The 140,734-nt window shown below is 37.1% G+C and overlaps 16 protein-coding genes, 3 long non-coding RNA genes and 4 pseudogenes across 51 annotated transcripts in view; 13 read left to right on the top strand and 10 right to left on the bottom strand.

The window, feature by feature from the left end:
• Window positions 1-15,118: 15,118 nt before the first annotated feature.
• LOC147920788 (uncharacterized) lies at window positions 15,119-15,655 on the bottom strand. The gene is made up of 2 exons (XM_087501227.1): window positions 15,566-15,655; window positions 15,119-15,490 (listed from the first exon to the last, which is right to left on the bottom strand). The coding sequence occupies exons 1-2, from the start codon at window positions 15,653-15,655 to the stop codon at window positions 15,119-15,121; spliced, it is 462 nt and encodes a 153-aa protein (XP_087357353.1).
• Window positions 15,656-17,879: 2,224 nt separating this feature from the next.
• On the bottom strand, window positions 17,880-19,723 carry LOC147920789 (uncharacterized). The gene is made up of 3 exons (XM_087501228.1): window positions 19,275-19,723; window positions 18,662-19,212; window positions 17,880-18,562 (listed from the first exon to the last, which is right to left on the bottom strand). Exons 1-3 carry the CDS (start codon window positions 19,721-19,723, stop codon window positions 17,880-17,882), a joined length of 1,683 nt encoding a protein of 560 aa, XP_087357354.1.
• Window positions 19,724-32,677: 12,954 nt separating this feature from the next.
• LOC104767959 (F-box protein At2g14290 pseudogene) lies at window positions 32,678-33,677 on the top strand (annotated as a pseudogene).
• Window positions 33,678-35,778: 2,101 nt separating this feature from the next.
• On the top strand, window positions 35,779-39,329 carry LOC104766666 (uncharacterized). 2 transcript variants are annotated; one of them, XR_015590466.1, is made up of 5 exons: window positions 35,779-37,941; window positions 38,026-38,314; window positions 38,396-38,495; window positions 38,569-38,745; window positions 38,858-39,329. XR_015590466.1 is itself a non-coding variant. In XM_087500477.1 (4 exons), the coding sequence occupies exons 1-4, from the start codon at window positions 37,857-37,859 to the stop codon at window positions 38,674-38,676; spliced, it is 582 nt and encodes a 193-aa protein (XP_087356603.1). In that variant the 5' UTR covers window positions 35,781-37,856; the 3' UTR covers window positions 38,677-39,329. The 2 variants fall into 2 exon arrangements, 1 of the variants encoding a protein (XP_087356603.1); XM_087500477.1 differs by having other exon boundaries at window positions 35,781-37,941; window positions 38,569-39,329.
• Window positions 39,330-41,708: 2,379 nt separating this feature from the next.
• LOC147920790 (uncharacterized) lies at window positions 41,709-42,098 on the top strand. Its single transcript, XM_087501229.1, has one exon. It carries the CDS (start codon window positions 41,709-41,711, stop codon window positions 42,096-42,098), a length of 390 nt encoding a protein of 129 aa, XP_087357355.1.
• Window positions 42,099-47,069: 4,971 nt separating this feature from the next.
• On the bottom strand, window positions 47,070-49,496 carry LOC104767957 (uncharacterized; annotated as a pseudogene).
• Window positions 49,497-49,778: 282 nt separating this feature from the next.
• On the bottom strand, window positions 49,779-51,682 carry LOC104766647 (uncharacterized). 4 transcript variants are annotated; one of them, XM_087503346.1, is made up of 5 exons: window positions 51,533-51,682; window positions 51,067-51,268; window positions 50,800-50,853; window positions 50,299-50,566; window positions 49,779-50,184 (listed from the first exon to the last, which is right to left on the bottom strand). In XM_087503346.1, exons 4-5 carry the CDS (start codon window positions 50,538-50,540, stop codon window positions 49,920-49,922), a joined length of 507 nt encoding a protein of 168 aa, XP_087359472.1. In that variant the 5' UTR covers window positions 50,541-50,566; window positions 50,800-50,853; window positions 51,067-51,268; window positions 51,533-51,682; the 3' UTR covers window positions 49,779-49,919. The 4 variants fall into 4 exon arrangements, with proteins under 4 accessions (XP_087359472.1, XP_087359473.1, XP_087359474.1 ...); XM_087503347.1 differs by having other exon boundaries at window positions 50,800-50,856; window positions 51,533-51,676; XM_087503348.1 differs by having other exon boundaries at window positions 50,800-50,950; window positions 51,533-51,632.
• Window positions 51,683-52,555: 873 nt separating this feature from the next.
• LOC104766648 (F-box protein At2g14290 pseudogene) lies at window positions 52,556-53,966 on the top strand (annotated as a pseudogene). The gene has a single exon (XR_015590747.1). The product of XR_015590747.1 is annotated as an F-box protein At2g14290 pseudogene (transcript).
• A 744-nt stretch (window positions 53,967-54,710) lies between these two features.
• Window positions 54,711-56,962, top strand: LOC104766649 (LL-diaminopimelate aminotransferase, chloroplastic-like; annotated as a pseudogene). The gene is made up of 7 exons (XR_015590757.1): window positions 54,711-54,794; window positions 54,889-54,956; window positions 55,044-55,160; window positions 55,259-55,321; window positions 55,652-55,834; window positions 55,966-56,286; window positions 56,368-56,962. The product of XR_015590757.1 is annotated as an LL-diaminopimelate aminotransferase, chloroplastic-like (transcript).
• Window positions 56,963-57,292: 330 nt separating this feature from the next.
• LOC147920791 (uncharacterized) lies at window positions 57,293-57,837 on the bottom strand. Its single transcript, XR_015590758.1, has 2 exons — window positions 57,724-57,837; window positions 57,293-57,581 (listed from the first exon to the last, which is right to left on the bottom strand). It is a non-coding gene; the product is annotated as an uncharacterized LOC147920791 (long non-coding RNA).
• A 2,971-nt stretch (window positions 57,838-60,808) lies between these two features.
• LOC104766650 (uncharacterized) lies at window positions 60,809-64,923 on the bottom strand. Of its 13 annotated transcripts, XR_015590761.1 has the most exons (10): window positions 64,616-64,923; window positions 64,138-64,325; window positions 63,691-63,799; window positions 63,420-63,550; window positions 62,962-63,308; window positions 62,704-62,791; window positions 62,130-62,235; window positions 61,864-62,026; window positions 61,629-61,721; window positions 60,809-61,111 (listed from the first exon to the last, which is right to left on the bottom strand). It is a non-coding gene; the product is annotated as an uncharacterized LOC104766650 (long non-coding RNA). The 13 variants fall into 13 exon arrangements; XR_015590760.1 differs by lacking the exon at window positions 60,809-61,111 and having other exon boundaries at window positions 61,478-61,699; XR_015590759.1 differs by lacking the exon at window positions 60,809-61,111 and having other exon boundaries at window positions 61,478-61,721.
• Window positions 64,924-71,796: 6,873 nt separating this feature from the next.
• Window positions 71,797-72,498, top strand: LOC104767956 (uncharacterized). The gene has a single exon (XM_010491914.1). It carries the CDS (start codon window positions 71,797-71,799, stop codon window positions 72,496-72,498), a length of 702 nt encoding a protein of 233 aa, XP_010490216.1.
• A 4,965-nt stretch (window positions 72,499-77,463) lies between these two features.
• On the top strand, window positions 77,464-80,578 carry LOC104766651 (proline iminopeptidase). Of its 4 annotated transcripts, none has more exons than XR_015590627.1 (12): window positions 77,496-77,732; window positions 78,022-78,218; window positions 78,343-78,441; window positions 78,515-78,625; window positions 78,716-78,778; window positions 79,010-79,103; window positions 79,290-79,387; window positions 79,519-79,620; window positions 79,715-79,828; window positions 79,913-79,996; window positions 80,095-80,169; window positions 80,258-80,578. XR_015590627.1 is itself a non-coding variant. In XM_010490572.3 (11 exons), exons 1-11 carry the CDS (start codon window positions 77,606-77,608, stop codon window positions 80,348-80,350), a joined length of 1,170 nt encoding a protein of 389 aa, XP_010488874.1. In that variant the 5' UTR covers window positions 77,464-77,605; the 3' UTR covers window positions 80,351-80,578. The 4 variants fall into 4 exon arrangements, 2 of the variants coding, with proteins under 2 accessions (XP_010488874.1, XP_010488873.1); XR_015590628.1 differs by having other exon boundaries at window positions 77,519-77,732; window positions 78,025-78,218; XM_010490572.3 differs by lacking the exon at window positions 79,913-79,996 and having other exon boundaries at window positions 77,464-77,732; window positions 78,025-78,218.
• Window positions 80,579-80,641: 63 nt separating this feature from the next.
• Window positions 80,642-85,164, bottom strand: LOC104766652 (putative protein S-acyltransferase 23). 5 transcript variants are annotated; one of them, XM_010490574.3, is made up of 13 exons: window positions 84,754-85,164; window positions 84,501-84,641; window positions 84,242-84,354; window positions 83,749-83,828; window positions 83,281-83,444; window positions 82,478-82,616; window positions 82,289-82,388; window positions 82,016-82,073; window positions 81,666-81,740; window positions 81,487-81,528; window positions 81,277-81,355; window positions 81,049-81,197; window positions 80,642-80,962 (listed from the first exon to the last, which is right to left on the bottom strand). In XM_010490574.3, the coding sequence occupies exons 1-13, from the start codon at window positions 84,988-84,990 to the stop codon at window positions 80,786-80,788; spliced, it is 1,554 nt and encodes a 517-aa protein (XP_010488876.1). In that variant the 5' UTR covers window positions 84,991-85,164; the 3' UTR covers window positions 80,642-80,785. The 5 variants fall into 5 exon arrangements, 4 of the variants coding, with proteins under 4 accessions (XP_010488876.1, XP_010488875.1, XP_087356893.1 ...); XM_010490573.3 differs by having other exon boundaries at window positions 81,487-81,585; XM_087500767.1 differs by having other exon boundaries at window positions 81,487-81,585; window positions 83,307-83,444; window positions 84,754-85,142.
• Window positions 85,165-85,947: 783 nt separating this feature from the next.
• Window positions 85,948-88,186, top strand: LOC104710991 (uncharacterized). The gene has a single exon (XM_087500956.1). The coding sequence runs from the start codon at window positions 85,959-85,961 to the stop codon at window positions 88,170-88,172; it is 2,214 nt and encodes a 737-aa protein (XP_087357082.1). The 5' UTR covers window positions 85,948-85,958; the 3' UTR covers window positions 88,173-88,186.
• A 5,004-nt stretch (window positions 88,187-93,190) lies between these two features.
• On the bottom strand, window positions 93,191-93,719 carry LOC109130948 (uncharacterized). The gene has a single exon (XM_019241100.2). It carries the CDS (start codon window positions 93,532-93,534, stop codon window positions 93,304-93,306), a length of 231 nt encoding a protein of 76 aa, XP_019096645.1. The 5' UTR covers window positions 93,535-93,719; the 3' UTR covers window positions 93,191-93,303.
• Window positions 93,720-97,129: 3,410 nt separating this feature from the next.
• LOC104766653 (MADS-box transcription factor ANR1-like) lies at window positions 97,130-104,264 on the bottom strand. Its single transcript, XM_010490575.3, has 9 exons — window positions 104,150-104,264; window positions 103,762-103,979; window positions 102,497-102,575; window positions 98,313-98,374; window positions 98,062-98,161; window positions 97,952-97,993; window positions 97,750-97,833; window positions 97,526-97,650; window positions 97,130-97,430 (listed from the first exon to the last, which is right to left on the bottom strand). Exons 2-9 carry the CDS (start codon window positions 103,944-103,946, stop codon window positions 97,415-97,417), a joined length of 693 nt encoding a protein of 230 aa, XP_010488877.1. The 5' UTR covers window positions 103,947-103,979; window positions 104,150-104,264; the 3' UTR covers window positions 97,130-97,414.
• Window positions 104,265-117,468: 13,204 nt separating this feature from the next.
• Window positions 117,469-118,482, top strand: LOC147920792 (uncharacterized). Its single transcript, XM_087501230.1, has one exon. The coding sequence runs from the start codon at window positions 117,469-117,471 to the stop codon at window positions 118,480-118,482; it is 1,014 nt and encodes a 337-aa protein (XP_087357356.1).
• Window positions 118,483-118,713: 231 nt separating this feature from the next.
• Window positions 118,714-119,930, top strand: LOC147920793 (uncharacterized). Its single transcript, XM_087501231.1, has 2 exons — window positions 118,714-119,451; window positions 119,769-119,930. Exons 1-2 carry the CDS (start codon window positions 118,714-118,716, stop codon window positions 119,928-119,930), a joined length of 900 nt encoding a protein of 299 aa, XP_087357357.1.
• A 1,407-nt stretch (window positions 119,931-121,337) lies between these two features.
• LOC147920794 (uncharacterized) lies at window positions 121,338-123,734 on the bottom strand. The gene is made up of 5 exons (XM_087501232.1): window positions 123,618-123,734; window positions 123,387-123,518; window positions 122,995-123,342; window positions 122,366-122,713; window positions 121,338-122,057 (listed from the first exon to the last, which is right to left on the bottom strand). Exons 1-5 carry the CDS (start codon window positions 123,732-123,734, stop codon window positions 121,338-121,340), a joined length of 1,665 nt encoding a protein of 554 aa, XP_087357358.1.
• A 4,252-nt stretch (window positions 123,735-127,986) lies between these two features.
• LOC104766655 (methylmalonate-semialdehyde dehydrogenase [acylating], mitochondrial) lies at window positions 127,987-132,881 on the top strand. 2 transcript variants are annotated; one of them, XM_010490576.2, is made up of 19 exons: window positions 127,996-128,472; window positions 128,565-128,641; window positions 128,725-128,796; window positions 128,892-129,053; window positions 129,136-129,214; window positions 129,297-129,451; window positions 129,558-129,621; window positions 129,973-130,052; window positions 130,222-130,287; window positions 130,558-130,608; window positions 130,696-130,847; window positions 131,175-131,265; window positions 131,398-131,478; window positions 131,696-131,773; window positions 131,855-131,890; window positions 131,997-132,040; window positions 132,136-132,214; window positions 132,316-132,406; window positions 132,495-132,881. In XM_010490576.2, the coding sequence occupies exons 1-19, from the start codon at window positions 128,454-128,456 to the stop codon at window positions 132,599-132,601; spliced, it is 1,584 nt and encodes a 527-aa protein (XP_010488878.2). In that variant the 5' UTR covers window positions 127,996-128,453; the 3' UTR covers window positions 132,602-132,881. The 2 variants fall into 2 exon arrangements, with proteins under 2 accessions (XP_087357058.1, XP_010488878.2); XM_087500932.1 differs by lacking the exon at window positions 129,973-130,052 and having other exon boundaries at window positions 127,987-128,472.
• Window positions 132,882-133,055: 174 nt separating this feature from the next.
• Window positions 133,056-135,182, top strand: LOC104767955 (uncharacterized). 5 transcript variants are annotated; one of them, XR_015590773.1, is made up of 8 exons: window positions 133,056-133,231; window positions 133,330-133,414; window positions 133,505-133,581; window positions 133,678-133,791; window positions 133,877-134,164; window positions 134,345-134,464; window positions 134,556-134,705; window positions 134,952-135,182. It is a non-coding gene; the product is annotated as an uncharacterized LOC104767955 (long non-coding RNA). The 5 variants fall into 5 exon arrangements; XR_015590775.1 differs by having other exon boundaries at window positions 133,071-133,222; XR_015590776.1 differs by having other exon boundaries at window positions 133,092-133,231; window positions 133,921-134,164; window positions 134,664-134,705.
• A 4,959-nt stretch (window positions 135,183-140,141) lies between these two features.
• Window positions 140,142-140,734, top strand: part of LOC104766657 (dynamin-related protein 3B) — a 6,259-nt gene continuing 5,666 nt past the window's right edge. Inside the window, exon 1 of one of the 3 annotated variants that reach the window (XM_087500763.1) lies at window positions 140,142-140,713. In XM_087500763.1, the coding sequence (XP_087356889.1) occupies window positions 140,342-140,713 (372 nt within the window). In that variant the 5' untranslated portion in view covers window positions 140,142-140,341. The remainder of the gene's footprint in view (window positions 140,714-140,734) is intronic. The other 2 variants (XR_015590615.1, XM_087500764.1) reach the window with 2 other exon arrangements.

The following is a 140,734-nucleotide window of genomic DNA, read 5'->3' on the forward strand; positions in this document are numbered from 1 at the left end:
TTGATTAAAATAATCACTTCTCTTAGTGGATCCTCTTCCGCCCTTAGTCCACGTCCATACGCTTCCTAAATCGTTCGGCGTTCATCCGCTATGTCCGTCCGTGTACATACGTACGGTACGGCACTTGGTACATGGTACATGGTACCATCTGCCATCTCCCGATCCGTCCAGAATTTCTCGGATATTACTTCTGTAATTCCGCTACTCTCCTCCTTTCCTTCCCATTCGTGTCTGATGCACGTCCTTGGCCCAAGGATTTTCATTCTGGATTTTACCCTTTGGCGAGGATTATTACATTCTCCCCCCCCCTTAATAGAATTCGTCCCGAATTCCATTAAGGTTTCGATGGCCTTGCTTCATCTTCTCCGATGAACAGCTGAGGATACCTGGCGCGAATCCTATCCTCATCTTCCCAAGTAATAACTTTGCGGTTCTGCCTTCCCCAAAATACATGGATTTGCGGAATACTCCTGTTCTTCAACTTCCGCGTTCTTCTCTGCCCTATCCCAAAAGGTCCTTCGGGATATGTGAGGTTTGACTCTAACTCCTCGATGGGCTCGGGCAAAATCATGTTAGGATCTGGTATGTGCTTCCGTAGTTGCGAAACATGGAAGACTTTATGCAGTCGCATAACCTCGGGCATGGTTAGCCGGTAGGCTACTTCTCCAACCCTTTACTCAATCTGATATGGTCCTATGAACCTTACTGCAAGCTTTCCCACTTTACCAAATCGATCCTTGCCCTTTTGCGGTGTTACCTTCAAGTACACCATATCTCCAACTTCAAATTCCACTTCTCGCCTTTTTCGATGGGCGTACTTTTTCTGGCGATCTTGAGCCTTCTTCATACACTCCTGAATAAACTTGACTTTCTCCGTGGTCTCATCAATCAACTTGTGATTGAAACTCGTCCTTTCCCCAACTTCAGTCCAACACAAAGGTGTTCGACAAGGTCTCCCGTACATCGCCTCGAATGGCGACATGCCAATGCTGGAGTGATAACTATTGTTATACCCAAACTCAACCAATGGCAGATTCCCTTCCCAATCTGTAGACCATACCAATGCACATAGTCGGATCATATCCTCTATGGTTTGGATAGTCCTCTCCGTCTGTCCGTCAGTCTCTGGGTGGAATAAGGTGCTCATGTGAACATCAGTTCCCAAAGCCCTCTGCAAATCCTGCCAAAATATTGATGCAAACTTTGGATCTTGGTCGGAAACAATGTTTGCAGGCACTCCATGCAACTTCAAGATCTCATCGATATACTTTTCTGCCAAAATTGGCGCTTGATCCGTGCTCTTCACCGAAACCGAGTGGGCGACTTTGGTTAAACGATCAACCACTACCCAAACTGCATCGTTAACTCTTCCCTTCCTTGTTGGAAGACCAGTAATAAAATCCATCGAAATGGAATCCCATTTCCACGTCGTTATGGGCAAGTTCCGAAGCAATCCTGCTGGCGCTTGATGTTCTACCTTAATTCTTTGGCATGAGTCACACTGGCTCACCCATTTTTCTACTGCTCTCTTTAATCCAGGCCAATGATAATACCTCCGTATATTCTTGTACATCTTGGTGCTCCCCGGATGGATACTCAACGGTGAGCTGTGAGTTGTCCTCAATATCTCCTCCCGCAGAACACTTCGATCAGGTACAGTTATTCTCCCGTTAAGGAGTAACGTACTATTGTCTGCTAAGTGGTATCCACTAGCATTCGGTCCTTCTGTACTCCTCAATTCCTCGATGATTTTCTTTAAGTTTTCGTCCTTGGGTTGCTCTTCCCGGATTTGATGTAACAGGCTCACTTGAGTTACAGCTTGTAAACCCAACGGCTCATTGGACTCTCCCTCTAAGGCTAAAAGCCTTACTTTCTTCAATTCATCAGCTAAGAACTCCACCTCCTTCTCAGCACCAACTTGTGCTTTCCTTCGACTTAGTGCATCTGCTACCACAATAGCTTTACCCGGGTGGTACTGGATTTTCAAATCATAATCGGCAATGAATTCCATCCACCTTCTCTGGCGCAAATTGAGATCTGGTTGCGTGAACAAGTATTTAAGAATTTGATAGTCGGTAAATACCTGTACAGCTTCTCCATACAAGTAGGATCTCCATATCCTTAATGCAAACACCACCGCTGCCATTTCTAGGTCATGTGTGGGGTAGTTCTCCTCATGCTTCCTTAACTATCGTGATACATAGGCAATCACTCTATCCCCTTGCATTAAAACACATCCAACACCAACTCTTGATGCATCCGTGAACACAGAATATGGTTGGTTTGGCTCCGGTAGGGCTAACACTGGTGCTGGGGTCAATGCCGCCTTTAGCTTCCTAAAAGCTTCTTCCACCTCTTCGTTCCATATAAAAGGTACTCCTTTACCCGTAAGTCGTGTCAAAGGCTTTGCAATAGATGAAAATCCTTTCACGAATTTCCGATAATAGTCGGCAAGACCTAGGAAACTCCTAACTTCTGACACGGATGTTGGCTTTGGCCAATCTTGAATTGCGGCAATCTTTTCTGGGTCGGCAGACACGCCTTGCTCCGAAACTCGGTGCCCCAAAAATCCAATTTCCCTTTGCCAGAACGTACACTTGCTGAACTTCGCGAACAGCCTTTTCTCCCTTAGTCTCTCCAACACTTTCCTCAAATGCTCTGCGTGCTCTTCTGCACTCCGTGAATATATCAGGATGTCATCGATGAATATTATCACGAATCGATCCAGATAGTCATGGAAAACTTCATTCATCAACCGCATGAATGCTGTCGGTGCATTGGTAAGCCCAAACGGCATTACCACAAACTCATACTGGCCGTATCTCGTTTGGAAAGCGGTCTTCATCACATCCTGTTCCGCAATCAGAATTTGATGATAGCCAGAGGCTAAATCAATCTTCGAGAACCAACTTGCTCCTCTAAGTTGATCTAACAATTCATCAATCTGTGGCAACGGATACTTGTCCTTGATGGTTATGTTATTGATTCCTCGGTAATCAATACACAAACGCATACTTCCATCTTTCTTTTTGACAAATAGCATTGGGGCTCCCCATGGCGATGAACTTGGTCGGATAAAACCTTTCTCCAACAAGTCCTCTAACTGAGTCTTGAGTTCAGCTAACTCCGCTGGTGCCATACGATACGGTGCCTTAGCAATTGGGGTTGCTCCCGGCTCCAGATTTATGGTAAAAGGATGGTCCCTTGGCGGAGGCAATCCTTCTAACGGACTAAACACGCCCTCGTAGTCCCTGACTATGACAATTTCCTCAACCTCCATGCCTTCCCTGTCATATCCTCCCACAGCAGTTAGAGTGACTAAATACACGTTCTCCTCTTCGAACGATCTCCCAACTCTTAACGCCGATGCGAAATATACCGTTTTACTCGGGCTAATTCCGTTGAAAACCAGGGGTGTCCTTCCTCTGTTTTCAAACACAACTCTGCTCCTACTGCAGTCTATATGGGCTTGGTGTTCCGATAACCAATCCATTCCCAAAATAGCATCAAACCTCTCTAACGGCATCACTAACGGACTTACCGGAAGGTTGATCTCTTGCAAGACTATCGACACTTCTCTGAACCATCTTCTTGCCTTCAGCGGTGGTTGATTACCAGCAGTGTAGACATTGATGTTCACCTCTTCCTCACACAAGTCTCCCCACTTGTCAGCCACTTCGGGAGTCACAAAACTATTGGACGCTCTCGAATCGAACAGTACATGTGTGGGGTTACCACCAACAAGTAATGTTCCTAAACGCAAAGCACATATAACACAATGCAATGCAATAACTAACCAAACACACAAGCAAACAACCAATCAATCACAAAGGAGTTAGAACCCAATCAAACATGTTATAGGGCCCTTCGCGGCCTGCGGAGGTTTGGGTGGCTCTAATCCTAAGGCAAAAACATTCGCCTGGGTTGCTTGCTTCTTCGTTGGGGGTTCCTTCACTTGCTGGGCACGGTTCACAGTTTGGGCATTCGGTTTGGCGGCTTCGATGGACATGAGTTCGCATAATGTCCCAACTCGCCACAGTAGAAACATGTGACAGTTGACATATTGGTACCCTTCGTTTCCTCCACAGTTGGACAAGCTCGAGCAAAATGTCCAAGCTGACCGCACACATAGCATCCCCTAGGATCCATGTTGCTCACCGCACGACTTCCTTGGCTAGCACTCATTTTACCCTTACCACGGTTGGTGCCCCAATTCCGTCCTGACCCATGTTTTGCTTTCCGCAAATTCACGATCTTATCCTGCTGTACTGGCTCCTCCTTTTTCTCCTGAGCCACAATCTCATTCTCCGTCTCGATGGCTTCCTCAACACTAACCGCTCTCTCTTCCACTACTGCAACACTTCGGTATATCACCGCATGCAATCTTCCCTTTATATCCGGCCTGAGTTCATTAAAGAATCTTTGGGCCATGGCTAACTCATCGTCATTTCCTTGGTATAAATACCTTCGAAGCCTTGTAAAAATTCTCCCATAGGCTCGAACACTCATAGGACCTTGCTCCAGTCGCAAGAACGCATTCTCCAATCGATCACGCGACTCTGGTGGAAAGTACTTCTGCTCAAATTTCCTTTTCAATATCCCCCATGATATAGACTGGTACCGATAGCGTGGAACTACGCTATCCCACCATGCACGGGCATCCTCCTCTAAGAAATTAACCGCAATAGGCCTCCTAAACTCCTCCGGACACCGTGATATTTCGAAATTTGTTTCCAATTCCTTCATCCACGCGTCTGCTAACATCGTGTTTGGATCTCCTTTTAACTTACAAAAACCTAAGTTCCTCATCATCATTACCAACTTTAAAAAGTGATCTGATGGATCCTCTGCCGAATGGTTTGTTTGGTTCCGCTGCTGCTGCTGGATCATATGGCTCAGAAGTTCTTGAATCATTTTAAGCGTCTTTTGGGTCTCTGGTACATTCACTGTACACTAGCCTCCCTCACGCATTAGGTCTCCCCCTGAGACATTCTGGTTCGGATTGGTAGTGAACTGACCAACCGGTGGAAAACCAGGTGGATATACATCCTCCGGTATGTTGTGCCAAGTCGAACTTGATGGTGTATACCCCGGTATCTCGACAGGTACCTCCCATTCAGGCATATACATATTGGGCTCGAATATGCATGGAAACGATTCCTCCCCTTGGGCATCCCCAAGATACGAACCCCATTCCTCCGGACCAAACGGCTGACTCGAACCCCTCCCTGTGTCCAGGAAAAAGTTCTTCGATCCACCCCTTTCAGATCCTTGACGAGACATCTGCATCCACGATCAACAAATGGTTTACTTAATCCCACCTAATCCCCTAGTGATGAACGAACCGGATTATCCTAAGTGTCTACTGCGACCATTTTGACTCGAAAAATCTGAAAACGCGACTAATATATAGCATCATAACCATGCTCTGATACCACCGTTGTAACACCCCCGAACCGCCGTATGGCCGGGCGGACCACGGACAGCACCGGGACGCTACTATGGGTACATTCATCGACGGTCCGGCCGAGTACAAGAACAAATCAAGACCCTTTTGGCCAATCCATCGGTGAGGTTCCCGACCACACGACCTATCCTTAAGGCTTTACAACCCTACAGACGTGCCGTGTGTTGAGCCGACTCGGACAAAGTCTATATCAGTACCACTCGCCCGTTTAAAATAAAACCGATTACTTTGATTAAAACAAAAAACATTTATTACAACCGATTAAACAAAAGGTCTTAAAGTTTTGCACCAGGCCTACAACCAAAGTTTGATACAAAAAGAAAACATACTTGTATTTTACAATAGACACCAAAAACAAAACTACTCCGGTTTTCCTATCGTTTACCACGGCCTCTAGTTCCCTCTAGGGTTACCTGCAGCACAAAAATTTATCAAAAGTAATCTAAGATTACTTAGTGAGCTCAGGGTTCCTGCAGAGAGTTAATCCCCAACTCTATAACCCCAACAACAGACAACATGCACGCAAGCATACAACAACCACAACAACCAGAGATAGCATGCGGAAGACAATGAGCTAAACAAATAAGCTATCATGCAATTCTCACTAACATGCATAAACATGCATCAACAACAACACATAACTTGTACTAAAACACGCAAGTTTTAAACAAGTTTATCTCTAGGGCCCGGTATGCTTCCTCTCCTTCACCCCATTTAGAACAACCGCGTTACAGCCACAAAGGCATGCAACCGGACTTCTCTCAAGTCACACCGTCATGTAGACAGCTTCGGCCAGGGTAGCGAACCCAGTAACCTCCGAGCTCTTCGTAACCAGCCCTACAACACACGCACATGGGTTACATGTCGCGGTTGCATGTGGTACGGAATAGGAAGGACAGCCATACCAAGTCTTACCATGCTTAGCCGGAATTTCACACGGACAAATGCATTAAGACTTCACCAATTTTGATACTTGAAATTTTCATGGTTTTAAGCTCATAATTTCACAAGTATCCTATCATGTTACCACCCTGGTTATTAGAACATTTCGAACTAACAACCAGTGTAACCTCACCGCGCTTGTGTTTAAACAAGAAAATCACAAAGACATTCAAGTAAACATGCAACAACAATAACCATGCAATCCGCATACTAAATGGAGGTATTTACTCCCCCATCTAAACCGGTAAAACATGCAACACAACCATCATGCAATCCGTGTACTAAATGGTGGTCTTTACTCCCCCATCTAAACCGGTAAAACATGCAACACAACAATTATGCAATCCGCGTACTAAATGGTGGTATTTACTCCCCCATCTAAACCGGTAAAACATGCAACTAAATAAACGTGCAGATCCGCGCACTAGATAAGAGTTTCAACTCTCCATCTAAGCCGGCAAGACATGTGCCTGAACTCACTGTAAACTGGCGATGATCGGCCTCCTTTGTTGAGTTTTCTCACGGCACACTCTGATCCCTTCCTTGGTTTGAAAACAATCTCCTTATTGTTTCAACTTGCGGTCGATAGTCTTGTATTGAACTCTCTCTTCTTCTCCTTAACAACTCGCCACCTCTTCTTTCTCTCGCTCACTCTTTCTCTCAAAGTCTCTCCTTACCCCTTGTAACTTTGTGCGAAAATGAGAGAAGTGAGGTCCCTTAAATAGAGAATTTTGGACGGTGGAAGTAACCAATGCATGCGAGTTCTTCTTCTCCTCTTAGTGCATGCGAGTTCACAAGTGTGAGCTTCTAACATCAACACTTGGCCACTAAACCCCATTATCTCTTCAAGATTTTAAATAATCTCCCACTAAACTCCACTTGATTAAAATAATCTTAGTGGAGATTCCACTTTGATTAAAATAATCACTTCTCTTAGTGGATCCTCTTCCGCCCTTAGTCCACGTCCATACGCTTCCTAAATCGTTCGGCGTTCATCCGCTATGTCCGTCCGTGTACATATGTACGGTACGGCACTTGGTACATGGTACATGGTATCATCGGCCATCTCCCGATCCGTCCAGAATTTCTCGGACATTACTTCTGTAATTCCGCTACTCTCCTCCTTTCCTTCCCATTCGTGTCCGATGCACGTCCTTGGCCCAAGGATTTTCATTCTGGATTTTACCCTTTGGCGAGAGCCATTATTTACCACTCGTTGTAACGCCCCCGAACCGTTCTAGGACCACGCAGGCCATCAGACAGCCACGGGACGTCACGATGGGAATTGCACCGGGTTGATCCGGTTGAGGGACGGAAGCTGCAGACTTCCCGACCAGTCCTTCCTAGTACAGCTCCACCCGCAACCGAGACTACTTAGGCTTTGCAACCCTTGTGGCCTGGTGCGTTGTGTCGGTCCGGACAAGACCGAGTATCGTTTGCAACTTGCCATGCTTTCTCAAAAAAAACGATTGTATATTACTTCAATAGTTTATTACATTGAAAATAACACATTAAAGCAATATACAAAGATAGTCGGATAAACGTTTACGAAAATATAGGGTTTTTCGAGAAACACAAGAAAACCCTATCTGGTACCCTAATGTTTGCTCCAGCTCTAGACTCACTTAGGCTTCCCTGCAAGACAAAAATAATATCATGAGTAATCTAAGATTACTCAGTGAGCCTGGGTACCCCTTGATCCTAAACAGGATTCTACTTCCCATCCCGACTACCCCAGCAAGTAAAACAAACAAGCAAGGCAAGTCATCAAAGCTACACAACAGAAGCTATAGCGGAAGCAAAACAACATACAATAAGCGAGTAAGGTTAGATCCACATAACTCAATCCTGATGATCTAGACTCGCAAACCACAAAAAAGACGACTAAAGGAACAAGGACCTCTTGGACACTTTAGACTCTTAACTCCAACACAACATGTAAGGACAACTAGAATAGTACAAGGGACTCTTGACTCATCCTAGACTCCTTCACCTAGGGCCCTTCGATATTCTGTTCTGTTCCTCCACACTACCCATGCTGAAACCTCCCCGGTAACCAGCATGAGCTCCCATGCTGAAACCACAAAGGTAACATGCATGAGATCCACCAAAGTTACATCGTCATGTAACGGTCACGCTAATAGCTAGTTAGCCGTGATGGTATCTCGCGTAAGTGATCTTCGAATACTTCTTGCGAGATACACACACATCTTCGGAACCAGAACTATCGACTACACATCCTCTAGCTAAGAATCAAGAAACAAATTCAAGAGACTTTGCTACAAACACTTACTACCACTTCAAGCAAGAAAGTCGAGCCACCAAGCAAGAACATTCATGCGGTAGTACATGCATTAATCAACAAGAACATGAATGGAAATTCAAGGATCTTAAGATTAAACTATATGCATGTAACCATCTCAATTCGCTTAGACAAATCACTTGTCTATTCGCATGCAAATAATATGATTTAACCATGTAAATTCCATTCAAACACGCATGCAACTACTTCGGTTTGACACATAAAATTCTTTAAGTTTACTTAGCATCAAGCTAACTCAACCGAAAATTATGCAATAAAAATTGCAACTAACTTCACCTCCTCTTATGCATGCAATCCAGTTTATTAAGCAAGACAATGCTAATAAAACAAATCGCTAAGTCTCAACATGCATGCAATCCTCTTAACCAAATTTTAAGTTCTCCACTTACTTAAAATGCATCTGATTTCCCCCTTGTCCAATATTGGTGAGTCCAACATATTTATCTTGCATTTTAACTCATTTCGCATGGTGATTCTAGCATGAATCCTACCATGACATGCATGCACCAAACTCATTTTCGCATGGTGATTCTAACTTGAATCATACCATAATTCGCATGCAACCAATTTAAACCATCTCTACATGCATCTATTCTACATGACTTACCACAGAACTCACCTTTACGCCGATGATGATATCTGGACTTCACTGCACCACTTGATCAGATCACTCTTCCTTTTGCTCCAACCGCTCACCGCCCTTTGTCTCTTCTTGGTTCGCAACCCTTAGACTTGGCGTGAATCCAACACAACAACCACCTTCTCTTCAAGGATTTCTTCTTTGTTTCTCCCTTAACACCAACAATCTCTCAACACCAACACCCTCTCACGGCGATCTCTCTTTTTTCTCTCTTTCTCTCTCGGTTTTGAGAGAAAAGATCTTTAGAGTTTTTAACAAATGGGAGTTGAAAAGCTTGGGAGAAAAATGAGAAAACTTCTCAAATGAAATCGCCAACTCCTTATTTATAGGCGAGACTCCTCCTCTCTTCTCCTTAGTGCATTTTGACAAGTGCCTTCCTCCTTGGCTGCATGTGGCGCGTGTGTCTCACCGCCCAATCAGCTTGCGACATTCCATCATAAACACCAAAATTCTCTCTACATGTGTGCATTGAATTTGATTGGCCAATTTCTCACGACACAACCCTTAGTTCCGTCCCCATTCTCTCGTCCTTCGTCCGGTGCTCACGTCCGTTTACCCTTCGGTCATTGCTTGGCCGTTGTAGGTTCTATCGGTCATACTCGGACAATCCTCACGGTTCCTTGGACACTATCGGTCCTCTCGGCAATTGTTTGGTGTGTCCGTCCGTTCGTACATACGTCTCGTACAATACACGGTACATGGTACATGGTACCATCGGCTATCTCCCGGTCTCCTCTCTCGGGTCCTCCCTGTCCCTTCCGGTACATCTCTTAGACCGTACTGGTCCCTTGGGTGCAACTTGGTCCGTATTTTCCGATCTGGTATGTCTCGGACCATCGCTCCCATATACGCAGTTTTCCGCGTAAACTGCCATCTTCCGATCTGTACATTTTTCCTCGAACTTCCCTTCGGCCATTCTTCTTTGTTTTTCCTCCTCTTTCTTTTTAAGTCTTTTCCTGGCCATTTCCTCGAACTTTAATTCTGAGATTTTTGCCCTTAGTGAGGGTCATTACATTCTCCCCCCCTTATAAGAATTCGTCCCCGAATTCTCTAACCATCTCCTTCTTTTCTTGGGATGTTGTTACTCCTTGTCATCTTCATCCTTATTTTGTGATCACCATCACCTTAACTTCTCCGTTTAAATAATCTTGAAAGTGTAAACTTCCTTCACCTCTTCTTGGCTTTCCTCGTTGCCATAGCTGTACTCCATTCAAAATTTACTCCACTTACACCTTTCGCTGATGCTTTTGGAAGACTTCTTCATCTCCAACAACCACTTGGTTCTCCATAATGTTCCAACTCTTCAAGCACTTAAGCTCCTTTTTTTTTTTATCATTAACATTGGTCCGCTCCTTTGGATTCTCCAACTCAAAGCTTCTCTTTCTTCAGCTTTTGTTTGTTTACTTTTTTTTGGCTCTTTTAACTCTACGCCTTAGAGATCTTCGGCCCTTTTCAATTTCTTTAGCTCCACTTAGCTTTTCTCCTCAACTACTTTGAACTCTACTTCCGAGTCTGATGACTTCCCGCCATACTTGGATCAATAAAAACCTTATTGGTTTCAAACGCCGCTCACGTCTGATCCTCCCTTTGATTGACCTTTCAAGTCACTTAACTCCTTCCTAACTCCTTTTCTCACATGGTTTGGTTTAACAACGCTTACTCACCACTTGCCATTTAGCATAACAATGCTTTCCTTTGCCCTTATATAGACACGCTCCTTCTTCGCCTTCACTTAGCATAGAAATGCGTTCTCGCCATCCATTATCTTCTTGCACTCTCTTATGCATTTAGCTCTTGGATCATGCATTACTTTTGCACTCCCTTGCTCGCACTTAGTTCGATTCTCTCGACTTACTTTACCAATTTCTATTGGTCTGCAATGCTCCCTTGCTCCTCCTATTTCTTAGGATTTGCCTTAACTCCTTCGTTCTCTCGTCTCTTTCATTTCAAACCGACTTTTCTTTCTTGATCAAAACCTTTCAAATTTTCTTGATCTTCTTCTCTTTTGTCTGATCAAGCTCCGTAGTGACTTACGTGAATCCTCATCGATCGCGCGATAACAATGCAAGTTAATTATGCGAAAATAATCAACAATGCAACCTATAAAACTCAAGCAAATCAAGCAAGTAATTAAACAAGTAACGATTAGCATAAAACAACCACACAACATGGCTAAAGAACTCCACAGAACTTTTCACAAACACTGAAAAAACATGAGTTCTACACCACTTAGCCGATAACTTATAAAGGGTTCAGATCCTAGGCAACACAACAAAGGTTAGCCCTAAAGGATTACAACAAAGGAAAATTATCCAACCCTTACACAACAACCAAAAGAACTTCCCTTTCTTACTCTTAACCACTCCACTGGTTCCTAAGCCTGGTACACGCTTCGCAGGTGCACACACACAACCTAGGCGGTTCATCAGGCGACGGCTCAGCGGGAGACTCGGTTGTGGTAGAGGCGGCAGACAATGAGGTTCCAGCTCGGTTCGTTGAACTCCCTTCCACTTGGTCAGCTTGCTCTAACGGGTTCTCTCCCGTTCCCACAAATTGACTGGATGGGTTCAAATTCTCTCGCACAACCCGGTATGGACAACGATAGGAAAAGTGTCCACTTCCTCCACACTCAATACATCGCATAGGCTCTGGGAATATAGGACGGTCTGGTCTAGCCCTCCAACAGTGAGTGTTCAAGTGTCCCGGTTCTCCACAGGAATCACACGGCCTCCAATGCCTCATATGGCCTGGGTTCGGACAACGGTAGGAAAAGTGTCCTCGCATCCCACACCAATCACATTCGGCATTCTCCGGTGCCAACATATGCCTTAGCGACGTCCTCCAGCAATTTCGGGTCCAATGTCCCATTCCTTCGCACAACTCACAGTACGGCTGGTTCCTTATATGCACTTGGTTTGGATAAACCACTCTTTTCAGGGCAGTGGCTTTTACTCTCAGTCGGCCTATCGGTTGGTAAGTCACCGGCCGCGCCTCCGGATTCTCTCTTGCCTGAAACTCTTGGTAAGACATCCGCGGCTTCTTTGAACTGCTTTCTCCTTCCTCAAACCTTATTCTTTCTCGGTTCAATCTCCTTAACTCTTCTGGTCTATCGATCCCCAACACTGGATCTCTCGGTTCCCCCTCCTGGTCCGCTCGTATCATCCGCAATGGTACAGCTCAGATAGGACTATTGGGTCTTGGTACAATTTGGTTGGGCACTACTTGGTCTGACATCACTCGACTTGAACTAGCTCTTGGGCTCGAATATGCCTGGAAACGATTCCTCCCCTTGGGCATCCCAAGATACGAACCCCATTCCTCCGGACCAAACGGCTGACTCGAACCCCTCCCTGTGCCTAGCAAAAAGTTCGTCGATCCACCCCTTTCAGATCCTTGACGAGACATCTGCATCCATGATCAACAAAGGGTTTACTTAATCCCACCTAATCCCCTAGTGATGAACGAACCGGATTATCCTAAGTGTCTACTGCGACCATTTTGACTCGAAAAATCTGAAAATGCGAGTAATATATAGCATCATAACCATGCTCTCATACCACCGTTGTAACGCCCCCGAACCGCCGTATGGCCGGGCGGACCACGGACATCACCGAGACGCAACTATGGGAACATTCATCGACGGTCCGGCCGAGTACAAGAACAAATCAAGACCCTTTTGGCCAGTCCATTGGTGAGGTTACCGACCACACGGCCTATCCTTAAGGCTTTACAACCCTACAGACGTGCCGTGTGTTGAGCCGACTCGGACAAAGTCTATATCAGTACCACTCGCCCGTTTAAAATAAAACCGATTACTTTGATTAAAACAAAAAACATTTATTACAACCGATTAAACAAAAGGTCTTAAAGTTTTGCACCAGGCCTACAGCCAAAGTTTGATACAAAAAGAAAACATACTTGTATTTTACAATAGACACCAAAAACAAAACTACTCCGGTTTTTCTATCGTTTACCACGGCCTCTAGTTCCCTCTAGGGTTACCTGCAGCACAAAAATTTATCATAAGTAATCTAAGATTACTTAGTGAGCTCAGGGTTCCTGCAGAGAGTTAATCCCCAACTCTATAACCCCAACAACAAACAACATGCACGCAAGCATACAACAACCACAACAACCAGAGATAGCATGCGGAAGACAATGAGCTAAACAAATAAGCTATCATGCAATTCTCACTAACATGCATAAACATGCATCAACAACAACACATAACTTGTACTAAAACACGCAAGTTTTAAACAAGTTTATCTCTAGGGCCCGGTATGCTTCCTCTCCTTCACCCCATTTAGAACAACCGCGTTACAGCCACAAAGGCATGCAACCGGACTTCTCTCAAGTCACACCGTCATGTAGACAGCTTCGGCCAGGGTAGCGAACCCAGTAACCTCCGAGCTCTTCGTAACCAGCCCTACAACACACGCACATGGGTTACATGTCGCGGTTGCATGTGGTACGGAATAGGAAGGACAGCCATACCAAGTCTTACCATGCTTAGCCGGAATTTCACACGGACAAATGCATTAAGACTTCACCAATTTTGATACTTGAAATTTTCATGGTTTTAAGCTCATAATTTCACAAGTATCCTATCATGTTACCACCCTGGTTATTAGAACATTTCGAACTAACAACCAGTGTAACCTCACCGCGCTTGTGTTTAAAATAGAAAATCACAAAGACATTCAAGTAAACATGCAACAACAATAACCATCCAATCCGCGTACTAAATGGAGGTATTTACTCCTCCATCTAAACCGGTAAAACATGCAACAAAACCATCATGCAATCTGCGTACTAAATGGTCGTCATTACTCCCCCATCTAAACCGGTAAAACATGCAACACAACAATCATGCAATCCGCGTACTAAATGGTGGTATTTACTCCCCCATCTAAACCGGTAAAACATGCAACTAAATAAACATGCAGATCCGCGCACTAGATAGGAGTTTCAACTCTCCATCTAATCCGGCAAGACATGTGCCTGAACTCACTGTAAACTGGCAATGATCGGCCTCCTTTGTTGAGTTTTCTCACGGCACACTCTGATCCCTTCCTTGGTTTGAAAACGATCTCCTTATCGTTTCAACTTGCGGTCGATAGTCTTGTCTTGAACTCTCTCTTCTTCTCCTTAACAACTCGCCACCTCTTCTTTCTCTCGCTCACTCTTTCTCTCAAAGTCTCTCCTTACCCCTTGTAACTTTGTGCGAAAATGAGAGAAGTGAGGTCCCTTAAATAGAGAGTTTTGGGCGGTGGAAGCAACCAATGCATACGAGTTCTTCTTCTCCTCTTAGTGCATGCGAGTTCACAAGTGTGAGCTTCTAACATCAACACTTGGCCACTAAACCCCATTATCTCTTCAAGATTTAAATAATCTCCCACTAAACTCCACTTGATTAAAATAATCTTAGTGTGGATTCCACTTTGATTAAAATAATCACTTCTCTTAGTGGATTCTCTTCCGCCCTTAGTCCACGTCCATACGCTTCCTAAATTGTTCGGCGTTCATCCGCTATGTCCGTCCGTGTACATACGTACGGTACGGCACTTGGTACATGGTACATGCACCATCGGCCATCTCCCGATCCGTCCAGAATTTCTCAGACATTACTTCTGTAATTCCGCTACTCTCCTCCTTTCCTTCCCATTTGTGTCCGATGCACGTCCTTGGCCCAAGGATTTTCATTCTGGATTTTACCCTTTGGCGAAGTCATTACATTCTCCCCCCCTTAATAGAATTCATCCCGAATTCCATAAGGTTCTGATGGCCTTGCTTCATCTTCTCCGATGAACAGCTGAGGATACCTGGCGCGAATCCTATCTTCATCTTCCCAAGTAATAACTTCGCGGTTCTGCCTTCCCCAAAATACTTGGATTTGTGGAATACTCCTGTTCTTCAACTTCCGCGTTCTTCTCTGCCCTATCCCAAAAGGTCCTTCGGGATACGTGAGGTTTGACTCTAACTCCTCGATGGGCTCGGGCACAATCATGTAAGGATCTGGTATGTGCTTCCGTAGTTGCGAAACATGGAAGACTTTATGCAGTCGCATAACCTCGGGCATGGTTAGCCGGTAGGCTACTTCTCCAACCCTTTGCTCAATCTGATACGGTCCTATGAACCTTACTACAAGCTTTCCCACTTTACCAAATCAATCATTGCCCTTTTGCGGTATTACCTTCAAGTACACCATATCTCCAACTTCAAATTCCACTTCTCGCCTTTTTCGATCGGCGTACTTTTTCTGGCGATCTTGAGCCTTCTTCATACACTCCTGAATAAACTAGACTTTCTCCGTGGTCTCATCAATCAACTTGTGATTGAAACTCGTCCTTTCCCCAACTTCAGTCCAACACAAAGGTGTTCGACAAGGTCTCCCGTACATCGCCTCGAATGGCGACATGCCAATGTTGGAGTGATAACTATTGTTATACGCAAACTCAACCAATGGCAGATTCCCTTCCCAATCTGTAGACCATTCCAATGCACATAGTCGGATCATATCCTCTATGGTTCGGATAGTCCTCTCCGTCTGTCCGTCAGTCTCTGGGTGGAATGAGGTGCTCATGTGAACATCAGTTCCCAAAGCCCTCTGCAAATCCTGCCAAAATATTGATGCAAACTTTGGATCTCGGTCGGAAACAATGTTTGCAGGCACTCCATGCAACTTCAAGATCTCATCGATAAACTTTTCTGCCAAAATTGGCGCTTGATCCGTGCTCTTCACCGAAACCAAGTGGGCGACTTTGGTTAAACGATCAACCACTACCCAAACTGCATCGTTAACTCTTCCCTTCCTTGTAGGTAGACCAGTAATAAAATCCATCGAAATGGAATCCCATTTCCACGTCGGTATGGGCAAGTTGCAAAGCAATCCCGCTGGCACTTGATGTTCTACCTTCATTCTTTGGCATGAGTCACACTAGCTCACCCATTTTGCTACTGCTCTCTTTAATCCAGGCCAATGATAATACCTCCGTATATTCTTGTACATCTTGGTGCTCACCGGATGGATACTCAACGGTGAGCTGTGAGCTGTACTCAATATCTCCTCCCGCAGACCACTTCGATCAGGTACAGTTATTCTCCCATTAAGGAGTAACGTACTATCGTCTGCTAAGTGGTATCCACTAGCATTCGGTCCTTCTGTACTCCTCAATTCCTCGATGAATGTCTTTAAGTTTTTGTCCTTGGGTTGCTCTTCCCGGATTTGATGCAACAGGCTCGCTTGAGTTACAGCTTGTAAACCCAACGGCTCATTGGACTCTCCCTCTAAGGCTAAAAGCCTTACTTTCTTCAATTCATCAGCTAAGAACTCCACCTCCTTCTCAGCACCAACTTTTGCTTTTCTTCGACTTAGTGCATCTGCTACCACATTAGCTTTACCCGGGTGGTACTGGATTTTCAAATCATAATCGGCAATGAATTCCATCGACCTTCTCTGACGCAAATTGAGATTTTGTTGCGTGAACAAGTATTTAAGACTTTGATGGTCCGTAAATACCTGTACAACTTCTCCATACAAGTAGGATATCCATATCCTTAATGCAAACACCACGGCTGCCATTTCTAGGTCATGTGTGGGGTAGTTCTCCTCATGCTTCCTTAACTGTCGGGATGCATAGGCAATCACTCTATCCCCTAGCATTAAAACACATCCAACACCAACTCTTGATGCATCCGTGAACACAGAATATGGTTGGTTTGGCTCCGGTAGGGCTAACACTGGTGTTGTGGTCAATGCCCCCTTTAGCTTCCAAAAGCTTCTTCCACCTCTTCGTTCCATATAAAAGGAACTCCTTTACCCGTAAGTCGTGTCAAAGGCTTTGCAATAGATGAAAATCCTTTCACGAATTTCCGATAATAGCCGGCAAGACCTAGGAAACTCCTAACTTCCGACACGGATGTTGGCTTTGGCCAATCTTGAATTGCGGCAATCTTTTCTGGGTCGGCAGACATGCCTTGCTCCGAAACTCGGTGCCCCAATAATCCAATTTCCCTTTGCCAGAACTTACACTTGCTGAACTTCGCGAACAACCTTTTCTCCCTTAGTCTCTCCAACACTTTCCTCAAATGCTCTGCGTGCTCTTCTGCACTCCGTGAATATATCAGGATGTCATCGATGAATATTATCACGAATCGATCCAGATATTCATGGAAAACTTCATTCATCAATCGCATGAATGTTGCCGGTGCATTGGTAAGCCCAAACGGCATTACCACAAAATCATACTGGCCGTATCTCGTTTGAAAAGCGGTCTTCATCACATCCTGTTCCGCAATCGGAATTTGATGATAGCCAGAGGCTAAATCAATCTTCGAGAACCAACTTGCTCCTCTAAGTTGATCTAACAATTCATCAATCTGTGGCAACGGATACTTGTCCTTGATGGTTATGTTATTGAATCCTCGGTAATCAATACAAAAAAACGTATACTTCCATCTTTCTTTTTGACAAATAGCACTGGGGCTCCCCATGGCGATGAACTTGGTCAAATAAAACCTTTCTCCAACAAGTCCTCTAACTGAGTCTTGAGTTCAGCTAACTCCGCTGGTGCTATACGATACGGTGCCTTAGCAATTGGGGTTGCTCCCAGCTCCAGATTTATGGTAAAAGGATGGTCCCTTGGCGGAGGCAATCCTTCTAACGGACTAAACACGTCCTCGTAGTCCCTGACTACGACAATGTCCTCAACCTCCATGCCTTCCCTGTCATCTCCTCCCACAGCGGTTAGAGTGACTAAATACACGTTCTCCTCTTCGAACGATCTCCCAACTCTCAACGCCGATGCGAAATATGCCATTTTACTCGGGCTAATTCCGTTGAAAACCAGGGGTGTCCTTCCTCTGTTTTCAAACACAAATCTGCTCCTACTGCAGTCTATATGGGCTTGGTGTTCCGATAACCAATCCATTCCCAAAATAGCATCAAACCTCTCAAACGGCATCACTAACGGACTTAGCGGAAGGTTGATCTCTTGCAAGACTATCGACACTTCTCTGAACCATCTTCTTGCCTTCAGTGGTGGTTGATTACCAGCAGTGTAGACATTGATGTTCACCTCTTCCTCACACAAGTCTCCCCACTTGTCAGCCACTTCGGGAGTCACAAAACTATTGGACGCTCCCGAATTGAACAGTACATGTGTGGGGTTACCGCTAACAAGTAATGTTCCTAAACGCAAAGCACATATAACACAATGCAATGCAATAACTAACCAAACACACAAGCAAACAACCAGTAAATCACAAAGGAGTTAGAACCCAATCAAACCTGTTATAGGGCCCTTCGCGGCCTGCGGAGGTTTGGGTGGCTCTAATCCTAAGGCAAAAACATTCGACTGGGTTGCTTGCTTCTTCGCTGGGGGTTCCTTCACTTGCTGGGCACGGTTCACAGTTTGGGCGTTCGGTTTGGCCAGCTTCGATGGACATGAGTTCGCATAATGTCCCAACTCGCCACAGTAGAAACATGTGACAGTTGACATATTGGTACCCTTCGTTTCCTCCACAGTTGGACAAGCTCGAGCAAAATGTCCAAGCTGACCGCACACATAGCATCCCCTAGGATCCATGTTGCTCACCGCACGACTTCCTTGGCTAGCACTCATTTTACGCTTACCACGGTTTGTGCCCCAATTCCTTCCTGACCCATGTTTTGCTTTCCGCAAATTCACGGTCTTATCCTGCTGTACTGGCTCCTCCTTTTTCTCCTGAGCCACAATCTCTTTCTCCGTCTCGATGGCTTCCTCAACACTAACCGCTCTCTCTTCCACTTCTGCAACACTTCGGTATGTCACCGCATGCAATCTTCCCTTTATATCCGGCCTGAGTCCATTAAAGAATCTCCGGCCATGGCTAACTCATCGTCATTTCCTTGGTATAAATACCTTCGAAGCCTTGTAAAAATTCTCCCATGGGCTCGAACACTCATAGGACCTTGCTCCAGTCGCAAAAACTGATTCTCCAATCGATAACGCGACTCTGGTGGAAAGTACTTCTCCTCAAACTCCCTTTTGAATATCTCCCATGATATAGACTGGTACCGATAGCGTAGAACTACGCTATCCCACCATGCACGGGCATCCTCCTCTAAGAAATTAACCGCAATAGGCCTCCTAAACTCCTCCGGACAACGTGATATTTTGAAATTTGTTTCCAATTCCTTCATCCACGCGTCTGCTAACACCGTGTTTGGATCTCCTTTAAACTTACGAAAACCTAAGTTCCTCATCATCGTTACCAACTTTAAAAAGTGATCCGACGGATCCTCTACCGAATGGTTTGTTTGGTTCCGCTGCTGCTGCTGGATCATATGGCTCAGAAGTTCTTGAATCATTTTAAGTTTCTGTTGGGTCTCTGGTACATTCACTGTACACTAGCCTCCCTCACGCATTAGGTCTCCCCCTGAGACATTCTGGTTCGGATTGTAGTGAACTGCCAACCGGTGGAAAACCAGGTGGATACACATCCTCCGGTATGTTGTGCCAAGTCGAACTTGATGGTGTATACCCCGGCATCTCGACAGGTACCTCCCATTCAGGCATATACATATTGGGCTCGAATATGCCTGGAAACGATTCCTCCCCTTGGGCATCCCCAAGATACGAACCCCATTCCTCCGGACCAAACGGCTGACTCGAACCCCTCCCTGTGTCCGGCAAAAAGCTCGTCGATCCATCCTTTTCAGATCCTTGACGAGACATCTGCATCCACGATCAACAAAGGGTTTACTTAATCCCACCTAATCCCCTAGTGATGAACGAACCGGATTATCCTAAGTGTCTACTGCGACCATTTTGACTCGAAAAATTTGAAAACACGAGTAATATATAGCATCATAACCATGCTCTCATACCACCGTTATAACTCCCCCGAACCGCCGTATGGTCGGGCGGACCACGGACAGCACCGGGACGCTACTATGGGAACATTCATCGACGGTCCGGTCGAGTACAAGAACAAATCAAGACCCTTTTGGCCAGTCCATCGGTAAGGTTCCCGACCACACGGCCTATCCTTAAGGCTTTACAACCCTACAGACGTGCCGTGTGTTGAGCCGACTCGGACAAAGTCTATATCAGTACCACTCGCCCGTTTAAAATAAAACCGATTACTTTGATTAAAAAAAAAACATTAATTACAACCGATTAAACAGAAGGTCTTAAAGTTTTGCACTAGGCCTACAGCCAAAGTTTGATACAAAAAGAAAACATACTTGTATTTTACAATAGACACCAAAAACAAAACTACTCCGGTTTTCCTATCGTTCACCACGGCCTCTAGTTCCCTCTAGGGTTACCTGCAGCACAAAAATTTATCATAAGTAATCTAAGATTACTTAGTGAGCTCAGGGTTCCTGCAGAGAGTTAATCCCCAACTCTATAACCCCAACAACAAACAACATGCACGCAAGCATACAACAACCACAACTACCAGAGATAGCATGCGGAAGACAATGAGCTAAACAAATAAGCTATCATGCAATTCTCACTAACATGCATAAACATGCATCAACAACAACACATAACTTGTACTAAAACACGCAAGTTTTAAACAAGTTTATCTCTAGGGCCCGGTATGCTTCCTCTCCTTCACCCCATTTAGAACAACCGCGTTACAGCCACAAAGGCATGCAACCGGACTTCTCTCAAGTCACACCGTCGTGTAGACAGCTTCGGCCAGGGTAGCGAACCCGGTAACCTCCGAGCTCTTCGTAACCAGCCCTACAACACACGCACATGGGTTACATGTCGCGGTTGCATGTGGTACGGAATAGGAAGGACAGCCATACCAAGTCTTACCATGCTTAGCCGGAATTTCACACGGACAAATGCATTAAGACTTCACCAATTTTGATACTTGAAATTTTCATGGTTTTAAGCTCATAATTTCACAAGTATCCTATCATGTTACCACCCTGGTTATTAGAACATTTCGAACTAACAACCAGTGTAACCTCACCGCGCTTGTGTTTAAACAAGAAAATCACAAAGACATTCAAGTAAACATGCAACAACAATAACCATGCAATCCGCGTACCAAATGGAGGTATTTACTCCCCCATCTAAATCGGTAAAACATGCAACAAAACCATCATGCAATCCGCGTACTAAATGGTGGTCTTTACTCCCCCATCTAAACCGGTAAAACATGCAACACAACAATCATGCAATCCGCGTACTAAATGGTGGTATTTACTCCCCCATCTAAACCGGTAAAACATGCAACTAAATAAACATGCAGATCCGCGCACTAGATAGGAGTTTCAACTTTCCATCTAAGCCGGCAAGACATGTGCCTGAACTCACTGTAAACTGGCGATGATCGGCCTCCTTTGTTGAGTTTTCTCACGGCACACTCTGATCCCTTCCTTGGTTTGAAAACGATCTCCTTATCGTTTCAACTTGCGGTCGATAGTTTTGTCTTCAACTCTCTCTTCTTCTCCTTAACAACTCGCCACCTCTTCTTTCTCTCGCTCACTCTTTCTCTCAAAGTCTCTCCTTACCCCTTGTAACTTTGTGCGAAAATGAGAGAAGTGAGGTCCCTTAAATAGAGAATTTTGGGTGGTGGAAGCAACCAATGCATGCGAGTTCTTCTTCTCCTCTTAGTGCATGCGAGTTCACAAGTGTGAGCTTCTAACATCAACACTTGGCCACTAAACCCCATTATCTCTTCAAAATTTAAATAATCTCCCACTAAAGTCCACTTGATTAAAATAATCTTAGTGGAGATTCCACTTTGATTAAAATAATCACTTCTCTTAGTGGATCCTTTTCCGTCCTTAGTCCACGTCCATACGCTTCCTAAATTGTTCGGCGTTCATCCTCTATGTCCGTCCGTGTACATACGTACGGTACGGCACTTGGTACATGGTACATGGTACCATCGGCCATCTCCCGATCCGTCCAGAATTTCTCGGACATTACTTCTGTAATTCCGCTACTCTCCTCCTTTCCTTCCCATTCGTGTCCGATGCACGTCCTTGGCCCAAGGATTTTCATTCTGGATTTTACCCTTTGGCGAGGGTCATTACATTCTCCCCCCCCCCCCCTTAATAGAATTCATCCCGAATTCCATAAGGTTCCGATGGCCTTGCTTCATCTTCTCCGATGAACAACTGAGGATACCTGGCGCGAATCCTATCCTCATCTTCCCAAGTAATAACTTTGCGGTTCTGCCTTCCCCAAAATACTTGGATTTGTGGAATACTCCTGTTCTTCAACTTCCGCGTTCTTCTTTGCCCTATCCCAAAAGGTCCTTCGGGATACGTGAGGTTTGACTCTAACTCCTCGATGGGCTCGGGCACAATCATGTTAGGATCTGGTATGTGCTTCCGTAGTTGCGAAACATGGAAGACTTTATGCAGTCGCATAACCTCGGGCATGGTTAGCCGGTAGGCTACTTCTCCAATCCTTTGCTCAATCTGATACGGTCCTATGAACCTTACTGCAAACTTTCCCACTTTACCAAATCGATCCTTGCCCTTTTGCGGTGTAACCTTCAAGTACACCATATCTCCAACTTCAAATTCCACTTCTCGCCTTTTTCGATAGGCGTACTTTTTCTGGCGATCTTGAGCCTTCTTCATACACTCCTGAATAAACTTGACTTTCTCCGTGGTCTCATCAATCAACTTGTGATTGAAACTCGTCCTTTCCCCAACTTCAGTCCAACACAAAGGTGCTCGACAAGGTCTCCCGTACATCGCCTCGAATGGCGACATGCCAATGTTGGAGTGATAACTATTGTTATACGCAAACTCAACCAATGGCAGATTCCCTTCCCAATCTGTAGACCATTCCAATGCACATAGTCGGATCATATCCTCTATGGTTCGGATAGTCCTCTCCGTCTGTCCGTCAGTCTCTGAGTGGAATGAGGTGAACATCAGTTCCCAAAGCCCTCTGCAAATCCTGCCAAAATATTGATGCAAACTTTGGATCTCGGTCGGAAACAATGTTTGCAGGCACTCCATGCAACTTCAAGATCTCATCGATAAACTTTTCTGCCAAAATTGGCGCTTGATCCGTGCTCTTCACCGAAACCAAGTGGGCGACTTTGGTTAAACGATCAACCACTACCCAAACTGCATCGTTAACTCTTCCCTTCCTTGTAGGTAGACCAGTAATAAAATCCATCGAAATGGAATCCCATTTCCACGTCGGTATGGGCAAGTTGCGAAGCAATCCCGCTGGCACTTGATGTTCTACCTTCATTCTTTGGCATGAGTCACACTGGCTCACCCATTTTGCTACTGCTCTCTTTAATCCAGGCCAATGATATACCTCCGTATATTCTTGTATATCTTGGTGCTCCCCGGATGGATACTCAACGGTGAGCTGTGAGTTGTCCTCAATATCTCCTCCCGCAGACCACTTCGATCAGGTACAATTATTCTCCCGTTAAGGAGTAACGTACTATCGTCTGCTAAGTGGTATCCACTAGCATTCGGTCCTTCTGTACTCCTCAATTCCTCGATGATATTCTTTAAGTTTTCGTCCTTGGGTTGCTCTTCCCGGATTTGATGTAACAGGCTCGCTTGAGTTACAGCTTGTTAACCCAACGGCTCATTGGACTCTCCCTCTAAGGCTAAAAGCCTTACTTTCTTTAATTCATCAGCTAAGAACTCCACCTCCTTCTCAGCACCAACTTGTGCTTTCCTTCGACTTAGTGCATCTGCTACCACATTAGCTTTACCCGGGTGGTACTGGATTTTCAAATCATAATCGGCAATGAATTCCATCCACCTTCTCTGGCGCAAATTGAGATCTGGTTGCGTGAACAAGTATTTAAGACTTTGATGGTCCGTAAATACATGTACAACTTCTCCATACAAGTAGGATCTCCATATCCTTAATGCAAACACCACGGCTGCCATTTCTAGGTCATGTGTGGGGTAGTTCTCCTCATGCTTCCTTAACTGTCGGGATGCATAGGCAATCACTCTATCCCATTGCATTAAAACACATCCAATACCAACTCTTGATGCATCCGTGAACACAGAATATGGTTGGTTTGGCTCCGGTAGGGCTAACACTGGTGCTGGGGTCAATGTCGCCTTTAGCTTCCTAAAAGCTTCTTCCACCTCTTCGTTCCATATAAAAGGTACTCCTTTACCCGTAAGTCGTGTCAAAGGCTTTGCAATAGATGAAAATCCTTTCACGAATTTCCGATAATAGTCGGCAAGACCTAGGAAACTCCTAACTTCTGACACGGATGTTGGCTTTGGCCAATCTTGAATTGCGGCAATCTTTTCTGGGTCGGCAGACACGCCTTGCTCCGAAACTCGGTGCCCCAAAAATCCAATTTCCCTTTGCCAGAACGTACACTTGCTGAACTTCGCGAACAGCCTTTTCTCCCTTAGTCTCTCCAACACTTTCCTCAAATGCTCTGCGTGCTCTTCTGCACTCCGTGAATATATCAGGATGTCATCGATGAATATTAGCACGAATCGATCCAGATAGTCATGGAAAACTTCATTCATCAACCGCATGAATGCTGCCGGTGCATTGGTAAGCCCAAACGGCATTACCACAAACTCATACTGGCCGTATCTCGTTTGGAAAGCGGTCTTCATCACATCCTGTTCCGCAATCAAAATTTGATGATAGCCAGAGGCTAAATCAATCTTCGAGAACCAACTTGCTCCTCTAAGTTGATATAACAATTCATCAATCTGTGGGAACGGATACTTGTCCTTGATGGTTATGTTATTGATTCCTCGGTAATCAATACACAAACGCATACTTCCATCTTTCTTTTTGACAAATAGCATTGGGGCTCCCCATGGCGATGAACTTGGTCGGATAAAACCTTTCTCCAACAAGTCCTCTAACTGAGTCTTGAGTTCAGCTAACTCCGCTGGTGCCATACGATACGGTGCCTTAGCAATTGGGGTTGCTCCCGGCTCCAGATTTATGGTAAAAGGATGGTCCCTTGGCGGAGGCAATCCTTCTAACGGACTAAACACGCCCTCGTAGTCCCTGACTACGACAATTTCCTCAACCTCCATGCCTTCCCTGTCATCTCCTCCCACAGCAGTTAGAGTGACTAAATACACGTTCTCCTCTTCGAACGATCTCCCAACTCTTAACGCCGATGCGAAATATACCGTTTTACTCGGGCTAATTCCGTTGAAAACCAGGGGTGTCCTTCCTCTGTTTTCAAACACAACTCTGCTCCTACTGCAGTCTATATGGGCTTGGTGTTCCGATAACCAATCCATTCCCAAAATAGCATCAAACCTCTCTAACGGCATCCCTAACGGACTTACTGGAAGGTTGATCTCTTGCAAGACTATCGACACTTCTCTGAACCACCTTCTTGCCTTCAGTGGTGGTTGATTACCAGCAGTGTAGACATTGATATTCACCTCTTCCTCACACAAGTCTCCCCACTTGTCAGCCACTTCGGGAGTCACAAAACTATTGGACGCTCCCGAATTGAACAGTACATGTGTGGGGTTACCACTAACAAGTAATGTTCCTAAACGCAAAGCACATATAACACAATGCAATGCAATAACTAACCAAACACACAAGCAAACAACCAATCAATCACAAAGGAGTTAGAACCCAATCAAACCTGTTATAGGGCCCTTCGCGGCCTGCGGAGGTTTGGGTGGCTCTAATCCTAAGGCAAAAACATTCGCCTGGGTTGCTTGCTTCTTTGATGGGGGTTCCTTCACTTGCTGGGCACGGTTCACAGTTTGGGCGTTCGGTTTGGCCGGCTTCGATGGACATGAGTTCGCATAATGTCCCAACTCGCCACAGTAGAAACATGTGACAGTTGACATATTGGTACCCTTCGTTTCCTCCACAGTTGGACAAGCTCGAGCAAAATGTCCAAGCTGACCGCACACATAGCATCCCCTAGGATCCATGTTGCTCACCGCACGACTTCCTTGGCTAGCACTCATTTTACCCTTACCACGGTTTGTGCCCCAATTCCGTCCTGACCCATGTTTTGCTTTCCGCAAATTCACGGTCTTATCCCGCTGTACTGGCTCCTCCTTTTTCTCCTGAGCCACAATCTCTTTCTCCGTCTTGATGGCTTCCTCAACACTAACCGCTCTCTCTTCCACTTCTGCAACACTTCGGTATGTCACCGCGTGCAATCTTCCCTTTATATCCGGCCTGAGTCCATTAAAGAATCTCCGGCCATGGCTAACTCATCGTCATTTCCTTGGTATAAATACCTTCGAAGCCTTGTAAAAATTCTCCCATAGGCGCGAACACTCATAGGACCTTGCTCCAGTCGCAAGAACTGATTCTCCAATCGATAACGCGACGCTGGTGGAAAGTACTTCTGCTCAAACTCCCTTTTGAATATCTCCCATGATATAGACTGGTACCGATAGCGTGGAACTACGCTATCCCACCATGCACGGGCATCCTCCTCTAAAAAATTAACCGCAATAGGCCTCCTAAACTCCTCCGGACACCGTGATATTTCGAAATTTGTTTCCAATTCCTTCATCCACGCGTCTGCTAACACCGTGTTTGGATCTCCTTTAAACTTACGAAAACCTAAGTTCCTCATCATCATTACCAACTTTAAAAAGTGATCCGACGGATCCTCTACCGAATGGTTTGTTTGGTTCCACTGCTGCTGCTGGATCATATGGCTCAGAAGTTCTTGAATCATTTTAAGCGTCTGTTGGGTCTCTGGTACATTCACTGTACATTGGCCTCCCTCACGCATTAGGTCTCCCCTGAGACATTCTGGTTCGGATTGGTAGTGAACTGACCAACCGATGGAAAACCAGGTGGATACACATCCTCCGATATGTTGTGCCAAGTCGAACTTGATGGTGTATACCCCGGCATCTCGACAGGTACCTCCCATTTAGGCATATACATATTAGGCTCGAATATGCCTGGAAACGATTCCTCCCCTTGGGCATCCCCAAGATACGAACCCCATTCCTCCGGACCAAACGGCTGACTCGAACCCCTCCCTGTGTCCGGCAAAAAGTTCGTTGATCCACCCTTTTCAGATCCTTGACGAGACATCTGCATCCACGATCAACAAAGGGTTTACTTAATCCCACCTAATCCCCTAGTGATGAACGAACCGGATTATCCTAAGTGTCTACTACGACCATTTTGACTCGAAAAATTTGAAAACGCGAGTAATATATAGCAGCATAACCATGCTCTCATACCACCATTGTAACTCCCCCTAACCGCCGTATGGTCGGGCGGACCACGGACAGCACCGGGACGCTACTATGGGAACATTCATCGACGGTCCGGCCGAGTACAAGAACAAATCAAGACCCTTTTGGCCAGTCCATCGGTAAGGTTCCCGACCACACGGCCTATCCTTAAGGCTTTACAACCCTACAGACGTGCCGTGTGTTGAGCCGACTCGGACAAAGTCTATATCAGTACCACTCGCCCGTTTAAAATAAAACCGATTACTTTGATTAAAAAAAAACATTAATTACGACCGATTAAACAGAAGGTCTTAAAGTTTTGCACCAGGCCTAAAGCCAAAGTTTGATACAAAAAGAAAACATACTTGTATTTTACAATAGACACCAAAAACAAAACTACTCCGGTTTTCCTATCGTTCACCATGGCCTCTAGTTCCCTCTAGGGTTACCTGCAGCACAAAAAATTATCATAAGTAATCTAAGATTACTTAGTGAGCTCAGGGTTCCTGCAGAGAGTTAAGCCCCAACTCTATAACCCCAACAACAAACAACATGCACGCAAGCATACAACAACTACAACAACCAGAGATAGCATGCAGAAGACAATTAGCTAAACAAATAAGCTATCATGCAATTCTCACTAACATGCATAAACATGCATCAACAACAGCACATAACTTGTACTAAAACATGCAAGTTTTAAACAAGTTTATCTCTAGGGCCCGGTATGCTTCCTCTCCTTCACCCCATTTAGAACAACCGCGTTACAGCCAAAAAGGCATGCAACCGGACTTCTCTCAAGTCACACCGTCGTGTAGACAGCTTCGGCCAGGGTAGCGAACCCAGTAACCTCCGAGCTCTTCGTAACCAGCCCTACAACACACGCACATGGGTTACATGTCGCGGTTGCATGTGGTACGGAATAGGAAGGACAGCCATACCAAGTCTTACCATGCTTAGCCGGAATTTCACACGGACAAATGCATTAAGACTTCACCAATTTTGATACTTGAAATTTTCATGGTTTTAAGCTCATAATTTCACAAGTATCCTATCATGTTACCACCCTGGTTATTAGAACATTTCAAACTAACAACCATTGTAACCTCACCGCGCTTGTGTTTAAACAAGAAAATCACAAAGACATTCAAGTAAACATGCAACAACAATAACCATGCAATCCGCGTACTAAATGGAGGTATTTACTCCCCCATCTAAACCGGTAAAACATGCAACACAACCATCATGCAATCCGCGTACTAAATGGTGGTCTTTACTCCCCCATGTAAACCGGTAAAACATGCAACACAACAATCATGCAATCCGCGTACTAAATGGTGGTATTTACTCCCCCATCTAAACCGGTAAAACATGCAACTAAATAAACATGCAGATCCGCGCACTAGATAGGAGTTTCAACTCTCCATCTAAGCCGGCAAGACATGTGCCTGAACTCACTGTAAACTGGCGATGATCGGCCTCCTTTGTTGAGTTTTCTTACGGCACACTCTGATCCCTTCCTTGGTTTGAAAACGATCTCCTTATCGTTTCAACTTGCGGTCGATAGTCTTGTCTTGAACTCTCTCTTCTTCTCCTTAACAACTCACCACCTCTTCTTTCTCTCGCTCACTCTTTCTCTCAAAGTCTCTCCTTATCCCTTGTAACTTTGTGCGAAAATGAGAGAAGTGAGGTCCCTTAAATAGAGAATTTTGGGCGGTGGAAGCAACCAATGCATGCGAGTTCTTCTTCTCCTCTTAGTGCATGCGAGTTCACAAGTGTGAGCTTCTAACATCAACACTTGGCCACTAAACCCCATTATCTCTTCAAGATTTAAATAATCTCCCACTAAACTCCACTTGATTAAAATAATCTTAGTGGAGATTCCACTTTGATTAAAATAATCACTTCTCTTAGTGGATCCTCTTCCGCCCTTAGTCCACGTCCATACGCTTCCTAAATCGTTCGGCGTTCATCTGCTATGTCCGTCCGTGTACATACGTACGGTACGGCACTTGGTACATGGTACATGGTACCATCGGCCATCTCCCGATCCGTCCAGAATTTCTCGGACATTACTTCTGTAATTCCGCTACTCTCCTCCTTTCCTTCCCATTCGTGTCCGATGCACGTCCTTGGCCCAAGGATTTTCATTCTGGATTTTACCCTTTGGCGAGGGTCATTACATTTTTTTCAATATTTATAATATTTTAAACTTTTAAACTTTTAAAATTTAAAACTTATAATATTTAAAAACTTTTAAAAAGCTAAGAACTTTTAAAAGTTTCGATATTTATAATATTTAAACTTTTAAAATTTTTAAATATTATAATATTTTTTTGGAACTGTTTAAAGTTTTAATTTGATCAAATAAAAAACCAGATCAAACCAAATAAAACTTTTAAACTTGGACGCCTGATAAATCAAGTTTTCCTGCTCATTCGTTGTTGGAAGCATATTAATCTTATTTATACTGGTTCTGAACTATTGTCTAAAAAATTTCTAGCCGATGTGGGATATTGTGCTTAGTTCTTTGATTTCCATAAATTTAAAATTTTCCTTTTTCTAAAAAGTTCTGTAAATTTAAAAAATGTTAATGAATGACATGTCAAATCATGATAGGTTGTTTAAAATAAATCTTAATATAGAAAATTCCGGAAATTGTATAAAATGTTTATAAGTGATATGTCAAATTCTATTGGTTGTTTAAAATCTTATGTGGACGGCCTTAGGAGCTTATAACTCCTACTTTTTATTGATTTCTATAAATTTAAAATTTTCCTTTTTCTCAAAAATTCTGTAAATTTAAAAAATGTTAATGAATGACATGTCAAATCATGATAGGTTGTTTAAAATAATTCTTAATATAGAAAATTCTGGAAATTGTATAAAATGTTAATAAGTGATATGTAAAATTTCTATTGGTTGTTTGAAATCCTATGTAGCCGGCCTTAGGAGCTTATAGCTCATACTTTTTATTAGTATAGACTAGGTTTTGAACCCACGCGTAGTTGATATATATATAATTGATGACGGTAATAAAATATTATTTTATAAAAAAAATTAAATTAGTATTAAGGAAAAAAAATAAATTTCAGATACACATTTTTAAAAAATATAAAAATCAGTTTTGTTATAAAATCAAATCTGATAAAAATAAGTCATGAATTTAACTCGACGTCGAGGTGAGGTGAATCAAACTGATGACCTCACATATCCTAAACAATTTTTTTGACCACCAGAAAAACGAAACAATTTTATCATTCTGAATTTAACTCGTTTCATATTTAATTGATCGATATGACCTATATTTTCGTGTTTTTTATTCCATATTTTCTTATTCTTCATATTTTTTCTTGTCATTTTCATTGTCAAATTTTCTGGTAATTGTCATTGTTACTTTTACCGTATGGTTCTTCGTTATACTCTTTTTATTCTTCTTCCTCGTCAACTTCTTCACATTCTTCCACTGAAAAATATTTTTTTAGACTACCACACAACTTGTTAACCCATCAAACTCCAAGAACAAAATCATTTTTTTCTCATAAAAATAAAAAGTAAGATAAAAATAAAAAATTAATGAAATAATATCAAATCATCTATTAAATCATACACAAAATATATATTTCACAGCTCATAAGAAATAAAAAGCACAAATATAGATAAATAAGATAATTTATGTATTACATCAATATTTATAATATTTTAAAATTTTAAAAGGTTTCGAAATATAAAATTTGAAAGTTTTAAAAAGTTTCAATATTTATAATATTTTAAAATTTTAAAATTATAATATTTAAAACAAAAGTAAAAGCTAAGAACTTTTAAAAGTTTCAATATTTATAATATTTAAACTTTTAAAAATTTGAAATATTCTAATATATTTTTTGAAACTTTTTAAAGTTTTAGTTTGATCAAATAAAAAAATGGATCAAACCGAATAAAACTATTAAACTGGCACGCCTGATAAATCAAGCTTTCCTCATTCGTTGTTGAAAGCATATTAATCTTATTTATAATGGTTCTGAACCATTGTCTAAAAATTTTTTAGCCGATGTGGGATATTGTAAATAGTTCTTTTATTTCCATAAATTTAAAATTTTCCTTTTTAAAAAAAATTCTGTATATTTAAAAAATGTTAATAAATGACATGTCAAATCCTGATAGGATGTTTAAAATAATTCTTAATATAGAAAATTCTGCAAATTTTAAAAAATGTTAATTATTGACATGCCTAATCACAATTGGAGGTTTTAGATCCTATGTGGCCGCCTTTAGGAGCTTATAGCTTCTACTTTTTATTAGTATAGATTAGGTCGAAGTGTTTTTACTTTTTTTAACAGAGAGCCCACTCGAACTCGAAGTACGCTTGGTATTAAACAACAGTTTTGCTTACTCAAAAACGACATTTGATCTTCGATAGAAGAGAAACAACAAGGTGTTTTATATTTAAAAAAAGACAAGGACTGTGCTTTCTTTTTCAAAATCAGAAAAATTCCCAAACAAAAAAACAAACACAGCAAGGTTTCTCATTCAACATGTGACAACCCATCCCGCGGACCCCACTAGCCTCCCGTTAGCCGCTCCAACGGACCCCAAGCTGGCTCTGCAGGGCATCGATCCTAACCCTTCACCGTAGAATGGAACTATTCATCCAAATCCACCCGTAGGTTATTGGTGCGCCAGGCGTTCCTCGAACCTTGGTCGCCACCCGTTAACAACCTTCCCACATGACAAGCTGTCACCAATTGACCTGCAAAACAGATGTCCGTTGGGGCGGCTAGCGGGAGGCCTAGTGGAGTCCGCGGGATGGATTGTCACACAACACCATCTTCTTCTTCCTCTTCTTCACCAATTCAAAACCTGTTGGATAAACTTGGATGACTTAGAGCCCAAGACATCCTTACAATGGAGTGATAATGACAAGATAGGCTAAAAGTAAAAGTTCTATTTGTATTAGGATTAGGAAAAGAGAAGTTTTCCATTATCAAAATAGGAATAACAAAGTTGTGTTATGAGTATAAATTTCTTTGATTGAGTTGTTATCAAAGGTATGAGAGATTGAGAGCTTTGGTCTAAACATAATAAAGAGAGTTATTCTTTATTCAAAGGCTATCTAGATTCTATAAAACCATGGAAACTTCAAATCCTAGAACCAGGTCAGACCTTCCTCCCGATTTGGTCAAATGTATCTTCAACCGAGTAAGCTTTACTGATTTCCACCGTGCAAGGATCGTGTCTACGAATTGGTACTGGAGTTTGAAGCTAACAGTTCCCCGGAAAATCACATCTCCATGGCTGATACTATTCCCAGAAGGAGAAAACGACGAAGATGGTAACCGTGTGAAACTTTTCAATCATGAAGAAGAAGACAGGATCTACAAGTCGAAGAGAGATTTTCGAAATAGTTGTAGCTCGTGTTCGTTCTTCTTACCATACAGTTATGATCACTGATGTTCTGAGAGGTCTTTTGTGGGTAGACGAGAAGACGAAAGAGTTTGTTGTTGTGTGGTTCGTTGATCCATCTGTCAATTGTCTTTGCTTTTGCAAGAAAGGGGATGATCGTTTTGCTTACATTTTGTTGCTTTCTCGAGTCTCTATGTATGACCAACAAATATATGATGTGGTGCTCCGAGGTCATAGTCTCTATATCTTAACCAATCATGATTACATTCGGTTCATTGATTTTTCTGGTCCACGAGGTTTCCGAGATTTCAGCTGGAGTGACCTGTTTGATCCGCCTTCTCCAGGTCGATATCATTCTGATTGTGAGGTTGTTGTGGTTAACGCATAAGGAGAGCTTTTATTAGTCGAGAATATCCTTGACCAGAGAAGACAAAGGAGCTTCCATGTCTTCAAGAAGGATCATGATCCTGAAATGAATCAGCGTTACATTGAGGTGATCTCTCTAGGTGAGGAGGCCTTGCTTCTTAGAATGCATACAACAGTGCCTGGTCTCGAACCCAACTCCATCTATTTCACCAGTCATGACTCCGCCTGTCACCGTTTCCGTATGAAGACTTTACACATTGACATATGTGTGTTCAACCTTCCAACCAAGACCCTCAAGCGCTGCTCCACGCTCTCCAACATGAAGCTCAAGGATGCTCTATGGTTTCTCCCTAGGACTTGACTGAGACTTTGAAACGTATGAGGCAAGGCACCCGCCAATATTGTATCAGTATCGTAGAAGGTTCAAGGCCCAAGATGGATCCAACAAGTAAGGAAGGACCTAGAAGGAATGAGGTGTCTCAGGTTGACTGAGTGGATCAGATTACGACTGCCAGCCTGGGTACTGTTCACCATGGGTAAGAATAATGTAACCTTAGTTAAGGTAATGAGTCATTTGGTATGAGCTGGCTTGTCCATTGTGTTCGTTCCAACGGCTCTTAGTAGAATAAGACAAGAGTAGTATAAAGTAGGAGGTTAGGAGGATGAGAGAGGTATCTAGATTCTGGATCAATTTGTAAGGGGGAGGGAGAGAATCTGTAAGTTCTCTCAAGTCTTGTATTCCGATATCTCATTAATAAAGAAGTATTTTCATATCCATTGGTTCCTTACAAGTTTGGACATCTAATATCTATCAAATTGGTATTAGAGCTGTTCAATCTTGGGAGAGCAACTAGTCATAACATCAAAAATGGAGAAGCTAGAGAAGGCAGTCGAGCACCATCAACGCGATGTCAGCAAAATCTCATAACTGGAAACCGAGGTCAAGGAAATGAGGAAACAATTGAAGAAGCTGGATGTCATGGAGAAGCAGATGGGGAAGTTGGATGCCTTGGAGATCATCCAGAAACGGCTCTTTGGTGAGGAACGACGCTCATGGGTGATAGAGGGAGATACACAACCTTCTGATTTCAATACCAACACAACCGACGTGGTACATCGCCTCTTCACACCCAGTCAAACGCCGACACCCATGCTGCAAGAAGCGAAGAGTGACGTTCCTGAAAAGAGCGACCCTTTGACACGGAAGATCGAGATTCCGTTGTTTGATGGAGAAAACACGGAGGTTTAGGTTCAACGCATGGAGCAGTATTTTGAAATGGAGGAGTTCTCGGAGGAAGAAAAGCTCAAAGCAGTCCGTATGTGTTTTGACGGTGAAGCTTTAACCTGGTATTGCTGGGAACGCGACCGAAAACCATTCACAAGTTGTGAACAGATGAAGAAAAGGGTGCTTGAAAACTTCTCTGTTTCCCACGACTTAACGGCAGGAGAATGACTGTTACTGTTTCAAAAACATGATATCACGGGAGGTATTGTAAGGATTTCATTGCTTTAGCCACAAACGCCCTGAAGGTTACAGAAAAAGTTTTGGAATTGGCTTTCATGATCGGTCTTAAGCCCAAAATCAGAGCAGGAGTAAAAATGTTTAAGCCCAGAACCTTAAAGAAGATGACGAGTCTGTCCAGGAAGGTAGAAGATTGTTCCGGAGAAGCCTCGTCAGAAAATTTGTCCGGAGGCGGCGGTGGAACGTCGACAAGGTCCGGAGGCGAGAGACTAATCATGTGTGGCATTCAACAATCAAGTGGGGGTCAACAGTTTAACGAAGCGGTAATTTCGTCCAACCCAAAGTTTGTCAATAACCTAGACAAACAAACGTCGTCGTCTCGACAAATCGTGAATCCAAAACGTAGTCAAACTAAGTCGGGAGAGGGGCGGCGATTTCCTTACTGGAGGCAGATGATACAGAAGCACACTACAAGAAAACAATACGTTTTTCTACGAAGTTTCCTACGAAAATTATCGTAGGAAAAAATTCCTTCGGAAACCCTTCTGAATTTTGACAAAACGAAAAAAGTTGAAGTAAATAAGAAAGAAATTTCCTACGCAAACGGACAAGAGAAATGAAAAGGGTATTTACTTCGAAAATCCGTCGGAAACCAAATTTTGTAAGAAATAGTGAAGGAAACTCGATAGAATATTGAAGGTAAAACACGGGAAGGAAATCAGAAGGAATATTTTCTTTCATTTTCTTACGAGAATCTTTACGAAGGGAAATTCGAAAGAAACCTGAAGGAATATAGAAGGAATCTTGGCCGAAGGTATTTAAAAGGAAAGATTCCTTCGAGTTTCCTACCAAACTAATTATTCGAAAGAAAACTCGAATAATAGTTGTTTATGTCGGCATGCCAAAACAAAACCAAGTGGGCAAGCAATTGAGATTGTGGTTGGAATAGGAAAGATGATAACTTTTTCTATATAAAAGAGTCATTGTCTATCTTAAATCCCTGACAACAAAAACCTTTATAGCTACGGCCTATCTATTATTCCAAAAACACAAAAAAAAATTTCTACGCTTCAAACTTTTTCTCCAAATATTTACAAAAAAATGAATACTTTTCGCACATGGTTGGACAAGGAAAGATGTTATCCGAACGGGATGCTTACAAGGGAATATGCAGCTGGACTCACCAAATTTATGAACGTCGCTATGAATCAGGAAAGCTGCTTAAGAAGTGGTAAGATGTTATGCCCATGTCCATCTTGTAATAATAATATCTTCATTGACAAAGATTTAGTCTGGGGACATATTTATAGTCTTGAAATTATGTCAAGTTACAAAGTTTGGTTTTATCATGGAGAAACTGATGCTTACCACGTGGGTAGTACAAGTGAAAATGTGTCTGAAAGGGTGGAAGAATCTAGATTGGGAGACGGTGATATAGGAACGGTTCAAATGGTTCGTGATGCACATAGAGAAAATATGCACAAATTTCTAGAACCTGAATATATAGTAGAAAAAGACAAATTTAGAAGCAAAAAGATTCTACGATATGCTAGATGCATCGAAGATTCAATTATATGAAGGTTGTAAGGAAGGACATTCTCCTTTATACGCTGCAACTAGGATGATGAATATAAAGACGGATTATAACTTGGCAGAAGATTGTGTAGATGCTTGGGCAGATTTTGTTCAAGATATTTTACCCGAAGACAACATCTCACCGGCTTCGTATAATGAAATTGAGAAGCTTGTTTCTGGTCTTGGTTTGCCATATCATATGATCGATGTTTGTATCGACAACTGTATGATTTATTGGCAATCAGACGCAGACTATTTAGCCTGTCGATTTTGTGGAAAACCCCGGTTTGAAAATACAAGTGGGAGATCCCGATTAGCGTTTAAGCGTATGTGGTATTTGCCAGTGGCCGATGGGTTGAAAAGGTTATATCAAGCAGAGCGGACAGCTGCAGCTATGAGATGGCACCAAGAGCATTCAACATATGGATAGATCGCGCATCCCTCAGACGCAGAGGCATGGAAACATTTTATGAGAATTTATCCACGTTTTGCAGAAGAAAGTAGGAATGTCTACCTTGGACTATGTACAGATGGTTTCAACCCATTTGGAAAACATGAATGCCAATATTCTTGTGGCCAGTGATTCTCACACCTTATAATTTGCCTCCTTCTTTGTGCATGAAGAGAGAGTTTCTATTCTTGTCTATCCTTGTTCCTGGTCCAGAACACCCAAAGAGATCTCTTGATGTCTTCTTACAACCTTTGATTCATGAGCTACAAGTTCTATGGGAGCACGGAGTTCAAGCCTGTGATGTATCATGGCAGCAAAATTTTACGATGCGTGCGGTGCTTATGTAAAATATTAGCGATTTTCCAGCTTACGGAATGTTATCTGGATGGACAACGCATGGGAGATTATCATGCCCGTACTATCAGGATAGTACAGATGCATTTCAGTTAAAACATGGACAAAAGACCAGTTGGTTTGACTGTCATAGACGTTTCCTACCATGGTCGCATCCTTATCGCCGTAACAAAAAAATGTTTAAGAAAAACCAAGTAGTTTCTGATGGTCCACCACCTGAGTTAGATGGTGAAAATATATTGATGCAGCTTAGGGATTTTGGCGCGGAATAACGACATATTGCGGGGGAAGTGTGCATAATCCAGTAGATTGGTATGGAGAGTATCATAATTGGCACAAACATAGTATCTTCTGGGTGTTGCCTTATTGGAAAAATCTCTTGTTGAGACACAATCTAAATTTCATGCACATTGAGAAGAATGTGTTCGATAACTTGATGAATACAGTTTTAAATGTCATGGGGAAGACAAAAGACAATATCATATCGAGATTAGACTTGCCTTCAATATGCAATCGGCCTCATTTACATGTCTTACCAAGTGGAAGAGGTCCAATCCCTAGATTCAGATTAGATGGAGATGCTAAGGACGCATTATTTAGGTGGATTGTACGAAAAGTTAAGTTCCCTGACAGATACGCTTCCAACCTACGAAACTGTGTTGACAACCAAGAAGGTTGATTATCAGGGATGAAAAGTCATGATTGTCATGTGTTTATGCAACGGTTACTGTCATTTGCATTTTTCAATCTCTTCCCAAAATAAAGAACATGAAGCTATTGCAGGTAACCTTTATTTTTTGGTTTGTAATATATTTTGTAATAAAACAATATATAATAATATTTTTCTATCCAATATGCCTAATGCAGGTATTAGTGCTTTCTTCATTACAAGATCACTGACGCCAGCTGGTATCAGGCAATTAGCTGACAATATACCAGTTCTAATATGTAATCTTGAAAAAATATTTCTGCCCTCTTTTTTTCGATGTGATGGCGGTGGAGAAAAACCACATTACATAAACCAAGTTCCAGATATATTCTCACAAATTAGGCGGTTAAGCGGGAAACCAACTAAGCGGTGGCTGACGGAAGTTGAACTAAAACACTTGCATACCTACATTTTGTTGAATTGTGAGGAACTATGGCCATATGAGAGGTATAGTTTAGTTATGTAAATTTTGTATTTAATATCGTTTGATTATAAGTATTTATTTGTTTTTAAAACTTATATATCCAGGATTTATTTGGAGCAGTTACGAACATCTTATCCACATTATGATGAGGAAACACTTGCCACTAAAAAACAAAATGAATTTGTACAATGGATGAAATTCTATGTGAGCATTTTGGAAAATTAAGTTTCTTCTTTTTTAATAACATGGGTAAAATAATGGACTACTTTTGAAACAGGTGCACACATGCAACAATAGAGGTGAGCGATTACATACCTGGCTAGAAGAGTTGGTAGATGGTCCATTGTCGCTTGCACAAAGTTCACCGACTTACTACACACGTTGATATGCATTCAAAGTGTTCTGAGAGGGAGAGAACAGAACAACGATCAATTCTGGGATTAGTACGCAGCCGGTAATATAATATATTATGGCGTTCTTCGAGAGATTTTGGAGGTTGAGTTCCCAAGAGTTATTAATTTGAAATGCATTGTTTTCATGTGTGATTGGTATGATCCATCTATCAGGAGGGGAGTACGTGTAGATAAATTTGGTGTAACTGCAGTAAGAACATCAGAATCACTTGATAGATATGACCCTTTCATCCTCGCATCACAAGGCGACCAAGTATGTTACATCCCATATCCTCGCATTACCAAAAAACAAGATTCATGGGTTACTGTTACGCAAATAAGCCCAAGAGAAAGAGTACACGGAGTTATAGAAAATGGCCCTTTGCAACAAACATATGTTGGGAGCATTTCTTCTGTTGAACTTAATCATGATGATCCAGCAACAGGAGAATTGGAAGAAGAGACCATGATCGATGAGATTTTGGATGTTTCTGAAGAAGAGGCTGGAGAGTTTGATGAGGAGTTTGATTTCGCTTCATCTGAATATTCATATGATTCGGACTAATATTATATTCATGTTTCATTTAATCTGATGATTGTAAATTAAAGCAACTTTAGAAAATCATAATATTCATGTTTCATTTAATCTGATGATTGTAAATTAAAGCAACTTTAGAAAATCATAAATCATAATATACATGTTTCATTTAATCTGATGATTATAAATTCACATATTTATAAATTTATCTTCCATGAAAATGTTACTATCTATATAAATTAAATTGGAATAGTTACAATTATTGCTTGGCACAAATAATATTGTGGAGAAATTTAGTTATGTAACTTTTGTGTTAAGTATCCAATATTGTGTAGAAATTTTATATAAAAGGACAAAATCAAACAAAACATAAGTTATATATGTGTAGATTAATATAATTTTTATATAAATTACAACATAAAACAAAACATAATTTGGAGGCCAAAAAAAACAAAACATAATTTATATAAATTTTATATAGTTGGTGTTTATGTTTTCGGCTTAGTAGAGTTCTATCTCTTATTTATAGCTCAATTATACTAACTAATTTCTATTCTAAACATAGCAAAAGCATACACATCTAGGATTAATCAGAGTCAATTCATTTTGGGAGTCAATTAATCTTACTCACATATATAGATTATGTTCTCTAGTTTCAGGAGAATACTCGTCAGAACGGCAGCGGCATTATGATAGCAGTACCTCGAGCTACTATGTACCCGATTTCCCAAGGTTTACACAAAATCCACGCAATGAACACACTCGGAACGGTAGTGACCACCAGCTGAGAATGAGGAATCAGATGTAGCTATTCTTGCCGATGTAAATGATTTGCTATGTGCTCCAGGACGCACAAACATCCCAGTCCTATGTCCAGACTGTGAAGGAACAGCTACATGGTAACCCTCCATCAATTTTAGATGATTCAGATTTTGTTAGATTACAAAAACTATTAGACTCATTTGTTTATAAACTACATTTCAGGTTTAGACATGACTCCAATGGTAATTTTACAAAGTAGATCCTTAAGATGCTGAAATCTGATCTCCCTAAGCCTTATCCTACTTATCGGTCTATCGAAGTCTGTCTAACACGGCTATTTCTCTTAAAGCGCTATGGAGAATCCTAAAGCAGGAGGGGGAAGGGCTGAAGGTAGAGCACGCGGGGCTGCAGAGCGAGGAAAACAAGACAACTATCAAATGTCCAAAGGAGTTTAGTCAGCTTATGGAGGAGTTTGGAGTAGTGTTTGATGAACCTGAGGGACTGCCTCCATCAAGAGGGAAAGACCACGCCATCAATCTGAAGACAGACACAGAACCAGTTAATGTGCGTCCTTTCCGGTACCCACATGCTCAGAATGAAGAAATAGAGAAGCAAATTTCCAACATGCAAACAGTGGGGATTATCAGGGAGATTGGAAGTCCTTTCTCCAGTCTGGTCCTCTTGGTGAAGAAAAAAGACGGTAGCTGGAGGTTCTATGTAGATTATCGAGCCCTCAACAAAGAAATGATGCCCGACAACTATCCAATTCCTATGATTGACCAGCTCCTGGATGAACTACAAGAGTCTTAGATCTTCTCGAAGGTGGACCTGAGATCGGGGATATCATCAAATACTAGTGAAAGCAGAGGATGTACACAAAATGGAGTTCCGCTCTCACGATGGACACTACATGTTCTTGGTAATGCCCTTCGGGCTTACCAACGCCCTGCCACATTCCAATCACTGATGAACGACGTCTTCAAACCTTTCCTGAGGAAATTTGTGCTTGTCTTCTTCGATGACATACTGATCTACATTAAGTCTGTTCCTGAACACCGTGAGCATCTACGGAGGGTACTGCAAGTTCTGCAACAACATCAATTGTATGCAAACCAAAAGAAGTGTCAGTTCGGGAGTCAGCAAATAGAGTATCTGGGCCACGTGATATCAGCCGAAGGCGTAGCTGCAGATCTAAACAAGATCAAAGCCATGACCGAGTGGGAGGAACCTGTTAACATCAAGGCTCTGAGGGGATTTTTTAGGTTTGACGGGATACTACCGCAAATTTTGTGTTGGGGTATGGAGACATTTCCCGTCCATTAACAGAAATGCTCAGGAAGGACAAGTTTGTGTGGACTGATAAAGCAAGAGAGGCATTCACCAAGCTTAAGGCGGCAATGGTGACATTACCAGTATTGGCATTGCCTGACTTTACAGAAGTGTTCGTGGTGGAGTTAGATGCTTCGGGGATCGGCTTAGGAGCTTTGTTGATGCAGAAGGAGAGGCCCTTAGCGTATTATAGCCACTCGCTGACAGACAAGCAACAGCTAAAGTTGGTGTACGAGAGAGAACTTATGGCCATTGTGTTTGCCATCCAAAAGTGGAGACATTACCTGTTGGGAAGGAAGTTTTTAGTTCGAACGGATCAAAAAAGCCTCAAGTTCCTATTGGAGCAAAGAGAGATTAACATGGACTATCAACGGTGACATCCAGTACAAACCCGATATGGAGAACAAATCCGTTGATGCCCTGTCTCGCAAAGAGGTGGTTCCAACACTGTTTGCCCTTTCAGTTCCTGCAGCTATCCAGTTAGAAGAGATCTGCTCTGAGGTTGATAGAGACGAGGAACTCCATAGGATTATCAAAGACCTCGTCAAGGATACAAAAGCTCACCCGGATTTTTCACTCATCAATGGGCGTCTTTCGAGACATGGTAGGCTGGTGATTCCAAAGACGTCTGCAGTTATCGGGCTGATCTTGAGGGAGTTCCATGATGGGAAGATGGGTGGACATGGAGGAGTGCTCAAAACACAGAAACGGGTAGGAGACATGTTCTACTGGCAGGGAATGATGCAAGATATCAGGCAGTATGTGTCGGCTTGTCAAGTTTGCTAGAGATACAAATACTCAACCTTGGCTACCGGTGGACACCTGCAACCACTGCCAGTTCCAGAGAAGATATGGGAAGACCTATCGATGGACTTTGTCGAAGGCCTACCCAAGTCAGGTGGAAACAACGCCATACTAGTGGTAGTGGATCGATTGTCAAAGTATGCTCACTTCATGAGGTTGAAGCATTCGTTTACAGCGACTGATGTGGCCACTTTGTTTGTTCAAGAGATCATCAAGCTACACGGGTTTCAACGATCCATTGTGTCCGACAGAGACAAGATATTCACCAGTCTGTTCTGGAAGGATCTGTTCAAACTGGCAGGGACCAAACTATGCTTCAGCACGGCTTATCACCCTCAAACTGATGGACAAACATAGGTAACAAATAGAAGCTTGGAGACCTACTTGCGTTGCTTTGCAGGGGAACAACCTCGCATGTGGGCTCAATATCAGACCTAGGCATAGTATTGTTACAACACGTCGTTCCATTCAGCCATTGGAATGACTCCCTACCAGGCAGTGTACGGTCGGGAACCTCCCTTGGTGATCAAGTATGAGAACGGTTCTACGGTTAATGCTGATTTGGAGAAGCTTATACAGGAGAGAGATGCGACATTGACAGTGATTAAGGCCCAGTTGCACAAGGCTCAACAACATATGAAAAAAGAGCTGATGAACACAGGAAGGAGGTTGAGTTCAAAGTGGGGGAACTTGTGTACCTGAAGATGAGATCTTATTGGCGTCGCTCTCTAGCAAGACGAGTCAACGAGAAGCTAGCAGCTCGTTACTATGGACCGTATCCAGTGGAAGCTAAGGTAGGAGTAGTAGCGTACCGTTTGAAGCTTCCAGCAGAGGCTCTGATACCAAAATTACACACACATAGTGGTACAACCACTTAGGAGGTTTTTAGGATCAGTGTTAAGTGTTTAGGAAGTATTTTGGACAAAGATTATGTAAGAATATAAGAAAGATCTTTATACAAGGGGATAAACTTATTTTATTGAAACACTCAAAGGGATTACAAGAACTCTTAAGACTCTTACTCAAACTCACTCACTTAAGCTTGTCTGAAACTCTTCACCAAGCCTTGGTTTTTATAGTACAAATCTTAGGGAATATTACATAGAATATTCCTTAAGCTTTATTTTACAACCCTCCATTTATTCAACTCTCTACTTTATTTTACAACCCTCCATTTATTCAACTATCTCACAACCATATATTTCACTATCAAATATTACTCACTTATTACTTATTCCCCCTGTCTCCAAAAGAGAGGTGACGTCTATCTTATCCGTTGTCGTCTTCTTCACCGTCTGAGGCGACTTCTGTGACGTAGATCTTTTGGCCTGGAATGTATCGTTTTATCTTGTACGTTTTTCCTTCAACTCTGTAGACTGGATGATCTGGATTTGATTGTGGCCACGCGTATTGATCATGGAAGCCTGCAAGCACTTGTCGTATTTCTTCAGCGAATCCTAGCGGGTAGACGTGTCTGTTGTGCCAGTGAGCTGTGTGAGGACAAAGAAAATTAGGGTCAACTTCAGATTCATTAAATCCATTCAATAATGCAATTTGCTTTGCACGTTGATGGAAATTCCCCGAGGCAAAAGCATCATTATTGTAGCTTGTCTCAACGTTCGCATCATATTTCTTTAGAATAATGATTTCTCCGTCTTGTTCTTCTTGGATTGTAGTAATCCTGAACGTGACAAGTATATCCAACTCAGGCTGTGCACGAACATGTTCTTGCCACCAGGTAACATCGTGGAATAATGTGAGCCATTTGTATAATAATTTGTAATGTGCCTTCCGTCTGGTCAATATGCATTTCGCCAAGTACTGGAGTAGTTGACTTTTATGAATGAGGACCGCAATAGTGTAAAGATCTGCCATGTACCAGAGTAGGAGGTATGCTTCTATAGGAAACCGGCTATAATGAGCAGGGTTCATATGAATGGTGGTAAGGAAGGGATAGGCCGGGTGGTAAGGGAGGCCAAGAAGTGGACCCTGATCAAGACCATATCAGTGTATATAGAGCTTTAGAAAACCATGCAGTGTCTCAATCCCTCTGTAGATCAATACATTGTCGAGTAACGATTCCCTTATTCCATGCGGCATATCGGCAATCATTTTCCGCAGATTATCTTCTGTTGGATTGTCTGGACTGAGGGTGTATATCATGGGTACTATTGACGAGATTTGACGCTGAGTTCTTGAAAGAAAATCTGGGAGGAAGTTGTCTTTTCCTTTGATGTGTTTAACATCGAATTTCCACTGGGAAAACCAACTTGCCCACCTGAGTAACTGAGCTTGTGGTAACATCTTCTGCTTGAACTGAATCATTTTTGGAAAGGAGGACATGTCCATTTCGATGAGGAAATGTTGGCCCACCAAATGAAACTCAAATTTTTCTATTCCTCTTTTGACAGCGAGTATCTCCTTGTAAGTAGAATGATAGTGTTTTTCACTATCTTTGAAGACTCCACTTTTGTAGCCACAAATATGTCTCTTCCCTTTTTCGTCTTCTTCTAAGAGTACTGCTCCCCAATAGCAATCACTTGCGTCCGTCTGCAGAATTCTTCTTCCCTTTGATGGGATTTTTAGAGCTGGTAAGGTTGTGGAAATTTTCTTCAATTCTTTCACTGCTTCTGTGCATTTCTGGCTCCAAGGAGGGGCATCTTTCTTGAGTTGAGCAGAGAGAACCGATCTGTGTTTTGCAAGACCATGAATGAAATCCGACATATAATTGACAATCCCCAGAAACTGTTGGACTTGCTTGAAAGATAGTCGTTCATCTGGAAACTCATTGAGTTGGGTGGCAATGTGAGGTTGGAGGTAGTATTCTCCCTTGGATATGTGCATTCCCAGAAAATCAATCTCCGTTTCTCCGATCACCATTTTCTTTTCTGATAGCATAATACCATATTTTTGTACGATACTGTGGAACTTTGCCAATAATGAAGTGTGGGAATCTATGTCTGGCGAGAATAGCAGAATATCGTCGATATACACCAGCGCATTTGGGAGGATAGGCTCGAATATCTTGATCATAGCTTTTTGGAATAATGAAGGAGCTACCTTTAGTCCAAAAGGCATGACTTTCCAGTGGTAATGACGATCTGGTACACAAAATCCCGTCTTTGGTCTGTCTTCTGGTTTGATTCCAAGCTGCCAAAATCCTGCTTTTAAGTCAAACTTGGAGAAGATTTGTGCTTGCGGGAGTTTTTGGAATAACACTGCTCTCTTTGGCAAAGGAAACTTGTCATCGGCAAGGAAATGGTTGAGTGGTTGATAGTTGATGACCAATCTGAGTTTTCCTCGCACCTGTTCAGCCCGTTTGTTGACGTAGAATGCTTCGCATGCCCAAGGTGAAGTGGTCTTCTCAATGAGATCTTCTTTTTGGAGTTGGTCAATCTCTTCGAGTGCAAGATTGTAGTGATCTGGGTTCATTCCTGGGTGACTTGCTTTAGTTGGGTTGATATCTTCATTCTTCTTGAAAGGTAAGGATATGAAAAAATCTGGATTCTTCCATAAAGGAGATGAGCACTTTGTGAGAAACTCCGAATGAGAGGTGGCGCAAGATGTCTTTGCTATTTCTTCTTTTATGGGATTAAGCATCTCCATAGGGTATAGATGAGACACCGTTGTCCAAGGTAGCAGCTGATTTTTGTGCTTGAGACCTTTTGGGTGCCACGAAACTCTCCGAAGACTATGGAGGATATCAAATCCAAGTATAAAGTCCTTTCCAGGGAGTTCAGAACCAAATACTTTGGATTTAATCATGTATCCGGGGAAAAGTTGGATGTATATTGGCCGTTGGCTGCTTTGAAAGCGACTGAACATGAATTCCAATGTGAAGCTGGGAGGAGGTCTGGTTTGATGATGGATGAAGCAGCTCCAGTGTCAAAATAGGCAATGACCGGTATTGGTTTATCATACTTGTTTGGGAAGATATAGATCTTGGCATTTGGAGATGGTTGGGTTAGATACACCAATTCTTCTTGATGTGATTGCTCTATTTTGCAGAAATCGAATGTGTAGAGGTCAAACAACATGAACTGATCGTCTCTATCGCTTTCATCTCCAGTATCCTCTTTTGAAGATTCATCTTCAAACTCCATACCCATTGCAAGAACTGTATCATCAGTTGGTTCATCATCAAGGGAAAAGATGGATTCAATATCCGAGTCGTCAATATCTTCAACTTGTGCCAAGTAGCCAAGGAGGTTGTCTCTCTTCTTCTTGTTAGGACATTGTTTCGCATAATGTCCCTTCTTCTTGCAGATGTAACATCTATCTGATTTTTTGAAACCTCTTTGGGTTTTTCTTTCTGAAGAATTTCCATTTCTTTCTCGAAGATAGCTTTGGATAATTCTTCTGCCACTTGCTTCTGTAGCTTTTTTCTTTTCCATGACTTGTAGAACAATGGCATTTCTTTTCTCTGCATTTGATACTGAGTTCCGGCCGATCACATGCTTTTCCTAGAAGTTTTCCTTGTTCCTGAAGCTGTTTGAAAAACTTCTGGTGGTTGCATAGCTTTTCAAGGGCTGCCAGAGAAATCTGATATATTTCTCCGAGTGAAGCTTGATTGAGAGGCATATTCTTGAGAGACAATACCCTTGACGTTTCATTTCCAAGTGGTTCTGGAAGTGAATTCAGGTACGCCTGTTTGAGGTTGACATCATCTATTCCATTTAGGGCATAGAATCTCTTTGACATCCGCTCATAATGTCTTTCAAGATCCTTCCTCTTGAAGGAACAGCATCTCATGCTAAGATATTCTTCTCTTGCTTGGATAGTATAGTGATCCCATGTGCCGAGAAATTCATTATGAATGTGTCCCACCAAAGCATCGATTGTTGGAGATTGTCGGATTTGTAATTGTCGATATTGACCTAGGCTTATCCACCTTTGCCTGAGACGTCCTTGGAATTTAGCCACCAGTTTATCAATCGATGTAGGTAAAGTGGCTCATGGGTTAAGTTGTTGTTCTGTTAGCCATGCATGCATCTCATATACTTTGTCACGCCATTTTGAAGGGGGAACATCATCAAAAGAGAAACCCTTATGTGGTTCTGTACTAAACCGTGGGTTTCCTTCTGTCTGATCTCGTCCAGTTTCTTGGGTTTCTTCATATACATTTCCACCTTCACTCTCTATGTCTTCTTCAACCACAGCAGGTGAAGCCATCATAAAATGTGGGATCATGGCCTCATCATTCTCATCTTTTAATGTTGTTGGTACCTTATTCATCATACTTCCTTGAGAAAGTCTTTTTTCTTGTTTTGCGACCTTCTCGAGAAAAACAGTGATTGGATTAGCATGCTCCACCATGAATTGCATTTTGCTGGCTTCGGGTTGGTCTTGAGATTTTGATGTCTCGGTAAGCGGTTTGGGTGGTTCAATTATGGCTTCCTTCCCTGGTCTTTTTTCTGTTGGCTTTTTCTTTTTGGTAGACTGTTGTTCATAGAGAACTTTTGTTGGTAAGAAGGAGGGTGCTCCAAAAATACTTGGGTCTTGGGAAAAAGATAAAGGTTGTGTTTGGGCTGTGTAAGGTGGTGTGTAGATGGGATATGGTGTAAAAAGGTCATATGGAGTTGGTGGTTGAGTTTTGGGTTGGTTTTGTAAGGAGTGTAATTGAGCTCGAAGGGACTTTAGCTCAGACTCTTTTTGGGACATGAGGGGAGAGTTTATGGAGACAGTAGTTGCAAGGTGGAGAAGTTCTTGGTGGAGAGAGATTATCCTTTTGGTGAGTTCTTTAATGGAAAGGTCCATGATGGTTACCTTTTTGTCAATCTGGCTTAATAGATGGTTTTGGGTTACGGCGTTCTCCGACTGCCAGTTTAACGTTGCTTCTGCGGCACTGATCTGCTTTACTGAACCATCTGGATTCTTAACATTTGGATTCCGAATTTTCCACGAGTGCTTTATATTGTTTTCTTCGAACTCTTTGGATGGAAATGGTGAATCCTGTTGTGATGGAGGTCCGAACATGTAACTTAGTTGTACCTCTTCTTTTTCAGGTGTTGTGGGAGTTGAGCCACCTGAATACAATACATAGTATTCAAAATTCTTGCCACTTGGTTCTCCGAGAAGGCCAACTTGTGGATCTCCAGATTCAAATCGTTCTTTGAGAATTTGTTGTGTAGTTTTCTTTTTTCTCCTACGCCTTGGGGTGTCATCATCATCAGAACTATTCATCTGACAGTGTTGGCAATCGCAAACATCAAAGAATTTGTGGCCTGTTTCATCTTGGAAAGAGTAAATGGGATCTCCCAACGAATCAAAGGATGAGATTGGAACGCCATCTAAACGTGGATTGATCTCCAAGGTTTGAGTGTCTTCAAAAGGAGTAATTGTATTGATTTCTGTGCAGAAAGCTGTTGGTCTTGACTTTTCTTCTTGTTGCTTGAAGGCAATCTCTACAGCTCCATCTTTTCTCCTATGAATAGAAGAGTCCACCGATTGTATTGGGGTACTCCGGTCATGGAGTTTTTCGTAATTGGTAACCCATGATTCTGGAAGTAACTTGACAAGCTCATCTCTAGGAATCTGTCTAGGAATATGGATGCACGACGGGCTATGTCCCCACCTTTCATGTATCTCAATTAAAGCGTGCAATAGGAGAAGTTCCAGTATCTGCTTCGATCCCAGCCCAAATAACCGAAGACGGATTCCTTCATGAAAAACCAGAAGCAGTTGCGGGAACTCGTAAAAACCCTGTTACAGGATAGTCAGAAGTGCTCATCAGATGGAAGGGGCTGCCTGATTACGAAAGTTCTTGGGAGTCGGTTTCCACTATTAAGGGTCAGTTTCCAAAGTTCAACCTTAATGACGAAGTTGCAGTTGAAGGCTCAAGGCCCAAGATGGATCCAACAAGTAATGAAGGACCTAGAAGGGATGAGGTGTCTCAGGTTGACTGAGTGGATCAGATTACGACTGCCAGCCTGGGTACTGTTCACCATGGTTAAGAATAAAGTAACCTTAGTTAAGGTAATGAGTCATTTGGTATGAGCTGGCTTGTCCATTGTGTTTGTTTCAACGGCTCTTAGTAGAATAAGACAAGAGTAGTATAAAGTAGGAGGTGAGGAGGATGAGAGAGGTATCTAGATTTTGGATCAATTTGTAAGGGGGAGAGTGAGAATCCGTAAGTTCTCTCAAGTCTTGTATTTCGATATCTCATTAATAAAGAAGTATTTTCATATCAATTGGTTCCTTATAAGTTTGGATATCTAATATCTATCAGACTTTTTCTTGTATCATGGAAAGCTTATCAATAATATCCAAGACCATGAGAACATTGTGAGACCTTCTTCTATTCCAGTGATATTTTTAAATATTTCTAGTTGTACTCTCAACCTTGCTTTAACCAATTGTTGAATAGATGTTTACAGTCATTGTATTTTCGGCTAGTATTTCGCACAAACCTTTTGCTGCGTCTAGTCACTAGTCATTTGTTTCTATCCAATCAATGTTGGGTTAACGATGTTACCATGTCTTCACCGGTTCCTTTCATGCGAAAGAGAGTATACAAAGGCTTTAAAAGACGTATCGTAGAATGAATTGAAGAGAGCTTCTTTGTGAGCGACGAACCAAAGAGATACTTGTTCACTATTATTATGTTTGTCTGAAAACACTTGCTGGACTCTCAAATGATCTTACTTCGCACTCTATGACATAGGGGCTTCCACTTTGTATGAAATATATAATAATTTCTTCGTACAGTTAAAATATATAACAGGGGATCACAACCATTTATAAATTTTTCGCGGACCAAAAGGAACAAAGATTTCATCCTACAAATATCTTCCACAAGGAACATCATGCAAATACCTTTCTTAGTGCCTGTCGTTTTCTCTTCTTTTCCTTTTTCTTGTCCTTTTTACTATGCTTCTTCGTATACTCCTTTCTTGTTCTCTGACCATGCTCAATCTCTGAGCCTTGTCTCAGTGAAGGTGGTCTCACTGGGCCTAGAACTACCTTTCGTTCTCCTGTATCGGAACTTTGCAACTGTCCCTTCTCGGCGGGAAGATAAGGGCCTGTTTCATCCATCATAGGACCGACAGAGCCTCTGCCACGTTTTTTCCTGTTTGGAGATTAAGAAGACGTTTTAAAATACATGAAAGAGAAAGAGGAGGATAGGCTAGCAAACTCAAAGGTGAAAGAAGCTGCTGCTAGGTTGACTGTGAAAAGGACATACCGTGATTGGAGAAAAGTCTCAATTTCATCATCTCGTAAGCCTCCATCATCTTCTGAATACCATCTCTCGTTTGATGATGTACACGTAACCTTTTTCTCATCACCCGAGCTGCATCTCTTATCCAGACTCCTTTTCAGGAAACTACCATTCGGCTTCATGTGGCTACTACTGCTTTCCTCTCTTTCGCTCCTCTTGAGTCTTACATCTTCTAGCTTAATCTCATTCTTCCGAACCCTCCACATCTCATTTGTTTCTACCGCTTTGTTTGCTGTACGGTTAAGGAACAGAACACGTAAGAGTTAAAAAGTAAACAATGAGCTTTTAAACAACATTAAGTACTAGATAAGTTTAGAGACTCTAGTAAACGAGAAATGAAACTATCAGACATATGTTTCTTTTTATCCAACAAACCAAAAACTAGTGAACAAGTCAAGAAACTATTACGGAGGATCGATAATTAAACCATAAACCACCACCAAAAAAATGTCACATGTTACCAACCTTCTCATTAACCAACAAAGAGCCTAATCCCATCCGAAACCGCAGCTATTGCTACTGCTTCAAAGAAACAAAAATGCCAAAAGGGTACAGTGATGCAGATTGGAAAGATAGATTAAACAGTCTCCAATGACTTGAGTTATTTGGTTGCGATCTATAATTTCCAATGTGTGTTCACATAAAATAGAATGTGAAGAGAAACATAACTTTAAACTAGAACCGAATATGTAACGGAAATAAAACGAAGAAAGGGTTAATAAAGAAGCATACATTGCTGAACACTAGGAACAGTGGCTTTGAGAAACCTTGAGTTAGGTCGATGCCTTATATTAGGCTTCTCAAGATATGCTCTAACACCATCTTTCTCAGCTTGTCTTCTCAATCCTGCTGCTTCCCTTAATAGAATTGAAGCTATTCGATTCTCAGTATCCAGATCCATTCTAAACTCCACACAAACCCCCTCCCTAAATCTCTGTAATCACAAGAATACAGACCGTTTCAGCGTTTATTCTCTACCTAAATCGTTATGGGAAGTATCCAAAAACAAACGACTCAACAGCTAATGAGAGTCCAATTCAAGAATTCTAAAGCTTTCCTACCACAAAACTTGATCTTTCGATTATGAGAGCAAGAATCATAAAAAAACAGAGAGTTCTAAACTAGGGTTTCACAAGTAACCTAATTGTTTGAGAATTGTGGTCTAAAAGGCAATAAATTTGCTGTAGAATCAAAATACCTGACGAATCAAAGCTTCACAGGGTCGCGAAGATTTCTCAAAGGCAAGAATTGTGGTTGGCGAGTCGATTTGAATCGAGCACCGAGAAAGCTTCTTTAGCAAACCGGACCTTATTAGTGTTCGTTCAATTTGATTTGTCGGTTCAGAGATAGTTATCTACTTTTCTTTTCTTAAATATGTAAAAAACATTACTTTTTTTTTTTGAACAAAGAAGAAAATTTAAAATACAACTAAAAAAGTTATTTACCACGAATATACTTTTTTAATACATGTATATAATAAAAAAATAGATAATTTTAAAAGAATTTGTTAGAAATATTTTTTTGTGATATCTTTTTTAAAAATATTTTTTTAAGATTTTTATTTTTACTCTTTTTTATACAATTATAATATGTTAAATTAATTTTTAGAATTTTTTTAGGTTTGGTTCTCTATTTTATATTTATAATATAGTTTTGAGGGGTTAAGATTTAGTATTGGAAATTTAGAGCTTAGAATTTAGTTATTTTATACAAAGAAAATGGATATTTATTAAATAGACAACATAAAAATGTATTTTTAAATAATAATATAGAAAAAAAAAAGAATTTTTGAAAATACGCCAAATTTTTATGGCTTTCGATTAACCATTTACAACAACAAATGTAAAAAAAAAATTAGATAAAACATAAATGTAAATTATTTTATATCAATTTAATTTGTATTTACATGGCATTATAGACTTATAGTATATTTATACAAAAATATAATTTGAAAAAAATTAAGTGTGTAACAAATTTTCAATTACTCAGTAAAAATACTTATATTTTTATATTTCATAAGTAATACTTATAGTAAAGAGTTGAACGTGTATAAAGCTAGCTTGGAAATGAAAAATTTATTACTTATGAAAATTCTGAAATTACATGTGAAAAAACAAATTAAAATAATATCTGTTTTTCAACACGAGGTCAATACTTAGTCAAAGAAGGACAACACGCAAACAAGAAGGATAAAGGAGACAGCAAGCCGACAAAAAAAAGCACAACTACAAAAAGATACCGAGGATCGAGGAACGTACAAACTCCAAACTTGTTGTTGACCAATCAAGACCATGGGAACTCAAAATCCTCGTACCTGGTCGAAGCTCCCTCCTGATTTGCTGGAATCTATTTACAATCGACTAAGCTTTACTGATTTCCACCGCACCAAGCTCGTGTGTTGGAACTGGAATTTGAGTTCGAAGCTAACAGTTCCCAAGAAAATCAGATCTCCATGGCTGTTGCTGTTTCCTGAAGACGACGAAAACGAAGAAGATGGTTCTGGTTCTGTGCTGCTGTTCAATCCAGAAGAAGAAGAAAGAACTTACAGAACAAAGAGAGACTTTTCAGGGACTCGATTCCTTGCAAACTCAGGTAAATGGTTCCTAGTGATAGATTCTCGATTCGATCTCTATATAATCGATGTGTTTAGCGAGACTAGGATCGATCTTCCCCATCTAGAAGAGTCTCTCTTAGATAAAGAGGAATCCGAAGATTTAAGGGGTCTTTTGTGGGTAGACGAGAAGACGGCAGAGTACGTTGTAGTCTTGTTCTTCAACTTCCCTAGCGGTAATGTTGGCTTTTGCAAGAAAGGTGATGATCATTACACTAAAATCCCGCTGCATCGCGGAGTGCCATGGAGGTTAGAAGGCTTAACCGATGCGGTACTCTTGGGTTACCGTCTTTACATCCGCACGCAGCTTAGCTACATTCGGATCCTAGATTTGTCTAAACAACAAGGTTACGAGGATGTTAACAAGTTTGAACCATTCCAAGTGTTTTCTTCCACTCAAGACTGTAGCATTGCGGTTACAACAAGAGGAGAGGTTTTGCTGGTCAAGAGCATCCTCGACAATACTAACATTGTAAGCTTCTCCATCTTCAAGGATATAGACTACAATCCGCAAGAAGAGGTTGATTCTTTGGGTGATGAGGCCCTGCTTCTTGACTTGGGTATTTCCGTGCCTAGCATCACACCAAACTCCATCTATTTTACACGTCATAGTCGTATCTATCGCAAGGAGCACTTAAACCTGGACATTTGTGTGTTCAATCTCGAAACCAAGAGCCTCAAACGCTTCTCTTGTCTCTCCAGCATGAACCTCAAGGATGCTCGATGGTTTCTTCCGACCACTTGACATTTCCAAACTTTTTCATTTAATTTCCTCTATGGTCTAGCCGTCTAGTCGCCTGTTTTTTTTCTTTTCTTGTTCCTTTTCTTTTGGTGCTTTCTCGTTCTGAAAATTATGACATATTGCCTGATTAGGACACTTGATCGGACACTTGATCGACTTTTCGCATTTTTATCATTGAATCAAGTTATCCGTATATAAGATTTGTATGAAAATAAATGTAGTATCATATTTAACCTTTTGGATTTTTGCGTATAATTTAAGTAATTTAAAGACAATAAACGATACTTAATTATATTGCAAAAAAAAATTAAAACATCCCCTATTATTCGGAAGTACATTTGGTAAATTAACTTTTATTTGTAAGATTTGTACATAATTAAACTTTTGACACTTAAATAAATATCAAAACTTGTAAGTCATTATTTATAACGAAAAACTAAAAGGTAAAAGTAACGATGACAATTATCACAAAATTTAACAATAAAAATGACAAGAAATAATATGAAGAATAAGAAAACATTGAATAAAAAATACGAAAACATAGGTAGTAGCGATCAATTAAATATGAAAACGAGTTAAATTCATGACTATAAAATTGTTTTCGTTTTTCTAGTGCTCAAAGAAATGGTTTAGGATATATGAGGTCATCAGTTTGATTTGCCTCGCCTGGACGTCGAGTTAAATTCATGATTTTTTTTATCAGATTTGATTTTATAACACAACTAATTTTTATATTTTAAAAAATTATATATATGAAATTTTATTTTTTTCTTTAATACTAATTTAAAATTTTTCATAAGATAATATTTTATTACTGTCATCAACCATATATAATTTTTATCAAAATATATCAAATAAACCTACGCCTAGCGTGGGTTCAAAACTTAGTAATATAAATAGTCACGCATTTAGAAGTGGGATTCTGTTTGGTCGTCGCAGATGGTAAACTGAACAAAAAAATAACACAAGATAGAGAGGAGATGATATTATTAATCCGGTATCACCCAATAACAGATACTCAAGAAAGTACGTTATATCATGCATCTCTTCCAATGGCTAAAAGGGCCAGTTCGATCAAATGCGAGGCTTCTCAATCAGAAAAGATTGGTGTGAATCGCTCTTTCAAAATCATAAAAAAAAAAAAGCTTTGAGCTTTGCTAATAATTGGGTCTAATCTCTGTTTTGCTTTTATCATCTACAGAGTACAAAACAAGTGTTTCAAGGAATTCAAACAAGTCCAAACTCCAAGCTGGGTATCTTATTCCAGAGGTTTGTGTAATCGGATTCTGTTTATTCGGTTTTTTTTTTAGAACAAATGTTGTTGTGACATTGTGTTTCACTGAATTTTGCAAGCAGATTGCTAGAAGAAGATCTGCACATTTGGTGAAATACCCAGATGCACAAATTATAAGTCTTGGAATAGGTGACACTACTGAGCCCATTCCTGAAGTCATTACTTCTGCTATTGCAAAAGTACATTTTTTTAATCTCTTTTCTCTTCCTTTTTTAGTTCACAAATATTGCATTTTTTTTTTTGGTTCATAAGTCAATTTTGTTTTTGTTCTCTGTAGAAAGCTCATGAGTTGTCCACAATAGAGGGTTACAGTGGTTATGGTGCTGAACAAGGTGAAAAGGTCAGTGCAGTCTTCGTTGCTACTTTAATCCATTATTTTGTCAGTGGAAGATTTATTATATGTATAGTTGTACTAGCTTGGAATATGAGCTTCAAGTGGATATGTCAAATATGTTGAATTGAACCATGAAGCTCCTAAGCGACTGTATGATCTGGGTCTTGATAAGTCCATGAATATTGTTAAGCTTTTGCGTTTCTGCTGTGTAATGCATTCAGTTCTGCAAACTGTTTCTGTAGTGAAGCAGGAGATGAGAATCCTGTTTCATGTTTCTGAATCATGTTGCATCATTTGGTGAATCTTGTAACTAACTGAAACTTTTGGTTTGAACAGTCACTGCGATCTACAATTGCTAAAACATTCTACGGTGGCCTAACCATAGGGGATGATGACATTTTTGTCTCTGATGGTGCTAAATGTGACATATCACGTCTCCAGGTTTGTTTTTGTGTATTGCTTTGCCTAAATAATCTAATCAAAATTCAAGATAAGAACAATTATTTTAGAAACTGACCGGTTGTGTCTTGATACCACTTTGTTGTTCAGGTTATGTTTGGTACCCGGTAATCTAACGAAACATGAAGCTAAATTCTGTTAATTTTCTACTATCTTTAAATATTGATTCACTTTTCAATTTTGTTACACAGGCTTATGTCGAGTCTAGTGTTATTATGGGTCAGACGGGGCAATTTATCACCGATGTCCAGAAGTATAGGAACATCGAGTACATGAGATGCACTCCAGAGAATGACTTCTTTCCTGACTTAACCACTGTTGGTCGAACGGATATAATATTTTTCTGTTCCCCTAACAATCCTACTGGTGCTGCTGCCACAAGAGAGCAACTAACACAGTTGGTTCAGTTTGCAAAGAAGAACGGATCAATTATAGTATATGATTCTGCATATGCAATGTACATGTCTGATGACAACCCGCACTCCATCTATGAAATCCCCGGAGCTGAGGAGGTAAAGCTGACTCTAAGCTTTGATTGTGATGTATCTTAGTTATGGTTATGTCACTAAACCGACTCTTGATTGGGAATGTAGGTGGCGATTGAGACATAATCTTTCAGCAAATATGCAGGTTTTACTGGAGTGAGACTTGGTTGGACTGTGATCCCAAAACAACTGCTGTACTCTGATGGATTCCCCGTTGCTAAAGACTTCAATCGTATAGTCTGTACTAGCTTCAACGGTGCCTCTAACCTCTCCCAAGCTGGTGGACTTGCTTGCCTCTCTCCTGAAGGGCTTGAGGCAATGCGCAAAGTGATTGGATTCTACAAGGAAAACACCAACATAATCATCGACACATTCACTTCGCTAGGCTACAATGTGTATGGAGGGAGGAATGCACCGTATGTTTGGGTAGAGTTCCCGAAACAGAGTTCGTGGGATGTGTTCTCAGAGATTCTAGAGAAGACACATGTGGTTACAACTCCGGGGAGTGGGTTCGGACCGGGAGGTGAAGGGTTTGTTCGTGTTAGTGCCTTTGGACACAGAGACAACATATTGGAGGCATGTAGAAGATTCAAGCAGCTCTACAAATGAGGAAACACTAATCATCCCAATCTATTAAGAATTTAAAATCAATCAAGCTAAAGTTGTAGATTTTTAATAAAGTTGTTGGATATGAGACTGTTCATTTTATCTCGAGTTATATGCGAAAACAAGTATTTGAAACATCATACAAGACTTGTTTGTTTTCTTGTGGTTACAAACATAATGATCGTCACACTGTAGTCTGTAGGTGAGTCTTTTGGAGTGGAGTAATTGTTGTTGCATATATGGTTGTCAAGTTTCCAAGAATTTTAAAATATTATACATATTGTCAAATTACAATTTTTACATGTTTTAATTTGTGTGTTCTTAATTAGTTAATTCATTTTAATATGCGTGCTCTTAATTCATTTTCATTTATAAGGAAGTGTTCATGTATATAGGATCATGAGATATTGTATTTCCACATGACATATCACCACATAAAAGTTCTTATTTCCTTTAGCAAATAATGTCTATTAGAAGTATACATGCATATTTTTTCATTATAACTTCAATCGTCGTGGTGGAGATTCTCCACCGTCACAACTTTTATGTCCCTTGAATACAAGGATGTTCAGAAGAACTGACATCTATCGGACCCATATCATTTTTTCCAAAAATACAAGTATTGAATCTTATGTCACAATACGCTTCATAACATTGACAAAGCTTCATGCAATCTTCATTCGTTAAACAATGATATTTGGCCGCAATATTTTGCCCTTCAAACACACAAAACAAATACAACGAAATGATCTTAAAAAAAAATAAAGTTAAGATATAAGTAAATTAACTTAATTTTGATATGTAAAATTCTTTTGGTTTGTTTTAAAATGATATTATATGTACGGTATGTATACTTACAAAAGACAGCGAGTAGAAGAGAAACCAATAACAGAACTTTGAAAGAAATGTTTTTCATTATGTAAGTAAATTTTTGTTATGATTTTTTTTTTTTTTTTTTTTGCTTTCAATAGTGAATTTGGTTGTTGCATTTTATATCTTTTTGTAGTCAAACTTAGGTGATGGTTTGATCACAAATTCTTGAAGATTTTGTTAGTATATTTATCAAAATGTTAAAAGTTTATTTATTTATAGATTTGACTTATTGGATATGGGTACTATTACCAAAAATGGGAATGTAGTGAAATTTTAATTAAGACTAGAATTTGAATAGTAAATGTAGTATTACCCTATCGTGCATCTCAGGTTTATAGTCTTTCTCATAATAGATATTATCCCACAAGATGTTGTCCTCTAAAGCCTCTGTTTCCATATTTACAAAACATTGGCTATTTTTAGGAAAACATTATAGACAATCTTTATATCCATTTGTGGAGACATTTATCAAATAAATCCTGTAGTTGGAACACATTTACAATCATGCTATTGTCATTAAATATTTATTAATTTATAATTTACAATTTATTAAATTATGATAAGGTTTCCAATTTTTGTAAATAGTTATTCCCCCATATTCGCAACTTTCCAAAAAAATCGGAACTACTACATTTATATTAAATAGTAATTTGATAATAAATTAAATAAATATAACATTCCCTAAAATTAAAAATATACCTAATCAAAGTAATAATACGTGATTCCTAGCATATTCCTTAATAAAATATGTGTTCCATGACCCACCAATCATAGCGGATTTGGACTATAGAACCAACAATAAAACTATTAGGGGGTGTATTCAACTTGACATTTCAAATGATTTGTGTAAATATTACAAATCCTATGTTATTCAATCATGGATTTTAAAAAGTTTCTTGAAATCTACTATTATTGAACTGATGATTTAAAAATCTACTTTAAAATCCACTGTTTTTCAAAACAGTTTGTTGATTTGGATTTTAATAAGTTTTAGGGATTCAGGAGGATTTGAGAGGATTTGTTTAGTTAAAAATACAAAAATCCAAATCTCAGGGTTTTAGGAGGGATTTGAAAGAATTTTACCATAAATCATATCAACTTCCCTAAAATCTATCAAAATTCCAAATTTTCTGAATCCCATCAAATCTTCCAAAATCATTGTTTCAATACACCTCCTACTAGTTTATTTCATATACTATAGATTTGTAATCATAGTTTGGAAAATTAATTTATAAATTATTTAGTATATGAACTATAAAATATTACACATACTATAACACATTCTTAATATTCTCAACAAAAAAAATTATACACATAAAAATATACACTAACATACCATATAGGCATACATATCTGTTTAATTCTAGAAAACAAAACAAATCTAAAATTTTATATTCTATCCAATAATAAATATGATGTAATTAATTAGGTTTAAACAGTATAAAATGTAAGAAGAAGAAAAAATATTTTAAACAAAATTAATTAGACAAAAGTTAATTAATTGAGAATTTGAAAACTAAATAATTTAAAATTTCTTATTTAAATACAATAATTTATAATTTAGTCTCGCGGTGTACCGTAGGTGAAAACTTAGATAAAATAGTTTTAAAAGATAACATAGAACGTTTATATAAGAAAAGTTAGTGATGAGGTCTAACAAACATTCATTTAAGAAAAACACTAAATCATATATTAATATATCGTTATATATATATATATGTATAAATTTACATGATTATAATGTATGTTATTAATGTAAACATATATCTACATAGGGATTAAATAAATCACAATTATATCAAACTAGATTCGGACCCGCACGTACGTGCGGGGTTGATTTCAAAAATTAAGGTTATTATTAAGTTTGCAATATATGATGTATATGCAGGATAATGTTTATAAACATATTTTTAACGAATATTAGTAACATTTATAATCTAAACTCGTATCAGTATAGTATTTGATATGTTTTTGGTTTTTGGACGAAAAGAATGATTATATGTTTTGTTTTTAGACGAAAAGTATAAACAACTACAATTAAAAAAAATAAGATGAAAATAGAATGTTTATATCTGAACAGAAAAACCGTCACGTCCCATATACGTCATGTTTATTCTACTTCATAACCGTGACTTTAATAATACTTTACCCATTTAAGATTGTAAATTTTAGTCTAACAGATAAAGAAATAGGTAGAAGATTCGGATGGGATACTCGTACTTCAAGTACTTTTTGTTTGGATATTTAACTTTTACAAATTAGTGGATATTATACAAATTTTCTTTATATTTCTCAAAATTATCTATAAAATCTGCTATAATGATTAAAATTCCTAAACTCAATGACCTTAAATTGTATAGCGTGACAAATCCACATTGATAGGCTTACCTTGAAATGGTTTTGCTATTTTTTTACTTGTGGAAAACTCTTTACCCAAAAACCAAAGGAGCAATGTCTGCATTGGCCATGCTGAATTTGCAAAACCCGTAGGTAACATGTATTTCAATTAAAAAAAATTATTATCTATAAAATATGTCTTAAGAGATTGGATTAGAGATTATTTTATATTTTGATAGTCTAAAACTCTGTAAAATTTTCAAAAATACTCAAATTTATTCCATTCCAAAGTTATATATTTATCCATTCTAAATTGCTCTTACTCAACTTAGATTTTGAGAATAAAATATAGCTATTAAAAAAATGGAATTTTACCCAAAATTTTATATATTCATGTGTGAAAATAAGTGAAACTATTCACTTTTAAAATTGATATTTATTCATTGGTATTTATAAATGAAACTTATCCTTATGCACTAACACTGTTACAATAGTTATGTTGGTATGATATGTTCTTTCGTTTTAATTGGTCTGATAGCTTCTTTTTGTCCCAACAAAAAAAGTTGGTATGTTTACTTCTATATTTATGCAATCGAATTAAAATTGATTTCTTTATATAATTTAAAACTGATAATTATATTTCCAATATTTTATGGTAGATTATTGGTTCATATAAGTTTGGATATGAAATTATAACTAATACACTAAAATATACTTTGTTTGATTGCCGTAATTTTAATAACACACAAATTAAATTAAATTAAACAAAAATGTAAATTTACAATTTAAAAATGATTTTAAAAAACACATTAATAAAATTTTGATTTTTTATACCACACATATATACATATATATACCTACGCTATATGTGTGGATGGTTACACAAATCTACTATACAATTAAATTGATTATAATCAATCACTTGAGAAGTATGTTCTTCATAATTAAAGTCCTTTGACAATACTCCTTCACGTTTCTACCTTACATGTTTTCTCTTTCGCACCATATCTAGTAACAACATTTGTTTTTTTACCGCCTGCAAACATATATATATATATATATAAGTATTAAATTCATGTGTGACAAAAAAATAATAAAACCATTTATATATTGGTATTTCCACGTATTTTTTTGGTAGGAAGTTTCTCCACGTATCTATACTGGTATCTTCATGTATCATTAATAATCATATATATAAAAGTATACTTCTGCTCTCTCCTTATTGGTTGTTTGGTATTTAATTGGTTTGAAAATTAATTGCCTCTCTTTAATTGCCCACGATCTTCTCAATTGTAGAGGTCAACAATTCTCTTTATTACGCAATTTATAGTCCTATATTCAAAAACGCTTTGGCCCACGATCTCCTAAATTTATTGCCATATAAACGTTAGGAATTCATATATTCTAAAAACCTCCATGATCTCCTTAAATGTAATCAAATCGTCACTCATTAATTCCCGATACAAAATTTTTTAAAACAAATCCTACATATCAGCTCCTTCTATAAATTACCCATCTTTCCATATTTTCATTACAACGACCTTCAACATTACCAATTATGAGTACCATTCCATTGAAGGACCTTCAGCCAGGACGTGTTCCTCAGGTTGTGTGTGGTCGCCTTCTACGTAAATGGCATGCAAAAGCTTTCCATCAAAATGGCAAAATTATCAGCCTAGATTTCCTCCTACTTGATGAACAGGTATACAACTTCCATACATTTATATATAGCCTTCTATCTTCTATATTTTTAAGATTAACAGAGGAAGAAAATGTAATGCAGTCTACCTTAATTCAAGTTTCAATACCCCAATACCGAGTTTACCGCTTCAGGGATGACCTTCACGAGGGGAGCATTTACAATATTTCTGAATTCCAAGTGGATACTAGCTATCCACAATACAGACTAACAGATCATCCCTACGTCATTAAGTTCTTGGATGGCACCATCCTTACATCCATAGAAGGAAACACAGCCGTGATTCCACATGAGATGTTTCGGTTTCGACAACAAAACGAATTGTGGACTCTTGCTGGAACTAATCAACATTTACCTGGTAGTGTTACCTCGATATTTAGGTCTATCAACATGATAATTTGCTCATATATTTATCTGCTCATCCTCTAACAAGTATTCACCTTCCAGATGTTGTTGGGGAACTAACAAAGATTCAAGGTACCAGTTTAGATGACACATCCTCAGAAGACAAAATTACTTTATATTTGCGACTAGCTGAGTAAGTTTTCCATTAATCCCATCTAACTTTTACACGTTTGCTCCCACCTACTAGAACTTAATTTTTCTATGTATATGCAGTGATAACAATGTCCGTATCATGGTATGGGATGGATGTGCAGCTGAATTCAGAAAGTTATATGCTTCTATTGTTGGCAAATCAACAATACTAATAATCACAGCTGTCAATCCAAAGTCCTATGGAGGTAGACAATCTATATTTATTTTACTACTACAATCTTTACCCTCCCTAATAAGCAATCTGTCATTGAGCACAACATACTCAACCCGTTTCTACACAGGTGACGCCTATGAAGCAATCAAAGTTTTCCCAAAAAGGTTCTATCTTCCAGAATTGAAATAACCATATTACCATATATTCTAATACTTACCATGTTTTGTCTGACAATATATTCCTCTCAAATTACAGCTCCTCACTTCCCGATGGTGTACCACCAACTATTAATGGAGGTAAATCGCCTGCAAAAATTGACCCATTTTCAATTGCAGAGGCTCGCAAATTTGTCTCCACTTCTACAGAACAGGTCTATTTGATTGTCTAATTCCACTGTTTCCATCCCTACACTTATTTCCATGACCCATGAATGCTATTATAAATATAGGAAAAGGAGTTCAAATGCACAGCTTACATTGAAGAGATTGTGGTTGAACGTGGGTGGAAATACGTTGCATGTGGCAAGTGTGGGTTAAAGCTTGTGGAATCCGGTCCTTCTCTAATTTGCAAACGTTGCTCTGGTGAGCCTATTGGTGTGGTCAAGTATCGGGTGGAGCTGGTTGTCAGGGACGGTAAAGACAAAACAATTTTCGTGATGCTTGATGAAACCACCACCCAATTGATAAACATTGGAGTCACTGAGTTGATTGACTCTCAGGTTTGCAACAGCTTAGCCTCACCCTCCCCTATACCTCATGCTTTATTGCTATTCTCATGTTTCTTTTCTCTCCGTGACATTTTCTTAAACTCCATTTCTATAGCCTGTAATGAAGGATGGGGTGCCTAAGTCTTTAGCGAGTTAACTGGGAGGACATTCGAGTTTGAATTAAAGATTACCCGCTACAACTTCAAATCAAAGTATGAGACCTTTACCGTGTCTCGGGTTGTCAGTGAAGTCCAGAAACCACCCCCTCAGGCATCAATCGACTGTAATGAAGTTGATCCCCAAACCCAGGCCTTAGAGACATCAGAGACACCTTCCACCGAAGACCAACAACCTGCCACTGCAAACTCTAATGACATTATTGTTCAAGCCTCAGTACAAGAGCCATCAGAGAGACAAAGCAAGAAGGCCCGAACTGGAGACACCAAATAATTAAAGTCATTTTAAGTTTAATGATTTCCAATTTCTAGAATTGTTTACCTCCGCTTCTGCATTTCATCTTTCGTTGTTGTTCCTTTAAGCTTCTATATGAATCCAGCATTTCCACTCATCAAATACAACAATGACAAACGCAGGCTCACCAACAGCCCTGTAAAAGTGGGTATCTCAGTCAGTCACTGGTTTCACAAAATGAGAACCTTAAAAGGAATTAGCATAACCGATACAATTCCCCAAATAGATTAGATATGAATTTATAGCTTCAAATCTACGCATGTTGCTTAATCTGGACAACGAAGACCATAACTCTATCAGCATGCGGCTCTACTGAAACAAGACTTTTTTACGAGAAAGAATCATTGTGAATCGCTTTTACTCAATCGAAGGTTCTAATGATTCCTAAGATTTAAAGATATGAGCAATCAAATTCAGGATATGAATCAAAGTCTGATCTGAGGAACTAGAGGGAATAAAGTAAGAGAGCTGTACAGGAGAATGACGAAAGGTGGACAGAAGGCGAGAAGCGAAAGCATCGATGCGTAAGTAACGATCGGAGCATGTACAGTCTCCGCCATCTTCTTCTTCTTCTTCTCGGACAAAAACCTCAGAAACTGAGGTTTCTTATGATCTTCACAGTTTCACCTCTTCCTCCCTCTCTCATTCTTTCTCTCAAGGTCCTGAGAAACAACAAAAGTAGAGTTTGATTCAAATTCTGAATGATACTTACTAACAAAGCAATGACAGAAAAGAAGATTCTCAGCAATCGACAAAAAGCAGGAACCACCAACGGCAAAAGGAGAACACACACACAAAAAAAAAAAAAACAATTATTAGTCTCTCGATTCAATTGAGAAATAGAAGTCTTTACACTACTTCAGGAAGAGAACACCCAAAAAAAAAATAGTTGTAAATCAAATCAAAGCTGTATCTAGAATCAAAGCTTTAAAATCAAATCAACTAAACTTACAAACTGAAAGATCGATAATTGCAAGGGAAACATCCTCCATCAACTGGAAACGTCAGTCCGTGATTGTCATCTTCACCGTTTCATTATCGAAATCTTCTCCAAAAACATCTCCGATCCGCAACCTCCATCTTAACACTGTTTAAAATTGTCTTATTGGAGACTCCAATCTCGACCAAAAACCTTCTTCTACCCGTTTGATTTTCTGCCTCAATTTTTTTGCCTGGAAAGTAGATTCTAGACGGCGAAGAAGATATACGTATGTATATGTATGTATAGATTCAGCTTACCAAACAAAAAAACAAAGAGGCACATGAAATTAGTTTTGGATCGTTTTATAAGTGGACCATAACATAGTTTGGGTTTTACCAAAATTGGCCGACTCAAAAAACAAACCAAATATTCTATTGGACATGCCCAATGTTACATGCTAGACCAAATATTCATATTTTTTTGAACACATTATTTAAAAAAAAAAATGAAATTATCAATTATTGTATTTTGATAGTCTATCAAAATGAAAATGATGCATATCTTTATAAACATCATCATTTCCCATAACTGTGTTGTTTCAATTTAATAATAGCGAGACTATTGGCGATCGCTTCTCTACCCATCTTTTCTCTCGCTCCTATATTATTAGTTATTTGTAAACAACGGGGAAAACGAAATTATATCTATGTCATAATCCCATGCTTGAAAATTAGATGGTGTTACATAAAATAAGCTAAATAATTCATTATATTATACTTACTTCTTCATACTTATGAATGAAGAAAGTATGATATAACACATGTAAAATAAAAAAATTGATGGTTATAAAAATAAAAAATTTAGACGTTAAAATATCAGTTCCAATTATTTATTTTTGATGTTTGAATATTTTCTAACATTTTCATGCGTGTTTTTTTTTTTTTTTTAATTATGCAATATTTAATGAAATAGTTTATTGTAATATATTTGTCAGCTATTTTTTCTTATCTCGAATAAATTTTTGTAATTCATTTTAATATATTAATTATATAAAGATCGTTATAATGTTTTTCAAAAACAAAAAGAAACTGGTTAAAAGAATTTGGTTCTTAAGATTACATAATAAAATCATATGTTTCATGAAAGTTAAATTTAGTTAGAGTATAGAATTATAATGAAACCTAGCACTAGCTCCTACTTAAATGAAGTGAAATGTACAATAAAGAATTAAAACAAAAATCTTATTAAATCATAGAAATATGAAACCATTAGTATGAAATCTAGCAATATAATTTAAATTGATGAGTAAATGTCCTTTTAAAAAAGGATATAAGTTATCCTTAGGAGGTTTAAAAAAAAATCTTTAGATTGAAGTTCATATAATTTTCTAAAAAGAACAAATTTAGCTACAAAATAATATGAATGAACTATTATTTGTGAGTTTGTATCAACAAAATACTTTGTAAAAGTAATATATAGCATATATTTATTAATGTATGCCTACATAAATAAAATAATCAAGTAAAAAATTACTAAAATATGAGCAAATGCAAGATATTAAATCTTAAAAGTCTTTTAAATTATTTCTAATCATATTTATATAAAAAAAATAATTTCCGCAGCGCAGCGCGGTTTTTTATCTAGTATATAAAATAAAAATAAACAACTATCAAACTGGGGTTTTATGGTAATGAATTTAAATGATTCTATATGTTTGGATACAGATTTAGAACCCAGTCTCTTAGCCACATTAATCACGATCCGAATAGGAATATTCGGATCTCCCTGGTTAACCAATTGATCTTTTTTTTTTCCCTAAAACTAAATCCAATGGAATGTAATAATCTCAAAATTTATGCCTAGATAGTGAAAAATGCTTCTCTTTAATATTTGTGTTTAAGCCTAGAATAATATTTATTTAAAGAAATCTAGCTTGTCACTAATTAAGTCTGAATCTCTTACCTAATTTTTTTATCTGTTGAACTAAAATGTATAATCTTAAAATGGGTATTAAAACTAATACCAAAACATGGCATACATGGGATGGGAAGGGTTCTCTCTCCCAAAATAGCCATACCACAATTTTCTTACTATTTTTTTCATAGAGTGATCTTCTTACTTATAAATCTGCACTTATGTATTACAAACATAATAATAATTTTAGCTTTAAAATCAATTCCACACGTATTTAATTTAGTTTGGAATAAAAAAAATAAAAAAAAAAAAAAAAAAAAAAAAACACACACACACAAAGTTTCATTCATAGAATAATTGTTTTATAATGCTAACATGGTTTTTGGCACCTTAAATGTCGTCTTGTACACTTGGAGGCAAAGTAATAAGAACCAAAATCCATGTCAATCGAATAGGTGGTACACATGCAGATCTTATACTTCCCCTCCTAAAAGAAACATTTAAACATGCTATTAGTTTGCATGATCCTTCTATAAAATATAAGTAATAGAAATATACTTGACGTACTATCCATACATTGGTCATTACTTTAGTTGCTTCCAAAACTTCTGAAATGGTTCTGCGAGGAAAAAAGCTAACATACTTTCTTGAATTGTCAAGGATGTGATAGTCCATCCTTCGGTAACCTAAATCATAAGTAGTAAACATGGTTTAGTCATAACTAAATATAATACTTGCCAACAAAACATAATTTTTAAAAATCAAGTAACTTACAGAGACACATCGGATAAATTCAATCATCTCTATGGCTTCCCCTTTTCTGATTTTCTATGTGTGCATTATTTTCACTTGAACCTCCAACATGTTTCAAAAGGTTTGGTCATAGCAAGACTTGTGAGTAGCATTTGCAACTATTGTGATTTCAAAAGTGTATGCTTTTGTGAATGGTTTTAATAGTGGGGTGCTATGTTAAACTTTTAGGATGTTTCTATATTTATAGCCTTATGTAACTACTCGATGAAAGGAATATGCCGGATCCGGTGCAATATTCCTAAACAATAGTAACGTATTACATTCGAATTGCCAAAAAAAACTTAGATTTAGATATATTTTGTTAATATTGCGAAATTATTATTATGATAAATTTTGGAATTATCATTAATTACTTTCTTTTTAAAAAAATTGCAGGTGAAAGATATGCTCGAAGTATTTTGTTTTAACGCTTACTCATAATTGTTATGGTAGGTGCTAATGTTCAGGGATATAGATTTTATTATGATTCCTTAGATTATTCATTAATAGAAGATATTCTAAGATTAAATTTTCCTAATTGTAACAATATAATAAAGGAAGCATTAAAGTTTGACGTGCTAATTAGATGGGTAGATTTGTTTAGATATTGGCATATACATGACGAATATCGTGCTAATTATGTCTGTTTCGCTTCAACAATTATACATATCCTTATTCCCGTTTAAATGGCATTTTATGTAATAATCTCTTAATTTATGTCTATTTATTAAAAATGTTTCTCTTTTAGTAGTATAAATTTTGTATACTTTTACTCAGGCGGACATGAGATAAGGGAACTTATTAGGGGCATTCTCAAAAATACCCCTTTTTGCATGCTTCTTTTTTAAAAGAGAAAAATATCAAAAAAACCATGAACTTTCAAATTTGGAAAGAAATAAACATGAACTTTTGAAATGTCATTTAAATCCCAAACTTTCCGTTGACTCTTCGATAAAATAACTAAGTTTCCTTGAACCAACCATTTGAAGCATGATATTAAATATTCATTAAAATACTAATAACGGAGTTAACTTCCGTAAGCACTTAAACTACGTCATTTAAAAAAAATAAAAACTAAGACCAAAAAAAACAAAAATGAGATTAGAACCGGTTCCCTTAAAGATGTTTGATTTTTTTCCATGTAGCCATAACCAGTTGAGCTACATTGATTAATTGACAAAAATAGAAACGCATATATTTATATTGTTAGTCCAAAATCTAAAACCACTAAACCATTTCTTCGATTTACGGATACGGTTAGCTGGTTCTCGGTAACATTGGAACTTCCTCTTTGTCCGGCGGAGAAGGCGATGGTCTAATTTACGGGAGAAGCTGCGAATCTCATTGGATCTTAGAAAGCTAGATATCTGGGGTTATGACCAAAAAAGAAAGAGAGAATTGGGTTTAAGGGAGATATAAGAAGAGAGAGAAGCTCTTTCTTGAGTTTACAGTGGAAACCAAGAGAACTGAAGAACAAGTGGTAGTGAAGAGCTTAGCCATGGCCGATCTGTTTCTTATTTTAAATTAATCGTGTAATATATACATTTCTGTTTGACATATTACCAAATTGTTATGGACAACTCAAGGTTAGGGGTTCAATCAATATTGGTTTCAGTTTTTATTTTCATTTTTTTAAATGATGTCGCTTTATAAACGAGCCAGACAAAGACTGCTAATTGTTAACGGAAGTTAACTCCGTTATTATTATTTTAATAAATATTTAATGTCATGCCTCAAATAGCCGCGTCAACCAAACTTAGTTATTTTATTAAAAAGTCAACCGAAAGTTTAGAATTTAAATGACATTTCGAAAGTTCATGTTTTTTTTTCCCAAATTTGAAAGTTCATGATTTTTTTGACATTTTTCCTTATAAATACTCTTCCATGTTAACTATTTTCAAAAGTACCTCTCTTTATGTATAAAATGATCAAATTATCTTTTTTTGAGAGACAATAAGAATGTACAGCCACCAAAATAGAAAAAATTTCCCAATAAAAATGAAAAAAAATTTCCGCCAAAAAATGAAATTGGATTTTTCCGCCAAATTTTTTGAAATTTATACCTTAAAAAAATTTATAAAAACCTTGTAAACGCTTTGAAAAACTTTTTAAAAAGTTTTTAAAAGGTTTTTCAAGGTTTTTTATAAGGCTTTTATGAGCCATTTACAACGTTTTTACAAAGTTTTTTTACAAGGTTTTTATAAGGCATTTACAAAGTTTTTACATGGTTTTATAAGGCTTTTATGAGGTTTTCAAATCGTTTAAAATCTTATAAAATCCTTGTAAACTTTTTTTTGCGGCAAAAATTTTTTTTGTCAAATTTTTTTAAAAATTTTTTTGACAAAATTTTTTGGCGGAAAACTTTTTCCGAAAATATTTTTTGCGGGAAAATATGTCGCAAATTTTTTTGGCAGGAAAATTTTGTTTTTCATTTTATTGATTAAATATTTTTCATGTAAGGGTAAAATGTGATTAAAAATTAAGGAGGGCAAAAATAAAAATGGCCAAAAAAGGGTAGTTTTAAAAAAGAGTATATTAAAAAAGATATTTCTAACAAATTCTCAAACTTATTATAAGGTTTATTAATAATAAAGTATTTAGAGAATTTTTATGGTAAGTGGATTTGAGAGTGTCAAAATGGTTAATCCAACCCATCTCAACTTGTTATCCAGTGAGTTTATGAGTTGACTAAACTCATTTAACAATTGGGTTTGATCAACCCATATATCCATTTAGTTAGATGAGTTAGATGAATAATTGATTAACCCATGTATCCATTTAGTTAGATGAGTTAGATGAATAATTAGGTTGACCCACTACATTATAAATTAATTAATATTTAATATAAAATAATTATAATTAATCCTTATCATTTTGACCCAAAAAAAAAAAACTTTATCATTATTTCATCATCATCATTATCACCATCACATAACTTTTAGTGGAAAATTACGGAGGAAACATCTAGTTTTCCATTTTTTGCGGAAAAATTATAAGATGATGATGACGACATCATGTTGTTGACTATGATATATATGTTGATATGATGATGGTGATGTTAATATAATTATGAAGGTATGATGATGATGATGATAGTATGGCAATGTTGATGATGATGATAGTATGATTATGGTAGGATGATGATGATGATAGTATGATGACATTGTATAATGATGTTGATGATATTAGGTTGATAATGAAGAAATTGATGGGTTAGTGGTTAACTCATAAACCCATTATAACCAAACTCATTTCACTATCATTAGCCCTGTTAACGGAGCAGATATCCGCTTTTTAGGGATATTCGTATCCGTTTTATCCGTAATTTATTATCCGTATTTGTATCCAAAGATTTCGGATATCCGTTAAAATTTTGACTATCCGCGAATATCCGCGGATATCTGTAAAAAAAAAATAAAAAAAATTATGTAGTTTAAACTAAAATACAGCGTATTTTGTATAAAATATTGTGTATTTTGGAAAAAATATTGTATATCCATATCTAAATACCGAATATCCGTGAAAAAACAAATATCCGTTTTAAAATTTAGCATTATCCGTATCCGTATATAATAAAGTATATTCGGGAAAAAGCGGATATCCGCTATTCGTTTTAAAATTTAGCAATATTCGTATTCGTATCCGTATCCGTTTTATTTGCTATTTCACTATCTGTATCCGTATCCATTCGCCTGGATATCCATTTTTTTCGGAGCGGATTCGGATACGAATACGGATATCCGCGAATATTGTATATTAATCTCAGGGCTAACTATCATCATCATCAACGGTGTCATACTCATTAATCAATTTATTTAATCATCAATTTATTTAACCCGTCAACTCATTATGGTCAAAATTTTCAACTCATTAGGATTCATGAGTTGAGTTGAATTGAGTTGGCTCATTAATTTTGATCCATTTTGACATCCCTAAGTGGATTTTATACTAAAAACCATCGTTTCCCTTAACAAAATTTAATATTTTCTATATTAATGCGTCTATATAAATGCCTCAAAGTTTATTAATGCACATTAAATTAAATATAAATCAATATATGAATTAAACTTTATATATTATATACACATATTGATTTATAAATATGTTTAACTTATATATTAAAATAGTGATGAAAATAATTATGTATAGATAAATATTTTATTAAAATATGATTAAGCCATTAACCCACAAGGGTAACACCAGTTTGATTGGAAGATATAACTGATAGAATAGATATATGACAACATTCTTAATATTGCATTGTATAGAATATTCTCGATACATAACCCTAGTTGTGTACACATTATATATAGTTGTCATATATGTGATGATACTCCTACAAAGATTACCCTATTATCCTACATGGTATCAGAGCACTAGGTTCATCTTAAACCCTAGCTGCACAACTGATCCAACTCCGCTCTTTTCTTCTCTTCGATCTTCTTCTTTTTTGCGTTTCTTCTCCTTTTCTTCTTCGCTTCTTGCTCTGTTTTTGCCCTCTCTCCATGACTGCTCCAACTGCTTCTTCTAATGATAAGCCTTTTGGCATCTCCCAATTCTGGGCATGCGTCCCTATTGTGCTTGACATGGAGAAACTGAATTATGACAAGTGGCGTGAGCACTTCGAGACTCACTACTTGTGTTATGGTGTCCTCGACCATCTCAATGGTTCCTCTCGACCATCATCTACCACCGAGACTACATGGAAAGAACGTAATGGGCTGGTGAAGATGTGGATCTACGGTACCATCTCGAAATTGATTCTTGACACGGTTCTCAAAGCAAAATGCTCTGCTCGTGATTTGTGGCTTACCATCGAGGCTCTCTTTTGTGACAACAAAGAAGCTCGAGCTCTCCAGTTCAAAAATGAGCTGCGCACGATCACGATTGGAGACCGAAGTGTTCATGAATATTGCAAGAAATTGAAGAACCTCTCTGATCTCTTTCCGAATATCGACTCCCCGGTGACCGATCGTGGACTTGTGCTCCATCTTCTCAACGGCTTGACGGATAAGTTCGACAGCATCATCAACGTGATAAAACATCGTGAGCATTTTCCCACATTCTTGGTTGCTCGTTCGATGCTCATTAGGGAAGAGGAACGTCTTTCCAAGCAACACCGTGTCACCCCTACCACATCTCATCATTCGTCCTCCCCTGACGTACTCTTCACGTCATCGGATCATCACCCTCGTCATCAACAATAATCGGGATCTCTCTATTGTGGTGGCGGTCGTGGCCACGGTTGTGGCGGACGCAACAACCGTGGTGGACATGGTTGTCCTCACAACAACTACTGGCCCCCGTCCTCAAACAATTGGAATTATGGCGCTCCCCAAGCTTCATATCCATACACTTACGGGCCGACACCACCTCCATACTACGTCGCTACTCCTTTCCAGCACTCTGTTCGACCTCCACAACACTTCCCGGCACATCCCTCACACGCTGCATCTGGCATCCTTGGTTCACATCCTCAACCTCCACAAGCAGCTGCTCATCTTGTTCAAGGACCCTCCCTCCCACCAGCTCAAGCTCCTGATCAATCTGCATATCTGCCTTCTGCTCTCGCACATGCTTTCAACACTATGATGTTGCAAGACCCACACAATGGCGGCTGGGTCATGGATACCGGTGCGATCACTCACGTCACCAACAATCAAGGTAATCTAAGTTCTACTCATAATTTGATCATACTTCGAATGATTATAGTCGGTAATGGATCTCTTGCGCCTGTAACTACTGTATGTCATGGTACTCTTAATTCTTCCTCTCGTCCTTTTCAGCTCAAAAATATTCTTGTTTGTCCGTCCATGGTTAAGAATTTAATCTCTGTTCGTCGTTTTTCTATTGACAACAATTGCTCTCTTGAATTTGATCCTTTTGGTTTTTCTATTAAGGACCTTCAAACTCGGATCCAGCTTCTCTGATGTAACAATGCAGGTCCTCTCTACTCGGTGTCTCTTCCCACGTTGCTTGCTTCCCCACATGCTCTCACGGTGACTACACCCACTAGTGATGTGTGGCATCAATGTCTTGGTCACCTTAGTAGCGCGAATCATCGTGTTTTAGCTTCTTCTTCGTCTTCTGTTTTATTTCATCAGCAAAATAATGTGTGTCATGCATGTCAACTTGGCAAACACACAAGACTTCCTTTTATGTCTTCTCAAACAATTGGTTCACAACCATTTGATATTATTCATTCTGATATTTGGACCTCTCATATTCTCAGTTTAAGTGGAATCAAATATTATCTCTTGTTTCTTGACCATTTTTCTCAGTTTGTCTGGATTTATCCACTCAAACACAAGAGCGGTACGTTCAGCAGATATCTTCATTTTTCAAATTATGTGAAGACTCAATTCCGATGCAACATCAAGTCTCTTCAATGTGACAATGGGGGAGAATTCAACAACAACATGATCCTTACTCACTTGGCGTCGGAAGGTACAACGATCCGGTTCTCCAGTCCCCATACATCTCAACAAAACGGGAAAGCTGAACGGATGCTACGGACAATCAAGAACATTGTTCGCACACTGTTAGCTCAAGCAAGCTTACCCTACTCCTACTGGGTCAAGGCTCTTCACACGGCGGTATATCTGCTGAACATCGCTCCATCCTCAACAATTGGTCATGAGATTCCCTACACTAAACTGTTTCAAAAACCGGTATCTTATTCTCATCTTAGAGTCTTTGGTTGTTTATGTTATCCTAATCTTTTACCTACTTCTCCTCACAAACTTGCTCCTAGGTCCACAACTTGCATATTTCTTGGTTATCCCTCTAATCATCGTGGCTACAGATGTCTTGATCTCTCCACACATAAGATCATTTTATCTCGCCATGTTATCTTTGATGAAACGATCTTCCCGTTTTCCACAAAGCCAAACATTTCAACTCCTCCCACAAACACAGTTTTGTCTCCTCTATCTCCCATCATACCGCCTATTCCTCCTATTTCCTCAAACACAACTCTTGGTCCCCCGCCTGTTCTTCCTGTCTTGCCTCCTCCGCAAGCTACTCATCCCATGACCACTCGCAGCAAAAATGGCATATGTAAGCCTCAAACTCGGCTTTGTCTTAATGCTAATGCTGTCTCTCCCATTCCCTTATTTCATGTTCAAGCTGCAAAAGATCCATTTTGGAATAATGCTATGGATGAGGAATACAATGCTCAAATTAAGAGTGGCACTTGGAACCTTGTTCCGCGCCACCCTAACGTTAACGTGATCCGTTCTTTATGGTTGTTCAAACATAAGCATCATGCAGATGGGAGTTTAGCGCGTTATAAAGCTCGACTTGTGGCTAATGGCGAATCTCAAGAGCCTAGTATCGACTGTGATGAAACCTTTAGCCCGGTTGTGAAGCCTGCAACTATTCGATCCGTTCTTTATCTTGATGCTACTAGAGATTGGTCACTTCGTCAACTCGACGACAAGAACGCATTTCTCAATGGCGACCTAGAAGAGGTCGTCTACATGCACCAACCAGCCGGCTATGTGGATCCCAAGAAACCCGATCATGTTTATTTATTGCGCAGGTCACTATACGGTCTCAAGCAGGCGCCTAGAGCTTGGAACACCAGGTTTGCCAACTATGCAAAGAGCATTGGATCCCAACAGAGCATCTCTGATGGGATCTCGCTTATTTACTCTTGTACGTGGATGATATTGCTCTCACCGCTTCCTCCACGTCTCTCCGTGATATGCCTATTCACTCTCTAAGCAAGGAGTTTGAAATGACTGACCTTGGCCAACTACATCACTTTCTTGGCATTACCTTCACCCGTAGTAGCACTGGCCTCAACCTTCATCAACGCAACTATGCCACAGATATCATTTCTTACGCCAGCATGAGCAATTGCAAACCTTGTCTTACTCTGGTCTATACGCACGGTAAGTTAGCTGAAGACGATGAGCCTCCTGTTGCTGATCCAACGTTATATCGTAGTCTCGCTGGAGCATTACAATACTTCACATTCACAAGACCTGATATCTCGTTTGCTGTTCAACAAATTTGTCTCTTCATGCATGATCTCTGGGAGTCGCATTTCCATGCGTTGAAGCGCATTCTTCGGTATCTTCAGGGAAATCTTGATCACGGGCTCCATTTCTATACGAATTCCACAACTACTCTTACTGCTTATTCGAATGCTGCTTATGTTTCACCGAACTCTGCCGACTCACTCACTGCTCATTCCGATGCCGACTAGGTGGGCTGCCCATCTACACGGCGTTCTACGTCAGGGTTCTGCATATTTCTTGGGGATAATCTAAACGGCAACCCACCGTGTCTCGTTCTAGTGCTGAAGCAGAATACAAAGGTGTGGTTAATGCGGTCTCCGAAGCTACTTGGCTACGGAATCTGTTTCTTGAGCTTCGTGTTCCGTTAAACCTGGCTACCATGGTCTACTGCGATAATATCAGCGCTGTGTATCTCTCCTCTAATCCCGTCAAACATCAACGCACTAAGCATGTAGAGATTGACATTCACTTTGTTCGGGAAAAAGTTGCTCTTGTTCAAGTTCGCGTTCTTCATGTTCCTTCTGCGTATCAGTATGCTGATATTTTTACTAAGGGTCTTCCTTCTCCCTTGTTTCTTGACTTTCGGTCCAGTCTGAGCATTCGTCCACCCAACGCTCCGAAAGCTCCGACTGTGGGGGAGTGGTAGAATAGATATATGGCAACATTCTTAATTTTGCATTGTATAGAATATTCTCGATACATAACCCTAGTTGTACACACTATATATAGTTGTCATATATGTGATGATACTCCTCACGGAGATTACCTTATTATCCTACAATAACATATTATTAAACTAAACAGAACTACTATATACTGAAGCAACCCATCCTGTTTTTTCTTTTTCTTTTTAACATGATCATTTGGCCATATTGCCAATCAAGAACATATTCGGTTAAGAGTGCTTACTGGCTTGTGAGCTCTCTTCCCACGGTACATGTGATGACGCCAATGGTGTTTAAGAAAACAAATGAGCTACAAATGAGGTTAAAGCTAAGGTATGGAGATTAAAAACGGTGCCAAAAATTAAAACGTTTCTGTGGAAGATATTGTCATTGGCAGTCTTAGATTGTTTGGCTTCACGAGGTCTAAGTGTGGATTTGCGGTGTCAGATTTGTGGTTGTCAGGTTGAGACAATTGGGCACACACTGTTTGGTTGTTATGTAGCTTGCCAAGCTTTTTCGTTGGCTAACATCCCTCCACCATACGACGGTTTTTCTGAGAATGATATAGAAAGAATTGTTAGCATCTTTACAGAGTTTTCCATGATCATTGGCTCCCTGAAGAGACAAGGTTGGCTATTACTTGGGTGTTGTGGGCAGTGTGGAAATACATAAAAAAAAAATTATTTTTCAAAGCAAACAAGGAGATGTGAGGGAGATGGTTATGAAAAGCACAAAAAGATGCTCTAAGGAGACCCTTGACAACATGGACTCAACTTGGTGTAAGATGAATCAAAAGCTGGAGAACAGATGGTGTAAACCATTGTCGGGAAACTTAAAGTGTAATGTTGCTCTTTCTTGGATTAATAGTTCTTCTATGTATGGAGATTCGTGGTTGGTCAGAGATGCGCATGGATAGGTGGTGTACCATACTAGAGATGGTTTTTGTCGAACAGATTCGGCTGTGAGAGCGGGTTTACAATGTATTATGTGGACGTTAGAAGCGTTACAGAACTTGCACATTGAGAGGGTGGTAGTCACTATAGACAATCATATGGTGGTGGAGGCTATTAATTCACCCCATGATTGGCCCCGATTTTGTGTTCTTTTAGGCGCTATTCATCGTATCTTGGTTGGTTTTGTATGATGGGAGTGCCAAGCAGTGGCGGGCTCAGCAAATAAAGTGGCGGTAGCTATTGAAAAGAGTGTAACACAGGATGGAAGACTACGGTCCAATTTGGCTTTAGGAAAACCTTCATGGCTTCTAGATAAGATCATTTTGATCCTCTAGTGCATGGAGAACCTTCTCAACTTTTTTTTTTGTCAATCACACAATAAACCGATCTATTAGCCAAATCCTTACATTCATAGGGAGCGGGACTCAATCCCTAGTGTCTTGTACATTAAAGATTTACCATTTGCTAAGATCACTTTCACCCTTCTCGATTTCATTATCAAGGGCTTATTGTGTTTTAGTTTTACTGTGCAATTATGGTCATTTTGTTTTCTCGGACGCAAAAAAAAAAAACAGATAACTTTAAATAATAGAAAAAGTTTAATCTTTCAGTTTCATCCCTACCAAAAGAAAAAAAATAGTCGAAATATATGCAAAAGTTCAGATAAATATGAGATTTGGGCTTATCATCCCTCACAGGCACAGTTACGTACTTCCATCGACCTTTTCGCCCTCTTGCTTCTGTGTTAATTTTTTTCCACAAAACCATAACAACAATCTCAATCTCCCATTCCCAGGTTTATCTATCTTCTATCAACTTATTAATCATTCGCATGATCCTTAATCATAGCTCCTAGGGTTTCTATTAATTATATCGAGTGTATGATTTCGTTTAATTTTTTACAAGTTTATTATGCCTTGGAATATATATATATATATATATATAGGGAATTTTGGAGTTTTCAATTTGATTTAAAAAAATTTCAAACTTTTTGCAACTCAAATTAAAATAAATCGTCAATTAGTAGTAGTAGCCATCCACATCCAGCATCATCTGAATTGAGCTTTCTTTCTTTGATAATTTAGTAGGAAAGGGCAAGATTAGTTGTTGCAGTAAGAGTGAGGTGTTGAAGAGTGATTTAATGGAACCTAAAGCAGAGGCTTTGGTGGTGAACAAGTCGAGAACCCTTTATTCTCCCATTGACCCATACAGCACTGGAAATTTAAAGGTTTCAGATGTTCACACACTCTACTTCGAGCAATCAGGAAAACCCGATGGCCACGTACGTCATTTATGTTCTGTAGCTCTCTCTCTCTCTCTCTCTCTCTCTCTCTCTCTCTCTCTCTCTGGTCTTTTAGGTTTCTAACCTTTTTTGCATTGTAATTGTGAGAATTTACATCTTGCAGCCAGTCGTTTTTCTTCACGGAGGGCCTGGAGGAGGGACATCTCCTAATAATAGGAGATTCTTCGATCCTGAGTTCTACCGGATTATTCTGTTTGACCAGGTTGGTCTCTTTTGGACACTACACTACATTTTTTCCAACTTGTATATATATTCACCCCTAAGTTTTCTTCTAGAGAGGTGCAGGAAAGAGTACCCCACATGCTTGCTTGGAGGAAAACACCACATGGGACCTTGTGAATGACATTGAAAAACTGAGAGAACATTTGAAAATTCCAGAATGGCAGGTGAGGAAGTTTCTTCCAAATATATGCTTCTTGTTGTTGTTGTTGTTGGCATGGAACACATGTATATCTTAATTTTCTCTGTTTGTGCAGGTTTTTGGTGGATCTTGGGGAAGCACTCTAGCACTTGCATACAGCCAGTCTCACCCTGACAAGGTGCATATCGTTATGTTTACATTCTTACATCTGAGATATATTATTCTACTTTGTTACGAATCGAGTTTGCATAATAGATGGAACAAGAACGATAGGTTATTGATTGATTGGATTGTGATCTGAATAGATGGAATTATGAAGTAAGTAGTTTCTTTTGGTATTTTAGTTCATAACTTGACAGATATATATATATATATATATATATATATATGTTTACTCTTTTGGTGCAAGGTTACTGGTTTGGTCCTTAGAGGGATTTTTCTGTTGCGGAAAAAGGAGATTGATTGGTTTTACGAAGGTGGTGCTGCTGCTATATACCCTGATGGTAATTCTCTTTCTTGCATTCCTGGAGTTACTGATTACTATAGTCTGCTTTTATAGCCTTTTTTATATAAGCTTTAGTGATATTGGGACTAGAGTTTTATGTGCAAATACAGCAGTAGTAGATTTTGGCTCAAGAGCTTCTATTATTTCTCTTTATTATGAGTTTTTGTTTCTTTGTTTTTTAAAGCTTGGGAGGAGTTCAGAGATCTGATTCCAGAAAATGAGAGAGGTAGCCTTGTGGACGCATATCACAAGAGACTGGACTCTGATGATATGGAAACTCGAGTGAGTCGAGATCTTACAACTGTTACACGAGAAAATGCTTTGAACATTATTATTCTTTTTGGCTGTTGAAGGAAATTGGATTTTTTTGCCGAAAGAGTGTGCGCGGACTAACAAATTTATGCGTCTTATAGTATGCAGCTGCAAGAGCTTGGACCAAATGGGAAATGGCGACTGCTTATCTTCTTCCGAATAATGACAACATTCAAAAGGCAGAAGATGATAAGTTTTCATTGGTTAGTTTCTAAGAGTGTTCCAATCTTATCTTGATTCATTGGTCTTGTAAAATCTTCAAACCGATTTCTTAACTGTTGACACTTTGCTCTGCAGGCGTTTGCAAGGATTGAAAATCACTACTTTGTTAACAAGGGTTTCTTTCCATCTGACTCATACTTGCTAGACAATGTTGATAAAATTCGACATATTAAGACCACCATCGTTCAGGTACATCCTTCATAAAAGAATAGGAATTGTGGATTTCATTGGTTTGGAGACTGATCCAGTGAGGCCGAGTTGTGTTAACTATAGGTAATATAAAGAGAAAACACAGACAACAGGATTGTGTGATCCACGGCCTTGCATATCTCATGTTGTTAATGGTGATATGTTTGTGTAGGTTTTAAGAAGCATCAGTTTAACTTGGATTTGGATATAGACTTTTTATATATATTATGGGATTGAGACTGGGTTTGGATTATTACAATGGACAGGGAAGGTATGACGTATGCTGTCCTATGATGTCTGCTTGGGATCTGCACAAAGCATGGCCAGAGGCAGAGCTCAAGGTAAGCTTTAAGTCTTTTGGATGTTTTCTTGAAGATCTTTTCCAAGTTTGTTTTTGCTTGTTGGTGTAACACGACACATGGTCTGCAGATTGTTGATGATGCTGGGCACTCGGCAAATGAGCCAGGAATAGCAGCGGAACTTGTGGCTGCCAATGAAAAGATGAAAGCACTTATGGGTTGAAGCATATGATGGAATGAAGCTGCTCATTTTGTTCATTTCTTTGGGACTTATGCTCATATTTTCAAGTTTGTTTTTGAAAGTTAACATTACATTCACATAAGCATGGGCATTCGCAGAGTGTGTTGAACGTGAACCAAATGTTATTCACATAAGCTGCAATGTTTTGAAACCCGGACCGAGATGATGATTGTTACTTGGAAACTAATCTGGTTTGGTTATACCTTAAAACATTGCGTTGTTAAAAAAAAGCCTAAGAAAGAGGGTCCGAGATTAAATGGGTTGAGTAGCACATTTTGGTGAAACTGGCGAGTGATAATGGAAAAAATATTAGTGTAAGATGTGAAGTAAAGGAGCATAAACATGCACACCCTTTGCAATATATGAATCAAAGAGGAGATATCTATATGTACATTAATGAGATGAATAGATGTAACTTCAGAGAATTGAAGACGGGACAACCTCGTCGTCCCTGGTGTAGCCATGAACCAAAAAATCGGTGCAGTTTCTTCGCCAGCCGTGGTTATAAGGGTTGTAGAATCTTCCGTCAGGTCCCCGCAAATAACTGAATCTTTTAGCGTTCCATAATTCGTTGGTTGTAATATTCCGAGCTATCTGCAGTAGACAACAATAACTGTTATATAATCATTTGCAGAGGGGGATGGAGAGCCTATTCTTTACTTTAGCTGAGATTTCCTAACCATATAAGCCTGTGAGATTGTCAACGTCATTGTCGCAATGAAAATGAGTAAGTCGAAAAACAGAAACACGGCAGCATCGGAATGTTCAATGACTATATGTTGAATCCATGACTCTCTGGGGTGTATCTGTGGGATACCTCTCCATAATCCTGTAGCAGAAACAGATGCTTTATCAAATAGCAAAATTTAATGGTAGGATTGCTAGGGAGAGTTGTTTCAGTCACATACTTTGAACAGCAGTTGTGCCACCAACGAATGATGTTAAAGCTCCCATGATCACAAAGACTAAGAAGTCGCGTTTGTTCTTCTGCGAGACGAATAATTGTATACAGACACCGTTAACCGAAATATATGCATAACAGGGTGTTTTCATGTCACAAGTGAGATATTGCCAATAAACAAAAAGTGAAAGAGACTCGCCATGTAAAGAACTATTACCTTACCAACACAGTTGGAAATCCAGGGGCAGTGATGGTCAAACTGCTCAACGCAGCGTTTACATGTGGGGCAGTGTTTAGATCGCACCGGTCTAATTATCTGAAGAAAGTGCGATAACTCTACTAGAAAAAAAAAATGTTGGGTTTCACTCTAAGGAAAGGGTTTATGAGGAAAAAAACCTTGCAAGTAGGGCAGAGCTGGGACCAGTTTCCTTTCCATGAGGGACTGTTGAAATTGATACCAATCAAAGGGTCCTGAAACCATCAGAAGATAATATGTGAAAAAAACTTTCAGAAGAACACCTATACTGTTCGATTGATTTACAATTGGTGTGTGCTTAAATCAGGCATAAATTAGCATGTTTAAGACGAGAGGCTTGAACAACTGCATACTGATACTGATTTGGAATGTGTATGCATAAACCGAATATAGACTGCATGCCAAACTGCTAAAACAGTTGATCAGATCAACAGTTCAATCAGAATGTTTTCTCTCAACATGGGAAACACGAAAAGGAAGTTTAACTTACATGGGCAGTGTGTTGGCTGTCAGCTTCATTGGTTCTTTTAACGTACCCAGGATCTTTGCTGTACAAAACAGATGACTGATTTATCACTCCAAGACCAATACACCACAAACACGTCTCTCAGAGTCACAAGTAGTTACAGAATCATATGTCTACCTCCTCATTTCTTAATGAAGAAGTAATGCTATATCTCGCAACTCATTAAATAACTACACCAAACAGAAATACACATGTTCAAAAATTTCAGATAGCATTGAAGATAACTAATAAGGATACCTGCTAACACGATAGAAAGTTATCAGTGCGCAAACGCCACATGAAAGACCGAAACATGCCCACAAACCAACCATAGCAGTTATCTTTGGGAGATTAGAAGCTACACATAAACGCAAAATTTCAGGACTAAATAATAAATTCATTAGTAAGATACTCAACACACACTACTTTGTTGTATGGATTATTCACCTGAAATAATGGATGTGCTGAAGAGGACCATAAGAATGACTATTAAGCTGAACAACATAGGAGCATAGCTACTCTCTCCCAATTTTCCACAGAAGATCTTGTCCACAAAACTATTATTATGAGTTCGCATTGCCTTCGACTGAAAAATATCAAAAATTGGATTCTCAGGAAACACAACCTATCAAATGGAAACAGTTAGAACATAACAAATAGCCCTGCAAACAACTTTGAACAACAGTACCACCATTTAACAAGCTATCTCTCTTACTGTGAACTCTAAAACCTACTATGGCCTTAAAGAGACAGCCATCATATTGAGAGCACTAAAGTGTGACCTAAAACAGACAGTGGAAACAATTATATCACAATGAAGCTCCATAATATCCGAAAATCAGAGTCAATTCAGTTAAGCATAGTATCGCAATCTGAGTCAAAGCTGCATAAGAAAAAGCAAACATCACAACATTGAGGCTTATATAATAACTGTACACTTATAACCATAGGTACATCAAACTCTCATATGTTGAATGCGATTGCTATTTCATATTTATGTAAATACAAAATTACAGAATTTTAAAAGGCTATATTGATTGAAACATTTTGTTAATAACCTTATCAAGCTATATCCGTCCAACTAATGGTGACGGAAATGAAATAAGAGGGAGACTTTGTATCAAGGAGCAAATCAGCAAGAAAATGCGAGGTTCGTTAATCAAATTTCAAAAACCTTATTCTGAACAATCAAGATGTCTTCCTTTTACGGATGTTAGAAGGGTAGCAAGCAACACTAAACAATTACGTACAAGGAAAAGAGCGAGCTGCCTGTGACCTTTATCAGATGCAAGCTTAAGTGGCGTGGATCCTGTATTATCTTTCAATGTCAGTTCCTCCTTCGTTCCAGCATGAACTAACAGAGAACAAGCCTCAACATTTTCCTTAATTACAGCCCAGTGCAAAGGAGTGCAGCCTGACAAGTAAAGTGACTAATGTAAGAATTCTGTATCTATGAAAATGGGATAAAATATACATCGGGGCATCAGCATTCTACACTTTTAGCGAGTCAAAAACAGTCCGGGATTCTATAATAGTCCCTACATACAGAAATATACCAGCACTCAAAGCATGGAGTTCAGAAAGTCATATTTATTTTTGCACTTATCTTTACACATCATAAGGTAGATGAAAAATTCCGTTTTAAAGCCATTCTTTACTAATTCTAGAGCAGACAAGTAGATACTGTTAAAAGAAAGTATTGAGAGTTTTCGATTTGCCTGTGTTATCTTGTCTATTTTGACATGCATCTCGGAAGAGAAGTAACCGGACTGTATCTGTGAATCCATTGTAAGCAGCCCTGAGTCAAACAAACAAGGAAAAATATAGAGTCTTTCTTAAATTGTCAAATGACAAGTAACAGCGTATCAAGTGCAAGTAAACAATGATCAGACATACTCAAAATACAATATAAAAAAAAGATACATCAAGTCTTTGACATGTTCTATTCTATGAACAGAAATAATGTGCAAAAATTATTATTTTCCTGTAAGGCTAACATCAAAACACTCAAACTAGATGTTTACAAGGCAGGCGAAAAATAAATTCAGAACATCTGTGATGGGCAAGTAGTGAGAAATAACTTTAGAAAACCACTGAGAAGTCAGTGCTAAGGGGGAAAACATCATGTCCAGAACTACTCCATGCATTTAAAATAAACTGAGCAGTGCTAAAGGCAATATACACACTATAAGCATTCTTCAGTACTCATACCAATGAAGTGGACTCCTCCCTTCGTTATCTAATGCATTATAGTCAGCTGCGTAGTCCACAATAATATGATTCAAGAAAGCTGTCTGTCCATATTGTGCAGCAACATGAACTGCCTGCACAGAAAACATGTTGTAAGATAGTGAATAGCTTATAATAAAAATTTATTCGTGGTCGGTGAACGGAAGTAACAAGAGTGACCCATTCTGTTCCATTCTGCATGACATTACTAAGCTGAAGGATGAAAATAAAGAAGATATACCCTGAACCCATTGACATCAGCAGCTTCAATTCGAGCTCCATTTTGCAGTAAAAGGTCTGTAACATCAATGCAACCTTTAACAGCTGCCCAATGCAATGGCGTCTGCTGTATATTATCAGCTGAATTAACATCGCCACCGTGCTGCAAATATGTCAAAATCACAAATCCATCACTACACTGGAAACACTACAGACCTAGTTCAATCGAGATATTGGTTGAATCCTAGTTCACAATTGAGCTAAAAACTCGGTACCTCGATGATATATCGAGCAACCTGGAGAGAATTGTTGAGCGCAGCCCATTGAAGAGCGTAGTAGCCATTAGCGTCGGGAAGAGAAACAGAAGAGCCATCTTGTTCGACGAAACGCTTGAGTTGGTGGAGATCGCCGTAAGCAGAGGCGGAGAAGACGTCGGTGACGGTTGGTGATTCGGTAGGGTTTTGGTGAGAGTTTGAATCTAGAGGCACCACTTCGATCTCCGACGACTCCATTATTGATTGCTCAACGATCTGAACTTAGAAATTGAAATGTGAGGACTTAAGAAAGATATGAACGAATCGGGTCGTCTGATCAGGGTGGGTATATCTCGGATCTTGGGTCGTGGATCTTGGATCTTGTCAAGACTAGACTGACTAAACATCTCAAAACTCCCTCCCTCTTAGAGTAAAAAAAATCTCTTATCTCCCTCTCTATTTTTTATACCCTTACCTTTTCTAATAAGAGGTGGTGAGACCATTTTAGCCTTACAATTTAATTGATTTAGATTAAATTTTTTTGAAAAAAAAATGAACCCATCTCTCTTTCGACCCGAGAGAAACCGACGTGTAAGTTCCTCTCATTCCAGCCACCGGCAATTCTTCCGACGTCGGAGCTCCTACTGCTGTCGTTATTAACCAACTCGAGTTGAATCAAGTTGTTCGTCGGAGCTCTCTTTCAACCCGAGAAACCCAACCTGGTTACTCACCTCTCAACCCAGCCGCCGGCTATTCTTCCGTCGTCGGAACTCCTACTGCTGTCGTTCTTCACCAACTCGACTTGAATCAAGTTGTTCTTCAAAATGCAGGTGCGTTACTTCTCATTAGAGTAGCTTTTTGTTGAAATTGTTTTTGATTTGTAAATTCAGAAATTCAATTGGATTTAGATCGAAGAAAGCTTAGCACATTGGGTGTTTTACAAAGGTTTATTGGTCGATTGAGCTATCTATTAGATAAGAAATGGATTTGGCTTTCGATTAGAACTCGTTTACCATTCGAGTCGATTTTGATAGGAGAGAGAGAATGTGGTGAAACTGGTAATACTGGTATATTTAGTAAAACTAGTAAAACTAGTAGTAGTACTAATTATGATTTTTTTATATTGGTTGGTTTGGCAGGATACAATATGCGAGAACGTCAGCCTACATTTTAAATTTGAAGGACACATGTATAGTATAATGTTAAAGAGGAATATAACATTGTTGATGTTAAAAGCAAGGATACAAAGGAAGATTGGGTTTGTTGAAAGTAACGTTCAGTTGCAGCTGAGCTACAAGCCACTACTGGTAGAAACAGTTGAGCATTGTGAGCTTAATGATGATGAGGATGTTAATGTTTATCTAGACTCTGTTAATTATGAGAAGCGAAGATGTATGTTGTTTGTGAATGTCATCCCTTCTGAGCCTCAGCCTGAGCAAGTTCCCATAGCGCCCACAGTGCCCACAATGCCCATAGTGGACCAAAGTTCTGTCGGTATGAACTTTGAAAACCAACATGCGAAGGATGGTGAAATCGGACCTAACGCCATTGTTGTCTACGTAGGCAAAGAAAAGGCTGTAGAGGGTGAAGCTGAATCACGTGATGAAGGTGATGAATATACTGAGCCACGCCCTGTTGTAGAACCGGGTAAGTATATTGAACCATGGGATGACGGTTTGGATCTGACTAAACTTCAAGAATTTCCAAACAAGAAGGCATTGCAAGATGTGGTGGATAGAGCTTCATTCGCTAACTGTTTTAGTTTTGAAATAGTAAAGTCGGACAAGGTGCGTTATGTGGTCAAATGTCCTAAAGAAGGATGTAACTGGGGTTTACGAGGTGGTAGGATTCGAGATACAGATATTTTCTCGATTAGAAGGCACAACAAGATGCATACATGCTCTCGGGCTAGTCAAAGTTCAAGCAACAGTAAGAGACAAGGCACTCCAAAATTAGTTGCTTCTCTTTTACATGGTGATTATCCAGGGCAAATGGAAACTCCACCTCCGAAAATTATCATGGATCTTGTCAAGACAAAATTAGGTGTTGATATATCATATTCCACGGCGTTGAGAGGGAAAAATCAAGCTGTTACTGATTTGAAAGGTAGCCTAGAAGAAAGCTACAAGATGCTGCGATGTTATCTGCACATGTTAGAGAAGGTTAATCATGGTACAAGATCATATGTGCATTGCAATGAGAATAATAAATTCATGTACTTGTTCATAGCTTTGGGAGCTAGCATTGAAGGATTTAAAGTCATGAGGAAAGTTATAACTATGGATGCAACTTTTCTAAAGAACGGATATAAGGGTGTTCTTGTTTTTGCGTCGGCTCAAGATCCTAACCGTCACCATTATCCCTTGGCGTTTGGTGTTCTTGATGGTGAGAATGATGCAAGTTGGAATTGGTTTTTGGAGATGTTGAAAACCGTTGTTGGGGATTCTTCTGAAATAGTATTTATGACTGACAGAAATACAAGTCTCATTACTGCCATAGCTAATGTGTATCCTCTAGCTCATCATGGTTTTTGTATATGGCATTTATCCCAAAATGTGAAAGGTTATGCTCGTAACGTCAACAAAGACGTTGTTGCATGGAGATTCATGGAGTGTAGTAGGTTTTACACAGTGGCTGAGTTCAACATTGCTTACGCTTCTTTTACGACAAGATATCCTTCTGCTGCCAAGTATCTTGAAGAATCTACCCAGAAAGAAAGATGGGCAAGATGTGTTTTTCCAGGAGATAGATACAACCTAGACACAAGCAACTGTGTTGAATCGTTGAACAGCGTATTTAAAGATGCAAGGAGGTACTCCTTGATACCCATGCTTGATGCAATACTTAAAAAATTCTCTGAATGGTTTAATGAACATCGGAAAGATGTTGTGTCTGGATCAGTCGCAAATAAATTGGTGCCTTTAGTGGAGAACTACTTACATGATTTATGGGCAACTGCTGAGAAACTAAAGGTGATAGAGCTAAATGGTTTCGAACTTGAATACAATGTCATTGACAGTGACGGAAAGCCTTATTTGGTGAAGTTGCAATTGAGAAGTTGCAGTTGCAGGTTTTTCGATATACAAAAGTATCCTTGTGTGCATGCATTGGCGTCTTTCATTACATTCCAAAAATATGGAGGTAAGGATATCGAGTTACATGAGTTGTGTTCTAAGTATTATTGGACGGAGCTGTGGGCAATTGCATATTGCAGGACAATTTATTTAGTACCTGATAAGTCTCGATGGGATGTCCTGGATGAAGTCCAAGATATGCAGATCATGCCTCTGAATCGGAAAATAAAAGGGGGAAGAAAGAAAACAAAAAGGTATGCATCTGCTGGAGAAAAACGACCAAAGACTCGACCTAGGACGCAGAATAAAAGGCGCCGGAGACAAGGACTCCAATGGTTGTTATTTGGAGATAATGTTCATGTTTGATTCACCTCTTCATGTATCAATTGTGTTTTGTTTGAAACTTAATGTAAAAATTGGTTTGAAACTTAATTTGAAGTCTATTAATGTTTTCTTCTTTCAACATGTGTATATAATAGAGTATAACTGGCACAACTAAGATAAAACTGGTAAAAGTAATAAAATTGGTACTACCTAAAACCAATACATATTGTATAATACATGTGTATAAATGTTCTACATAGGTTTCTATTATAGGTGAATAATTTTCGAAAATCTACTAATTTTAAATTATTTATGAAAGAATCTCAACAAATGTTTCCCTACACTTTTAATGTTACTTTGTAAATAATTACCACAAAAGCATGAAAAAGTTATAGAATTATAACTTTTAACTTATGAAGTTGCAAAAAGCTTGTAATTGTATGTTAGTTAAGTTTAATCAACTGTAAAACTAAAAAAACTAATGCTAAGGTTTAGTATAACTAATTAAACTGAGAAACCTCTAAAGTACAACTATTTGGAAGTTTAGTGCAACTGCATTAATCGGTAAAACTGTGTGTGAACACGCAGTGTGAACGCACACATCTTTTACACGTGGCCAGAATTTCGTTTTTCTTCGAAACCTAATGCAGTGTGAACGCACATATCCATTTATTCATTTTCTTCGAAACCTAAAGTACACCTTCTCTCCTTCTCTCATCTTCAAAGTTGAATTCTAGATCTATTTCTCTCCTTCTCAAACTATGGAACAATTTGAGGCTGACCCATACTATGCTGATCAGAAGAGGGCGAGGAAGTTAGAAGCGTGGCGACAAGCCATAGCCGATGGTGATTTGGGCATGCCTCGAATTTGCCCATGTGGCGAACGAATCGTCAATGAGATCTCTCCAACAGAAACAGAGAAAAATAGATGGTTTACTTGCGTTAAGTATAAGGTAAATTAAATTAAATCAAATACAATTGAGAGACATGGGTATGATGTCTGTTCGTTGATATATTTTGCAGGATGATGGATTGCACAGGCGGAAAAATTGGGCTGATGCAATTGAAGAAGAAACCCAAACCTTAAGGAAGGATGTTGATAACCATTTGGAGAGATTGAAGGAATTTGAACCACATCATACTCAGATCTATAATTTGCAGATGCAGCTTAAGGAGAAGAGTGATGAGATTGCCAAACTAAGGGAGGAGGTGGCGTTGCTTACCACTCGAGTCGATCTCCTGGATAGGTTGTGTTTCGATTGATATTATATGAGTTGATCTCATTCTACGTTGGTTTAAAACTTGTTTAATCAGTTTCTGTTTCTTATCTTTTCCTTGAATTCTCTTGTTGAATCATGATGTTCTATCTCTCTTTTATGTGACTTCTAGGATTATGCCTCCTTCTTGAATTGAATCATGTTCTATATTTTTCTTATATGAATTCTCTAGTTTTGTTTAGTTTTACGTAGTTTTACCAAAAATACGAACGACAAATCCAAGAAAATAACGTAGTTTTACATAGCTTTACTAGTAATACCAGTACCAATCACAAAACCAAGAAAATAATTAAGTTTTACATAGAAAATAACATAGTTTTACTACTTCTTAGACCTTTTTCTCTTCGTCCCTCTCCCTCCTTCTTGTGAAGTACTCGGTTGCTCATCATCTACATGCGACTGACATGAAACCAAATTTTGTTAACACCTTTGATTTCGAAGTATTACCAAGTATTACTATAGTATTACGAAGTATTACCTTTGATTTCTCTTGCTCTTTCACATATACTTCCAACGGTTCGATCCTTTTTTCAAGACCATCAATCTTCACCGAAATGTTATCGAACTGAGTTTTCATATCCTGCTTCATGGTCCTTAGAAGTTCCACCAACTCAATAGTATCTTCTCTCGGTTGTTCATTGGCGTCTATTTCCTCATTCGCATCATTTTGTCCTGAACGAGTAGCCACATCGGCTGTGTACATCTCCTCCAAAAGTACAGGTAGTCCTCTACGAAGGCGCCACATCCAACTGGCAACTACGACATCATGGGTATCGTCTTCCTCAGCTTCTTCCATGATTAAATCGAGAAGAGGAATTTCATCATCAATATGAGGGATCACACTAGCAATTGCCTGTGTAAACAACCTACTTTAGATACATTACAAACCAATTTATTCAAATGATTAATAATTTCAATGGTTAGGATGACTAACCTTTGTTGTACCAAGTGTATCACCTATATTCTTTAGAGGAAAACCTTTCTGACCGGTACTCTTAAATTTCTTTCTGCACATCCTAGGACAACTTGCATCCGCCTCAGAAATTTGGTCAATGTAAGTGTTTGCCAAAATTGGAACTGCCTCAAATAGTAAAAACTACACAACACAAAAAAAAAAAAAAAAATCAGCTTCACTTATAAGAAATATCAACAATGAGAAAAATTCAAATTTTAAACTAACTAACCTCCAATGGAATACAGAAACCTGGAACAGGCCATATCACATTCTCTTTATGCACGACCCCATCAAATGCCTCATTGTATGGGAAATCTCTTCTAGCATTTTCTCGAATGATAATCTCCCCCACGGAAAAGACACACAAAAACCTAGATCATTCACTGCTCTTACAACAAAATCATCGATACCCGCAGCATCTTTCCCCGATTCTTTTGTATGGCCTACAATGATGCTTCCTAAAAAGTAGAGAACCGCCATCTTCAACCTATCACGAGTACGATCTGGTTGCATTACCATTAGCTTTCCCCTCACATCTTGAAGTGTAATCTTTTTTTTTCGTAAAAAATACTTCCTTCGAAACTCGATACCGCCGGCTTCCTTGTAATCAAGTGGATAACACCGACAATCTAATCCAGACATCAACGCATGTTCTCTCAGACCATACCGGATTGGAACACCATTCACAACAAACCATGCTTCCTTCTTTTTTTCGATTTTAGCCGTTCGAAGTAAGAGCAACCACATTCCCATAAGCTTGTGGTTTGGTTCCCTTGGCATGTGGAAAATGTGCTTGAATTGTGGATGTTTCTCAAACCAATCCCTCTGAGAACTAGTCAATGGATGCTATAATTTATCCAGCGTTTCCACAGTTTCAAAAATATGACACCTTGTCGATAGCTTGATTTTCTTGTTGTACTGACTAGGCTCAAAGTGCATACCTAAAGGTTGCATCGCTTCTATTTCCTCCTCTGATTCCTGCAACAATATCAGTTTTACATGAGTTATACCAGTTCTACTAGTTCTACACCACCTAGTTGTACTAGTTCTACTAGTTCTACACCCATTAGTTGCACCAGTTCTACCAGTTCTACTATATCGATTTCAAATTCCAATTCAATTCTGAAAGAATGAAACAGACTTGTTGTACTTACACTTGCATCGTTGTGCTCCTCGTGCTCCCTCTCACTTTCGCTTGTACTCCTTCTCGAGTTACCTGCCGAGTTCGAACTTCCCTCCTTATCTTCTTCTTCTTCTCCTTCATCGTCTTTTTCTTCTGATTTTTCTCCTTCATCATTTTCTTCTTCCCCTTCATCGTCTTTTTCTTCCCCATCTTTACCTTCTTCTCCATCATCGTTTTCTTCTTCCACTTCATCGTTTTCTTCTTCCCCTTCATCGTTTCCTTCTTCTCCTTCATCGTCTTTTTCTTCCGATTCTTCTCCTTCATCGTTTTCTTCTTCCCCTTCATCGTCTTTTTCTTCCCCTTCTTCACCTTCTTCTCCTTCATCGTTTTCTTCTTCCACTTCATCGTTTTCTTCTTCTTCTCCATCTCTTGATTCCACAGAAGTAGATCTCTCATTATCTCCTCCTTCTTCATCATCTTCTTCTTGATTACTTGATTCCGGAGTACCGGATTTTGCTTTCTCTCCTTCGTTCGCATTTTCTCTTTCGACCACCGGATTGGGTTCCTCCGAAACTCGACTTTCACTTTCTTCTGCCACCGTACTCAAAGCTCTCTCTCCTCCTACTGTCGCCGGACTCAAACCCGACACACCTACTTCCGGCGAATCGAATTTTGCTTTCGAACCACCATCTCCTTGTGAGATCTTCTTCTCTTTCAAACGCTCACTCCTCCTCACACGACCCCCCCTTGTTTTCACCATCTTCTTACTCGATTTTTGGTTGATTGAAAGAAAACGAGAAAACCCTAGTTCTACAGTTTCACCCAAATCGATTCGAGTTTCCCGAAGAAAGACGAGAGAGAGCGGTTTTAAACATAAATTTTACAGTTTTTTTTTAAAGATACCGATTCAGTTTCTCGGGTATTAGATCCGATTTCTTTTGGTTAGACCTAGATATTCTTTGTAATTATCTTAGTTTTCTTTGGACAATAATGTAAAACGCTGAATTCTTGATTTAAAAAAAATCAAAAAATAGACAAAAAAAGAGAGGGATTTTTGAGATTGTCAGAAATGTTTTAGGGAGTTCTGAGACGAAAACTCGACTAGACTTTGATTATTTCTCAAATTTGTTTTTTTTTTCTATTCCAGCTCAAACTAATAGTTACTCCATTCACAGTCAAACTATACCTATTAATTAATTACAAAAAAAACTACAATTAATAATATAAATTATAAAATATCAATATATATGTGTAAGAAAATTTGTGTTATTAACTATAAAAAAAACAATCTTATTTTAAATAGATTTAAAAAAAAAAATTGGGCAAATCTCTTTCGCTTCCGATATTATAAGATTTGCCCAACTAATTTATCCAATTAATAAATTAATAAAATATTTCGCTTTCCGATATTATAAATTTATAGAGGATTTATAAGTTTTTTTTTCTGGGGGTTTTATGGGTTTTCGAATTTATTTAGGTAACGAAAATAATATCAAAATATTAATAAGTCGGTTTGGTTTGGTTTTTGTTTGTCAATGAATCTCTTTGTCAACCCGATTGGGTTTGGATATTGCCTCCACATGCTCTGCTTTGCTCACCTTTGGCTTTTGTTGTAGCCTTCGTTGTCTTAATAAGTTTAAGAGAGTCTTCACCTTTCCTAAGCTACACGTAGTGATGATTATGCAGATGCAATTTGAGATAGTTGTTTGTTGTCGTTTGATTTTTCCATAATTACCTTTAATTATACATAATCCACTTCAAATTTTTACATAACTTCCATTTCCAAGGAAAAAAAAAAATTACAAGATCTTGTACAAATTACCAGCAGCTAAGTTCAAGAGCCTCTTGGAAACGCTTCTCTAGTGTATCTTGATCACCAAAGAGCTGGAGACCAACTGTGGAAATATACTCACCGTCCGACGCCTTCCAAGGCAAAAGAATACCGGATACACGTGTCGACTTAACGGCGGGAGACGACGGATACTGATTTGTTGCTTTGTGGCTAATTAGGGGATGTGAGAGTATGAGCATTGCAGCCGATGGTGCCATTGATCGATGGATAAGATGATCTTTAAACAATCAAGAGAATTGGATAAGCTTGTTTGGAGAGTTAAGAGTGCATGGTCGATTTATAAATAATTGTTGTGGGAACAGATAGACATGCAAAAAAATAAACAAAGATTGGTAGGAATGAGAGTAATTTTCTGTGGGAGCCGCTGAATTGTTTAGGAAGAAAGAATCAAAAAGTTAATATAAAGAATTGCAACTGATGGGCATGTGGTTTAGCAAGTCTGGCTTGTGTCAAAACTATGTGAGGTAAGAGGTGCACACGCAGTACCTATGGGCGACACCGTCTCTGATTTTTTTTTTTTATATATCCATGAGGGATAAAATGAGACATGCATTCAATCATTTCGCTGATTTCATTCACAAATTAATACTTTATTCGGTTTTGTCTAATAACATAAATATATATTATGTTCTTCCCAGAAAAACAAATAATTTGTAATAGAAAAAAATAATCAGTTCGAAAAAAACCATTTCTCATTAATATTTCCCCCATCATTTCTATTATCTTGCCCCTCCCTCACCGTGATGTCGGCGGAAAAAAGTATTTCACAAATCTTTAAATAATTAAGAGTTTTAGTATAAAATATAAATTACTTAAATTTCAAATTTGCAGATGAATTAGCTTTGAAATTTGAAATTTAGTTTAAATTTGTCATTTTCATCAAATCAAATTTTCATCTTGTGATTTTTGTGATTGTTAAACAGACCATCTTGATTCATTAGCGTTTCAACATCTAAGATATTCAAAATGTCTTTTTGTACATAGTAGGGATTCTTTTTTTTTTTTTACTTTCAAAATTTTTCATTAGCGGAAGCTTAAAAATTGATCTCAAACCACGTCCAATTTTGGTTTCGTTTATTGTTCGTATAGGTTTCACTTCCTATTATATTCTTTTTTTTTGAACAAAGACTTGATTTCATTCATTATAAAGCCAAGTACAAAGAAAAGGATTCAGAGATCCAAAGTTTTAAGATAAGGACATTCCCCAATGCCAAACAAAGGTACATAAAGATGATCGACATAGAGACCCATATAGCTTTGAGGCAAAGGCTATGAGACGGTTTGACACATGTGAGATCAAGGATTGTCAAACAACCTTCCATGAGTAGCTCAATGGTAGACAATTTGGTCATTGTCACAAGACAAAATGACGTTGATAATGAAGTTATGGCTATGAGTCTCGCCAGCACGAGAGAATCTACTTGAAGTAGAGCATAAGCCATACCATGGGAGATTATGGTTTTAAAATAGGGTGGAGCATGTTTTGAAACACTAACTAAAGAAACTGGACCTTCCTTATGGCGAGCTAAGGCAGCTAGGATCCAGATCGTAGAAGTGATGGCAGCAAGATGGTGGCTGAAGGAGGTAGTTAGAGCTGTCGAGGGGTGGTTGTTGGCAGAGAAATCTCTAAGACCATAATCACAGCCTCGACAATTTGAATTCCGAACTAAAACGCCATGAGACTTCAGATACTTGGGAGCAGTAAAGTTCACCATTGAAGCTAATAACAGAATTTGCAAAAAGTAAATGTAAAGGTTGTAACATAGCAGGTGGATCCTCTCTGCCATGGATATGGTGATAAAAAATTCCACACAAAGTTTGTAATCGGCCAGACACGGGCAAAGAATAAACAGACATGAGCTTCAGACAAGAGGATGGTTGTTGGGTATTGGTACTTACCAATGTCGGGGATAAGCAATTGATGGCGCCAAGGGACTACAAATACTTAGGAGCAGTAGAGTTCACCATTGAAGCTAATAACAGGATTCACAAAAAATAAGTGTAAAATCGTAACATAACAGGTGGATCCTCTCTATCATGAATATGGTGATCAAGAATTCCACACAAAATTTGTAACAGCAAGACAGACAAAGGATAAATCAACCTCAAATTCAGACAAGAGGATGGTTGTTGGGTATTGGTACTTAACGATGTCGGGGATAAGCAATTAAAGGAGCTTTGAAGACAATAATCCCAACATCGACATAATGGATTTGAGAATAAAAGACCTTTCCTCTTCAAACTTTTAAAATCAGGATTGAAAAACCGAGATGGGTCTATGGGCAGGGTTCCAAAAGAGATCTTTAGCAGCCATAGCGAAACTGGTAAATTACGGTACCTTTGACGTCTTCGATCAGGTTGTACCGATAGTATACGCAGAATCAGACTAAGGGTTGCCAAAGAAGAATTCATAGAAGACCTTGGCTTTTGCTAGGGAGAGATGGACCACAAATCTTAATGGTTTTTGACATCCTAATGGGCCAGACTTAAAGAAGCCCACCAGATGGAAACCTAGTTTCCTTTTGCCTGGTAGACATGAGAGTCGAGAGTAGCGGCACTTGTACGGAGTTGGATAGTGATTTGTCGATGAAGCGCAAATCTCCGATGAAGTTTGTGTTAGTGGTTTATGGCTGAGACCAAAACGTGTAGCAGAGGAGAAGAACCAGAGGAACTTGGTTGTTTTGTTGGTCGTTCCGTTTATTAGAATCGTTATACTGAGGAGAAACTCGCCGTAAGTCGTAGCTTGGCGCATCATTTTGTCGCGGGTAGACGAGATCTCAGATTTGTGATGCGGTGGTTCTTTCAGGTAATACTTCTGTAATGGTGGGGCAAGTGGACGGTGATAGATGGGAAACGCCGGACCCATCTTCTCCCTTTGCATTTAATTGAAGAAGAAGCCTAAGATTTAGGTTGGTTTGATAAGGTAGCAAAACGGAGAAAAAAGAAAATAAACAAGGGGAAAAAGCTATAACATAAGGACATAGAGCTAAAAGAGTGGAGGTCGCGATGACATTCCGGTGCCGATGAGCCAGAGCTCCACCAACACCGGCGGACGTGGTTAGATTGGTTGCCTCGATATTAGTGTTTGGGATCTCTTTTCTCAATAAGGATATATTCGAACCTTCACTCCCTTTTATATTCATGAGCAATTTAGTTAAATTTATCATTTTCATTAAATCAAATTTTTATCTTGTGATTTTTATGATCTTTAAAGAGACCATTTTGATTTATGAGCGTTTCAATATTTAAAATATTCAAAATGTGTCTTTTGCAAACAATAGGGAATTTTTTTTTTTTTACTTTCAAAATTGTAACGACGGAAAGCTTAAAAACTGACCTTAAACTACGTCCAATTTTGGTTTCAGTTATTGTTCGTGTAGGTTTCACTCCCTATTATATTCATGAACAATTTATCAAGATAAATTCAAACTTTTAGAAACAATCAAACAAATCACATCACTAGGTATTCTAAAGGATCATAAGACCATTTTTATTGGTCATCCATTAGTGGGTGTCAAAGTAATAAAAAACAAATAAATAAGAAAAAGTTGAGGAGAGAGAAACACAAAGTATCTGTTGAGATTTCTACAGAAGAGATTTTTGTCGACACATTGAGACCTCCTTTCACTATATGTCACAATCTGATTGGTTGATATTTTAAAAACAAACATAATTTAAATTAAATAATATTATTATATTAAAGTATTTTTAAAAACTCATTTTCAGAAGATTACATATGGTGATTGTCTAATACAACTCAATAAGATTTAAAATATAGTGTTAGATAAACAATAAAATGTCAATTTTACTGGATTTTGTTCTTATAATGTATCCAATTTGAAAAAGAAAAAAAAAAGAGTAAAATGATGTATATATAGTATGTTACGCACTCACACATCACATCATTATTTTATGATCTACATAGACAAGTAATTTTACAAAGAGAGAAATGGCATATACATACTCCAAAATAGTAAACAGAATGACAAAACCAAGATTAAAATGATCCAGCTTGGATGTTAATGAAGATGACCTACAACCTCTTTTTGTGTATCGTTCGTTGTCCAACATATTTTGCTAGGAAAGTTGTAGACTGATTCAAATATTCAAATATATTTAATAAGATTATGAACTATATATAAGCTTAAATAAGTTTCAAAATGAAGTGAACTGCGTGAGAAAGCTTACCCTAGTTTTATTGTTTTTTCTTTAGGAGGCTGTATATGTATGAGTTGAAGTTGCGGTGGTGCACATGTTTCGGTTCCATTGATTATAGGATTTGAACTTGAATTGCCTTCAATTGCTCCATGAACCTGTTGGCAATACAAGTGTTTATTTAGGTTAATATGAATACATGTTTCTACGTAAATGAGTTTTATATTTTTCTATATCTAAATAAAAGCATTCGTCACCTTCTTTTGCAATTTAATATTTTCCTTACGCATTATATCTACCATATTTTGTAGCTCTTGATTCTCTTTTTGAATGATTTGTCCCTGTAACATAATCGAACATCGTTAGTTTGATAATGAACAAAAAATATCAAAGAAAAGAATGTATATCTTCTTATAATCCCCATGATAGAGCATATGTAGATTACTTTAGCTTACAGACCTTACGATTGAGTTCTCTGATTTCATTTGTCATAAGTTGATCCTGCAGAACGAAAAATACTTTACGTCCAAAATAAGTTTCTTAATTTGGAAAAGTAAATGAATCCATACCTTTTTTAGACGAACTCCTTTAAGACTTGTTACTAGCTGGTCTTCAAGATTTTGTAGATCATTAGCATTCATTCCAGAAAGTTCTTCTCCAACTAGTTTCCTTCATATTATCAAAAATTAATCTTACAATGCATTTAGAGTGACGCATGATTATTTATAACTAGAGACTCTTGTCAAGTTCTAATAATTGATAGTTTTTGAAAATTAAGATTGGTATAAATTTTTACGTTTTGACATGGGACAACCTTTACCTATGGCATTCTTGTAGATACTGGAGCTGCTGCTGCAAACTTGCAACCTCTCTTTGCCAAAACTAGTAACACAAAGAGAAAAGTAATGAATGTGCATATAGACGAATATGTTAAAGTGGTCATATAACAATGTCTATTTTTATCTTGCCTCAAACAACTATGTGCATATATAACCCCCAAAAGAAAAAAAAACATTCATTCAAATAAATAGTAAATGTATTTACAGTTAAATGTACATATATAAGAAAAGTTTGGTTGACCAAAAAAAAAAAGTTTCAAAGCTTAACACTATTTTATTGAAAGCTTTGACACAAAACTTTAGCGTGCAAAGGAAAATATAAATGCAAGATAATTAGATCGATAACACTTGGATAATTAAAAAAAAAAATTATAATGGAGAAATTAAATTTCCACATTGATAACTAACAAACTTGGTTTTAGTGTGAGATTTTAAAGGTTATATAATTTTCCAAAGTTTATTTATATAATCTAACTGTTATTTTTTAAAAGTTTTTTTCATTATTGCATTGCTAAAGTAAATGTAAAATTTTACGTACAAAAACCTTTTAGTTTAGTAAAAAAAAGTTCTTACCCATTGGTGTAATTGTGCTAAAAACAAATATCAGTTCATCACTCAGTGCTATTAATTATTGTCATCAACGTTGGGCAAACAAACCAAATACTCAAACAGCATCGCTCAGTGTCGTTTCTTCTACTAACTAAGTACTCAAACAGCATCGGGATAAATCGATTTAAAAAAAATTATTGTACGTAAAATTATTATTCTAGAACTAATATTTGTTTGTGTCAAACATAATATGTAACTAAAATTTTATTTATTTATTTAAAGCTGCAGTTTTTCATATAAAAAATATGTTTCACCCGTGAAATCTTTAAATATGTAAGAGAAAATATTGAAAAAATGTTACTATTTATTGCAATATGTCTTTTGTGTGGTTTAAAAATCAAATTCATATCTCTTATGTTTTATTTTGTAATCATAACAATTTTACATGTTTCTTATGTAACCGTAACAACATATACTAAATTACTCGGTAGTTTAATTAATTTTATTATATGTTAGTAACAATCGGATTCTAAACTAAATTTTCTGAAAATAATATAATTTATTGATTTAATATATGTGATTAGGCTATTTAAATATTTTGAGTTAGTCGGTTTGTTAGTATTTTCTATAAATAACGGATTATTACCAAAAAAACCATTATGAAAAAATTAATGAAATTTCAAAATCAACGTATTCATGTAAGAATACATTTCACCCGTGAATTATGTGAACGTGGTAAAAAATTTATTTATAAAATGTTACACTTTATGGAAATATATATTTTTTGTGTGCTTTAAAAATCAAATTTTTATATTTATGGTTAATCTAGTAACTATAACAATTTTTCACAATCTAATAATCACTCATTTTAAATATATTATGATTTTTTTTGGGTACTAAGTTTATTTATAATGATAAGGGTTATTGTTTCATTCATTTTTAATAGCACATAGATTAATGTACAATTAAAACGTATATTCCTATTTGGTTATCAATATTTCCATTTTTAACGAATAATCACACTAAATGTTGAGTTTAATTAGTTTACACACTTAGATATATATATAAATAATCACACATCATGATATCCCCTAATTTGTTATTATTTTTATATTTATTTATGAATATATATAAATCTATATTTATTGGGAATTAAGTTTCCTTTAATGAGTTGGAGATAATTCAGGAGTAATATATTTATTTTTATAACCAATTATAATTACTATTGAAAGATTGTTATTTAAATTATTATGGTAATAATACTAACATAAAAATAACATTTTTATATGATTTTGTTAATAAGTTATATGTTCTTTATTTTTATTAACTTTCTATGTTTTTATAGCCTTTTTAGAAAATTTTACTTATATTGATTTTAAGAAATCAATATTTTATATTGATTTCTTAAAAATAATATAACTTTGACTTGTATATTTGTAAGTAAATTTTAGTGAAATTTTGACTTAAAATAGTATGTAATTATTTAATTAGTTTTAATATGTGATATTTAAATTTGTGTGAGAATTGATAACATATCTAATTATTATTCAGTTAATTGTTTTTTTTGAAAATATAATGGCATGTTAATGTAATTAAGTAAAAAATTTAAAGTTTTTTTTTTTGCTTAATGTGTCTCGAGCTCTCTAGCGGCGACACATCAGCTTTTTCAAAACAATGTTTTTCTATTAATATATAGGAGATTTGTGGATCACAACTCTCCATAGCCCAACTGAAACCTAATACTATTACTCCTAATTAAGTTCGGCGATAAATAGAACTGTTACGAAATGAATTTTAAGCATTAATTTCTATGGCAACTACAACTGAATACGAACATTGTATACAACTTATTTTGAAAATACTTCGAAAGTAAAATTAAATTTTGAACCAATTACCCTATGCCAAACAACTTATTCCCGGATTTTGAGTCATGCATACTTATATTTTTCAAATCTTTCATTTAAGATTTTTATAATATATGATCCAATAAAATATAAAAAATTTGTATAATTGTAAGAGATTTAACTTTCTTTTAATTCAATTTTACATTTACGAAAATTTTTGTTTACAGTTGAGGTAATTTCGTAATGCTTTAAAATTTTGGAATTTTATATCGTAGGTGTGAAATTTTTATGAAAGCACATCCTCATAAAAAAAACTTACACAGTTGAATCCCGTACGTGAATCCCGTACGTGAAATATATTCCAAAAGAAAATATGGTGTCAACAAACTAACAAAAATATATTCTAAGGAAAATAGACTGAGATTGAAGAGAAATGTCCACGTAAAAGTGAAATCTTGGGCATAACAATTCTACATGAAGCAAACTGTATGAGAAGCAAAATTTCGAATAACATATAAATATATGTATGCTTTTTTGGGTGTCACATATGTTATTATATAAATGTATCTATTAATATTTATTTATTACGGTAGCAGCCTCTAAGTAATTTTAAAAAATACTAAATAATAGTTTTATTAATATTAGATTCTATATTTGGAAAAGACTATTCTGTATTTCTTTGTTTAAAAAAGGAAAAAAAATGGTTAGTTATACGAAGTATTGATGAATACATGGTCACATATGCCAAGTATACTATTATATACTTAACTACACGAAATATATGTATACTATTGTATACTTAACTACACGAAATATATGTATTACATGACCACATACATAAACTATATGATGTTATGCGGTCAACATCATAGATATATATGCCAGTACACCGGTCAACTGACTCCGGCGAAGACCGACATTGACTCCGGCGTTGACCAACACTAACAAAAAAAATATATTCTAAATTAAAATAAAATAATAATAAATTATTATACTAAATCATTTATAGGTTTTCATGATTAAAAGAAATATTCTATTCAATATCAAAATATTTTTTATATATCTTTAATATATTCATTCTTATAATTAGTTACTTTTTATTTTTCAAGCTAAAGTAAATAGTTTAATAAAAATCATTTATAATTATTTTCAAGATATAAAAATTCATTTATAATTATCTTCAAGATATAAATCATTTATAATTATTTTCAAGATATAAAAACCATTTATAATTATTTTCAAGATATATATATATATATATATATATATATATATATATATTTATATATATCTCATAATCAGATTATTTAAATACTACAAAATCAATAAAATCAAATTCAACTACTTTCATTAGAAAATCATATGCAAAATATTGAGTATATGACTCTTTACTCTAAATTTTGCATGGTAAATGTTATACAAAATTTTCTACTCTTTACTTTAAAATTTACATACTCAAAATTACATATAAACAACAAAAACAAAATTCACAATATATTTTCTTTTAACATATAAACATCATTTAAAATCACAAGATAAAGAAATTTAAAAGTATCTTTTTTTTTCAATTACTCATTTAAAATCATCAACTAATACATCAAAAATGAATTGGTTAGTACTTTTTCACAATGCTATTTAATTTTTAAAAAATCACTAATTTACAATACTTCTCTTTATAAAAAAATAATAAATCATTCTATTTGAAAAACCTAAGAGGAATGCTAAAATTATAATATAAAGAAAACACAAGTTGAAAATCATAATATAAATACCTTTATCTCTGAGGCATGATTCAGTAGTTGATGCTGCTCCTCTTTTACCTTGTTGTATCTCTCAATGATAGTTTTCATACTATTCGGGTTTGAAAAGAAATAAAGAAAAACAAAGTAATTAATAATACATTAACATATTAAAAATCACTCAACAATAAAATAATTAACTCGAATTTTTTCGATTGTATTTTATGAATTTTGATATCATATATTATATCGATAGATACAGCAATGGAGATAAGTATTACAATTCCAATATTGTTTTCAGAACTCAAAATACTACAACAACAGTTCGTACATACAGATGTTTGTAATATTAGTATATTGCTATATAAAAAAGTTAAGGATGATGTATTTTCTTTATGTACTTACATTAGTTTACATACTTAGCCTATTCATAAATTGGGATAAGTAATTTTATATACTAATTATCAAATGTCTTTCGTTCTACATTATACGGAAGAAAACCAAAAAGAAAAAATTGAAGTTTGACCCTAAAAAAAAAATTTCCATTTCAAAATTTATCACATAGCATCACATGGTCATATATGTGATATTCTGCATTCAAATTAGTTGCGTACTAAAAAGATACACCACTTAATAAAGAAGTAAAACCTTTTTTTTTTAATTTTTTTTTTTATCTGTATAGCAATTATAGTGGTTCATGTTCTATCTATAATTGAAAACATAGCAAGGCATAAACCGCCAGTAGCCATTTATATTGATGCAGTTGCAACAAATATAGAATCATGTGCATCTTACTTGTCGAAAGCTATGAGTGAAATAAACTAACTTTCAGTTAAAAGTGTGTCTAATTAATCAGATTTAGCGAAGCAAGTTTTACTGGTTTATAATTTGTACTCGAATAAAAAAAATAACAAAATAGAGTACACAAAGGTGTACAAACAATAAAAGCCTAACGATATATAAGAAGTTAAGTTTAATTCCAAAGAACCAAGAAACAAAGATCAAATATTCGTCCAAAATAGCTCTTCCTGTTTAAACATATGTTATATAATCCTATCAAAGAAAATAATATTTAGACCAAAACAAAAACGAAGAACAACAACAACACCAACAAAAAAAACTAATATGTAAAGATGAGAAATTATCATTAGTGACAATCGTATATACACACATGTCTTCGGAACAAGAGACGTGAAGAATCTAACAAGCAAGGCAAATGCAAAATATATAATTTCATTGACTTGTACTTACAAGAATAGAAGAAGAAGATATATGGGTTTCATTATTAATAAGCTAACCTTGAATTGCTTGCGTAGTCATAGAGCTTTCCGGTGCTAGAGAAAATGATAACACCAACTTCAGCATCACAAAGGATCGATAACTCTTTAGCCTTCTTAAGCAAACCACTCCTTCTCTTGGAGAAAGTCACTTGTCTACTTGTCGAGTTATCGATCCTTCTTATAACTATCTTCCCTCTCCCCATGATCTCCTCCCTCAAAAACTTACTCCAAACAAACTGCACCAAATTTTATAAAACAATATGCACATCTTAAATGTCAAGGTGATCTAATCCATATGATCTCCCTGATTCAAAACTTGACTTATAGATTTATCCACTTTTTCTTAGATTCCTCCTAGTTTCTTGGATTGAATGTACACATATGTATTCGTGAAGATTTGACTTACTTGATCAGGTTTTGGCAATAAATGGAAAGAAGGCAGAGGATGAAGAGGCGAAGCTTCTTTTTTTTTTTTTTTTTTTTCCCTTCTCAAAAAGATGTCTTCTGTGGTTTCTGTTTGTGGTATATATGGCAAGAGAGCGGATTCAGACGAAACCACTGCTGGTTTTAATACAAAGAGTAGTTTCAATAAATCCCCACTTGCGAAAGTATGGTAAATCTTTATACTCGCTTTTTTAAGCGCAAATCTGATTTAGTCAAACCTTTGACCTCGTAAGTAAGCTAAGATCGCGACGAGAAGAGCGAGTACCGGTCAAGCGTAGACACAAGCGCGTAAGCTCAAAATATCCTAGGACTCTCAGGTGTACACAACCACGAATCGTGGGGCGATAATACAAGGTGGTACTGAAGCAATCAATAGATTACCAACACGTGTATCTTAAAGAGATGCTTTTGTATACTCCGAGGGTTTATTTTAAACAGTTCTTAGTATCTTTCTGTAATTGACAATATATGTGTAAGCTCTTTTATATTTTTGGCTTTTGGCAGTGCTGGTGCTGTACTTGCACTGTCGTCCGATGATGAACTCTTTCACCACTATTTTATTATTTATTTTACTTTATGGCATCATCTTTTCTTTTTTCCGGTTTTGATCTTTCTGAGGTTGATAAAGTCGGATAGAGGACAGTTTTGGACTATTATATATATATATATATATATATATATATTGTTAAAGGATTTTCTTAATTAAATTATTAAAAGTGTACAAAAAGCAATATAGAATCAGCAGAAAAGAGAAAAGAACTAGTATAACTAATACTAGGAGAACCAAGAATCCAAAAAAGGAACATTGAAAATAAACTTAAGCTCTTGCAGGTATCGGTAAACGAACACAACTTTCAGAAGTCCAACAATGAAGAATGGAAATCCCACGTTTTAAGTCCAGCTGAGACATTGCTTTACACTGATCCTCCATGGTAGAAAGAATGATCTTTGTAAGAGCAACTGCAGATAGCGAGATACCATCATGAAACCGCCGATTTCTCTCTCGCCATAGTTCATAGATCGCACCCTGCCATCCTTCAAGGAGAGCAAATTTTTTGTGCTTCGAAACTGAAGACCTTGGCAGCCAAAGGAGAATCTGATCCCATAACACCGGAGAAGTAGAAATCTGAAGTTTATTCGTTATCAAACGCCAAACCTAAACAGAGAATGCACAGTTAAAAAACAGATGATTTCGTGATTCATGGCCTAACCCACAAAGGAGACAATCTAACTCAACATCATAACCCCAAGTAGACAAACGATCAAGAGTAGGATTACGATTGAGAATGAACAACCAAGTGGTTATAGCATGTCTTGGGATGACAGCTTTGTGCCAAACAAGCGGAGCCCAAGATTTATCAGATTTTGAAATCCTAACAGCATTCCACACAACTTTTGAAGAGAAATACCTGTAAGTTATACCATCAACAGCCCAAACCGGAGTATCATTTGAAGAGGACATGGTAATGGTAGCGAGGAAAGAGTGGAGAAGAACTTGTCTCTCTGATCTAGCATTAGGGAGAGACCAACCATCTTCAAATCTCAATTCAGCCACAGTTGAAAGCAGAGGGATCCCTAATAGACTGGGACCGTCTGAGCCTAGAAAATGGTAGAGAGAACCAAAAGGAGTCCATGGATCCCACCAAAAGAAGGTAGAATCACCATTACCGATATTGATGCTTAAAAATTTAAGAGCTAAGGGATGAAGCTTAAGTAATTTTCTAAAATTCCAAGAGTAAGTGACATTTTTCTCATTGAGCGCCCACAGAGAAGATTTAGAAAAATACTTACTTCTAATCCATGCCACCCACAACGAACCAGCTCTAAAAAACAACATCCATATAAGTTTCAAGGCACAAGTCTCATTCCAACTACCAATGTTCCTTAAACCAAGACCACCCTCAAGCTTAGGGAAGCAAATGTCATACCATGACACTTTGGCGCCCGAGGGAGAATCGATCTTGCCTCGCCATAGAAAAGAGCTGCATAGGCTATTGATCCGCTTAATAACTTGCTTCGGAAGGAAGAAAGCACTAGTCCGAAAACCAATAATGCCCGAAATAACAGTAAAGATAAGTGTTAACCTTCCTGCTAAACTCAGAAACTTGTGAGTCCAAGAATTTAATTTCTTTCTGATTTGAGACAACAAGGGATCACAATCCCTTAGTGAAAGTTTTTTGGAGCATAAAGGAAGGCCCAAGTACCTGACTGGAAGTGAGACATGTTTCAGGTTGAATAGTAAATGCAGCCTTTCCAAACTACTCTCACTTAAACCGGAACAAAACATGGAGGTCTTCTCAATATTCATTCCCAGTCCAGAAATTTCCTCAAAGTCTGAGAGGACTGACATAACTCCTCTCAAAGAATGTTCAGAGCCCTCTAAGAAAATTAATAAATCGTCCGCAAAACAAAGATGAGTAAGCTTAAGATCCTCACAACCAAGATGGTAATTGAACGAACCTTCTTCTGCTGCTTTGTTCAACATTAGAGATAACACATTCATTATCATAACAAACAGAATGGGGGATAACAGATCTCCTTGGCGCAAACCTGTCTTTCCTTTAAAAAAGCCTGAAGAAACCCCATTAAGACTAACACTGAACGAGGGGAAACAGACACATGCTCTAATCCACTTAATGAAACCCCGAGGAATCTTATAAGCTTGAAGAGAGCTAAAAAGGAAGTCCCATCTGACCGAATCAAAGGCCTTAGAAATGTCCACTTTCAGCGTGATTCTTTCTTTACCTGAAGCAAGATGACAGCCTTGCACAACTTCTGAGGCCAATAGCACATTCTCCAATAATAGCCTATCCTTAATAAATGCGGTTTGATTAGGAAGTATAAGATCAGGAAGAAGAATTTTTAACCTGTCTAATAACAGCCGAGATATGATCTTGTAAGTCATGTTAAAACAAAAGATAGGACGAAAATCCCTAACATCAACTGTCCCTGGAATTTTTGGAATAAGGATAAGACTCGTCGAGTTTAAAACCGATGGGAGAAAGGAATCTAGAAAGAATTGTTGCACTCCCATTGTTAAATCATGCCCAATAATTGGACTATTATATTTAGTAATGTACTAAATGTATATTATCTTCAACTTTAATCCTCGGTCATTGAGTTAAGTTTAAACGATATAAAAAAATGTGGCATTTATATATTGACTGACTAACGGAAGAGTCAAAATTTAAGCTATCAAAAGTTTCTTATTGCCTCCGTATGTAAAGTTCATATTACATTGAGTAGATTTTAGAATTTGTACATTAAATTTGAGTGTATAAAACAAGAGATAATCAATTCGAAAATATAATCTAACTTTGTTCTTTGTTTTTACCTTTTAATATTTTCTTCGAGTTTTGCAAAAGTTGTTGTATTGAGATCGGTTGTTAGTAATGGAGGATATTTGTTTGAGTAGCAATGCTAAAAACTTTGTTGATGAAGCATGACTAGCGTGACTTAACCTTCCTTTGTGTTTTCTTTGAAGATGACATTCTTCAAGAAGCAATATATGGATGTAGTGACAAATGACGTAACATTTAATAACGTTTATGATGTTTTATACTTTGCATTCAGTCCATTATATATATAATAACCATGCATGTAACTAGCTCAATGTTATATCAGTAACATGAGCATCAACATTGAAAAGTAGGTTCAAGAGCTTCGTGAACTTGAAGTATTGCTGTATTGGCAACAGTCATCTCCAAATTCTTTTTGTACGTAACTCATTGTTGAGGGTGATAGTACTTGCTTATATATTTGTTATTTTTGAAGTGGTTTTCAATGCATTAGGGTGGTTATTGATGCATTTATAAAAACAAGAACTTCTTAGAAGATCTCTCGAACTTATGTTATATAGTTAATCACAACAGAATGGTTCTTATTTATTTAAGTTTTTTGGCATTAATGATCGTAAATTTTTATTTCCAGTTCGATTAAAGCATTCTAAAAATATTCCCACTTTGTTTACCAAAGCTGATTACAGACATTAAGAATCTAGATCCAATGTTCGCTGGTACGATCAACGCAAGTGGGAGTTTAAATAGATAAAGAATCTAACATAAAATAATAAAGGAAAATGTAGAAGCTGTTTTAGAGACCTCGTTTTCTATGTCCCAGATCCAACTTTAAGGTTACCTTAAAAAGCATGGCTTAGTAATACCAATGATGGATAATAATAATTTTCTACTACCCACTTGCTCATGATCTCCTTATATGTTTTCCAACAACTCATGTAGTGTATATATTAATGGGTGCTGCATAAACTCATCATTCATATGTAAGATTGAGAGTCAACACTCTAAACACATATTCGTTTCTAAAATTAGCTTTTTCCGATATCCAACTTTTTTTTTGTTTTTTCTAAACCAGAATGACAGTGTTTACATACAAAAAGAGGCACTACAAACCAAACGATCCGCCGTACCATTAAGATTGTATGAAATGTGAAAAAGACACAAAATAATAGAGAAACCCATAAATAAACTTTCAATCTGAAATACTGTGACCAATCATCTAAATATGACACCATCTTTACTAATTTTGAACAATATATTAGGAAATCTAACACTAGTTAACTTTACTATCTATGAACTCTTAGGTCATCTCCAATGGATAGAAACACGCTAGATTGCTCAAACATAATATTTTATTATTTTAATTATTTATTTAAATTTTAAATTAAAAATAAAAATTAAACCAATAATATCATAACACATGTCAGATAGATGTTAGCAATGTTTCTGAAGTTGCTCTTTTGTCCATTAGAAATACAGTAAACCCACTATATGTTAATAAAAATTCATAACTCTATCATCTTATTAAATTATAGAGGTAATTTAATTTATATAGAAAGAGATAATTTTTAAAAATAGTTTTATAAAAGATTTCAACATATAATTTTAGAAAGATACAAATATAGACAATTTATATCATGTAATAGCATGTTTCATCATTTAATCAATATTATAAATTTGATGTCGACAAATAATATTTATAAGGAGATGATAAACTAATAAATTTAGACACTACAAAATTTATTTAAGACTATATATTAATAATTTAAATGTACTCACTTGTGAAAAAAAATATTCATTAACTTAAAGTAATGATGAGTATCTTAATATTATGAATGAGTCTATCCAAAGAAAAATGATACACGTTCAAAGATTAGAAAAAAGTGTGCATGGTTACTATATATTTAACACTAGATTGTGAAATTATAATGCTTATACTTATACAAGTAAATTTAAAAAGCAGGCTAAAACTATTGAGAATTTGTTAGAAATAATATTTTTGGATATATCCCTTTTCAAAAATATCAATTTTCTTGATTATTTTTATTTTAACTCTATGTTATACAATTACAATAATATGTTAAATTAATATTTAGACTTTTTTTTTAAAGTTTGGGTTCTCTATTTTACATTTAGGGGATAGGGTATAGAATTTGGGGTTTAGGGTTTATAATTTAGTCATTTAATACATTGAAAAGGGGTATTTTTAAAAATAAACAACATGAAATTTTCATGGTATTTTTTAAAAATGGCATAGAAAAAGGGGTATTTTTGAAAATCACCTAAAATTAAGAATGTTCTTAAGCAGTTTAAACATAAATATAATAACAAAATTAGAATAAACTCCCTATTTCCCATTTCATAAATGTTTTAGGATTATTTGTTTGCTTCATTTTATTAAATACCTTGTCAGTTTCTATGTGAAATTTAGGCTTCGAATGGTAACTGCATTTTTTAAAGTGCGGTATGGTTCAACTGCGAGAAATGAGTTATTTAAGAGTTTGAAAAATTAAATAAAATAAAATTATTCAATAATATTTGCTAAACAATTTAATATAAATTTATTTAAGAGTTTGAAAAAAAATTAATATGCAACCAACCAAAAAAATTAGAAAAAAATAAACATACATTAGTATAATATTACTATACATAGATGTACAACTCTAACATGTATGTATATATATAGAACTGAGTTTTATTATTGACAATAGAAGCAGTTTTCGGAAAAACACACTTATTTACATGTGGGTAAAAAGTGAACAGAAGATTTCATTTTTTTGAGTTATAGAAATCGGTGTGCGGTTTCATCATCATTTTATAAAAAACGCAAAACATATGTCACCAATCACAGCCTTAAATGAATATTTTATAAAAAACGCAAAACATCTGTCACCAATCACAGCCATAAATGAATATTTCATCATCTACAATGTTTTCTATGTTTGATTGAATTTTTTCAAATTAAAATATTAAATGATATCTTATTATTATTTTTTAAGATGCGTTATTTCTGCCAAACAATTGTATAATATAAGAGAAAGAAAGTGGTTTGTTCAAAATTCTCGACGGTCTAATAAAAAAGCTCTCAGACACGATTTTCGAACCTTCTTCTGACCAAGATTTCCGAAGTCGGCGGTGCTACTGCTCGCCGGCGTCGAGATTCCACTGTTTCAGCTACTATTCGTCACCGATCTACTTCTTTTAATTTTCTGTTTTGCAATTTATTTCTCCAGTTTTTCCCCTTGTTTAACTCTTTTCAAACTCTCTTGACCTCTGTTCCCGAACCAAACCACGACCATAGTCTGCTCCTGCCGATTGTTCACTCACCAAAGATGCTCTTTGCTCAGCAAATCTCACTACATAACTTGGGTAGCCGCTGCACTTTTCCTTCATCTGATTTTAATTCAATTCACGGCCACCGTCTGCTCCTGCTGCTGATCTTTCGCGTACTGGAGATGATAGCATCGTCAATCTCTTCATCAATCTCAGGCAGTCAGTACTCTCAGTTCTTCATTTGGAAAGTGTTTGTGAAACTAAGGTTTTCCCTAGTGGCCTTAGTCTCCAACCTCGAATCAAGCCACAATCTCCGTTATTTCCTATCGCTCTTCCACTCACCGGAAACGCACTCAGCACCGCAAATCTTTCTGCAACTTTCAGTCAGTCGCCACATCCAACCTCTCTCCTGGCCTCCAACAGTGAAACTAGGGTTTTTTCTTGTGGTCCTATTTTTATGTGTCGGCCCATCAAATTTCCAAAGGCCCAAGTTCATAAACCTTTACCTAATTTCTGAAACGACAAATTTCAGGTCTATTCTTTCAACGATTATGCTATGCCAAAGCCAAGCTCTGCGTCGACTTCCTCTTCTCAATGGCAGAATACTCCATTGGAGAAGGGTATCACTAATGCTGCTTTGTGTATCTGTTTATCAAGAAAGAACCTTGGCTTTAGTCGATCTTAGGGACTTGCAACATGATTATTTAAGCCTAAAGATTTTATGGCCTAAGTATTCTGAATCGTTATAGTCAAAGTGGTAAACATAGTCTTGAACTAGATATGTTCAATGACGATTAGCATCCAAACTATTTATCTGATGATACCAAGCATCTTTACCCAACCACTCCCATCAGCCGGATCCAATACCAAGGAGTTCTTATTGCGTTTATCGATTTGATCCAATCCTTGTGCTTTGGGTTTCAAAGCAACCCTCCCGAGACTACAAAAACATAGTCACCAAGATCAGTGCTTGCTTTCACCTTGGGTAGTGAACGTCGTTCTGGCGAGAACCAAAACATCAATTTCTTTCTCAACGTCACCATGTCCTATCACCATGACCAAGCATTTGTCCTTTGAAGCTTTTGAGGATGACCTCTCTATTCACCATGACCTCACAGGTGCCAGTGGACTTCCAATCCATTGGTTCATAGCTCTCTTGGAAATGAAATCGATGAACTTTATCTTTCCTTTTATGGCATTGCGTTCTTTTGTATTGTCTTAAACTTTGGAGCTCTTCTTCCATGTATGTGTACTTGTTTCTTACTAGTTTGAATGAAAAGCAAGTGGTTTGACAAACAAAAAAAGAATGACTTGTTCTTTTTGTAATTGTTGCGACTACGTTCGGCGAGTGGAAATTATACTTGATTTGTATGTCAAGTATATGTGGAGAGTAAACATCATCATTCTCATAAAAGAAGTTGCACTGACTAAAATTATTATCGCCATTTTTTCTAGCGACACTGAAGACGTAAAAGTGGTCGCAGCGACACCTTTTCTATTTCTCTACCGTTTATTTACTGTTGTTGATGTTTAGTTTTTAGTGATTACAAAAAAAAAAAAAACAAGGCTACTAATATAAAAAACAAAACTCACCAAATAGTATATCAAACTATCTTAGCTGCATTTTGGATAAATTATATATATAATATTATTAGATTTGTATCCATTTATAAATCTTTTATGTATGTTACCATTAAAAGCGTATTTTTTAGACCTAAATATATAGTATATTACAAATATATTCTTTACCACCATTTAGAAAATATCTATATGAACATATTAAGCCAACTATTATATATCTTTTTACTTTCACTTTTGTATAGTGTTTTTAATTACTAAAATTATTGGCTCAAAAAAACATTTCGGATTAAAAATATATTACATAGTATACTAATCAATGATGTATCATCAAAATAGTGTATAACCAACCATGAAGAGAACCTCGGCTCCGCCCTCCTCCCTATGGAGATAACCTTGCGTCTAACTTCCTCCACCATGAAGAGAACCATGGCTCCACCTTCTTTCCTTGGGGAGATAACCTTGCGTCCAACCTCCTCCACCTTCATCCATTGGAGAGATAACCTTGCGTCCAACCTCCTCCACCATAGAGAAAACCTCGGCTCTGCTGATAACTCTCTAAATTACATGTTTTAAGCATCTCTTTTTGTCCATATTTTGTATTGTTTTTACCCTAACCTTAGCATTTTTAGGTCATTAACTATAGGAATTCACTTTTAGGCCATTTAGTGTGTTGCATTCTTGCATTTGCATATTTTGGATGAAAACAGGTGCTTTAGAGCCTAAAATGGGGAGAAACAAGATCAAATCTGAGCATGTACCCGAAGGAGCTATTGAGCAGGAAGAACAGTCTGAACACCAACCCGATTGAAGAGGATCCAAGAGCAGGAAGAACAATCCATAGACCTATCCGAAGAGCAACCCGAGCTCATCCTCGAGCACCTAATCGAGCAGACCCTCGGGCAGGACTGAGAAGCTAGGGTTAATGGGTTTCCATATATAAACCCCCTCTTCTTCCTCTCGCCCTAGCACGCCGCAGACACTCAAACCAGAGAACGAGAGCTTCTGAGAGAGATCTTGAGTGTCTCAAACACTTTTTCCACTTTGTTAGGATTCATTTTGTTATTTTATTTTGCATTTTCGATTCTATACTCTTCCTCTTTACTCTATTTTTAATACAATGCAATTTTCATTTATCTATGCTTTTGAGTTTTCTGCAATGAGATCTGAGTAGTGAAACAAAGTTTCTAGGGATGGGATAGACAATTTCGTGTTCTTGACCAGTTAGGATGTCTTAGCTTGGTTGTTTATGTTTTATAAATTCCCTTATAGATTGGTGTTCTTCATGCTATCAACAGACCGAGAGGTTGAGATTAGATCTAGGGTGTTTTACCATCGAGAGGTGTAGATGAAATGCTTAAATCAATCAATGCTAGAGATTTATTCACTTAGCCTAAGAGATTAGATGTGTAAGGAGTTTATTGACAATAATGAATCAGTTTGTATTGTCTGCTTGGTCATGTTTCTCCAACGAGAGTTGGGTAGGGAGTGATCAAGGTTGATTGTTTCTACCACGAGAGTGTTTTAACAAGATTTTAGAGATTCATTGTCTAGGGAATATTTGCTTGAGGCATGTAGGACATTCTTACTGGTCAGGAACGATTAGGAGTCGATTACCCCATCCTTAGGAGCTTTCGCATTTTGATTGTTTACATTTTCATTCATAACTCGATCACTTACCCGAACAGGTACACGATCACCTGCTTCGAGTACACCTTCGAGTTGTTCATACTCATCTTGTTTACTCGATCACCCCACCCGATCCTGTACTCAAATGCTTGCATCGAGTGCATAGGTCGTGTGGTTCTTGTTTATCTGCTTTCTTTTGTTTATTTTAGGACTGTTAGATCAAACTCACTGATTGCTTGGCTTGACTTGCATAGTTCTGATCATATCTCATCTGCTAGCATAACAACCATTTGACCTGATAACCCTTTGTACTACAATTGCATAGGGAATTGATACTCTGGGTGAAAATCCTGTTATCATCTGCCCTCCTAATTTGTGGAGAGAACATTTTCACGTCTTTTCGCTATCTCAATATAGCTTGATCTGACAACCAATGAAACTAAAGACCTTTTTCTAACTATGATGTAGCATTTATCTCTGGAACGCCCTGACTGCCACCTTGCTTAGTGAGCCCATGTCCATAGGCTCACCTTCCTTTGTGGGCCCTACGTGTGATCTTTCCTTTTGTTTTGTCCTTACTCGCACAGTTCCAACAATCACTTCCTGAAAGGTCACCTATCCTGAAACTACTCCAGCTTAAGCACGCTTAACTCTAGAGTTCTCTCAGGACCCTTGATCAAAAAGATAATTGCTTTTTGGTGACATCGTTGGCATAATCAATTCTTTTAAACCTATCCGCAAAACAGGGTGTCACAGTCTCCGAACTCCTAAGGATTTATCAACAACAATTTAGGTTTTTTCAATCTATCTATATATGTTTGTTGTAAGCTTGTATTTGATTAGCCTATTTTATGTAATCATTAGGTTGATGAGCTTCTACTCCTTATCTCCTTTTGGGATTGAATGAATGGTAACAATTATGTTTGCACAAAAAGGGTCTATGACAAACCAATCAAGGTTGAAAAATTAGAAGAAAATTAATTTGACATAAATATAAAAAATAATAAAAAATTATAAGAAAGTTAATATATGAATCCCAAATAATTCAAAAGTGAAAAGATAAATTAAATAAAACAATCTAAAAATACGACATTAAATTTAGAAATATAGTATTAGAAAAAGAAAATGCATATATTAATCTTATTTTTGGGTCAACATATTAATCTTACCTATTCCAAACTGAAAAAGGAGAAAGTAGAAGAAACTTTTGGTTTAAAAAAATAAGAAAAATTTACCTTTCCATTAAAAAAAGTTTTATGAATAGAACAAAGTTGAAAGCAATATTTTTAAATAAATTATTTTGTTAGATAAAAAATATGAAACAATCTATGTTTATAGGGACACTTGCAAAATTAGATCCCTAACTTGAGTCAATTGCAAGACTAGACTCCTCTTTTTCTCTCTCAAACATTTGCCACTTTCTGCCTACTAAATCCTCTGTCATTCATTGTATTCACAGAAATGCCATTATTTCTAATTTATTTGAATTTCTTGCGAAAATGTTTATTACATCCATATCCTCATCTTCTTGTCTTATTTACGGTTGTACCACCGCCATCAATTTTCCAACAACCATGAACAACTAAATTTGAAGCTCTTAATGCTTCAACAACCCGATTTGTGAGCTTAAATAACACTCAATGCTATGAGAACTTCATTTTCTTCCATCTCCTCTCCATTTTAATCGAAAAAATTGAAAGTTCGTTAAACTTGTTATATCTCGTGAACAAGGAAAATTGGCGCTGTGTTTCTTTAGTGGTGACTAAATACGACGTCCTCGGTGCTTGACATTGCGAAACCACCACCGATAATGTTATTTTCCGGTAGATTTGTAATTTTCTTTGTTTTTTTGTCGAATTTAGACTTTATTTCTTAGTCCAACCGTCATAATATCATGTAAAGTCTACTATGTGGTCAGTTTTGCAATTTAAAATTTATCGACTTTTGAGCCTGTAGACTAAAATTTCATTCCCCTTAATTTCATTTGAAAACAAAAAAATATGATTCAGACTGCATTATAATCTTTCCGTCAGATACTTCGTTTGCAGTCTACTAAGGTGTATTTTTGCAATTGACCAAATTCTTGACTTTTTAGTGATGACTGCTGGCCTAAGTCGTCTTACGATAATAAACGAGTAGACTACTATAGTGACTATTTTTGGAATTGACCAAAATATTTAAGCATTGACCGTAATATTATTATATTAAAATAATTATTTGACTGCAAATGAAGTCTACTAATTAAAAATATTAAATGTTGGTTAACTCCAAAAATGACCACGGCAGACTGCAAACGAAGTCATCATTACTATAGACTTCGTACGTAGTCTACTTGGCAAAAGTCAAACTTGGTCAATTGCAATACTAACCACGACGAAGTTTACATTTTCTTGTTGACGGATAGATGAAGTCTACTTGTTAGACAGAAGTCTATTGTAAATTCAATGGGTTGGTCAATTGCGAAAATAACCAGAGTAAACTATAATTGAAGTTAACAGGTGGAACTTTCATTGAAGTCTACCTATTTTTATCTATTTAATTGCAAAACTGACCAAAAAATTAACAAAGGATGACCACAGAAGAAGTCAACCAGTTCTAGTAGACTTCATCCGCTGTCTTCTTTGTTAAATTGTAATTGCAAAAATAGACCACAAAAAATAGACTTTATTTGAAGTTATCTTCGTATAGTCTAGTTTATATCTACCCGTTGACGTCAACATGAAGTCAGCAGATTTTGAAAACCAAATTATTGCAAATTGGTGAATAATTTTTAAGATTTTCTTGTTATATTCTTTGATATATGTTATTTACTTGCCTCTGTATGTTTTTGACATGAATCCATATTATACATATGGAGAAATCAAGTTTTTGGTTTTCATAGGTAGTTAGGTCATTAAAGTAGACTAATTTACGAAGTCAAACCGTTGGGGTTATCTGTGAAGTCTGTATATTTGAAATAGTGTTTAATTGAAATTTATAAATTTTTCTTTTTGATTTTGTAGTTCAAAATGTTTTGTATCGGTTATGTACTTGCCTCTGTCTATTATTATCATGATAATATATTATACTTTTGGATCAATCATGTTTTTGGTTTTGTTAGGCATCTAGGTTATTGATTTAAGACTTCTACGGATAGTCAGCTATGTAATGAGTAATTGACCTTCTGCTTACTCTTTCAGGTAGATGGCGCAAATACCTGTTGTTTACGGAGTATGGGCGACGAGAAATGGGTCCTGGCATTTTGATATAGATGGAAGCAAAGGTGGGAGAATTTTTTTTTTGCGACACAGTTGTACATACGCTGAGCTTCTTGAAATGGCTATAGAAGATTATTTGATTGACAAAGAAACAGAGATGGTTCAGTTATCATATCCCTTAACAAAGATGATGCTTCAGCAATTCCCCAAGATACCCCTCCTGTCTATGTCACAAATGATAGATAAGTTCAAACTTGATAGATTTTAGTAGTAGGAATGTTGTTCGCCTTTGCGTCTATACGTGATGCATGGATGGACAGTCGGTTAAGGGATGTGTTAATGATATAAATAACTCTTGTTCTATTGCCGATGGGGAGCCAACAGATGAATTTGGTGACGATGTAGATCCATGTGCCGATGAAGGTGTAGAAGAATGTGAAGAAGCTCTCCATGACACTATAGATGAGAAGCCAAAAGATGTTGATGACATGGATTTCGATTATAGTGAGTACGGGAAATTTGAAGATGAAGATGACGATGAAGATGGAGATCACCCAGATGTAGATGCTGAAGAAGGGAAACCGTTTGTTGGTGGTATTCATGGACAGTTAAATAATCCTTGGATAGACCAACTGAAAGTAGGTCAATGCTTTCCATGCAAACATGATGCCATAACAGAGGTGCGTTTGACCGCTATGACGCTAAAATTCTCTTTCAAAATTAAGAAGTTCACAAAGTCTCGGTTGGTGGCAATATGCTCTGTGCCAGGATGCACTTGGACGATCGTGGCCACTGTGAAGAATGATCCAACCACTTTTTGGATCACCAAATATCTGAACGTGCATACATGTTCTATTGTGGACCGCATAGCTCACCGTAAGCGTTTCACCTCCAAATATATTGGGATGCTTTTTGTAGACCAGGTAGGAATAGTAGATGGTGTTGTCCCACAACATATCCAAGATTCAATGAGGACAATGTTCGACATGACATTGGATTACACAACTTCGTACAGGGCTTTACAATATGCCTTGGAATATGTGAGAGGAAACGCCGAATCTGGATATGCGAAGTTGCCTTATTGTCTTAGAAAAATAGAGCAGTCAAACCCGGAAAGTATCGTTGACCTTGTTGTTGATGACGAGCATAGGTTTAAGTACCTTTTCCTATCTTTCGATGCTTTAATATGTGGTTTCAATTACGTAAGGCGAGATATTGTGGTTGATGGGACCCATCTCACCGGAAAATACAAAGGTGTATTGCTAGTCGCTTGCGCACAAGATGGTAACTTTCAGATATTTCCGTTGGCTTTCAGATGGTAACTCGAAGTGTGATGCTTCATGGGATTGGTTTTTCACCAAATTAAGTGAGTGTATCTCGGATGAATATCCACTGGTAGTAGTTTCGGATAGGTGCAGTTCAATAGCTAAAGCATGTCGCAATGTTACTCCTATCTCCAACAAAACATAATTTCTAATTTCCGTGGGAAGCAACTGATGTACTTGGTGAAAGGGGCAGCATATGCGCATACATATGATGATTACAACCGATACATGGCTTCCCTTACTAACGTAAATCCGGCCCTTGCAGCGTACTTGAATGAGGCAGACCCAGCTTTATGGTCTCAGGTTTACTGTCCAGGAGATAGATACAACATCAAGACTAGCAACATTGCGGAATCTATCAACTCCATGCTAAATAAAGCCAAAGGTTATCCCATCACATATCTTATTGAGTTTATTACGAAAAAGTTAGGTAGGTGGTATTGGAAAAGACGAGAGGATGCACTTAGTCTGACAACCACTTTTAGCCGGGGTGTTGAGTTCTTATTGGTCATAAGGGAGCATTACACAGATATGATGACAGTAGAACACATTGATGGCTGGCGTTTCTACGTTAGGGGTGGGCAACGTGACTGTTTGGTTGACTTGGAAGCAAAATCTTGTTCATGCGGGATGTTTGATGTTGAGAAAATGCCATGTTCACATGCAATTAAGGCTGTCAAGTCAAGCGGATGGCATATGTCTACCGTAGTCGAAGCTTACTATAGAAAAGATTATGTCTATGCGTTGTACGCGGCTACCATCATGCCCAATGTCGAGCACGATCCAATTGGGCCAGATATCCGATGTATACCTCCAATAACGAAGCGGAAGCCTGGAAGGCAAAAGAAGTCTCGTTGGCTAACATGGCTAGAACTGTCACGTAAAAATGGGAGCAAGCCGAGGAAATCTCATAAGCAATATGCTTGTTCAAAATGCAGACAGCCTGGACATACTCGACCTCATTGTGTAAGTAACAATCCCACGGCAAGAAGAAGTTAACTTCATTGTGAAGTCATCTAGAGTTTCCCTAGCTATAATTTGTCTTTGTAATTTTCCGGGATTATCCCACGTGTTCAAGTCGACATTATCAAAGACTAGTACGTAACATTCATTTACTCGTAAGACCATTTTATGATACTCCTCTTCTTGAACAACCACAATCAGCAAGAGAATGATGAGCCAAATTTTGGGGTCAGTTTCTGATAAAAATTCGCATATACAAATAACTGCTCCAATCTGCAACTACTGTGGTAGATCAACAATTATTGTGAAATCATGGACAGATGCAAATCCGGGAAGAAATTTCTTCAGATGCACTGTTCATGGGTTTTCCCATTGGTCAGACGCAGAACCATCACATGGTTGGCAAAGGCGGAGCTTATTGGATGCGAGGGATGAGATCCGTCGACATAGAGAAGAAATCAAGGTACTTAAAGAATCTGTAAGAGAAATGAAAGAACAAGTTGTTAATGGTTTGGTGAACACTGGGGTGGTTAACACATATGAGGAAGACAAGAAAAAGTTTGAATGTGACTTACTAGCAGCGAATGAAAGGGAAAATATGCTTCGACAATTTATGGTTCTCTCTTGGATAGGTTTCATTGTTGTCATCGCAATGTGTCTTGGGATGTGTACCAAGTCTCTAAGTTAACTTCAATCTGATGTCTACTAAGCTTTCGATGTATGACGCGTTTCTCTCTACATTCAATGTACCCTTTCGATATCTCTGCATTCGTTGTACCCTTTCGCTATCTCTACATTCGTTGTACCCTTTTGATATCTCTACATTCGTTGTACCCTTTCGATTTCTCTACATTCATTGTATCGTTGCCGTCTCAATTTTACCTATAAATATCCTCTCAATTTCCACTCAATCTATTGCATCTCCTTCTTCGATAACAAGAGAATAAGTTGGTTACGAGCTATGGCCGGAGAGAGTTCCAGTAAGCGTAAGCAAAACAGTTCCGATTTCGGGTGGAAAGAGGAAGTAATAGATGCCATGAAAGACACTTTTGAGAGGACGAGAGTCGTGGTTGAAGAAGAGACGAAGGACCGCTTTAAAGTCATTCTTCGTATGATGAGAGATCACATGAAGAAGAAGGAAGAGGCTACTGCCCTTGTGCATCAAGTGGATCTGATCGACGCTCAACTATCTCAATTGAATCAAATATTGGGTCAACAACTTGTCGACTTCGAGGCAGAGCACAAGAGATTAGAGGAGATGAGAGAGGTTGCGGAAGCTGATGTCAAACAGTGTGTGGTTCCTCCTCCTATTGATTGGGGCAAACTTCATGTCCGTCTCGACGATTACTTGCATCACCCAAACTCCTATTTGTATTTTATTTTTGAACTTAATGTATGCATTCTGAATATCTATTTCTCTATTTCTATCGGTCAACTCTACATGTCTATTGAACAACAATATCCATTCGAAGTCTCCAAGTTAACTTCAGAAATATGTCTACTAGGCTTTCGTTGTACGCTATTGTTTAGAGAGACTACAAGTAATTAATATTTTAATAAGTAACTAATGAGGAACAGACAAGTGTACACTATTATTAATGTTTGACGTATGAAGTTATGTAAATGTTACGAAAAACTGACCAAAAAATACTAATATCCCACGTATAACTAGTAGGCAACAAGAACAATCATCCTTACACATTAGAGTTTAAAAGGAGGATCACACAAAAAATATGAAGATCCCGCCCATCATTAGAGTTTAATCAGTAGGATCCCACCCACAAAATATAAAGATCCCCCAAACAGAAACAAAACATCAACCCTACATCATCCTAATGAGTCATACATACTTAAAACAAGAGTTTAAGTCTTTCAAACAAAGTTTATAGTTAGTCTCGGACTGGGGGAGGATCATAGAGCCCAAAGTCGTCTATGTAGTTCTCCTCATTTGGTCCACGGCATTCAATCTCGTGAAATAAGTCACAAGCCATCTTCTCCCTTATCCGTGTGATGTTTGCGTCGCACAAAGTAGTAGGAAAGGCTAACCCAAGAGCATGACATTCTATGTACTTCAAAGTATACACACCACAGTCACCTAGCTTCTTGTTCGGAGGCATTCCCTTTTTCACCCGCGCATGAGTGAACTTCTCGTACGAATACATATGCTTGTGGTCAGGGCTGGCTAACTCCCGCAGCACGTAGGGAAAAAAGACGGCAATAGGCTCGATGGCAGATGCAAGCTCTTCGTCGTTGGTGACACTCAGGATGTTATCCGAGACGATGATGTGTCTCATGGGAATCGAGATCCACATAGCTACCCAGTGCGTCGACTTCACGTTTAAAGGCGCGTATAAATCGTCCACTTCCAGACTCCATTGCTTGTTAGTCTGAGTATACGGTGGATACTCCCCTGCATGGTAGCTGAAGGCACCAGCTGGCAACAGTTTCCCAGATCCATTAGCATGTGCCTCAGAATTGACAAAGTCAAGGTACTTCGTTGGCCACAGATGAGTGAACATAGCGTCTAGGAAAGCCAATCTACTCATTCTAAATATATGAGGATGTTGCGCGTGTTGATGTCTCAATAGATTCAACCCCGCATCCATGTGCTGGATAACCACATGGATTTAAAACGAAGTTATATAATATTGAAGACCGACTCAAAGTTTTCTAGTATACTTGGAGAAGAAGTTTTCTAGTAGACTTACCGAATCTCGTAGCCAGACTGTTTTTGTCTGCAGGTCGTACCACCAAAGACATCATCGGGATTTCTTTAGGACCTTGTTCTTGTACGTCCTACGGGTGATGAATGGTTTGAATACATATAAGTTACTAGAGTTTCGACAAATAGAATTTTTGAAACATAACATAAAAGTTAGTAGACTTACGGATCTTTCTTTAAGAAATAAAGGAAAACCTTCTTCAACTCCATGTATGCTTTATCAAAAGGATTGTACGCTGACGTGGCTGATTTATCACCCACGATAGTCTTGGTTGTGTTATCACCAACGAAAGGAGAACGTTGACTTGACGCCAACCTCTTAATCCTTTCAGCCTTGCCATGTGCCGCAATCCTAGCCGCTTCTTTCCTTGGTTCTTGTTTCTTGGCTCTAGCAGTCAAGTCAGCAGTTGTTGGGATTTCCGTGCGAATAAATACAGGTGGGTCTGACTCAGTGTCAGATGATTCAGAGCTTACTTTCTTTGGCACCTTCGTATCCGTACAAGTAATAGGTGGAGATGGTTTCAGGGGCTCAGATTGCCCTGGCTTGTTTTGCAAATTCCGGTTTAAAAGTTACATGGTCATTTATGGAAACAGATAATATTAAAGTCGCCTCATATGTTTAATTTGTCTCAAATAAAACAAACAAAGAAAACACGGATATAGAAGTCTACTTCACATAAGGAAGTCTACTTCACATAAGGAAGACAATTGTTTTTATGTCTTCGAAGTTGACAACTTCTGGAAGTCTATTTTTTCCTCGCCTTGTACCTGGTATTGTGATTGTGAGGGATCATAGTAGGAAATTGCAAGTGTTCAGAACTAACCATTTCCGTCTGAGAGTCCTTCTGTTCATTTGATACAGCCTCTTTCGTACCAGTAGCTGCCTGAGAGTCCTTCTGTTCCTTTGATAAAGGATCAGCCTCTTTCGTACCAGTCACATCTCCCTTCATTTTGGTAAGATCCGAAGCCAGGCTTTTAATCTTCCTATTCAACATGTTGAAACCTTCCTTCATCTGATCGAGTAGAGCTGCTCCCCACATGTCGAGCTCATCTTTAATAGAATCCAAGATATTGAACTCCAAGGTAGTTGAAGTACTTGAACAGTGCCTCTTCCCACTTAGCTCATCAAATGTACCGGCTCTCTTCTTCTCACTCTTTTCCTCCACCTTCACCTTCGTATTGTTGGATTCATAAATACCATCCGTCTGCCACAAACCTCTCCCCCACCTCCATGGACCAAAATCCCCTTGAATGCTTTCAAAATGTTATCAATCTTCTCATATGCTTCATCGTCTTCCCAAACAGGACTAATCATGTCACCAATGGTTTTGAAGTGTCTGAAGTTTGTCTACAATTGATATAAAACAGTGTACTAGTTCAAATCTAACACAATACCGAGTCATCTAATATCGTTGATAAATTATAGACAAATCACAGAGGTGCGTACCTGTTTTAGAATGCCCTCTTTGACATTTTTTCTACCGCGAGAACTGCGGTAAGCAAGCAACGATGGACTTGGATTGTTCGCCAACGGTTCCCCAATTGATTTGCCAAAATCAGGCATAGATTCTTACACCCATATCTGCAGAGCTTCGACAAATCCGTCTATGGTGTAACTATGCTTGTTTAAGTCTTTCTCCTTAACAGACAAAATCATGTTCTTGAAAGCAACTCTTCCCCAGGAATAATCAAGAAATGCATTTAAATCCATGACTAGCCTAGCCATATTTAGACGGGTGGGCATTGATGGTTTCCTAGCTTCTATAAACCCATTGTAGATAGCTAAATAACCCAACCTAATACGATCTATTCTATCCCAATCGCTTGAGTTCTTACATGCTGCAACCAGTTGCTCAATACTCATACCGCTGTCTAAATTGACTCCAAGCTTCTCCCAAAACTCTTCCATCTCGTCTGAAACCTCAACTTGTGGCTGCTCCAACGACTCGACATCGTCACAGTTAAGTCCAGTGATGGCTTCAGACTCATTCAAAGAAAATCGTAAAGGGTTAGATCCAACCAGACTCCAAATCTCGTATTTTTTGTTGCAGACTATCTGAAAGGTGAGCATATGGTGAACCAGTCTGGAAGCCCATTCGAATTCGAGCTTGTAGAACTGTAACAAGACACCCAGTCAAGATTGATAAATCTCGTCCCATTCATCCAGCTCAAGAGCTTTGTACAGTTCAGCAAACAGCTTCGTATCGTTGCTGTAATAGCCGATGCTTTTTATTGGAAGCGGCTCATCACCTTTCGTGTAAAACCTCCGAAGAAATTCTGGTTTTCTCTCCTCGTCCATTATGCAAGATAAGATTAGGTTTGGCGGGGAAATTAAAAAACGAGAGATTGAGAAAGAGGAAGACAAATCCAATAAGTCTATGAGTCAAATTGAAAAAGAAGGCTACTATCAAATTGCAAAAGAAGTCAACCTCCGGTTTGATCGAAGAGGACAACGGTGGCGAAGACGCGGCGAAGATGAAGATAAAGCGGCTGGGTTGAAGAATACAGAGTTCGTCAGATTTGGTACAAATAAGTTAAACAAAGTAAGTAAACTGACAAACCGAAAGATAGAGATTTAGGTTTAACATGAACAAAAAATGGGAAAATCAACCGTTAGTGATAAGCGATAAGCGGAAGGATAAGCGGAAGAGATAAGCGGAAGGGAATCGTTTTCTAGTTTCTTATGAGGAAGAATTAGAGATAATTATCCTATGTTATCTCGGTTTTTTAAATTGTATAAAATTACAATAATTATAATAATCGCGGTTTTATAAAACCAAAATCTTTTATTAGAAACAGTACCAGAAAATTAGGAAAAAATTATAAAGAAACCGGTTAAAACCGGTTACCGCGTATCGGTGAATTAAACATATAAATATTACCGCCAACTAACGTCAAATCAAATTATACTTTGTAATGAATATGTTGACGACTTCTCTGGCAGACTTCTCCACGGGAAACTGGACCGTTTGCAAATCTATCAAATCAAATTAATTTTTGTACTATTATGCTGAAGACTTATCAAGTAGACTTCTTTCTGGAGAAACTAAAACATATTTTAAACTGCAAATCCATCAAATCAAATTAATTTTTGTACTATTATGTTGAAGACTTATCAAGTAGACTTCTTTCTGGGGAAACTAAAACATACTTTAAACTGCAAATCCATCAAATCAAATTAATTTTTGTACTATTATGCTGAAGACTTATCAAGTAGACTTGTTTCTGGGGAAACTAAAACATACTTTAAACTGCAAATCCATCAAATCAAAATAATTAATACATCGTTAACGATGATGAACGAGTTTCTATGGTACAGGGACAAAAGTTGCGTATATATAGAATTCTACACTTTTAAGTATAAAGTGATATGATATAGAAACTTTCTAAGAGTTACAGAGACGTGAATGATAGATGATTATACACTTATATGATGAAGTGAAGTGATATAGAGAAAGTTTCAATTACCCAACTGTGATCAGTCTCCAATTAAGCGTGGATGATTTATATTGACCGATACAAGTATATTGACCAATCACCAATTTTCCGTCGTGAAGATGAACTACGTACTATTTTTTTTTAAAGAGAAAAGAAATGATTTACAAATAACTTTTTTGGTTGCAATTTTAAAATAATCAAAAGACCCGTGCTGGTTTATATATACGAGACGAAATAGTTACAATGAACAGTTACAAATTAATAACGCAAACCGTCGTGTCGTAAATCATTAACTTGTAGACTTCGTCTACTAACTTCTTAATGTAAACGGGGGAAGTCTACTAAATAGGTCATCTAATGAAGTCAATGATATCGTCCACATATTACGGAAACTGAAGCAAGTTCACAGATTACAGACATAAATACGCCATTCAAACAAACGGCCACGATAAAGAGAGGTTCACAGATTTTAATTGAAAGATCTATGAAGCAAAAGAGATTAATACAAGAATAAAGATTATACCGGCGATTAAGACATTCTCGACGGACTGACAGACGTAATTCCTTCATCTGATCTTTCACCTTGTCTAGCTGCTGCTGAACCCATAGCATTTCATCATTTTCCTGGATGGCTGTAATAGAATCCTTTTGGTCGGCAAGTCCACCTCTCATTGCTTGAAGTTCTTGCATAATAGCCTCATCCCACCATTTCATAATATGGTCCTCTCCATCCTATACCGTACCATAGAAATAAATATACCATAAGAATATTATCTATACTCAAATAATAATTATACCAAACGAATAAACCATCATACAATCTAACAACCTCATGGTTATTGCATCCAAAGAAAATCCTTCCAGGATTGTCGGATGTGGTGGAACATTTCATAACGGTTTCCCTTCCGCAGTAACATTTGTCAGGAATTCCAACTGTCAGGCCAAGACTTGCAAAGAACTAGAAGATGGCTGAGTGTAGCTGTGTAACCCCATATCTGAGTGCAAAATGAACAAAAAACTATGAGAACATATATATTTTCGAAGAAAATTAGCTAAAGCATTACAAAAGCAAATAACCGACGATAAATGATGAGAATACTTATCTGAGATGTCCTTGAGTTTCGAAGACGATAAATGATGAGGATAGACTCTGAATTTTCGAGAGCAATAATATCGGAATTTTACAGAGAGAAATTGTGGAGAGAGAAAGCATATACAAACTAGAGTTGACTTACAGAAAGAAGTATTTATATGGTTATTGAATCCGGTTAGGTTAAAATCAAGAAATCGGTATGCATTCGGTTAGGTTCAGCTATCGGTTTGGTTAAATTGTCTGTGAAATTAAAATAATATAATATTAATAGTTGATGGCATTACAAAGTCAACCACCAATAGTTTACAGAGAGGTCTACTTAAGCAAATCCTAAATCAAATAATTTTAACCTTATCAGCATTTCCTCCCTTAATTTGACTTGTTTATATGTAAATTTATTTTATTTCAATGCAGGAAGTCTGTGTGGTTATTATTTGGTCAATAGATTTACCAAATTATTTTTTATAATTTTTAAAATTAAAATTTAAACTATAATTAACGAGTAGACATATCTTTATTTCTACTCGTTGACGTCAATTGGAGTCTCCCTTAAATGTATCTATTGCATACTTCTTCCGGGTTACATCTGTCATTTCGGCTTCTGTGTTTTGTTTGGTCGTAAGGCAGTCAACTGTAATTTCAGCACTCATAGTGGTTATGTTTCTCGAAAATCGAATATGGGGTATACGATTTCATTCAAATGCAAATAAAGGTACAAAAAATGCAATTTTCCCATGTTTATATAGAAGTGAATATTTACAAAATTTAGAATTGATAATTAAATGTATATTTTCCTTAATCCCATTTCTATTTTTTTTTGTAGAATTAATAACTTAAAACTAAAAAAATGTTATAATTTCGAATTTTATGAATTATATATATATATATATATAATCTCCTTATAATTATTTTTTGAATTAATTTTCTTTTGTAATTTTTTTATAATTATCTTTTTATATTATTAATATTGTTTAAAACAAAATATTTTGTTTTGTTGTTGTAATCTCAAATCCTTCCTATTAAATATTAATTTTTACACATGTCAAAATTCCAGATTAATATAAATTTGACATATGTCAAAATTTTATTAATGACTAACGATTGAAAACCTAATTTTATATAATAAGATATAGGATTCTTGAAAAATTATCATCATCTGGTGGAATTTTTTATCTGACTTAATTTGAGATAGGAAAAAATGATTAATTTATTAAATATTCATGCACATAAGTTGTACTGTAGATATTTTATGAACTAGTCTAATATGATCAGGCTGTCACCGTTCATTACATATGTGAAGAAATACATGGTGGTTTCCCATCAAAACCGCTTTAAATTTTGCTCTTTTGTTTTTTTTGGTAGAAGGAGACAAAATCTCCCACAATTACAAGAACAAACAACACAAACGTCTCTCATAGTTCGCTACTTGCGTCTCTTTACAAGGAAAAATAAAAAGGAAGAGGATTTTTTTTTTTTTTTTTTCGTCTTTGGAAGATTTGCTTTAATGATAGAGAGTCAAACTTAAGAATCCTGAGTCTTTTTTGTCCCACAAAAGAAAAAATCGAAACTTTTTTTAATTGATCTAACGGTTTTATATCTAACCACGTGGCAATCAACAACGAAGATGAACGATCAACACTGAGTCAGCACTCACTCATCACTCCAATCCAAAACGTATCTGCTTTTCTACCAGACGACACCAAACTACTACGATCAAAGTATCAGCAACACCAAATCAATCAATCGAAGAAGATGTTGCTACGAATCTCTGGTATACTCTCAATTCTCTTTTTTTGTTCTTAATCGTAATCTCGAGACTTCGATACCATCGATGCTAGTTTTGTTGTACTGTGTTTTTTCCAGGTAACAGTCTGAGACCTTTGACAACTCACTTTCTCGCTCTCCGTAGCTCTTGCTTATCAACTTCACCGGACCCTCCTGTGAGTTCTTGGGTTGATCTTGATGTGATTTTTACTGGGTTTGATTTTTTTTTTTTGATCATATGATTCTGTTTTCAATTCAGAGAGTACCAAATCTTATTGGAGGTTCTTTTGTTGACTCTCAATCATCATCACATATCGATGTTATCAACCCTGTAAGCTCTCTTAATACTTTTTAGTCCTATTGTGAGTGTTCTTAGTACAAAAAGGTTTGAACTTTGAAGTCAATTTTTCGTTTTGCTTGAATTAGGCTACACAAGAGGTTGTTTCCAAAGTTCCATTGACTACTAATGAAGAGTTTAAGGCGGCGGTATCCGCTGCCAAGCAAGCGTTTCCGTTGTGGAGAAACACGCCGATTACTACCAGGCAGCGTGTTATGCTCAAGTTTCAAGAGCTTATACGCAAGAATATGGTAACTCCTACTTGGTTTAGTTTTTGTTTTTTTGATATCTTGACATGTCTTTGGCTGAAAGTTTGAATCTTTTTTTGTGTAGGATAAACTTGCTATGAGCATTACGACCGAGCAAGGGAAGACGTTAAAGGATTCCCATGGTGATATCTTCCGTGGGTTAGGTTAGTTTTTTTCTTACTGTAGGTTTGATTTATATGATTGACAAGCAGAGGAGAACCTTACTGATTAGTTTTTGGTACGCAGAGGTTGTGGAGCATGCCTGTGGAATGGCAACTTTACAGATGGGTGAATATGTCCCCAATGTATCTAATGGAGTTGATACATATAGTATTAGGGAGCCATTAGGTGTCTGTGCTGGCATTTGTCCCTTCAACTTTCCAGCCATGATTCCTTTATGGGTACCATGCTAAAGCCCTTTTATGATAACAGATATGTAGATCCTTAATTGTTTATGATTCTCTCTTCCATGAAGTCCGAGTATTTACTGTGTGTTTGTTAGTGCAGATGTTTCCAGTTGCAGTGACATGTGGTAATACCTATATTCTTAAGCCATCAGAGAAGGATCCTGGTAAAGTACTCAAATTTTGTTACCATTATTCCGTGGGATTATTTCAGTAACTAATGGTCACTCCTGTGATGTTTCATCGATGAATGAACTTTTCAAGATATATAGACTTTCTGATCATGTCTTATCATGAGTGAACATTCACCTTTCTAGCAATGCCATGTGATGCGCTGAATGCTCTTAGATATATCAGATTTTCTATATGTTACACTTTACCACCTGCAATATTGGTTAACCGTTGTCCACGATTGAAACGAAGCTCTCTTCTAGTGATGGATTACTGTTAATAAACATATATAGAGAAAACAAAATGTGGTATTGAAACTGGTTGTTAATGTTACTTGCGTTGGGAAGGTGCTTCTGTAATACTTGCGGAATTGGCAATGGAAGCTGGATTACCTGACGGGGTTCTCAATATCGTTCATGGCACTAATGTAGGCTATTTCAAAAATTCTCGCTTAGTTTTCTATTTGTAGTAGGATTTAAATTGTTGCAGAGAGGATTCCCCTTAAAACTGTCCCAAAATGTAATACAGTATGTAGAGATTCCGCAGTATTACCTTCACTTCTTTGTCATTAACAATAATGCTTCTCTACATGCCAGGATACTGTGGATGCTATCTGTGATGATGAAGATATAAGAGCTGTTTCTTTTGTTGGCTCGAACACAGTAAGTATATCTTTTGTTGTGCTCTTTTATAGCCTGTAGACTTGGGTTTGCGTTTGACCAAGTTATGATTGATAATATTTATAAAATTACATCTAGTCAGATTCCTGTGTAATTATTTCAGCTAGATAACATAACATACTACTCTATTGCACAGATAGCTAATTATACCTTTAAACTCTTCTAAATCTGATGATGGCAGAATTGCTTTTCTTCTGAGCTCAAATTTTTGGTTTAACTTGTGTATTCCGAATGGAATTGTTTTGTTTAAAGGCTGGAATGCATATATATGCAAGAGCAGCAGCGAAAGGCAAACGTATTCAGGTAACATCTTGCATCTTTTCCCCTGTAAAATTCCTCCTCAGTATTAGAGACTAATAATGTCAAATTGCTTATTAAATATTGACTCAGTCAAATATGGGGGCGAAAAATCATGGACTTGTCTTGCCTGATGCCAACATCGATGCTACTTTAAATGCGCTACTTGCTGCTGCGTTTGGTGCCGCTGGACAGAGATGCATGGCACTGAGTACAGTGGTATTTGTAGGCGATGCAAAATCATGGTACTGCTAACTTTCTTTCCTCTGTATTCAAATCAGTCTAACAAGTTTTAACCTTCTCCAGTATCATATATTCATTTTTCTTGTGATAAACACGCTTGCATGTAACCTTTTTTCCATCCGGAGGTTTTGCAATTCCACAACCTTACTATGCATAAACCATACACAAACATATTTGGGCAACACTTCTTTTATTAATTTAGAATGACAGATAACTGTTTGTTGTCCTGGATTTAAAAGCTTAGTAACTGAAGAAGCTGTGTGAGGCCAGTTGATTTTCATTTGACAGTATAAAAAAGATTAGCTTTTAACTTGTCTGATACTAACCAGGGAGGATAAACTCGTTGAACGAGCAAAAGCCCTTAAAGTCACATGTGGGTCAGAACCAGATGCAGACCTGGGTCCTGTGATTAGCAAACAGGTATTTTTGTGCTCAGACCTCTGCTACTGGTCATGACTACTGCTGAACTTACGTGTGTAATGATCATGTTTAGTGTTGTGTTTGTCTGTTGTTTTATATATATAACGTATTGCTAAATTTTTATATGGCTAGGCCAAAGAAAGGATATGCCGCTTGATTCAGTCTGGTGTGGACGATGGTGCTAAATTGCTGCTTGACGGAAGAAATATTGTGGTATTTACACAATCTCCTAAGTTACTGCTGTTGCAACAGTCTCATCGTGTCTTAAATACAGTCCATTTTTTTACGAAATAGTAATCATCACGAACTACAGAAATATATTGGTCTCTTTGTGCTGGATGATATCGTTGGATTAAAAATCTTTGTGTAATCTTGAAGTCAACAATCGATTAGTCCGAGAAGTTTATACATCTTCTCTCGTAACAAACAGGTTCCAGGATATGAGAAAGGGAATTTCATCGGTCCTACCATTTTATCTGGTGTTACTCCAGACATGGAGTGTTACAAGGTATTATTATTCTGTACTTCAGCAAAATAATCCGTAGTCTGCTTGAAACTTACATTTCTTTTGTCCTTTGGCACATTGCAGGAGGAAATCTTTGGTCCCGTTCTTGTATGCATGGAGGTCAGATTGGAAAAAAATAGTTTTATTCTAATCATTTCATTCACTTTTTTATATATTCGTAGTGATTTTATGCCCTCTGATACCTGTGTGACATATTCGTTTACAGGCAAGCAGCTTTGATGAGGCCATATCCATAATAAATAAAAACAAGTAAGCACCCTTTTTTTTATATCCCATTTATATCTCAATACTAATATTATTCCTCGCATGTTTTTTCAACAATTTGGTATTTGCGCTTTCAACAGGTATGGGAACGGTGCTGCGGTTTTTACTTCGTCGGGGGCAGCAGCAAGAAAGTTTCAGATGGAAATTGAAGCAGGACAGGTATGACGAACTTTAGACCCTATAAAAATACTACAAAACTTGTTGTATGCAACTTATTACATGGTTGATCTCTTCTTTTGTTGTTATTAATGTTTTACCAGATCGGTATTAATGTTCCAATCCCGGTTCCATTACCGTTCTTCTCCTTCACTGGGAACAAGGCCTCTTTTGCCGGAGATCTTAACTTCTATGGTAAGAAGATTGTCACAACTAACTAAACAGAAGAAGATGTATTCTCTTTCTCTTGGCTTATATACTCGAGTTTGGAATATTGTTGCAGGCAAAGCAGGAGTGGACTTTTTCACTCAGATCAAGACAGTGACACAACAGTGGAAGGATATTCCAACTTCGGTATCTCTTGCAATGCCTACTTCGCAAAAGCCATAACTAAAGCCAAGTCCAACAAATTACTTTTCCCTTTGGATCTCAATTCAATTTCATTGAACCCTTTGTTTTTTTTTTTCTTTTTCTCAATGCTTTTATATTATTTTCCTATGCGTAGTCCTAGAGCTGTTAGCAATGGATCTCAACAAATTACTTTTCTTCTTTTTTTTTAGTCGCTATGATAAAAAACTAGTACTCAACTAGTTATCATGGGAAAAGTAACAAAATAAAACTTCATATTTGCATAATTCATGAAATAAAATCTTAAGTGAGAAATTATCTATGTTTACGTTGCTTGAGTTGTTTTAGACACATCAAAAAAGTTCACTTTAGGGATTCGTAAAATCAATACAATAAAATTTTTTGGTTTTTCACCATGTGCTAACAGCTTAACACATGAGAAAACCAATTAAATTATAACAATAATATAACTCATCTTTTATAATCAATCAAATCTGTAACCAATCAAATTATTACTACAATCATCTATAATTTTGCTTACCTATCAAATAACATTCTAATAATCTGAAATTTATCGAAAAGGTCTCCAAAATCTCAACAACCCGAAATCTGATTTCTTAATTCTCTCTTCACCGTGTCTCAAGAACTCGCCACCACTCTGTGGTAATATATGTATGAGTTTCGATTTCGTCTGGAAGTGATGAATCTGTTAATTAGGTTAAGTTGAGATATTTTAAGGTTTTTCTATTTTTTTTTTTCTTTTTTTTCAGCTGTTGGGTGAAGATAGATCATCAAATTGGATCTTATTGATTTCTTCTCTTACTCTAGTACAATCCAATATATAGATATTGTCAGGTAAACAAACCTTACTTCTAGACAAGATTGGTATTTTGTGCATATTTTGGATTCACAAGATTAAATCTGCTATGTTGTTAACGAAACTAGGTCGGGTGAGCAAGCTTGCACTGCTTATATGATGTTCAGGGATTCTTATTCTCAAGAAATTGCTGTTTTACTCAAGTGTAAGTATTGTTTCAATTTTATTCACTTTTTTCTTTCTTTTTGTGTGTCTCTTGAGCATTAATAACTCGGTTCGTTGGAATTCTCGCTTTCTTCAGGGCACAACAATATTGGATCAGCGTGTTTGCATTACTCGTTGGGGACAACATCACAAAGAGTTCGATTTCTGGAATGCGACTCCGCGGGGTTTTGAAGATGAATCACACTCAAATGTACGAATCTTTCTTTTACACATTTCTCAGTTTTGATCTTTCTGAGTTTTATTAAATAGTAGAATCTTACACTCACTGGTTTCAGGTTTGGTCTCATTTCTAAAGCTCATTCGTTCTTCAATCATGTAGCCTCATGCTCAACGAGGCAAGTTCAATGCTGGAGAAGCAGTGACTAAAGCTCAAGAAGTGGTGAAAACAATGCCTGCCACAAGATTCGTGCTAGGCAAAGACGCTTTAAGCAAAGCTAAAACCGTTGACGAATCCCACGGTGTATCAGCTGCGGTGATGGCTAGAGTTTCCCAATTAGAGCAGAGGATTGGTCTCACTGACAAATCTTTACCGGACTTGAAGCTGTAAGAATGACCGAGCAAAGGTAATGTGTAGAGAACATAATTTGTATTCGATTTGGTGTGTCACATTCTGTTTTCAAGGAACTGAGTGTTATCTATTTAGTGGTCACCTTTCATTGAAAAAAGAGTTGGATAGTAACGCAAGTGTGTTTCCATAGACATTTAACTATGTTTTTAAGTTTTATGTCTTTTTTTTGCTCTAGATTGTTTTGGGAGGCGGTTAGGACCACATCTTCGTTACTCGGTTTATCCTTTTCCTTCTCCAAGTATGTTCTGAAGCTGGATCGGAGTTCCTGAGGATCACCAAATCTGTGGTCAACAAGGTATTTACTCATTTTCTTAAGATAAAACTTTGTTCTTTTTATCGTATATATCTCATCGGAAAATTTATCCATGGCCGCCGCAACCGAGAAGCTCCCGCAGCTCAAATACGTCGTTGATGGAATTACTGAGATGGGGTTTTGTGTTGTCGATTCTGGATCTTCATTGTTAAGACTGTGGCTTGTTTCCTTTTTGTTTCAGTGAGAAGAGTGGATTCATCAACCTCGTGTCACGTTACCTCAGGTTCGTCCTTCAATCGCCTACTTCCGTATTTTGTATCTTCGTATGCTGTCTTCAATGACTTTATGATTTAATATATGTTAAGAAATACTATATAAAACCTACTTTGATATGATTAGTTTGCTTTTCTTTGCAGGACTAGATAAGTCCGTGAGTTAAAAAATTTAACTTAAAATGTTTCTTTTCTGATATAAAACTATTCCATGCATGAGCTTTTAGGTAATTTTTTATTGTTCTTGTTTCATGCAGGCTAAGCATAGGTTAATTCCTTATGTTCGGATGTTAGTGCCGCCAAGGAGATGGAAAGGATATGCTTTCAAACTTCTTTCTTCTTTGGTTCTTAATACTTACGATTCATATTATTTAATTGAGAACCTCATGCTCACACATTGTTTTATATAGACATGTGTTTGTAGCACTTATGTGTACAAGTACTGCCACATTTTCTTCATATATGACAAGTGTGGTTACTTCTTTTTACTTACTATATTACTAGGTAACAACCAGCACTATGTATGGGATAAATCGATTTAAAGAAAATTATTATATGTAAAATTATTATTCGAGAACCAATATTTGTTTGTGTCAAACATAATCTTTAACTAAAATTTTTTTATTTATTTATTCAAAGCTGCGTTTTTCGTGTAAAAAATATGTTTCACCCGTGAAATCTTTAAATGTGTAAGAGAAAATATTGATAAAATGTTATTATTTATTGCAACATGTCTTTTTTGTGGTTTAAAAATCAAATTCATATCTCTTATGTTTTATTTTGTAATCATAACAATTTGACATGTTTCTTATGTAACCATAACAAAATATACTAAATTACTCGGTAGTTTAATTAATTAATTTTATTATATGTTAGTAACAATCGGATTCTAAACTAACTTTTCTGAATATAATCTTGATTTAATATTTGTGATTAGGCTATTTAAATCTTTTGACTTAGTCGGTTTGTTAATATTTTCTATAAATAACAGATTATAAGCAAAAAAACCATTATGAAAAAATTAATAAAATTTCAAAATCAATGTATTCGTGCAAGAATACATTTCACATGTGAATTATGTTTACGTGGTAAAGAAAATATTTATAAAATGTTACAATTTATGGAAATATATATTTTTTTGTGTGTTTTAAAAATCAAATTTTTATATTTATGGTTAATCGAGTAACTATAACAATTTTTCATAATCTAATAATCACTCATTTTAAATATATTATGATTTTATTTGAGTATTAAGTTTATTTATAATGATAATGGTTATTGTTTCATTGGTATTAAAATTCTTGATTTATCTGTAATTTTTTTTTTTTTTTTACTTTGCTTGGCACGTCGTTTACGAAAGAGATTATGACTATTATGATTATGAAAACGACTACGAATGTGAGCTTCCGGTCTCCATAACAACGAGAAAGGTATATGGTTTTGTTAGTTTCAAAGATGAGAAATGCATGAAGGAGGCCATCAAGGGAATGAACGGTCAGAAGCTCGCGTTAAAGACCATTAATGTGCAAGAGTCTCACTCATCTCGGAGGAGTCGTCGTCGTGGTGGACGTGTTGGCTCAAAAAGGGTTTAGAAAATAAAATATGGTTATATAAGAAATAAGGCTCTTTGTAACCAGTAACCAGTAACCAGTAAGGTGCTTTGAATAAAGTAGTACAATTGAGAAGTTTTTTTCATATAATCTCTCTTTTATTTTTCAACTAAATAAGGGTCCGCACGATGTCCGGATTTTAAAATTGTTGAAAAAATTAAATTTTAAACCCTAAACAATTTTAAAAAAAAAATATTATTTCATGAAATAAATATATAAATAACTTTAGTTAGAGAAAAAACCATATTTGTATTTACCTTCATACACTTATTTATATTTTTATATTTTAAATATATTATAACAATTATTACAATAATCTAAAGCTTAATTCTACCCCAAAACTTTTGCCAAATACTCATCATTACAAATATTATTATTGTCAAATTTCAAAAACATTTCACAACTTATTACAAAATATTTTACATGCAAAAAATTCATCAAAACAACATATAATTAATAACCACGTACAATTTTACTATATGTTTTACCATTAAAAATATACTCTTACACCCAAAATTATTTTATTTTTTAAGTATGCTCTTCATCACCACCTATAAAATGTCTGTTAAACAAATTAAACAAATTTTATGTTGTTTTATTTTCATTTTGGCATAATTATAGTTCTTATAATCAGAATAAATTGTTTTCTGACATAATTTTTTTAACCATGATTTTTTTTACTTCAAAGATATTTTGGATGAACAACGGGTGAAAATTATCTACTCAAGTACAATGATTTTATGACCAACCCAATAAAAGTTTTTTATTGAGAAATTGAAAGAAAATTAATATAACATAGAAAAATAAAAAATTGAAAATTATAATCATGATGGTATATATAAGTCTTAAATAATTCAGATATACAAAATAGAAACCTTATAAACAATCCAAAACATGACCTATGTCAGAATCACGTTAAGGGATCGACAACTTGTTTACGGTCCTCAGAAGTATTGCACTGTACCAAAACTACTTAATACTATGACCTCGTCTCAAATATTCTCGAATCGTAAGTTCTAAACTTATTTCTACCGAATCAAAAGTTCTCATATATTTCTATACATACCTGGGTTTAAACGGTGTACAAACCAAATCCGATAAAAACCACATAAATCCGGTTTGAAACCAATTTTAAAACAGTTTACCGTTCTAACTTCCCAAATTAGCTGTCCTATTACGTTTCAAAAATAATAATTTTTTTTACATAACTTATGTTATTCTTTTTAGATTTGTTATTCCCTATTTATTGATTAATAATAATATAAATGTTTAATGGATTATTTTTTTGTTTATATCTTTCAAAATCTAATTGAGAAAACACGTATAATATAATTAGCGTACAATGAAAAATATATTAGTTTTGTTAATTTTTTTTTTTGATTTGGGAAATTTCTTTTTAGATATAAACATGTAAATTTCATGTAAATTTAATGTTATTATCTTAATTAGCTGTTTTGAAAAATAATAATTTTTGACAAATGTCAACCTCATCATTATACTTGACATGTGTCATGATGCTGTTAATGACTAGCTTTGAAACCCCAACTTTATCAAATAAGATTACATCGAAAAAATATTGACATGATTAAAATATAGATTAAATCTTGAAATAATAAATTGTAACCATTATCATCACCATTCTCCAAGTATCATACGGAGGCATAAAAATTAAATATGCTGAACTTAAATTTTCTTTTATGAATTAGGAAATGATAATGACATGCCATTTTAAGAAAATAAAAAATGATATTGACTTGCATAAAATGAATCTTAAATCTGGAAATAATATCCATTATGTATAATTTACTTGACTAATTAGGAACCATTTAATAATTTTGTAGTTCAAAATTTGAGTTTATAGAACTACTTAGGCCCTCATTGGTGACAAACTTTTAAGACTTTAAAATTATTTAATGCATTGAGAGCCATATTTTTGCAATTCACACTTTTATTCTTTTTTTTTTTTTTTAAAGTTTTGAAAGCCAATCTTTTCTTTTTCCTTCCTTGTTTTCTCAAAAATTTTAAAGCGTCAAAATCATGCTATAAAACTAAATAATTTTAAAAACATTATTTTTTTCTCCTCCATTATATTTAAAAGCTCTTCAAAAGTATATATATATATATATATTACATATTATATATTTACAAATTAATTATTCTCATTTTTTATCTTTCTTTTAATATCCATTTCAATAATAATTTTTATTTTTTTCATCATCATCATTAATAATGGTGTAAAAGATTTATGAAATTCATCATTAGTAAGAGAGTAACATTCAAAACAATGCATTAATAAGTGTTTAATGGATTTTTGACTGCTAGTATAACTACTTAATTAAAAAAAAACATTCAAAATAATTAAAAATCAATCAAAACCCAATCACCAAAAACAAAAGAAAAACATAATTTTCAGTACCCGATTGGTAACGGGTGTTACTTATGACTGTAAAGACTTTAACTTTAAAATTTTAGCTGTAGAGAATTTGACTGTAGATGCTTTGACTGTACAAACTTTAACTGTTAAATTTTGATTGGTAACAAACACTTTTAAAGCTGTAACTGTTACTTTTATTATTAAAAATATTGAAATGATGATATTAATGATGATAATAAAAATAAAAATAATTATTATTGAAATGGATATTAAAAGAAAGAGAAAAAAATAAGAATAATTATTTTATAAAAATAAAATATGTAATATATATATATATATATATATTTAAACTTGTGGAGAACTTTATTATTATTTCAATCATCATGGAAAATAAGAAAGAGAAAAAATAACTACAGCTTTTTTTATTAATTTTTAACAGAAAAAAGTTTTACATTTGTGACTTTAAAAATTTGTACGTACAAACTAAAAAAATGAGCAGTTAGACTTTCAAGACTTTTTAAAATAATAAAGCAATGAAAGCATGATTGGTAAAAATAAAATTTTGGCTTTTAAGACTTTAAATTAATTTTAAAGTCTTTAAAGTCTCTCTCCATCAGAGCCACAATCATATATTTGATGGACTTATATTTTAAAAATTATAATTTATCATTAATAAAAATTATTTTTGTTATTAAATTGCTATATGGACTAAATTCTGTCATAATTTATATTTATTATAATTATATTATTAATATCTAATGATAATAATAAAAATAGCTACAGTTTTAAAAGTGGTTGGTAAACAATCAAATTTTTATAGTTAAAATTTGTACAGTTAAAACATATACAGCAAAATTCTTTACAGCTAAAATTTTAAAATTAAAGTCTTTACAGCTAAAAATAACAATCGTTACTAATCAGGGCTTTAGTTGTTGTTAAAAGTTTGGAGATTTGATTGTATATTTTCCTCAAAAATTTACATATTATTTTTCTCGAAAATTGTAATTAGCTTGAGATCACGTACAATGCTTTATGAACTATCATAAAAGGATCATGAACTAATGTCAACCACCATATCCTTATACTCTCTTTGTTTAATTGGATTATACAATATGATTATCATGGACATTATTGATGATTTGTTGATTCATGATAGATTTTTAACTAACCAATTTAGTTATGATTTTCCTAATTGAATATTCTATGGGTGGCACCAAATCACCTTGTCAATACTAATATTAAAATGAAAATTTCTTTTGTTTAAAAAAGAAACTTTGAAAATTTTCTATTTGAACACTTCAAATTATACTCATTCCGTTTAAGAAGATGAATACAAAGTATGTATTGTTGATACTAAAAAATTACCAATGTTAAATGTTTCTTTTTTTGTTGGGACCAAAACAACCAATATTAATTAAATTAAATTTAAAATATTTAAGAAAAACCGATAGAAAGTATAAAATGTTTTACAATTGCGGAGGAGATATTATCACCTAAACAGATTTGACCCAACCCAAAAAGATTCAATTTAAACTCTAATTTTTTAACTCTCAAAAGAGTTTCTTCTTCTTCTTCTTCTTCATCACGAACCTCTCTCTTGCAACAAATCTTCTCAAAACCCTAAGCCCTCTTTTCCAAGTCCTACTTAAGATCATTCACTTCAATGTCCGTCGACGATCTTCCTCCGTCGCCCTCGGCCTCCGCCGTCACGCCACTAGGCTCCTCCGTGATTCCGATTGTGAACAAGCTTCAAGACATATTCGCTCAGCTAGGAAGCAAATCGACGATCCAGCTCCCGCAAGTAGCCGTCGTCGGGAGCCAAAGCAGCGGCAAATCCAGCGTCCTAGAAGCACTCGTCGGCCGTGATTTTCTTCCTCGCGGTAATGATATCTGCACGCGACGACCTCTCGTTCTCCAGCTCCTTCAGACGAAACCTCGCTCCGAAGGTGGATCCGATGAAGAGTGGGGCGAGTTTCTTCACCACAATCCTGCTAAACGCATCTACGATTTCTCCGAGATTCGCCGTGAGATTGAGGTTTAGTTATTCATTCTCTTG

The sequence above is a fragment of the Camelina sativa genome, chromosome 19 (assembly GCF_030686135.1).
Source record: "Camelina sativa cultivar CO46 ecotype springtype chromosome 19, ASM3068613v1".
Classification (NCBI taxonomy): domain Eukaryota; kingdom Viridiplantae; phylum Streptophyta; class Magnoliopsida; order Brassicales; family Brassicaceae; genus Camelina; species Camelina sativa.

Coding starts and splice junctions, on each gene's coding strand:
- LOC104710991 (XM_087500956.1), top strand. CDS start 85,959: ATGTTAAAAGCAAGGATACAAAGGAAGATTGGGTTTGTTGAAAGTAAC.
- LOC104766652 (XM_010490573.3), bottom strand. CDS start 84,990: ATGGAGTCGTCGGAGATCGAAGTGGTGCCTCTAGATTCAAACTCTCAC. Junction 82,389..82,477: donor CAGCACATCCATTATTTCAG/GTGAATAATCCA, acceptor GTTTATGTGTAG/CTTCTAATCTCCCAAAGATA. Junction 81,356..81,486: donor TTTCCAACTGTGTTGGTAAG/GTAATAGTTCTT, acceptor TTCGTCTCGCAG/AAGAACAAACGCGACTTCTT.
- LOC147920788 (XM_087501227.1), bottom strand. CDS start 15,655: ATGAAGAAGGCTCAAGATCGCCAGAAAAAGTACGCCGATCGAAAAAGG. Junction 15,491..15,565: donor GAGATATGGTGTACTTGAAG/GTAATACCGCAA, acceptor GGACCGTATCAG/ATTGAGCAAAGGGTTGGAGA.
- LOC147920790 (XM_087501229.1), top strand. CDS start 41,709: ATGGAGAACAAATCCGTTGATGCCCTGTCTCGCAAAGAGGTGGTTCCA.
- LOC104766655 (XM_010490576.2), top strand. Junction 130,053..130,221: donor ATATCGTTCATGGCACTAAT/GTAGGCTATTTC, acceptor TCTACATGCCAG/GATACTGTGGATGCTATCTG. Junction 131,479..131,695: donor TTGACGGAAGAAATATTGTG/GTATTTACACAA, acceptor CGTAACAAACAG/GTTCCAGGATATGAGAAAGG.
- LOC104766647 (XM_010490568.2), bottom strand. CDS start 51,235: ATGGATCTGGATACTGAGAATCGAATAGCTTCAATTCTATTAAGGGAA. Junction 50,567..51,066: donor TGTTCCTAGTGTTCAGCAAT/GTATGCTTCTTT, acceptor TTAACCGTACAG/CAAACAAAGCGGTAGAAACA. Junction 50,185..50,298: donor GAGACTTTTCTCCAATCACG/GTATGTCCTTTT, acceptor ATCTCCAAACAG/GAAAAAACGTGGCAGAGGCT.
- LOC104767956 (XM_010491914.1), top strand. CDS start 71,797: ATGACTGCTCCAACTGCTTCTTCTAATGATAAGCCTTTTGGCATCTCC.
- LOC109130948 (XM_019241100.2), bottom strand. CDS start 93,534: ATGGCACCATCGGCTGCAATGCTCATACTCTCACATCCCCTAATTAGC.
- LOC104766666 (XM_087500477.1), top strand. CDS start 37,857: ATGATTGTCATGTGTTTATGCAACGGTTACTGTCATTTGCATTTTTCA. Junction 37,942..38,025: donor AGAACATGAAGCTATTGCAG/GTAACCTTTATT, acceptor TGCCTAATGCAG/GTATTAGTGCTTTCTTCATT. Junction 38,315..38,395: donor GAACTATGGCCATATGAGAG/GTATAGTTTAGT, acceptor TTATATATCCAG/GATTTATTTGGAGCAGTTAC.
- LOC147920794 (XM_087501232.1), bottom strand. CDS start 123,734: ATGCCTGATTTTGGCAAATCAATTGGGGAACCGTTGGCGAACAATCCA. Junction 123,343..123,386: donor TCCATGGAGGTGGGGGAGAG/GTTTGTGGCAGA, acceptor AACAATACGAAG/GTGAAGGTGGAGGAAAAGAG. Junction 122,714..122,994: donor AGGACTCTCAGACGGAAATG/GTTAGTTCTGAA, acceptor TTGCAAAACAAG/CCAGGGCAATCTGAGCCCCT.
- LOC147920792 (XM_087501230.1), top strand. CDS start 117,469: ATGGATGGACAGTCGGTTAAGGGATGTGTTAATGATATAAATAACTCT.
- LOC147920793 (XM_087501231.1), top strand. CDS start 118,714: ATGGCTTCCCTTACTAACGTAAATCCGGCCCTTGCAGCGTACTTGAAT. Junction 119,452..119,768: donor GACATACTCGACCTCATTGT/GTAAGTAACAAT, acceptor AATCATGGACAG/ATGCAAATCCGGGAAGAAAT.
- LOC147920789 (XM_087501228.1), bottom strand. CDS start 19,723: ATGATTCAAGAACTTCTGAGCCATATGATCCAGCAGCAGCAGCGGAAC. Junction 19,213..19,274: donor ATTTTTACAAGGCTTCGAAG/GTATTTATACCA, acceptor TAATGGACTCAG/GCCGGATATAAAGGGAAGAT. Junction 18,563..18,661: donor CGCGAAGGGCCCTATAACAG/GTTTGATTGGGT, acceptor CTTTGCGTTTAG/GAACATTACTTGTTAGCGGT.
- LOC104766651 (XM_010490571.3), top strand. CDS start 77,606: ATGAGATTTGGGCTTATCATCCCTCACAGGCACAGTTACGTACTTCCA. Junction 78,442..78,514: donor GGATTATTCTGTTTGACCAG/GTTGGTCTCTTT, acceptor GTTTTCTTCTAG/AGAGGTGCAGGAAAGAGTAC. Junction 78,626..78,715: donor TGAAAATTCCAGAATGGCAG/GTGAGGAAGTTT, acceptor CTGTTTGTGCAG/GTTTTTGGTGGATCTTGGGG.
- LOC104766653 (XM_010490575.3), bottom strand. CDS start 103,946: ATGGGGAGAGGGAAGATAGTTATAAGAAGGATCGATAACTCGACAAGT. Junction 102,576..103,761: donor GACTACGCAAGCAATTCAAG/GTTAGCTTATTA, acceptor AAACCCGAATAG/TATGAAAACTATCATTGAGA. Junction 98,375..102,496: donor ATCATGCCTCAGAGATAAAG/GTATTTATATTA, acceptor TTGTGTTACTAG/TTTTGGCAAAGAGAGGTTGC.